Source organism: Phyllostomus discolor, chromosome 4 (genome assembly GCF_004126475.2).
Source record: "Phyllostomus discolor isolate MPI-MPIP mPhyDis1 chromosome 4, mPhyDis1.pri.v3, whole genome shotgun sequence".
NCBI lineage: Eukaryota > Metazoa > Chordata > Mammalia > Chiroptera > Phyllostomidae > Phyllostomus > Phyllostomus discolor.
Window position 1 is genome coordinate 40,126,854 of NC_040906.2, and position 144,179 is coordinate 40,271,032.

General features: G+C 34.7%; 1 protein-coding gene across 1 annotated transcript; it reads right to left on the minus strand.

The window, feature by feature from the left end:
- Nucleotides 1-28,899: 28,899 nt before the first annotated feature.
- On the minus strand, nt 28,900-99,512 carry FSIP2 (fibrous sheath interacting protein 2). The gene is given in 20 exon segments (XM_028510117.1): nt 28,900-29,036; nt 31,994-32,040; nt 35,709-35,809; nt 38,019-38,417; nt 41,596-42,200; nt 42,203-51,082; nt 52,928-61,509; nt 61,624-61,958; nt 64,153-64,189; nt 75,017-75,084; nt 75,623-75,729; nt 86,161-86,241; nt 88,702-88,822; nt 91,354-91,464; nt 91,973-92,114; nt 93,219-93,358; nt 94,641-94,730; nt 95,423-95,584; nt 98,987-99,112; nt 99,414-99,512. Coding segments are annotated over 20 exon segments (20,370 nt in total).
- Between the last annotated feature and the right edge of the window lie 44,667 nt (nt 99,513-144,179).

The following is a 144,179-nucleotide window of genomic DNA, read 5'->3' on the forward strand; positions in this document are numbered from 1 at the left end:
AATCCAAGTGTGATGTGAAGGGGAAAGTGATTGCTTCTCTGTGGTGAATTATCTCCACAAAGCTGCTAAGGCAATCTATTGATTGCTGTGCTGCTGTCAGATAACAATAAAGCCACACAGATGCTTCAATCTGAGCAATATAAACTCTCTATCTTTGCTATATAGTCTCTGCATTTTGAGACAGAAGTTCGAACCTGATGTTTTAAATGTCAGGCAGCAAACAGCTGTCCATAAAATCTGATAAGTGCCTCCACTGACTCTTAGTTTGGCTATTATTTCAGCATTATGTTTTATTTTCTTTGTAAAAAAGAAGCATTTAATACTTTTCTGAAAAGCTCATTTTTTTTTAGTGCAAACAAAATTGTATTGTTATGAAGCCCACATTTTGTCATTCCAATTTCTTTTCTCTCTACCAAGTTTGAAATAAGTTTTCCCCCCTCTTCATTCTTAAACTAATATAGCAATATGTTTCTCTTATGTAGAAACAATGTTTCTTATTTTGAAGTGGGAAAATATTAAATATTTGCTTTCTATTTTCCTATTCATGACAGGGAATATGAGTGACTTTGTCTGTTATAGAAATTTTATGAATTAAAACTTGTAGAACATTTTTCTTTGACTCATTTTACTAGAGTAAAATTTCTTTTATTTTTCATAGCTTATTTACTACATAATCCAGAAATGTGACCCCATATGCCAAGGGTCTGAGATTTAGATTCATGTGCCTGAGATTAATATAAAGGTCAACATATTTTATTCCTGTTCTGAACTAGGGACTAATAATTGAAGCTAATAAAACACATGATATTTAAAAATATATAAACTAGTAGGTTAACTTAATTTATAATAAGAAATTAAATGAAAATTAGATTAACATGGGGTGGATCTGGTCAATAAGTGTTCCTTATTAAAAACTAGATATCTAGCCCTGGCTGGCATAGCTCAGTGGATTGAGCATGGGCTGCAAACCAAAGTGTTGCAGGTTTGATTCCCAGTCAGGGTACATGCCTGGGTTGCAGGCCATGACCCCCAGCAACCGCACATTGATGTTTCTCTCTCTCTCCTCTCTCTCTCTCTCTCTCCCTTCCCTCTCTAAAAAATAAATAAATCTTAAAAAAACCCCTAGATATCTATAACATAACCCTCTTACTATCTTAGGTTTTCAAATTTCCCGATAATTTCTGATTTTGTTTTTTCTAAAATAAAATCCTAAATATAAAATAATATAAAAATTTAAGGTTATGTTTTGCACCAGAAACAATCTCTGAGATGTCCCAGAGAGGCCCTGAAAAAAATCACACAGATTTGTTCTTACATTTTACAAAAAGATAGGTGTTAGAAGTAATTAAATTTATTTGCCATGCTACTATTGATGAGATGCATGAAGAGTGGCAAGTCAGAAGAGACAGTATCATTTGTCTAGGTTAAATTTGCATGAGTAAAACATTATTAATATAAATATTTTAGAAATTATATGTTATATGGGAAGTTCCTAAGGGTTTTTTCATGCCTAGCTATTAATGATACATTTCTATTTATCTGACTCCTGGTGGCTATATTGACTTACTTATATCAGGCATGAACAACTTAATATCACCAGCCATATTTTCAGTTATTTTTTAAATGTTAATTTGACTGCTACTTCTTAAATTTGAATTTTGCATCTTCTAGACTAGTGGTTTATGTTTGGGGATTCATGTCACTTACTTATTTACTTTATTAATATACATATGTTTATACCTTCCATCAAACTTAATCTTGTTAACTGATGTTCTTTATGTACTCTTAATATATTCTAACTATATGCTTTGTATAATCATAGTATTTCAGAGGGGACCCCCAAATTGTGTACTTATTCTTATATGTTTAAACTTCAGTCACTTTAAAAGTACTCTCCATTTGATGCAATCCACTGTTCAAAACAGATTTTGAACTCATCAGTTTTGATGACTTTTAGTGCTTCTGCCCTTTTTTGTTTTACTTCTTCCATGTTGGCAAAATGTTTCCTATTGAGGACCTTTCTTCATCTGGTGGGGTAGAGAAGAGTTGCTGAGAGTGAGATCGGGTGAAGAGGGAAGGTGGAGCACAGGTCAAAAACTGCTGACCACTGAGCTTGCTGTGGACATGTGCAACAACTGTAGTTAATGATGGGGAGGAATACCAGGAGAGTGATGTCCTGAAGGAAAGAATGTGCAAGGAGGAGGAGTGATAAGCTATATCAAACTCTGCTGATATATCAGGGAAAGGAAATTGACCCTTGGACTTTCTATATGGAGATAGTAGTTTATGTTAATGTATTTGACACCTAGAGCAAATCATTTCTTAAGACATTCTTCCTCTATACAATGATTTTTTTCAATTATAACCATGAAAAATCCTCAAATAATAACAATAACCTGAAAAGAAATACAGGCAGTGAAATATATATATATATATAATTTTCATATATATATATATATATATACACACATATATATATATATGAAATCATACCAGTGATTTTTACATGAGAAACACATTTGTAAAACAAGAGGAGCCTGGGAAAATTAAGGATGTGCAATCGTCCCTCAGCACCCATGTGGGGATTGGTCCAAGGATCCCCATGGATACCCAAATCCTTGAATGTTCAAGTTCCTTATATACAATGGCATAGTATTTGCATATAACCTACACACATCCTCTGGTATATTTTAAACTATCTCTATAATAGTTATAATATATAATACAATGTAAATGCTGTGTAAATAGTTGTTACACTGTATTGTTTAGGGAATAATGACATGAAAGAAGTCTGTACAGTTTCAGTACAGATGCATTTGTTGTTGGCCTAAGTACATCAGCAAACAGGTAACATTTTTTTCCCCCAAGTATTTTCAATCCATGGTTGGTTGAATCCACAGATATAGAGGGACAATTGTTTAATAACCTCAGCTCAGGGCACAAGGGGAGTGTTTGAACTTATATAGGACCTAAAACAGAACCATAGAAACATGAGGAAAGGCAGAGTATACAGAAACAGATTCAAGCAGGTTAGGAGGCATGATAGTGGGAGTTCTGTTTGTTTTAATCTGTTCAGTAGGAAACAAGGTTATTGAGAGTAAGAAAGAGATATTAGAGGTTAAAAGATAGAACAAAACACAGGAATGAGTTGAAGATAGTTGGAGAGTGAGTGACAGAGGGAAATGTAAATAAATTATGAAGGAGCACTTTTAAAAAAATATTTTATTTATTTACATTTAGAGAAAGGGGAAGGGAGGGAGAAAGAAAGGGAGATAAACATCAACATGTGGTTGCCTGTCGAGCGCCCTGCACCGAGGACCTGGCCAGCAACTCAAGCATGTTCTCTGACTGGGAACTGACCACTGACCCTTTGGTTCACAGACTGTCACTCAATCCACTGAGGTACACCCGCCATGGCTGGAGAAGCACTTTCTTGAAGTTAATGTGACTGCTCAGTATCTATGTGTGTGTCCATGTACATATATGTTTGTGGTGATATATTGGATGCCTACTGAGGCATACAACAGAAAAATATTTGAGTGGTCATCTGCTGTCTACTTGGAGTCTGTAAGAACTTGAAAGCAGGAACAATATGTTATTCATACTACATACTTTACCTCTGCACTGAAGGAACTAATAATATTTTTCTGCAAGACATATACACATCAATTATACTTAAACAAACCTTAAGTATCAAAACATAAAAAAATACAAAAAAACCCATATAACACTACATAAAGAAGTACATTGTCAGTATTTTCCGGTGTACAGAAGAAAAATTATTGGAGCAAACATAGATGACTAAATTTAAATAGTCAAGAAAGGTATCAAGGTCCAAGTGGGGTCTGCTCTGGGACATGCATGATGTGTAGACTTGCAATAATTAGAATCTCCAGAGGAGAATATGTGATGTACACTTGAAAAAAAAAGGTGCTAGAGTAGTACCTAACACACAGTAGGTGCTCAACGATTTCAGTAAATTACAAGTGAGTTACATGATAGTAAGTAGACTTTTTATCTTTAAATGTAAATTTTCTGTAAGATGTTAATAGAAACTGTAGATAAAAACTATGTGGGCAAGATTATAAAAGACATTAAGTAAGATAATGAATGTAAACATTTTTCCTACGGACAATGGAGAATTTATGACTCTTCACAGAAATTATTTGAGGGTGCCTTTGGAAGAATGAGCAAGTAGCATGATGCTGAGATAATCCAAAGGAGAGAAGCTGGTGGTAGGAAGTATAATAAGAAGTTGTTACAATACTCCACAAATGAGTACGTGTTAATTTTGTCTTAAGAGAAAGGACAAGAAATGGATATTTTTGGATATTTATTGAATATTCACATTATGTGATACATTATGTTGTATGTTTTATAAAAATTATGGTCACTTAATACAGTACTTGTCAGCTTACATTTGAATATAACTGAACAGATGCAGCAATGTTACCCAGTGAGAGAGTCATGCCATCTTTAGATTATATCCAGATAAGCCAAAATGAATATTTAAATCACCTAATTTGTCTGAATATAGAAATTATAAACTTAATTCTAATGTATTAATTATTTACCATTATATTCTTATAACTGGACATGTGAAAAGAGTGAACATCTTTGCCGGGTTAAAAGGGATTACAAAATATTTAATTGAATCTAAGCCTTGCAGTTAATAATGTTGTGGGTAACTTGAGATGCAGTGGTTAATGTGATTTAATTTGTTAACATTAATGTCCTAATTAATGAGAAAAGAAAAGCCTTTTATAATGTGCTAAGTTAATTTTCTCCGGTATGGTCCATGTGGTATATAGCTTATGTGAAAATATTTATAATACAACCATGGCGGGAGGGAGAGCCTATAAAATTTTAACAACAATTATTAAACAACACTGGTTTGTTGACCAAAAAGCTATTGTAAGCATTTATAAATTTTTCTATTTAGGTTATTTTAAAGTTAAGTGGAAATTAATAAATACTTAGAAGCACTTTGCAAACTTATTAGTATGTTTGGTAATATTGAATAAAAATTCATACAAATTATTGAATGTATCTTTATACTGAATTCTCTGGGAAAAAAGAAAAGATTTTTTTTTAAAGATTTATTTATTTATTTTTAGAGATGGAAGGGAGGGAGAAAGAGAGAGAGAGAGAAACAGGAATATACGGTTGCTGGGGGCCGTGGCCTGCAACCCTGGCATGTGTCCTGGCTGGGAATCGAACCTGCGACACAGCCCGCGCTCAATCCACTGAGCTACACCAGCCAGGGCCAAGAAAAGATTTTTGTAGCAAATTGTGCTTTAAAACATGAAGTGAGCAAAAATGACCAGTCATTTGAGTTGTAATAAAAATCTATCAAATTTTACTTTGAATCATAATTATTAATATACATATTATATTATTAATGCACGTGTCAACTTCTTGAAAAGGGTTTTTTTAATTTTATTTAATTTTTGTGGCCTCAATAAAGATAGTAATCTTTATATTTTTAATTTATTAATTACTTAATAATTTTAATGCTTTTATATTGGAAGTTGTTTAGATCAAAGTTATAGCAGCTAAATAAATGTGTATTTATCATTATGTTTTAAAGTAAAATTTATCAAAGATTTACCTTATAGTCTGTGTCTTTTAGGCCCTGTATAAGAAACTCTTCCCATTTCATAAAATTGCTTTAGCTTTACCTTCTTAGGCATTATGATTTTGCTTGTCATATCTGGGTATGTAATCCACTGGGGCTTATTTTCATATAGGATGTGGGTTAGTGATAATAAAATCTTATTTTTTTCATACAGTGAATCAAAGATCCCAAATTATTGAACATTATATTATTTTCACATTTGTTTGTGATGGTGATACCTCTGTATAAACTGTACTGATTTCTGGATGTTTTGTTTTGGTTTATTTGTCTGTATCAGTTCCTTATTGTTTAATTGCAGTGGTTTCAGATAGCTTAATATCTGTTTGGAGGCATTTTTCTTGGTTTTTCATTGTATGAGCTCTCTTTAATTGTTTGCTATAGGCATTTATTTTTCCATGTAAGTATTAAGAACCCTTTATATAATACCATATTTGGTTTGTATCTATTTAAATTTATATTTAAATTATTTTGGAGAGAATGGCATCTTTACAGTATTGATATTTTTCATCATATGGTATATGTCTGCATTTATGTAGGGATTCTTTTATGTTCTTTAATGGAGGTTTAAAATTATACATAAAGTTCTTTTATAATTTTGTTAGGTCAATTTATTTATTTATTTATTTATTCATGCTATTCTGTTAAAATTGGTTGTTTTTTTATAATGGAAAACTATCAATTTATAAGTTCTTTGATCAAAAATCTTCCCTCTATTAATAAACTATAGTGGTTTGTTTCTATTTGTATCATAATCTTTAAACTTTAAATTTAAAATTTGAGGTCTTTACCCATATATAGCTTTAAATCATGTATTTTCATAAATGCCACTGCAGTCTCCTCACTCCTATTGATCCATGTCACCCATGAAGTTTCTTTACTAAAAACTTCAATACTGAGACTGTTGTTCATTTCTCTTAGAAAAATGTGGCATTCTCTTTCAGGGGAGAAATTTTGTTAGAGTGAGAAATGAAGATTCTGTAAGGTGGCAAACATTACCATGTCTTATCAGAAGAAAAGACATACACTACATAGTATAGCAAAAACAAAAAAAAATCAGAGAAATTTCCTCTTCCCAGCCACACCCTAGTGGAGTACGCAGCATACCTCCCTTTAGGAAATCACTTTCTTGTAGCATCCTCATGGTGAGATATTCCAAAAATCTAGACTTCCAGGTTGTAGGGGAACAATGAGGATAATCAGGCCAGTTACTGGCTTCTCTTTCTTTCTTTGTGTTTGTCAAAGAATTAGGCATGTAACTTAAACAGCGCTAATGAGACACTCTTTAATATTGATTTTAACAAACATCAAGAGAGAAAAGTCCCTTCAAAATCTGCCACACTATGAGGGGTGACAAAGGGTCTCTGGTAGTCATCTATTGGAATGGTGGAAGGCTATCTGGAGAGATTACAAAAGGCTGTGCTGTAAAACTAGGCCAAGTCAACAGGAAAAGAGAAGCTTGAATTCAGTTTCTATCATCAAGTTCTCAAGTTAGATACTATATTTTCTTTTATTAGAACTAATTTGTGTTTTTTAAATATCATTTGCAGTCAAAATCTTCCCAGTGCTTAATCTGATACTTGGAAGTAAGGTGTCATCTGACAGGCTCTAAGGTATGAATTTTTTGATGCAATTAGATGGATGTGACTATTTCTCCACTAACGTGGGTAATTGACAGTCTTTATTTACTAGCAAAGCAGCTGGTTAAATGAGCTCTGAAGTATCTCACCCTGGCCCTGTTTCCACTGAGAGACCTGAAAAGGGCATTGAGGGGTCTCCAGGAAACTGGAAGAGGTCACTATTTCCAGATAGGTTATTTGTTACTCAATTTGTCTGGTTGATCACTATGAGACTGGCAATTGGCTAATCATCTTTCATAGATAGTATGTTTAGACTGACCTATATATCTGAAACTCTGACCACTTCTTACTACATCCACTGCTACGAACCTCTACCACTACCATTTCTCAGTTAGATCACTGTAACAGATTCCTAACTGGATGTTCATTGCATTTCTGATGTCCATTCTCTACTCAAAAACCAGAAGGAGGCTTTAAAATGATTATCTTAAGTCATATCATTTACTGTTTAAAACTTTTCAATGGCTCTCCATTTCACTAAAAGCAAAAGCCAAAGTTCTCATAATGGTTTGCACAATCCTCCAATGTATCTAATTCTTTGTAAAGTATGTCTCTACCTCTTTCAACATAAGACCATGAGAAGGAGCCAACAATTCTACAGTCTGATATTTTTCTATTTAGTTCTCTAAACATCCAAAACCTGTAGGCATATGACATATACTCTTCTCCAGCATACACACACATGGATATACACACAGAAAATCGAAGTAGTATAAAGCTCCTACTCTCCTTTGAGCAGAGAAACCAAAGGAAAGAGGTAACATTTCCTGGGTCTAGTGGAGGGCACTTCCTGCATCTGTGCTCAGACCTCCTCCGGGGCGCTGTGGTCTGATGAATTCAGAGTACAGAGGAGAGGTGGATGCAGCTTGGTGCTCCTGCAACTCTAATTCCTGAGTGCTTGTTTCTGGGCTGTTATTCATAATCCAGAGGGTGTCAAAAATTGCTGGGTTCTGAATTTACCTGTCCTAAGTAGCATGAGATCAACAAGGCCAGGGAGCTGGAAGCTCTTCTCCTAACTTCCATCCTTTTAATCTTTCACCACTGACTACCGCTAGGACAGGCTGACATTCAGTGGGTAAAGGAGTTGGCTAAATGGAGTTTACAGATTTCCAAAGCCAGCATCACTGAGAGAAATTTATAGGGGTAGGTTAGCAAGAGCTAGCTCCCTGACAGAATGTTGTAATGCTTTCAGGTTGGTAAAGACCTTACCACATATGAATTCTGTGAGTTCTTAAAAATGTCATACATATTTATTTCAGGTTGATATTAGAGCTTTGATTCACTTAGGTACTGGTATAACAAAGTTGTCACAGCTCAGGTTCCTAATCGCGTGCTGAGAAAGGATTGGGCTGTCAGTCACAGAGGAAGAAGGTTTGAAGAGAGCAGTTCTCAAACATCAAAATCACCCAGAAATTGCTGCTACCCAACTCCCAGAATATCTGGTTCAGTTGTTTTAAGATTGTTCTGAGACTTTGCATTTTTAAAACGATACCAGTTACTGCTACTGCTGGGTATGAGCTTTGAGTAGAATACTCAAACCATACCGGAAGCTCAAGAAAAACCTTGGTCAACCCAGCACACAACTCTCAGGAGAGTTTTTCCCATCAGTTGATAGCCTGTTGGACCCAAGGTATCAGACCCTTGTCCCCTCATTTCTCTCAGTCACAGGGTACAGGACAGGGCATGAAGTTAGGGAAGGCCAGCTCTATCTCTGAGTAGAGCTTAGCCTCTGAAGAATTTGGAAGCTTTCTTCTCATCTTCTTTTCCACTGATAGGCAGTAAGCTTTCCTGATGGCAGATCTGGTGGTACATCACATCTAACAAAAAGGTGTAGTTAGTTTCTTCTCTATAGACTACTGTAAGTCTTTAAAAATAGAACTGCTTTTTCATCTAGCAATTCCACTGCTAGGATTATACCCTCCAAATCCTGAAACACCAATTCAAAAGAATCTGTGCACCCCAATGTTCATAACAGCACAATTTACAATATGCAAGTGCTGGAAGCAACCTAAGTGTCTATCAGTAAATGAGTGGATCCAAAAACAGTGTTACACTTACGTGATGGAATACTACACAGCAGAAAGAAAGAAGGAGTTCCTACCCTTTGCAACAGCATGGATGGAACTGGAGAGCATTATGTTAAATGAAATAAGCCAGGTGGTGAAAGACAAATCCCATATGATCTTACCAGTAAGTGTTCCATAATCAACAAAACAAACAAGCGAGCAAAATATAACCAGAGATGGAAATAAAGAACAAACTGACAGTGATCAGAGGGGAAGGCAGAGGGGGATATTGGGGCAGAGAAGAGGCAGGGTCATCAAGGGACATGTACAAAGGACTCATGGACAAAGACAACTGGTTGGGGGAGGATTGAATGTGGGAGGTGGGGGTGGGTAGGGTGAGGGACAGTAATGGGGGGAAATGGGGACAAGTGTAACTGAACAACAATAAAAAATAAAAACAGAAAATGTTTTGTAGAGAAATTGGAAACTTCACACATTTTTGGTGAGAATGTAAAATGATGTCAGCAGCTTTTGAAACCAGTTCAGCAGTTCCTATCAACTTACCATATGACCTATCAATTCAATAATCTGATATATATATATGTATATATATGTGTGTGTGTGTGTGTGTGTGCATATATATATACATGCTCTAACCCCATAATGATTATTAACTTGAAAATACTATCTTCATTTTTTAAATTTAGCAGGTCAAAAATAACATGTACTCCTATGTTTACTCTTTTGTTTCTAAGGCAAAACAAATTATAAAATGTTCTTTGTAAAGCCAAGCCCTCAAAAGAATGGAGTTCTTCTTATCATTAGACTGAGAATAAATGTGTCAATACAGGCAAAAAAATTCAAATAAATTAGTATAGTATCTAATATTTAAATAAAATGCTAAATACAGAACTATAGTTCCCTATGCAACCATGAAACACAGTGAAAAGAAAAATATGTTTATAAAATGAATGTGAAAGCTTTGTGTCCTCATATTGTTCTGAAACAATTATGCAATAAATCTATAAAGCAAAACTATTTTGCAAAAAATAATATAGGATGCAATTAGGGGTGTTAGAGCTCTTCTGAAAGACATAAATGTAAAGTCTAGGTATAGTGGGTCAAATTTACGATTTAATTACACAAAATGTTCACTTTCTTTGGTACAAACATAAAACTATGTTCAAGCCATGGTTGGTCTAATTATGAATTCATACTAAATCCAAAAATAAACTCGTTGATGAATTATAAATTTTAACATTAATAAAGTATATTTAAATACACTGTATCTTCAGATAAATCTAAAGATATTTTAAACCATTAAAACTTTATTTTTATATATATCCAGAACCACAAAAATATTTTTTTATCCAGAAGGTAACTAGCAGGAGGTTTTATTATGAGAAATGAATTGAATGTGTACCACATAAAATTATTCCTTCTATTTTAAAATATAATTTTAACAGAATAAGTTAGATTCTTGTGTGCTTCAGTTTGCAAATCCCACTGTTGCTGTGTATACTGTTGGGAACTGCCCTTCCTAGTTTCAGGAGCTGTAACCTCCCCATGGCTAAGGCTGAGTGAGCAGCCTTGAGACCATAAGCCACTAAGGAGACAAAGCTTATCTCCCTGGCAGGGGTACCACCTCTGCTCCTTTTACTTCACCTTGCCTGGCCCTCAATGCTTGATTGGTTAGCCAATGATGGGTAAGATTCCTCAAGGGAGGGGCAACCTAAGACAGGCACAACCATGGGGGCCCCAAGGAAGGACTTGGGGGGCTATAGAAAAGGGAGTGATGGGCCCTCGCCCCTTGACTTTGACATAGCCTGAGTCCTCATTCTGTCTGAGATAAGTTTCCTAATCTCTTGGCTGCCTTGCTTCCCCTGCCTGACTTAAGCCTGAAACAATGCTGAAGGTGGGTGCCACCCTGTGCTGGAAAAGGCAGGTTCCCTAGGGTGATCAGGTCTAAGAAAGAATGCATAAAATCCTATGAAACATACTTTGCTAATACCCTCAATTTAAATAATAAAGGTCCAAGCAGGAAGTGAGTTTGTTTCCCAAAGTTTTTTGGCCCTTTAACTATCTGACCCTGACTCAGAATAAGCCCTCGGAATTCTTTGAATGTTATCTATTTGATCATTTCTGCCTGACAATCATTGATGGGCTTTATTCCTGTGCAAAGTGAACTCAATAGAAGCTTGTCAAGGCAAGCGTCAGGGCACTCTTCTCCTAAGAGAGTGGCTGAGGCACTCCAAGGCTTGCTCTCCCCTTGAGAGAGAAGCTGCTCTGTCCCTTTTCCTCCACAGGACTCGGTAGTCTGTGTGAATTTGTCTTATATCTCATCCACAATGCTGCAGATCCCCGGAGCCAGGATCTACATCAGTGTACACCTCATGTCTATTTCATAATGGCCACCTGGTTGAGTCCAGCCCCATGATTATAGTAAGTTTGTACAAAAGTTGCAGTGAAGGTTCTAATGGCTAGATTAAAAGACGAAAAGCCTAAAATAATCATAAAAATGACTGAAGAGGTGTCAACATCTAATAAGAAACATACTATACAAAAATGTTCCATTCATCATGGTAGTCACTTGAAAGACTAAAAGAGACTCCTTAAATATCTGGAGCTGAACATCACCCAAGAAATAATGTATTTTAAACAAAACAGAACAGATATGATATACAGTTGAGAATCTCTCAAGAATTAATATGAATATTTTATATTGTAGCACTAAATGTAGCAATTCAATTGTATTTTGATAATATCTATTATATCACATAGATATTTATAACATCAGAATATATTAATATGGCAAGATTATTTGGATTGATATTATTCCAACATTTATGAATGTATTCCAGTTACATGTATATGTGTATATGTAAGTGTGAGTTAAATGTGCATTTTTATGTATGGGTCTTTACAGGCAGGTTTTAATGGTTCCAGTGTGAGGTAAGAGTGAGTGGGTGGGAGAATGAGATAATGTGGGCAGTGTCTATGAATGGGTTAGTGTTTAAGCAGTTGATATATTTCTTTTGATGTTCCTTATGCCTATAATTATGCATATGTGTATGCATGCAAGTTTTTATATGTGTGATTTTTATCAAAAGCTATATAACATTAATATTTGTTTAAAATCTATTTAACAGATGTGACAAGTGACAAGTGACAAGTTTTATAATCATTGTGCTTGTTTGTAGTTTTGTTAGAAACACTTCAGGTGATTTTTTGAAAATTTAGACTGTTCTGTGAATGTAAATGTTTTTCAAACATTAGGAAGGTGGCTACATTTGCAAGCAGCTAAGACTAAATTTTTAGATGTAGTTGGAATTGTCTTAGAAACAGATGAAATCAAGTTTGTAAACATTGCTAGATGTTTAGGGAAATTTCTCATCAAAATGAATATTAATTGAAACCACAATGAAATATCACCTCATACCTGTCAAAATGGCTATCCTCAATAAATCAACAAATAACAAGTTAGTGAGGATGTGGAGAAAAGGGAACCCTAGAGCACTGTTGGTGGGAATGCAGACTAGTGCAGCCACTGTGGAAAACAGTATGGAATATTATCAAAAATTAAAAATGAAATGCCCTTTTGATCCAGAGATTCTACTTCTCAAAATATATCCTAAGAATCCTGAAACATCAATAGAAAAAAATATATGCACCCCTATGTTCAAAGCAGCACTATGTACAATAGCCAAGATATGAAAATAACCTAAGTGCTCATCAGTAGATGAGTAAATAAAAAAATAGTGGTACATTTACTCAATTGAATACTAAGCAACAGTAAAAAAAAAAAAAAAAAAGAAAGAAAGAAACTCGTATCTTTTGCAATAAGGATGAACCTGGAGAATATTATGCTAGTGAAATAAGACAGACAATGAGGGACAAATACCACATAATCTCACTTATACGTGGAATCTAATGAACACAATAAGCTAATGAACAAAACAGAAACAGAAGCATAGATACATGAAACAGAAGGATAGCTGACAGAGATGGGGGATTGGATTAAAGATGGTGAAGGGATTAACCAAAGAACAGGTATACATAGCCTGGATGTGGACAATGATAAGGGGATTGACAAAGGGAGGGGTATGGGTGGGTGTAGGTAGAGGTAGGGAAAAGGAAAAAAACATGCAGGAACAACTGTGCAGCATAAACAAAAATGAAAAAAAGAATATCAATTGAACATAAAACATGATTCTACCTATATAAAGTATCTAAAATAGTCAAACTGATAGAAGCAGAGAGTAGAATGGTAGTTGACCATGGCTGGGAGTGGAGAAAGGGGGAGTTGTTCAGTGAAAACATTTCAGTTATGCTAAACGAATAAATTCTAGACATCTGCTATATAACATAGTGCCTGTGGTTAATACCGAGGTATAGTGCACTTCAAAGTTTGTTTAGGAAGTAGACCTCATATAAATGTTCTTATTAAAACAATAAAAAATGGAACACAACAGTGGAACTCAAGAAAACTTTGGAAGGTATTGGATATCTATTACCTCAATTGTGGTGATGATATCACAGGAGTTTGCCTATGTCCAAACTCATCAAATGGTATACATTAAGTAGTTTTTGTATATCAAGCATACCCTAATAAAGTTTGATTAAAAACAAATATCCCAAATAGAAGCATTTAAGGATAACCCACATTACTATATTTATAATGGAACATACCAGATTATAACAGCTTTTAGAAGTTTAAAGGCAAACATATTTTTAAATATGTAAACTGAATAAATTGAGCACTAAAGAAAACATAATCATAAAGGATCTTTATCAGACACAGAAGCCAGACCTTCCCCCATAACAAAATCTCAAATAATGAATATACAGAGGGCCCAAGAAAATCTTCAAACAACCACACACAGTTGTAGATGAAAGGTCATTTCTTCTCTATAAATAATTTCTTTTTTTACAGGCCCTCTGGAAACCCTTTCCTGGATTGAAGGTGAAGGAAAATCAACAGGAAAGCTAGATTTACTATAGAAAACAAATTACTTAAGAATCTTTCAGTGGAATATTCAGTATCTCTAGGTGAAAAGTGCTTAGTCTCTCAGGCTTCTCCAACTTAGACATCTAAAAATGATGAGAGGAGTTTGGGTGTGTGGCTTCTGGAATCTATTATTAAGGTGTGGGGCAGGGCATTCTGAATCCTCCAGTCATTCTTTGCCCAGATAGACTTTGCAGCCAGAGTCATCACTCAGCTCAAAATACTTCATAGTTTTCATTCCACCAATATGGCCTTGTTGTTCTTGGAACATATTAGGAATGCATTGAAATATACTTAACACTCCAAGTTCATTCTATCAAATACATTCTTCTACTTCTCCATGTGACTTTTCCTTTTCTTTTTCCAGGCCTCTGATGAAAGGTTACTTTGTCAGAGTTCATCCTGGAACTCTTTGTTCCAGTATTCTACATAGAATACTCCTTTGTATCATTACCCTCTAGCTATTACTTTGCCCTAATCTTCTTAATAGCACTTATATAGCCCCACAATGCAACTATAAACTAGGGACTGTGTCTATTTGGCTAATTTCTATATCCCCAGTGTTTAAAACAGTTACTGGAAAGTAATAGGTGCCCAAAACTTATTTTTTTCTTATAAATTTTATATTTGTTTCAGGTGTACAGTATAGTGGTTAGACAATTATATGATTTACCAGTGATTCCCTTGATAATTCTAGTATTCACTTGGAAACACACAGTTATTACAATTAACTATATTATATTAACTATATTCCCTAAGCTGAACTTTATGCCCTGTGACTATTTTGTAACTTTTCACTCTCTTCTCTTTTGCTACCCATCCTTCAACCCCTTTTCCATTTGGCAATTCTCAGTTTGTTCAGTGTATCTATGAGTCTTTTTCTGTTTTGTTTGTTTATTTAGTCTTTAGATTCCACATATGAGTGAAATCAGACATTTTTTTTCTGTCTGACTGACTTCATTTAACATAATACCCAATGTATCCATCTATGATGAAAAAATATATGCACCTTTATATTCATTGTAGTGTTTTTAAAAATAGCCAAGATATGCAGCAGCCCAAATGACCATCAATAGACTATTGGATAAAGAAGATGTGGTATATATATATGCAATGGAATATTAATCAGTTGTAAAGAAGGTTGAAATCTTACTATTTGTGACAACATCAATAATTATTTCTTATGTTAATAATATATTTATAGCTAACTTTGAAGAGATACTAACCTAGGTACTAAGTGTTATAGTAAGTAGTTTAAATATATATTACATAATCATAACAAGAATTCTTTATTATGGAGAAAAGTGACTAGTTTGTTAGTGGCAGAAATAGGAATGGACCTAAGGCAGTTTGATTTCAGAGAGTACAATATTAATCATCATATCAAATTACTAGGCTCTAAGACATGTATTTTAGTATTAAAAGTAAAACAATACTTTCTTTTCTTTGAGGTTTTGGTATTTTTCATTCTTTTAAATAAAGGAGCAAATGCCACAACATTTATTTTTATCCTAGCTGAGAGACAGCTCAAAGTTTAGTTTGTTTTCCAATCATTATTTTATGAATGCTTTAGAATATGTCTTCTCTAAAATGCTATTCCAAGTCGGTTTATTTTTTCGGAGAAAAAATGTGGTAAATTAAAAACATAACTTGCCTTTAGGATCTCGAATCTGCTGATCTTGTGTATGCCTTAACTGTGAGTTACATTGCATTCGTGCTCCTCCGGGGAATTCCAGGCTTTGATTTTTTTCTGCTCACTGCTTTATAGTACGATTACGTGTATTACACTTAATTTAATGCTTTGTGAACACTTTTCCTACTTTACAATGTAATTTTAATTCCAATTATACATAACATACTAGTGTTACTTTCAATTCCACATATAAACTCTAGTTTTCAGGAAACAATGCAAAAGACTATATACTACTTGGGCTGTATTTAGAAACTGACAGTATGATTTGGTCATAAAATTCTCTACTAATGTTTCACCACTTTTTTACTGAGAGACTGAATATAATAGCCAGACCATATACAAAGTCAAATTCCACCCCTCAGCCAGCAGCAAGCAAGTCCGGGGAAACTGAACCACAGCCTCACAGGACATTGGCCCCAAACTGTCAGGACTTGATCAATAACTGACAGTTTCATTTATTTTTGCTCCTGCTTTCAACTTAGGACCAACCAGAGAAGGCCAAATATACACTCATTACTGAAATATTGGGAAATGATAAAAAATGTGTATCCTAAAACTTAATTAGTATACCACAAAAGAGAGCTCATTAAATGATACCTAGCATAAACAGAAATCTGTTCCCATTTGAAAAGACAAATATATTAATTATTACCTGGTATAGCATAGTCCAAAAATTTAGGTCAGTCACTCTCCAACTGTGGTCTCAGTAATTTTTTAAATTCTTAGAAATTATTGAGAACCTTAATGTGTATAAGTTCTATCTACATTTATGATATTGGCTATTTAAATGGAGAATTTTTAGAATATGAATTTATCTAAATATCTACTATATGTAATATGCAACAAAACATAATAAAATATATATTTATATAATGTTTTATACATTTAATGAACTAACTATAAACATAATTTTATTATACAAAGAAAAACACAGCAAGAAAAGTGGCATTGTTATTTCATTTTGAAAATCTCTTCTGTGTTTGGTCTAACAGACAAGAGCTTATTCACTCTCTTATCATTCATTATGTGATCTGGAATACTCATAAAGGATGAAAAAGACAAACTTGTATTATTAAGAAAAATTTTGCAAACCAATGTCGTTCTCCTAAATTCAACTTAAAAATTTAAAAAAGCAAACATGAGAAAAGAAAAAGGAAAATAATTTTGACCTTACTAATCATTTCATGGGATACAGAAAATCAAGAAGCATCCTTTTCAAGTTACCTACCAGTTTACTATAATCATTTATTATACCTTTCGACAGCTATGGAAAAATTTCCCTCACTGAGGAGAATTTTGTCCTCAGTGTCAGGCCTTTGGGGATATAGAAATTCTGATCAGTATTGCCTGTTGAGCACTTAGCAGCTCAAGCAAATTGACAAGAATGTCAGTATACTCAGAATACAGAATTTCTCCACAAATTATATGCATAATAATTGGGTTTTTATGTACAGAAATGTATTTCTAGCTATAGTATAAAAAGATATAGGATGAAATATTGATGAGAACCTGCAAGTTCATCAGAAATTCCTTTGCAATCATCTCCTTTCTCCAGTAATTCTCTATTATAAGCTCTTTTCTTAGTTCTATCATTAATTTATTTCCCAAACTTGATATGTTACTATTATAATAGTGACTTTATTTTGATAGTTTCTGTGGACTTTATCATTTTCACAATTTAGCAAACATAAAGATTGCAAGAGCCTATTACTTAACCCTTCTGAAATTAGGGTCCTATCTCAAATGAGGCATTAATTCTTTCCATATCTTACATTGTTATTAAATATATTAATATATGCAAAAGTATGATGTGCATTATAAGGTGATATACAAATAAAAGCTATAAATATTTCAGTAAAAGTGAACACAGTATTCTTCCTTAGTCTGATACAAATTCAAGATGTATACCTGGATCCATGAATAGATGATGCCTAGATCATTAATATCACTGTGAGAATATGATTACTGGTTGAAAGTTCATACATAGCTTTTGGTTAGTCATGTGGCTTCTCCAGTTACCAATGTCCAAAACTCAGTTTAATCATAGCCATAGCCCCTTATAGATTAAATGGTTGCTAGAAAATACAATTAATTCTGAAGACGCTTTAAGAAATTTTAATTTTGTAATAGTTGTAACTTTTGATAGTTGATAAGTAGGGGAAGGGTGTGTGCTTGTGTATGTGTATGTAAAACAATGAATTACCTGACAAAATCATACTAGAACATGCTCTGTTTTCACAACCCCTATGTTATAGAAACCTAGTAATGGTTTCTAAAAACCTTCGGAAATGTGTATCATTTTTATTTTTTTGCATAAATCTTATGGATTTAGCACATTTCTTCCTATTTATCATTAAAGAACACTGTGGACTCTGCTTACAATGGAAAATGGATACTAATTGCTTTGCGGCAACATCAATGAACTGCATTCTATCACTCAGCTGATTGTAGTGACCAAGTGAGATGAGATAGTTTCTTGGTTGTGAATTCAAAAGCTCTTAAATCTTTTCCCCAGGAATGTCAGTAGGCCCTTGTCAGCATAATATGGCTGATATAGTGACAACCTGATTTCCCAGTAAGTGTTCACTTTAGCCATACCAGCTGCCAGGCTCTATCACTGGCTACAGCTTTGCTATGAAATAGAGATAGTCATTTTTGTAAAGGATTAAATTGCTTTATTTATTACTGATGTTGCTTGTCTCAGTTATTGAAACACTTTGTCGCAGCTGGAGAATGCAGCTGCTTTCTTTCCCCCTATATCACAATAAAAAAATGTAAAAGAAATACATTGGAGGGTAAAATAGTTTATTTACTGTTTAAAATAGGCTTTCAGCTACTTAGAAATATATAATTTTTGGAAATGAATATGTAATTTAAAACAGAACATATTGATGATGATCAATTATTCTAATTGTGCTATAGTATTATTTTGAAACTTTTGTTTCTTATTTGAGACAAATGAAATGCCCACGATTCAAACTTTAAAGAAAAGTGAAGCTATTGAAATTTGGAATCCTTTGTGTAATCATCAACAAAAGATAATCAGATGTAAAATTTTTTTATAGATATTTTTAATTCCATCAGAGCCTGGCACATTAGCAATGGGAAACTTGAAAACACAAAATGTAATTGTTCCTGAATAATATGGTGAACCCGTTTAGAACATCAAAAAATGGTTTATCCAAACCACACTTCTGAAGTTGATACAAAATGAAACTCATATACTCTTAGTTGTTTTCTGAAGTCAAGTATATTTAGACTTCAAATCCAGAGGGGGTTCAAGTGCACAACAGGGAATGTACATAAAACCCTCTCTTGATCGTGACTGCATTATAAAACTCTAGTGTACTTGTACTGGAAAAATCCATGAAATATTTTAACATATTAGCTGACCAGAACCTGGTAGAAAGTTTCCAATTATATAATAGAATGCTAATAATTTTTTAAAAAGCAGAATAAAAAAAAAATAACTTCCCTTACTATTCATGACAGAATAATGAACTGGATTAGCCCTCTCTCTTCATGCAAAAACAAAATCTAAAGGAAAATAAAAAATATATGAAATAATTGTTTTCAGACATTAGACTAGGTGCAGTAAAATCTGTAATACTTTAAGAAAAACAAACAAGGTGAGTCTTGCAAATTTCCCCCAAATTGTTACCTCGAAACACTTTTCTCACTGCAGGGCAAGAAGGGTTTCTGAGTGTAGAGTCAGGGTAGGTGAGATTTTCACCTTATCATGTTTTAACAGTCTAGAACATCTGTGTGCACAAGCCTCCATAGCGGAGTGAGTATTTCTGGCCTGCAAAGAAACATCACAGCCTTGTTTCAAATTGTGGGTTTGGGTATATTTGATCTGAATGAAAACTGGTCATGGATTATACATGTTCATTCATTAATTTTAGACAAAAATGACATAATGTAAATTCAACTAAAGCCTATCAACATGTTTCACAGCTGAGTAGTATTTAAAATAAATAATTGTAAATCGGCTTCAAACTGAGCAATCTGTGACCACAGATCCGTCTGCAAACTTTCCTAGATCCCAGTTTTCTCATCTGTAAAATAAAATTGCTAAACAAGATCAGTACTTGGTACTAACAGAAAGTAATAAGAAGATCTATTCAGCAGCATATACATATCTCAATCATTCTTCAAAACATTTCTATGAAGTTAAATTCTTAGTATCCCATTTTACAGTGAGAGTAGGTAAACTGTCCAAGGTAAAATAGCTAGTAGATGACAGAGAATGAATATGCAACCCAGTTGCCATTGTTTCTCAACTCTGTGTTATTATTCACAAGATTATAATGCTTAGATGGGAATTAACCAAAAGCCATGTGCTTGGGCATGCACTTCATCCTAGAAGGAAAACACAGTACTAGATGGTTAATGTAAAAAATGGAAAAGGAAGATTGATGTTATTGTACTAAATGTTTACAAAACCAATTCTAAAAACAGAAAGCTGCAGTCTGATCTCTTGGGCCAAGAAATTTTGGCAGTCTAATAAACTTTAGTTATGATAATGCTTCTTTGAACATTAAGAACAAGTTCTGGTTTTAGTGGAGTTGATTTAGGCAATTGGATTAATTTAAACTCATATTGAAATGAACCATGTTTTAATTTTCTATTTAGAAATTAGAAAAGTATCCTAATTTTATAATTCCATCCTAATGGTGTTAATCATTATACAAAGTACTTTTATATATTTGTTTTATCTAATTCTTATTATAATTTGTATAGTCTACTAAAAATATATAATTCTATAAATTCTGAGCAATAATATACCTGTAGAATCATTCCCACAATTAAGAATAAGACCACATCCAACATGACATAAAAGATCCTTATGTGCCTTTGTAGCCCATTCCTTCATGTGTCCCTGGCTACAGACAATCTGATTCACCCCTTATCGCTGTATAGGTTTCATTTCCTGAAATTTTGTATGAGTGGAATCATGTAAGATACACTTTTTTGTGACTATTTCATTTCACAGAGGAACATTATCTTTAGGTTCAGCCATGTATCAGCTGTCCCATGTGTCAGCAGCTCACTTTCTTTTTACTATAGCTGTGTACCATGTGTAGATATACTATCATTTTTAAATCTACTACCTGCTATGCATCTTATCAGGCACATATTGGCCAACCAAGAATTTTTTTGTAAAGTGTCTGTTAAAATATTTTGTCTCCTTTTAAAAGAATCTTTTTTTTTACACTAGATGGCAACCAATTTATCTGATATTTTCTTCCAGAAATGTTATAGTTTTAGCCTTTATATTCATATCTATGATACATCTAGAATAAATTTTTATTTATTATGAGATGTGAGAGTTAATGTTTATTTTATTTTATGTGGGTATGTATAGGGAATAAATTTAAGTGTAATTTTGTGAAACCAACTAATATACATATTTTTTTATTTTTAAAATTTTTTTAAAAAGAGTTTTTTTATTTAGTTTTAGAGAAAAGGGAAGAGAAGGAGAGAGAGGGAGAGAAACATCAATGTGTGGTTGCTTCTCATGTGCTCCCTGCTGGGGACCTGACCTGCAATCCAGGCATGTGCCCTGACTGAGAATCAAACTTTGACCCTTCGGTTCACAGGCCCATGCTCAATCTACTGAGCTACACCAGCCAGGGCCAATTCATATACACATTTTTTTCTACTGCCCCAACATATCAGTTGGCTGCATCCAGTGTGATGCTACCAGTAAATGGTTGTGGCAAATGTAGCTCCAAATCAAGTTCCCATCTTCTCATGTGCTTTTATCCCCTTTATCCCTGAATAAAAATACAGTGGGTAGTCTCCAAAGACAAAAAAAAATATTCTCCCAAAATTTATTTGGCTTTGTGTTTGAATTCCTTTTCTTTCATTTTTGTTCTGTGTGTTTATAAAACTATGTGGTTGGTGTTATAAGGTGGTTCTTTCTCACTCATGATTCTTTTCATCTCTAATTAAGTTAGCTAAAGGAGTTTCCCATTAAGCAAAATTACCATGCTATTTTAGAAATGGGAATTTCTAGTGGGCCATAATGTAAATTCATTTGTGAAAGACAAATATAATATGATCTCACCTATAAGTGGAACCTAATCAACAAAACAAACAAGCAAGCAAAATATAACCAGAGACATTGAAACAAAGAACAAACTGAGAGTAGCCAGAGGGGAGGGGGAAGAGGGATGATGGGGATAATAGGAGAAGGTCCATCAAAGAACATATATATAGGACACATGGACAAAGCTGAAGAGTGTAGGTTGAAGGTTTGGAAGGCAGGGATGGGTGGGGTGGGGGACATGTGGGGTGAAAATGAAGACATTTGTATCAGAACAATAATAAAAATAGATTATACAAAGAAATTATAACAGATCATATTCTCCAATCGCCTAATTCACATAATTCACATTGATTAATTCACATAATATTGAGAATATTCAATGAGAATGTTCCTTATATATATCACATTTGATTAGGATATTGTTACAGGGTTTTGAGAATGTGTTATCTTTACTTATTTACTAAAAATTCATTAGAAGGGGGATTTAAAACATGATCTTCATCCATGAAATGATTCAAATTGAGGATAGACATGTGCTTTTGTTTTTATGTAAAATTCTCATTTTTTGTAATTATTAATAATCTTACTTTCACTGAAATGTGATGAAAATTTAATTCATTTTGTGTAAACTAGCTAAATATATTGATTATTGTGTTATAACAATCATCAGAACAATGCACTTATTACCTAATTACCTAATATGCTTTATCAATAATTAAAAATGGGATTTCAGTTTATTCGAAACATAACGTAGAAACATGATGTTAAGTAATTCCCAAATGCATTTGCAATGTGATTATTTGAGGAAGCATATTTAGACTCCTCCATGGATATTTGTGACAGAATTAAAATTATTTTATTTTCTTTTAAATGTTTATTCTACTGAAAACAATGACTTGACAAAATCTGACTGTAAACCTGGAAATGGTAAAAGTATCTGATGATTTTTTCACATTGTATGATTATAAAATCTACCATATTGAGGGGTTATGCAACTGAGAAACTAAACACTTCTGTAGAAGCCAAAAAATTATAACAAAATTCATGTTTTATAACTTCTTTACCCATACTTTTGATGTAGCAAAAGAAAGGTGGCTTGTAAATATGCATTTCTATATAGTTCTCTTTTTAACATTGCTAAATTTACCACTATGTGAAGCATTCCAGTAGTTAAAAATGCTTGAAAATCCATTACACTGAAACATAAAAGAAGTGATTTTTAATGTTAAAAATTCACATTTTAACAAATAAGTAATATTTGAATTCTACAAAGTATTTAATTTTAGTTATTTTATCCTCAAGAACATTTTATTAAAAATAAAGAATGCTACTCAGTGCTAACACCACAGTTTCAATTTCCCATATCACCTTCTAGACTCTCCTTATATACATGCATATTTATAGATGTTTCTTTACATGTTTTTGAACCTGGCTTCCAGATTCTTTTCCAGAATGCTGATATAGCAGAGTTCTTTGTTGGTATTTCCATAAGTTGTACAGCTATCTTTCTTATTACAAAATATTTTTATATTTCAATTTTCTACAAATTGATTTATATAGTTCCTACAGAACAGAAAGTTCAGTAGTTTAAAAACGATGTGATTTGGTACATGCACATGTTTCATCTATCTTCCACACTCTGCTTACATTAGTATAGTGGCTGGACATTTATGTAATTTAGGCAGTTATTCACCCAATAGTTCCAGCAACTACTTGACACCATACATAGTTATTACAATATTATCGACTATATTCTCTAAGCTGTACTTTACCCTGTAACTATTTTGTAACTCCCAATTTGTACTTCTTAACCTCTTCACCTTTTCTTTTCTATTTTTTAAATTTAATTGTTGTTCCAGTACAGTTTTCTGTCTTTCTTTACCTTTTTCATGCAGCAAACCAATCCCTTTCCCACAGAGTGACCAGCAGTTTGTTTTCTGTATCTCTCAGTTTTTTCCTGTTTCATTTGTTCATTTATTTTGCTTTGTAGATTTTACATGTAAGTGAATCATATGGTATTTGTCTTTACCTATATGACTTACTTCACTTAGTATAATACCCTTTTTGCCCAGTCATGTTGTGGAAAATAAGATTTTTTTACGGCTGAGTAATATTCCATTGTATACAAGTTCTGGCACATATGATGCCCCTTTTTATTACAAAATCTTTATTACAAAATCATAAGCATGCAATTCTGTAGCATAAAAATATCATATTCAAGAATACCGTATGATATTTTAGGTGAAATGTCCAAATTAAAACTATAAATTATTATACACATATTATTACCCTACCAACCACACTTAAGCAGGTGTTACTTCTGCTAGACCCTGTATATTTTCCACATCCATTTGTCTTTTGAATGGAGTATTCAATCTACTTACATTTAAATTAATTTTTGATAGGAATGTAGTTATTGCCATTTTATTTTTTCTGATTGTTTTTGAAGTTTTCTGCTCCTCTCTTATTCTCTTGCTCTCTTGTGTGTTGTTGACTATCTAGAGTGTTGTGTTTGGATTCCTTTCTCTTTATTTTCATATATCTCTTATAGATTTCTGGTTTGTGGTTAACATGTGCTTCCTATATTCTAAGCTATGTTTATAACAGTCTATTTTAAGTTGATGGTCGCTTAAGTTCAAACACATTCTATATCATTATCATTTTTACTAACCACCTCATTTATTTTTGTTACTTTACTTTTGTTTGCTTGTGTGTATCCTTTAATTTACTGATGCAATTACACATGTTCTTCTTACTTTGCGCCTTTTAACCTTTATAGTACCTTTATTGTTGGTTGACCCATTGCTTTTACTACGTGCTTGCCTTTGTCAGTAAAAATGTTTTTCTTTGGGACATTTTCTTATTGTTACTTTTAAATGATTTCCTCCTTTTTAAAGAAGTCCTTTTAACATTTTTTTGTACACTGCTTTGGTGGTGATAAATTGTTTTAGCTTTTTCTCATCTGGGAAGCTCTTTATATTTCTTTCAATTCTAAATGAGAACCTTCCTGGCTAGAGTAATCTTGGTTGTAGTCCTTACTTTTCATCACTTTGAGTATTTCTTGCCAATCCATTTTGGCCTGCAAAGTTTCTGTTGAGAAATCATGTGACAGTCTTATGAGAGCTCCTTTGTGGATAACTAACTGCTTTTCTCTTGCTGCTTTTAAAATTCTCTCTTTGTCTTTAAATTTGTCATTTTAATGATTTAATGATGTACTTTGGTGCGGGCCTCTTTGGGTCCATGCTGTTTGTGACTTTTTGTGCTTCCTGGAGTTATGTGTCTATTTCTTTTGGCAGGTTTGGGAGGTTTTCAGTCATTATTTCTTCAACTAGGTTTTCAATCCTTTGTTCTTTCTCTTCTCTTTCTGGTGTTGTTATGCTTGATGTTTCCCCAGACATTGCTTAAATTCTCATTTTCTTGAATTCTTTTTTTATTTTTTGCATTTCTGTTTGGGTATTTTCTGCTGTCTTGTCTTTTAAATCAGGGATTCAATCCTTTGCTTCCTGTAATCTTCTGTGGATTCCTTCTAATGGTTTGTCCTTTGTTATAATATTCTTCATTTCTGTCTGGTTCTTTTTGTTTTTTTTTTTTTGGCTGATTTTTTAATTGAATTTGTTGGGGTAACATTGGCTTATGAAACTATATATGTTTCAGGTGTACAATTCTTTTTTTTTTTTTTAATTTTATTTATTTTATTTTTAGGGAGGGAGATAGAGAGAGAGAGAGAGAAACATCAATGTGCGGTTGCTGGGGGTTATGGCCTGCAACCCAGGAATGTACCCTGGCTGGGAATCGAACCTAGGTGTACAATTCTATAATACATCATCTCTACATTGTATTTGTGTGTCCTTTTTAAATTTGTTTTCTATCTCCTCTTTTTGTTTCCTATTTTATTGTTAAGTTCTCACTGAGATCCTTTATTCCTCCCCTAAGTTCATTAAGCAACCTTATAAACATTGTTTTGAACTCTATATTTTGTTTATTGTTTGCCTCCATTTTGATTAGTGATTTTTCTGGTGTTTTGTCCTGTTCTTTCATTTGGGACATCTTTCTTTATCTCCCTGCTTTGTTTTTTATTTATTAGGTAGATCTTCTATGCCTCTCAGTTGTAGCTGAGTGGACTTATGTAGTAGGTTTCCTATGGGCCCCAGTGGCACAGTCTCCATGTTCATCTTAGCTGTGTGCTACCAGGTGCATCCCTTGTGTGGGTTGTGTGTACTCTCTCTCCTATTGTAGTTGAGCCTTGATTGCTGTTGGCATGTCAGAGTGTGGGACTGACCCTCAGGCTAACTGACTGTGAGGACCAACCATGAAGACAGAGGATGAACTATTGTGTGGGTGCTGACCTACTGTGGAGGCTGACCCTACTGAGTGGCATTCACTTTATCAAGGCTCTGGTGCCTGCCAAATTTACCATTAGGGTGGTGCTCTGGTGTGATCTGAGGCAGGCCACCAGGTGTGTTGGTTCTGGGACTTCTTGGGAGGGGCTCTGGTGTAGGCCAACAGTTGCTTGTATCTTTCCTGGGGTCCCCTGCTAGGAGCTACACAGTGATCTGCATGTGGTAGCTGCTTGTGCTGGACTTGGAGGTGACTGGAAATGATTATACTGCGACCTGAGTCTAGCTGCCACACTTAGCAAGAGTTACAGGGCACGATGAAGCCAGCTGCTGCTTGTATGGAGTTTGTGACCTTTGAGAGATTTAGGAAAGTCTGCAGCATGGACTCAGGATGGTTGTGTTGATTAGCCTCTGAAAGATCTTAGGCTGGCATATGGATTGGGTGTGGTAGGGCACCACAGAATCATTGGGAAGGTGAGAGTGAGAATGATGTTGAAATTTGTTGCTCACCTGTGCCTGCTGTGTGGAGGAGGGATCATCAGAGAAACAATGCTGCCTGCTGAGACTTTAGTCCCAGAGAGAGCTGCCCCATGAGCCCTTGTCCTGTGAAGCCAGACAATTCATTTTTCCCCATACTTTCCTGGCATGTTCATAGTGTTTTTTAATTTGATGTCCATTTTCTGGAGCTTAGGACAAGTGTTTGTGAGTGAGTTTGTACTTGAACCTTTCAAGAGGATGTCTGAGTCTCTAGTGGCCCTCCATCACACTAAAGGCAATTCCCACTGATTTTACAGCCAGATATTGTGGGGACTGTTGTTCTCAGTACTGGTACTCAAGACTAGGGAGCCCAGTCTGGGGCTGGAACCCTTTGTTCCTCAGGGGACACATCTGCAGCCAAGATATCCCTTCTGATCCTTAACTGCAACACGTGTGTATGGGACCAATCCATTTTGCATCTCCACCCCTTCTACAAGTCTTGATGTGGCTTCTTAAAGAAGAAACATTAGTTACTAACTATATCCTTAGTTAGAGGAGTTCCGTTCAGCTAGTCTTCAGGTAGTTCTCAGGGTGATTGTTCTATAATTTAGTTGTAATTTGGATGTTTTCCCGAGAGGAGGCAAGCACAATGTTTACCTATTCCCTTTTGACAAAAGTCCTCTTGAAAATAGCTTTAAACTGGACTGGCAGTCTTTTCTCATCAACTGTCATTTTTGAAAAGGTCTCTGTATATAGGTTACATGATTTTCTATGATCTTTGAGATTAAATAATTTATGAGATTATTATGAATTGACTAAATTCCTAATTGAATAACTTCATTATCACTGGAATGTAAAAATTCTACTTTTTACATTCACATCTTTTTCTCTGGAGCTCCCAATCATGCCCTCACTGACTAATTTTATTAAAGGAAATCCAATTTTGTAAAACAAAATTTTCTGTGATGTTCTGCTTTTAGCATAGGCTATTGCCAAGAAAATTTTAGATTAAAATGAAGATAACCCACTTCTTAAAATTCATGAGTCAACATTAGGGCTGATAGTGATGATGATTGACATTCTTTCCTGTTTGGGCCACCTTTTTGGATTTTTTAAAATAAGATCCTTATATTCCATGGGCAAATATGCAGAAATTTGATTCATAGCACAAAGTATCAAGCTAACTAATTTAGAAAAATTTCTTTTACCACTGTTCTATCCACTTGTTAAATTTTCTTCTTTACTTTTTGTTATTTTTTATCAATAGATACTTGACATCTATTTTCATGTTAAAATACTTACATAAAAGTTTTGATAAATTCACTGACCAATGATTTATTTATAGGTGTTATTTTATCTACAAAGGTGTTATGTTTTTACTGACCAATGATTTATTTATAGATGCTATTTTATTTACAAAGTTATTATATCTGAAAATAGTTTTTTGTTTGTTTTTCTTTTTTAGTTGTGGGGATCATTTTATGCATATCTAGTATTTTATACATAGTAATTATTTACTTCTATATGGTGCTTTATCCATACTTGGATCTTTTTGCTTGGGAGGTTTATCATAAAATGATGAAATTTTATCTTCAGGTGGGAAAAACTGGTTTCTTCTATCTGGTAAAAGTACTTTTATTTGAATATCCAAATACACACAGTGAACAGTAGCTGTGTCATAGAACCCATCTTGAGTTTCGTCTCAATATGCTAACTATTTTCTTAAAAATACCTCTAAAAATTTAACATAAAAAAATTCAAGTTCATTTTTTTGGAGGTAACTGAGGACTGACTGATATAATAGGTACATTTTTCATCTCTTTATCCTCATGGCACACAGGTAATGCTAACACTCAATATCTTCTCAAACCAAAATGCATATTAAAAACATTTACCAAATCCTTCTCTTACAAAGCCCTCTATTTTACTTTTCTTTGTCCTTAAGTTTTTGCTCAATATGATATAAATCATCTACAGGACACTAAGTTATGCTTTAAAAATCATTTTATTTTTCTAATGGAAATAAGCATTGTATATCAAGTACAAAAGCTTTAGTATTTGTCCTGGTGAGGTTGTGATGAAGATTTGGAAATACCAGTGTTAGTTCGAGAAAACACCTTTGACAGAGCTGAAGATACCTTTGACAGCACTTTAGATCTTTGTTTGGACATATTGGCCTTGGGAGTTCCTGTGGATAAAGCAAATAAGTAATATGCATATTTATTAGGTATTTTAATATTATAATCATACTATAGCATTGATTTTGTAGAATTTAGGAATTGACACAAAAAATACTTCATAGGTTTAAAATCATTTGCAAAGATTATTTTCCTGTGTAGGAAACAGGAAGAATGGTATCTCCATATATCCAAAGATATTGAATATTGATGAGGTCGAACAACTTGCCTAAGATTATTCAAGTGGAAAGTGGCCAAGGTCAGGGGATAGGGTCCAGCCTTCTCATTCTCATTGCATCATTATATCTATTGCACTCTGAGGCTTTAGTCAGATATGCAAAAATTGCTTTTCATTCCCTAGCAGGAAACTCCCTGAAGAAGCCTGATGAACTAAACTCATATGGAGAACTTGCTTTCAATTCTATACAAGACAGGGGTCTATTTCAGAGTGGTCAAGTGAAAGCAGAAGTGTATGTGTTAAGATACCTCAAATAGTATAACTGAGAATAGAAAGAGTAAAGATATCTAAAGCACTGTTTCTCATTGTGTGTATAATAGAGTGATCTGTGAAAATTTAAAAATAATATGAATCCTTGGATCACAAATCACCAATTGAAAAGAAACCCCTGAGAGTGGTGCAGATATTGATATTTAAAAGTAAATGCACACATAACTCTAATGTATGAGAATTAGAGTTGACAATCCCTAATCCAAAAGCAGGGAACAGATGCTACCATGTGTCTCAGATGAATAAATACACTTAAGTTCTCTGAGAATCCCTATCTTTCCATTTGATTCCAGCATATTTGCCATTACTTGGAAATTTTTGTAATCACAGCTTTAAAATTTTTGCCTGAAAATTTAAAAATGTTGGCTACATTGGAGATTGACATCTTTTGTCTATCTTAAAAGTTGTAGATATTGTCTTAGTTGTTTGAAGAGTTGCAGAAAAGTTCTTGATAGCTGAGGATTTCATTCAGATTTAAATTATTTCAGATTTCATTTTATTTTTTTATATAAAACTAAGAATGTATATTTTCAATCCTGATCTCTCCATTGAACTCCAGATTCAAGTCTGGAGTTCAAGTATCCTATTGCTTGTAAGACTGGCGCCTCGACTTGAATGTCTAAGTACCTCAGTCTTGTCAGAACTGAACAGAAGTTTTGTGTACCTACCCTTAGTTACTTCCATAGTCTCTCCTACTGTACTAAATGCCTCCTCCTACTAAATGCCTGTTTTAAGCTCTTGAAAATACATTTGTGGTCTTCATGGAGTTTACCCTCTATAAGGAGGTAGCAACAAAGTTGACAGCTAGATAATAACAAATGCCAGAGAGAAAAACAAGCAATGAAGTGGAGTAGGTAGTGCCATGCTGGGAATGAGGTTACAATTTCACAAAGTTTAGTCAAAGAAGACCTCACCAAGAAGGTGACATTTGAATAAAATTCTGAAGGTGAGGACTGAACAATGCAGATACAGGAGGAAGAGTACTGCACAAGGATCAGCAAAAACACCAATGCCACTGATACCTGGGTGTTTAAGGAGGAGCAAAGCAGAAAGCGAGGCTGGAGCAGAGTGAGTCAGAGAGAGGAGCAAAACAGGTGGTTAGAGAGGTGATAGAGGATTGGAGGGTAATGTTCAGATGATGTAGGGTTTTTCAAGTCCTTGCAGTTTCTTTGGTTTTTATCCCAGATAAGCTGGTAAGTACTTATTATCTGAACTTATTATCTTATTTTCTTGTTTATGTTCTTAACCTTTGATACCCTGCCCCAAGTCACAATGTAAATTCTATGAGAGCAAGGAATTTGTCAGGTTTGTTCATACATGGGATGTAACACAGAGGAGATGCTCAATAACTTTTGAATGAATGAATAAATAAATGATTGAATTAGACAGCTGCAATACTGGTAAAGAATAAAAAATGATGATTGCAACATAGTAGGAAAAAACAAAACAAACTGAATGTATGGGTCTGGACTGGACTCTGTCTCTGACTCAAAGCAACCTTGGACAAGTCCTTTCCTCACCCCGAACTTGAGTTTCCTCATGCAAACAATTGAGGACATTGTATTAAGTAGTTTCTCTCTGACTTTAACAGCCTATGATTCCATAACACAGGTGTGATTATCAGTGTTTATTGTGATACCTTCTGGTTATGGTGTATTCATAGAATTCTGGCATACTTATTAGTGTTGTACTATGACCCATCTTAGTGACAATGATTTACACTTTGACCTTCTGTGAGAGAACATATTTCTTGAGTGGGTTGCATGTTTGAAAGAGCTAGGGTAAACCTGTGGTTTGAGTTGCAAGGCCACTTAACAGTTAACACAGCACTTGCTCTCTCATGCATGTCATCATTGTTAGAACCACATTGATCCTCTGAGGATTCAATAAATAAAAAACCAAAAAGTCCTCACAAGTTTTCTAAGTGGGTGTTAAGAGACTTTTTTTAAAAAGTGAGGTTCATACTAGCCAGATTGTAATGTCATCATACAAATTTAGCTCTGAAAGCCCCCCTTCACCCCTTTTTTAGGTACATTTTAGTTGGGCACAAAGGTAGAGGCCACAAAGGTAGAAGCACAAAGGCAGAATAACCTTTCAAAAAATTGTTAAATCCTAGTGTCATGCATTCTACCTCAGATAGAAACTATGGCATGATAGACCTTATTTTGTGTATATTTCTCACAGGAGCATGATAAATGTAAATTCATAATATCATACTGTATTCTTCATCAAAATCATTAATAAAATCTTAATAGCAAATCAGACAAAGTAAACTACTTGGCTTATTCAAACATCTGAGTGATGTAGGACTAGATAATATTTCTAAAAGTAGTTAAAACTCACAGGAAATAATAACAGCACAGTATAAACTTTAGATTTGATGACTAAAAAAGTATCAAAACAGTAAACAAAGTCCTCTTTTGAATACCTTCTAATTTAAGTTAAAAAAATAAATCTGACCTTCTGATATATTATCATGTGTATCTGGAATACAATCTTCAGTCTCACTAAAACAAAAGAAAAAGAACATTTCATTTTTCTGTGCATTTAGTAAATAAAAGAATTACCAGTTAAACAAAAGAACAATCTGTCAGTCAATCTTCATATAGAAATAAACTTGGAATACTGTATTGCTGAATTTCCAAATTAATAAATATAATATCTAAATTGACTTTTTTCTACTTTAAGAATTTTGGTTAAATATATACAGCATAAAATTTAACATTGCCACACTATCTTAAGTGTACAATTCTGTGTTTGAGTACGCTCACATTGTTGTGCAACTATCACCATCATCCATCTCCAGAATGTTTCATTTTCCCAAACCAATACTCTGTGCCCATTTGTTCCTGACACCCCAGATTCCCCACTCTCCACCCCCCAAAACCACCATTCTGCTTTCCAGTTTGACTTCTGTAAATATCTCATGTGAGTGGAATTGTAATATTTGTCCTTTTGTGACTGATTTATTTCACTTAGTATGTCATTTTCAACATTCATACACGCTGAAGCATGTCTCAGAATTTCCCTCATTGTTTAAGGCTGAACAATATACTATTGAATGTATATAACACATTTTATTTACCATTCATCCATCATGTTGTGGCTTCCATGATTTGTATTATGAGTAATGTTGCTCAAACAGATACCTGTTTGAGTCTCTGTTCTCAATTCCTTTTGGTGTATCCCCAGAAGTGAAATTGCTGGATCATATGGTAACTATACATTTTATTTTTTATTTTTTGAGAAACTGTCATACTGTTTTCCACAGTGACTATATCATTTTAAATTCCCAACCATAATGTATGAAGGTTTAAATTTCTTCTCATTCTTGATGACACATTATTTTCTGATTTTTAAAAGAACTATTTTAATCAATGTGAACAGCATCTCATTACAGTTTTGATTTGCATCTCCCTAATGATTAGTGATGGTGAGCATCTTTTCATGTGCTTATTTACCATTTGTATATTTTCTCTGGAAAAATAGTGATTCATGTCCTTTGTCCAATTTTAATTATGTTATTTTTGTTGTTGATGGTGGTCATGAGTAATAGGAGTACTTTATATATTCTAGATATATCAGGTATATGAATTGCAAATATTTTCTCATATTCTATGGGTTGAATTTTCACTCTATCCTTTGAAGCACAAAATATTTTAATTTTGGTAAAGTCCAATTTATTTAATATTTTTGTTCCTTGTACTTTTAGTGTTTTATCTATAAAATTATCACCAATTCCAATTGTGTATGGTTATATAGTTTCCCTAACAACATTTGTTAAAAAGACTTTATTTCCCCCACTGAATGGTCTTGCCATGCTTAGAAAAAAATCACTTGACCACATATGAACTATTTGTTTTGGGACTCTATTGTATTCCACTAAATAGAAACCTAGTTGTAGGTTTCCTACATATGGCTTTTACTATTTTGAGATAATTTCTTATTATTCCTAATGTGTTCAGTGTTATTATCTTGAATAGTTGTTAAATTTTGTCATATGGTTTCTATGCACTGATTTAGATGAGAATGTGTGTGTTTCCTTTACCCTGTTAATGCTTGTATTACATTGATTGAATTTTATATGTCGAACCTCCATTGTATTCTTGGGATAAAGCACACTTCACCATGGTATATAATCTATTTAATGTGCTGTTGAATTTTGTTTGCTAGAATTTTTTCAAAAGGCATTTGCATCATTATTCATCAGAGATTTCTTTTTGTAGTTTTCTTTTCTTATGGTGTCTTTGTTTAACTTTAGTATCAGTAAAGCTGGCCTCGTGTTTTGAAAATATTCCCTTCTCTCCAATATTTTGGAAGATTTTTGAGAGGGTTGGTGTTAATTTTCCTTAAATGTTTTCTAGAATTTATCAGTGAAAGTATCTGGTTCTGAGCTTTCCTTTGTTAGTAGGTTTGCAATTACTGGCTTATTCTCCTTACTAGGTCTAGGTCTGTCCAGATTTTCTGTTTCTTGATGATTCAGTCTTGTTGGGTTTTGCATTTCTAGGAATTTATCTGTTTCCTTTAGGTTATCCAATTGTTGTCATATAATTGTTCATAGTACTTTCTTGTAATCCTTTCTATTTATATACACTGAGTTGTAATGGCCCTTCTTTCATTTATGATTTTAGGTATTCAAGTAGTCTCTCTCTTTTTTTTAGACAGTCTAGAAAAAGGGCCAATTTTGTTGATCTTTTTAAAGAACCAACTCTTGACTTCACTTATTTTTCTGTGTTGCTTTTCTAGTCTTTATTTTGTTTATTTGTGCTGTAATTTTTATTACTTCCTTCTGCTAGTTTTTGAGTTTAGTTTTTCTTTTTCTAGTTGTTTAAGGTGTAAATTAGGTTATTGTTATGATTTTTTAATGAGGAAATTACTGCTGTAAATTGCACTTGCACTCCTTTCACTGCATCTCATACATTTTAGTACCATATTGTTTTAACTTCATTTGTCTTGAATATTTTCTACTCTCCGTGTGATTTCTTCTTTGACCCACTGGTTGTTTAAGAATATGTCATTTAATTTCCAAGTCTTTGTAAATTTTCCAGTTTTCCTTTGCTATTGAATTCTAACTTTATTCTACTGTAATTAGAAAAGAGTTTGTGTGATTTCTAGGCATATATTCTTCTCAGGCTCCTATGAAGTTGTTTTATCAGTCTGTAGTTTATTTTTTGTTTCTCAGAGCAAACAAGGGCCTTCAGTTTTCTACTCTTCTATTTTGCTCTAAATTGACTTTCATTTGGTATTTTCTGTGCCCTTGTCTTCATCATTGATATAAATAGTAGGGAGATGCTTGCATTACTAATCATGTATGTTTAAATAACCATTTTTGCAGGAATAAAAGGCAATAATGGTCCAGGAATAAATGTCCCCAAATAGTGTTAGTTTCAGAGTCAAGAAGAAGCAATTCCTTTATGCTATGTGGAAAAAGAAATGTAATCAAGTATATTTTTCTCCTTATATCCACTGTTTATCTACAATAGAGAATGTTACCTCTTCCAGCTTATGCATAGTTTTATAAACTTAAGAACAACTTTAGATAAGTTTTAACTGTTCTAGATATAGTTATTAATTAGATGTTAGGTCTACAGTGTATTTTGCTCTCTGTTCTCCAAAAATGCTATGCTGTCTGGACTCTGCTCCTATAGTCATCCTAACTTGGATTGTCTTCTCCTCACACAAATGTTCTCAAACCTTATGTTCCCACATCAAACTCCATTGCTTTCTAGAATTTATTTCGGTATGCTCTAAATTTCATGGATCTGTCTCTCCTTTGAATTCTTCTTACAAGCGGTTGCAGGACTGGAACACTTAGTTACTAAAGAGATTTGAGCAGGAAGCCTTTGGGCAGGTGGTAAAAATATGATTGTGACCCAATACTTATCTTTCAGATACAAACAAACAAACAAACAAACAAAACTGCACTAGCAATTTCTTGATCCAAGACACTGCTGGACTAGACAGAATGTATAGGTTGGGAGAAAAAAAAGCGGGGATCAAATAGAAAGGCAAGGCCTTATGAAGTATCTACAATATGGGAGGGAAGAATAAGGGATGAGGGGGAGTCTAGGACGAAATACTTGCTCGATTACTATTTTACCAGGGAAACCATTCTTCCTATAGGCATTGCTTTCATCTCAGATTTCTATTTTTGTAATGCTTTAATTTCATGTACCTGGCAGATGAAATCAGATCTTCTTGGTTGTATGAAGATGAACTCATAATTCTGTGTATGAGGTAATATGTCGGTTCACTAGTATTAATTTTTTCTTTTTCCTGAAAAAGTGAGAGCCAGGTATTACTGAACTCTAATCTACAATATGACAAAAGATTTTAGAGATTATTTAAAAGATAGATGAACCCTATAATTATAATTAAAATACTTATTTCTAGTATAATTCTTTGGAATTGGCTCAGTGAAGATGACCTATTATTATAATATTGGAATTTGAATAGATTTTAAAGACAAACCTAACACAATGTTGAAGAATACAGTTTACCATTTCTTCACTTTACTAACATTGTAATAATATCTTACTGAGTTCAAAAACAAAAAGAACAGATATAACTCTGGTCAGTTCAGAAGATTGTCAGGTCACTGGTAATCATCATAACCAGTGCTCTGATCTGTTTGTTGGGAAATCATGTGTAATTTCATGGCCATATTTTTTTATGAGAATGTCTTTATTTTGATGTTTGTTAGAATTTAAAAAATGGCTAATCTTAATGGGACTATTACTCATACAATCTATTTTAACTTTTGCTAATGTTACTCTAAAACATTTTTAAAAACATTATATAAGTTTTAGAAATATATTATAATTCAACATTTGCATACACTAAAAAGTGACCACCCCCATAAGTCTAGTTACTATTTATTAGCATACAATTGACCCCCTTCCACCCTGTCACCAGTCAGTCTACTCCCTTACCTTCTTCCAGTCCCCACTGATCTGTTCTCTGAATCTATGAGGGTTTTTTTATGTTTTGTTCGTTTGTTTTTTTAAAAAAAGATTTTCACATACGCGTGAAACATGTGGTAGTTGTCTTTCTCTTTCTGATTTATTTCATTTAACATTACACCTTTAAGGTCTGTCCATTTTGCCAAAATGCCAAGATTTCATTATTTTTTATGGCTTACTAGTATTCCATTATATGTGTAACCTCAACTGCTTTATCTACTCATCTATTGGTGGACACTTAGGTAGCATTCTAGTTTTATACCATTGTGGTCAGAAGAGAGACTTGATAATTTCAGTCTTCTTGAATTTACCGAGGCTTGTTTTGCAGCCTAACATGTGATCTATCCTTGAAAATGTTTTAAATCCTTTTGAGAAGATGTGTATTTTGCTGCTTTTGGATTGAATGGTCTGCATGTGTGAATCTACAGGGTGGGGCCAAAATAGGTTTATAGTTGTGACTACATGAAATAGAGTTTATCCTTACATCTTTATTTATTAATTATTTATTATTTTCATATGAACTGTAAGAATACTTTGGATCCATCCTGTATATATTCACCTGGTCAAATGTGTTATTCAAAGCTGATATTCCCTTACTGATTTTCTGTCTCAATAATCTATCCATTCGTGTGAGTGGTGTGTTAAAGTCCCTTATTATTTTACTGTTGTCAATTTCTCTCTTTAGGTCCATTAATATTTTAGTACTCTTATGTTGAGTCCATATATGTTTATAAATGCTATAGTCTCTTGAGTGGTTGCCCCTTTTAACATTATGTAATGCTGTTGTCTTTCATTGCAGTCTTCGTTTCAGTGTCTGCTTTGTCTGATATGATTATAGATATAGAGCTTTTGTTTTCATTTGCATATAATATTTTTCTATCTTTTTACATTCAGTCTGTGTGTGTCCTTACTGCTGTTAGTGAATCCATTTAAAGCAACATATGAGTCTTGTTTTTTTTATCCAATCAACCACTATTTTTTGATTAGTAGATTTAGTCCATTTACATTTAAAGTAGTTATTGATAAGTATGTATTTATAGCCATTTACTCATTTTCTAGTGCTTTTATAGTTACTCTATTTCTTTCTTCTTTTTCTCTCTCTTTCCTTGTGGTTTGATGGTTTTGTTTACTGTGATGTTTTGAATCCTCTCTTATTTTCTTTTGTGTTTACTCTGTTTTTTTTTTTTTTTTGTGGTTACAGTGAGGTTTACATATAACATCATAAATATATAGCAGTCTAGGTTAAGCTGTTATCAACTTAAATTTAAACACATTCCAAAGCTTTATATTTTTACTCCTCCCTTTTATTATTTGATGACACATTTTACTACTTTCCCTCAACAGAATTTTATTGTTTAATCTATTATTTCTCTTAGTCTATAAATATTACCAGGCTAAGGAAAACACTGGAATCATTTTAGTATTTTTTCTGCCTAATTAAAGTATATTTTTGGACAGAATTTCTGAAGATCTCCATTCTTTCCATTTATATCCAGTCACTGATAGTCATGTTTCTCACTCACCTTCTGCTGTGGCTTTTTCTCCATAGAAGATTCTGTTACAGCCATGGTTGTTGAGCAGGTGGGCATATCAAGCTCAGCAACAGATCTTTTAACTTCTTTCTCTTTATGTTCTTTTAGATGATCTGAGCTTCCTTCAGTGCTTACAGTATTTGTTTTTGTGGTTTCTTTCACTTGATTTTCAAAGTGTTCTCCTGAGAATTTTTCTTTAATAACCTCTTTTAAAACAACTTCATATTCATCAGATGATAGTTCCTCTTTCAGGCTATTTTCTGAATCATCTTCGATATCATGAGCTACTAATCGAATGAGAAGATCTTTTTTGTTCTGAACATCTTTTAAAAGCTCCACCCTGGTGATATCTGGCTTCCTTATATTCGGAAATGAATTTCTGCAAACAATCTGAAATAGAAATTACAATGACAAATCCCTCAATCAGTTTTCTCATGATTCTATTGTGATAAAGCTATGTTAATATGATTTCTATTTTCAACTAGGTAATATTATGTTCACATGCCACTCACTTATACTTAACAATGTTTTAAGAAGATACAAATGAAAAGTATAAGAAAAATTATAAAAATATTTTATCATTTCTTTTACACTCAGAGATCATATTAATCCACTATAATTTATTTCAAAGTACAGAAGGTCTAACACAGTTCTTTTTTTCTTAAACTTTATATATTTTGTTCCATCATAATTTACATTTTGTACATTTACTTTTAAAGTTTTGTGACAGTAGACATGGTAATATATTTTTCTAAAAATCTAGATAAGAAACCATAGAGAAATCTAATTTTTAAAAAATAAAAATCTAGTTATCTAATCTTGATTTTTGAAATACAAAAAACCAAAATTGTGAGGTTTTTTATTTCTTCATCCATCTCCTTCTACTTCTGATCCTTTGGATATAATCTCACCTCCCTAATCAAATCTCACTTTCCATTTTCAATGACTAAGTTCGAAGACAACTATAATTCAAGAATAGAATTTCTCCACTCTTGTAGCTTTTGATGATGCCACAAAACCTCCAAACTGACTTAAGTTAATAACCATAGACCTCAACATGTCTTTGTAACATGGTAAACCAGCTTTCAGAAAATGGTGCCCTAAAAGAATATATTATGCTGAAACAAATTATAGAAACTTCCTCCTTAAAAAAATTAAAACAATCAAGTTTGATTTTCTGTGTTAGTAGAGGGAACCAGTGGTTTAGAAAAGTCTAAAATCATTCTATATGGCTTTGAATTCATTATTATATATGTTCCTTTAACTTTTAATTAACCATTGTTTAAATAGTTCATTTTTGTTGTAATTTTCCATTACCATTCTTCCCCAAATACCTCTTCCATACCCATAATGCATATGCCTTATGCACTAGAAATTTATGGTACCTCAAAAAAGATAATAAAGCTTTGAGGAGAAGCCAACATGTGTCTGGGTTCTCTGATATAATTTACTGCTTTTTTGTCTCTTGTCTTCCTCTATGCTGGAGAGATAGATAGTGTTGGCAGCACACTGATACAAATCACATATTTTAACAGAGTGTGCTACAAGGGGTGGCCCCCCAAAAAAACCAGAATTGATTTATTAAAAAATTGCATATTATTCTTGTATGTTTAAACTTCAGGTCACCTTCAAATACTCTCCATTTGATGCAGTACATCTATTGTGACATTTTTTTCCACTGCTCAAAACATTTTTTGAACTCTTTGATTTTGTTGCCTTTCAGTGTTTTTGCTGTTTTTGTTTCATCTCTTCTACACTGGCAAAATGTTTCCCTTTGAAGACTTTTTTCATCCAAGGAAAATTAAGAAAAAAATGTTGCTCAGGGCAAGATCAGGTGAATAGGGAGGGTGGGGACACAGGAGTCATGCTGTTTTGGTCAAAAAACTACCCAGTACTCCACGCAGTGTGAGTAGGTGCACAGTAAATCACCCCTCATAAAATTGACAAACATGTTGAAAGAGTCTTCAAAAAAATTCACTGAAGCCAAATGCAGCCTCTGACAATAGCAAGTGGTAGACTGATACAGATGGGTTCCTAGAGCACTTGCCTAACAGGGAAACCTGTACTATAAGAGGCCCACCCTCCAGAAGATAATTCCATTTGGGAGGGGTCTCCCTTATATCTCTGCTTTTTTTTTTTTTTTTTAGTTTTAGGATGACTTTTCTTTCCCTTAAGAGGACAGGGTAACTATTTGATTAAAATATTTCCTTCCTGCTTTCTGGGGTCTATGAATGAATGAATGAATGAATGAAAAAGAGCTGGTAAATAAGTGTAAAATTTGTGACAGAAAATTTGTGACAGATTTAGAGTAGCCATTCTACAGACTGTTCATACAAATTTTACTCCTAAGAGATTATTTATATATAAATGAAGACTACCAAGTGATACGCTAATACAATGATGAGAACTCGTATGGAATAGCAAATTTTTGAGCTGACAAGGACTGTTATCCAGTCCAAAAAGTTTAGGACAAAAAAGATGAAATTACTGTCTCAGTGTCTGGCTTTGAAAACATAAGGCACTTGTTAACATACTTGTATTTACCAACCCCGAGACTTAGTTCAGTAGGCTGCAGGGCAGTGCTAGAGAAAATTCACTTCAAGTTTATGCTCCAGGTAGAATGATTCTATAATTTTATTCTAGTTTTCCAGGCCACAGATTATAAACATAAACACACTTAGAACTCATATGAATAAACTCCTTTAGTACAAAGGGCTTTGATAAAACCTAAAAGGCATAGTGGATCAGTGTAATTCCATTATCCAGATAATCCCTTTGTCCTCGGTGATACCGTTTCCTTGTAACAAGGACATAATTTTAGCATTTTAAAGTCCTGAATGGTTTAATATATTTGGGGCTTAGGAAGAGTTAGGTCTATGGTAACAGGAAATGGGTTCATAAAAATGTCAGTGCTGGGCTACTGGATCCAGAAGAAGGATAAAAGAGGAAAAAACTGGGTACTTTGTTGGAGTATAGAAGAAATTGAAAAAGGCTGATATAATTAAAGTGAAATAACAAGAAATGAGTATAATTTAAGAGTTTGTAATCTAATGTTCATTGATAAATGTTGTTAAAAGTAAAAAGAGTACTACTACTGTAGAACCTTAAGTTTGGTAAGTTAAAATTATTACATATAGTTTTTAAAACTTCAGGTATTCTAATATTCTAACTGACCCTTCTGAACACCTTTAGATATCCAAAACAAGAACTATAGGAACTATATGAGACTGGTTTTTTGTGACTCTTCAAATGAAGATTATAATCAGTCAGCTTGATTTTATTATTAAGGGTATGTCCATGTATTCTTATTCTATAACTTTTTAAAAAGCTAGTTTAAACCGATTGTCTTAGGAACACTAGCTTGAGAACTTTAAAGCGAGCCATGGGTGTGTCAAGTTCAATAAGTCATGTGACTATATGGATGAACCAGTACAACCAATCCTCCCTCCAATCGGGCTGGGCAATAACAAAAAAAATTTCAGTCCAAAATACTTATTTGAGGAAGGGAATCACATAACTACCGTGCCTCACTCTTCACCTGTTTTTCTATGGTTGCTTTAGCACTCACCTCTAAGGGTTTCATATTCAGTCGTCCTGTGTTATTCAATGAGGGACGCCTTTCTTTCTTTATCTTTCTCATATTATATGTGTCTGATGAAGAGTAATTTCTCCCATCTATCGATGCTCTTCTCACTTCTGCTATGCTATGTCCAGTGTTTTCTAAACACTCCATCTGAAGTTTCTCAAGAGGTTGAGTTTTTATAGAAATTACTGCTAAGTGGTCTGCAATAATGCCTGGATCTATTTTGAGTGGTTTATTCCCAATATGTGGAACTATTTTAACTGGCATTTCCTCTCCAGTTGAACTTCGATTTAACTCTTCTCTCTCTTTGTCAGGAATCACTTTAAAGGCATGGTCTTCTGCCTTTTCAACAATTTTATTAATATCTAGATCGCTAAAGAGATCAACATTTGAATTCTTTGAGTCATCTGTATGTACTGGAAGGTTTGAAACTTCACTAATGATTAAACTGGCCACTTTTTTAGGGAAGACTCTGTTTTTGTTTTTTATATCATAGTAAAGGTCTTTATGGCTTCCAGATTGAAGCAGCACATTACTATAAACAGAGTCAATAACCTTAGAAATAATTTCTACACTTTCTGTATTAAAAACTGTTCTTCAGAATCAGCAGCAACAAGACTAATATTACTTTTGGAAATTTCAGCTGTCACTGATTTTGTCAGTTGAGATGCAATTTTATTTAACTCAGGCTTTGATAAGTCTTTTGCATCTTTGCTTGAGGCACTTGGCAACCTTATTATTTTTGCCAAGAATAAGGCCAATGCTTCCTCCAAAAATGCAGCATCTAACGTAGAACATTTTCCAGATGAAGACTTTTCCTGGGACTTCAATTCATCAACAATTTTGACCACTTTTTCCATAATTTTGACAGCTTCCAGAACCAATTCTGAACTTGGTACTTCTTCTTTTACTTGAGATTGAAATTCAGAATTGGAAATTTCCTTCACCACTAAAAATCCTATTATATCAGGGAGGACATTGCTCTTTCCCATTAAATCTTTGAATATAGAAGTATGTGAGCCATAGTGGTTTAAAACACTGGTATACACAGAATTAACTACTCTTTCAATAGTTGCATTGTCAGCTAAAGTAACAGTAGGCAATTCCTTGGCTGGTGGTACAAGTTTAATCTTACTTTTTGAGATAGATTCTTGTATTGAATTTAATACTTTTGAGACTATGTTTTGCATTTCAGTTGCTAGAGATTTGTTTCTTTCTTTATCCACTTTTGGAAACATGTAAAAAAGCTTTGATAAAAATTTTACAGCAATTTCTTCTATTATGTCATAAGGCAGTATATGAGCATGTGATGGCTGAGGCTGGGGAGCATCAGTAGTTTGCATAACATCTTTAAGAATATTTTCAACAATACTGTCAACTTCTGCACACTGATATGGAGTTAGCTCTCCGGAAAAATAGTTCTGCAACTGATTACCAGCCACCTCTCTTAGAACTAAATCAACTATGGCTTCTGAAAGGATTCTGCATCCACTCCCTACACAATTTTGTATAATCTCTTGTGATCCAAACTGTGCCAAGAGATTATTATAAATAGAATGAACCACTAATTGAATAATTTCATCATCATTAGGATGTAATGATTCCACATACTGAATAACCATATCTTCATCTTTGGAGATCTCTGTTGTGACTGTACTTAATAACTTCATTTGAAGGAAATCGAGTTCAGTGAGCCAGTTGCCCTCAGATGTATCCGCTTTGGTTTTGGATACTATGCAGAAAATTTTAGATAAAAGAGCAGAAATCAGATTCTCTAAAAATTCATGAGTCAGCATGATGCCGTATGGTAATGATGTTTGACATTCTTTACTGGCTGTTTGAGCCACCTTTCGGACCTTCTTGACAACATCCTTAGAGTCCAGAGGCAAACATGCTGAAGCTGGAACCTCATCACAAAACATCAAATTAAGTCGATGTTCAAAAATTTCATTTATCACTGCCCTAGTTAGTCTTCTCGCTAAGTTTTCCCCATTACTCTTTATATTCTTACAAATGGAGTCTTGAGATCTATATTCCTTCAAAATATTGCACACAGAGGAGTGAACAACTTTGTTAACCAATGTTTTATCTATTGCTAGTGTTCTATCTAAGAAAGATATGTTATTTTTAGTCGCTTTATGCATGTGTGGCATTTTATCCATAGTTTTTTTCTTAATGTTAGATGCTGCTTCATCTGTAGTTGATTCTTTATGCTTGTGAGAAACTTTAGGAACTGATGATACTTTAGCTACAGGTGGAAAACACTGATTTTCCTCATTTGGCCTAAATACCTTAATTTGAGCCTCTGAAAACTCATTTAACAGTGAATCGATAAGCTTCATAGCTGTCTCATAGAGTTCAGCTTGATTTTGGTCATCACACACATTTTGACCCTGATCACGTGTTTGCGTTTCTGGTGAGGTCGAAAAAATCAATTTGTTAACCATTTCGGTGATAACATCTTCTAAAAAATTAGCAGGAAAAATTCCAGGTTTATCTCCTGCTGGGTCTTGAGGACTGTCTGATTTAGTAGATTCCTTTTTGATCACCTTAACTTCCACTCTGTCTTTTTCTCTCTGTTTTTTCTCTCTTTCATGCTCTCTTTCTTTCTCTTTTTCTTTTTCATTCTCTTTGGCAGGGAGATTTTCATTAATTGAGGGGGATAAATCCTTTATTGAAGCATACTGTATAAAATCCTTGCTTATCTCTTGAATTACAGAAAATGTCTCACTTGAGGGACTTTGAAGATTTGAATAACCCACTGATTCTTGAGAACAACTGTCCTTAGAAAGTGATTCTAAGATATTATCATAAATATTTTCAGTGATATTTTGGACACATTCATAAGCTGAGCACTCTCTCTCGTTTATATCTATCAGAAGTGAATTGTCTGTTCTCTCCTCAATGTTTGGCTCTCGGGTTACTGTTTTCCTAGTTGTTTCTGTTGTCCCTGCATTTCTCGCTTTGGGTGTCAAAAATAACTGGAAGGACTTCTCTTCTTTTTGAAATAACTTTTCTTTTGTTTTACCAATTTTCTTTTCATTGTTTTTTTCAATATCTGGTCTAAGTATTTCTTCCTTACATGCCATATCATCAGAGGCTCCTAGAATTTTTGTGGGTATCTCATTACCTTGCTTCTCTTTGTCTTTTGAAGCTAATTTATGTTTCTTTTCAGTTTCATCATCTTTAAGTGTTACCCCAAAATCTGGCTTCTGAGTATCTTCACTTTTCACACTAGTATTTGGAGATGTAGCTTTTGTTACAGTCCCAGTACATTTTTTAATTGAAGTTGCCATTGTACTGTTGTTCTCTTCCTTTTCATTTGTCACACCTGCAGCTGACCTTGCACACAGGTTAACAATGTTCTCTTTCACAGTTCTAGTTATAGAAGTAACTTTTGGATCTTGAATGTCGCCTTTTTTAATAGATGTCTCCTGAGTTTGGAAACTTTTCTTTATACTCATTACACTTCTATGTATTCCCAAAATGTCTAACAAGTTTTTCTGGTCTGAGGTTGGAGAAGTGTGCTTGTATGGTTGCTCTGAAAAAGTGAGTGAGTTTCCTTTTACACATCTATTCTGTGTGGGGCTTTTCTGTGATAGGTGTTGAACCCTTTGCATGATGTTCTCTGGATTTAGAAATGAAAAGAAGGTGGATGACCAGTCTCCTGAAAAAAGTGGTTGAATCTTGAAAGCAGAGATTGCCTTTTGGGCTAAATTAACAATCATTTCTAATCCACTGTTACTTTTATCATCCTTCTGAATTTCATTAGACTCACACTTTCCTATGAATTGATCATACACAAAATTGGATATTTTATCAACTGTCTCTTTATCAATTGGTGGGAAAGCAAACATTTCTTCAGCATTTGGTAGAACTTTAATGTCATTTTTCCTAAATTCTCCTATCAGAGAGTTTGCAAATTTTATAGCCAAGCCCACAATGTCTGTCTCTGGCATTTCTTTTTTCTCAAAATCTTCAGTAATACTTGGAAGAGAAAGAAATTTGCCAACAAGGTCAACAATTAAATCTTCCAAAAACGTGGCTGAATACAGAGAAGTCTGTGCCTTTCCTTCACCAGGTTTGGTGAGTACAGAGACATGGTCATCATCACTGCGAGAGGATTCTTCACTGAGTAAAAATGGTTGCAGGTGATGATCCATGATTTCCTTCATGATGAAACCAGCTATTTTACTGAGGAATGAGCCTCCTTTTTTGTCTGTATCTTTTCGCACTTCAGCTTGAAATTCGGATTTTTTCAAGATATTATTACATATAGAGTCAACCAAATTCTCAATCGCTTCTAACTGTACACTTTCTGCATTGTCTTCTGCTGTGGCAACACGGATTTCATGTTCAGAAATTTCTTGGATAATTTCATCAGTCAATTTTGAAGCTGCACCCTCAAACTCATAATCTGGTGAAACAGCTTCCTCTTTTAGTTCACTTTCAGTGTCAGCTGAAGGGGAGAAATGCCCTAGAAGCTTGTGTATTATATCTTGTAAAAGAGAGCGAGGCAGCATAGTAACACATGATGGGAAGGTGTAACTATCCTTCAAGATGACATTTAGCACTTTTCTGATGATATTATCAGCTTTAGGGGAAGTATAGGAAGTAGATACTAATTCTCCTGAAACTAATGATTGTACCTGATATTCATAAATTTCTTCTAGCAGCAAATGATATATTTTCCTTCCAAAACAAATAGTGTCACTTTGTATAATGCTGTATACTTGAATCAGAGATTTATATTCATCTAATATTTTTTCATAAATTTGGTTGACTGTTTTTTGAACCATTTCTTTATATCTCTCTGAAAAACATATATCATTATCAAGATAATCTGCAAGTAAAATCTCTGATGTGGTGAACTCCAGAACAATTGATTTTACTAATGTTGTAACAATGCCAGTAGTTTTGAATTTTACTGTATCTGGGTTTTCAGCAACCAAGAAATTATGTGAGAATGCATAAAGGAGTTTGCATAAAAGTTCAGAAATTACTTCCTCCAAAAAGACAGCAGAGTTCACTATGAAAGACAACTCTCTTTGTTTAGAATTGATCATTTTTTGTTTATCACTTTGATCAAATGCAGCTGAAATGAAAGTTTTATCTCCAGATGAAAATGACTCAAGATGATGGTTAAATATTTCTTTTATTATAAAACTTGCTATTTTTGAAACAGGTATATTACTTATATCTTTTTTATCTTTTGTAAGAGACTGGTAGACATTTGAATATGAAAGATCAGCATGGATGGAATCAACCATGGATTGAATATCTTTCTCTGAAATCATACTTTGTTTTTCATTGCCGTGTTTGACAATACATATTGCATGTTTTGAAATTATTGATATAATTTCATGTATCAGTTTTATAACTGTATCACTTAAGTCTGATTGGGAAGTATCTGTGCATTCTGCACTGGAGGCCAATGGACTCACTTGAGATATAAGTTGAGTAACAATTTTTTCCAAATGAGTATGTGATAACTGAGTCATATATATTGTTGATGCCTGTCTTCGGAATCTTGATTTAGTAATGTCACGTTGAACTCTGTTTATCAAAACATTAACATTTAGTTTGGAGAGTGACTGAAAAGGAAGCTTTCCTATAATATTTGGATGAATTTGGAAATCAGAAATTTCAGCCAGAATGATGTTAGTTATCCTCACAGCCAATGTCTTTGCATCATTTAGAAAATCATTATTGGGCATTATTTTCATGTCATATTCTTGCAAAACTTTGCTGAATACCACATCAATAATATTTTTGACTACATCTCTCTCCACTGGAGGCAAACACAATTGTTCCTCTGCATTCTCTATAACGCTAATTTGGGCTTTTGAGAATTCCTCTGCTATCAAATGTATGAGCTTTTCAGCTTTATCAAAAAGTTCATTTTCTGAATCTCTTACTGATTTTGTTTGTACAATGCCTAACACCCTGTGGAATATTTTGTACAAAACTCCAGAGACCACATCTTCCAAAAAAGTTGAAGAATAAACACTAGCATAAAACCACTGCCTTGTCTCATTGTCAAGATATTTGTATGATGAGGAAGGCAATGACCTTCTATCTAGAAATGGCTGGAGATGGTGTTGGCAAATATACTTAATGATAAAACCTGCTATTCTATCAACGAGAGCATCGTCACTCCCTGAGATATTTTGCTCAACTGATTCTTGAGAGTCAGAGTTTTGTGAAATATTTTTGAATACTGAGTCAACAAGATGGTGAACATCATCTTCTGAATAAACAAACTTGGTTTCTTCTTCATCTTTTGAGAAGTGAATTTCATGTTGAGAAATTTTCATCCTAATATCATTGATTATATTTGAAGCAATTTCATTGAAATTCACTTTTGATCTATCTTTTGGAGATTCTGTGTTCAGGACAATGTTAGGTGCAGAAGGAAAGATTCTAGATAATAATACTCTGATCATGTCTTCTAAAAATTTGTAAGGCAGCAAAGTGTTATATGGAGATAAACTCTGACTTGGCTTGGTAGACTTATTGATATTACTAATAATATCCTGAACGATATTCTCAGCTGTGGAAATAGAACGGGAAGATGATGTCAAATCCCCAGAAAACAGTGGATGAAGAAGGCAATCTGAAATAGCTGCTACAATTAAATTGGTAATATTTTCCACAAAAATTTCACTTTCTTTAGACTCTTCGTCAAACTCTGGGTCTAGCCCATGCTGTTTTAAAACATTTCTATAAACTGAGGTGACAAGTTCATCCACAATGTCTGTATCTACAGAAGGGTAAGACTGCTCTTCACCATCACATAGAACAGGAGTTTTAGTTTTGTCAAGATGGCTGTTTACTGAGTTCACTATTTTCTGTGCAATGTTTTCCAGCTCAATTTCAGTGTTATCCTTCGGACTGAAAATCTTTGATAAAAGTTTGGTAACAATTTCCCTGATGAATATGTCAGGGTAAATACCTATGGGTGATGGCGTCTTGGGTTCATGTGACTCTATGACTTCACTGAGGACCTGTTTAACCATGTTTGATATTGCATCCAATGGAGTATTTGGGCGAGGCAAACTTTCTTCACACAAAAATGGTTGAAGATGATTTTCAATAACCTCTTGGATAATAAAACTAGCTATTCGGTCAACCATAGTTGGGCTTCGGCTGACTATACTTTTCTGTATTGAAAAAAGAGAGTCAGACATTTGCATGATATTACTGTAAACAGAATCCACCATGTTCTCGAGGTTTTTTCCTGTACATAGATGTTGATTATTGTATATAGTGAACCAAATTTGATGTTTTGAAATGGCTGATATAACCTTATTTACTATACAGTTAGACAATTCATTAAAGTCTGAAGTTGTGAAATATCTTTTCCCCAAAGAGGCAGCCTTCCTGGATGGAGCAGTGAGTTGAGATAGAAGTCTTCTGATGACATCTTCTAAAAATGAGTGGGACAACCTTGTGCTATAGCATGTTGAACTGGATTTTGAAGTAAATTCTCTCAGGTTATTTTGTAGTTTCTGCAGTATTATTTCAGCCTTGAGAGGGTAATATGAATTAGGTGTGAGCTTTCCCATGATGCAAGGTGGGAGTTGGTAGTCCAAACTTTCTAATAATACACACTTAGTTATTTGTTCTGCTATTGAGGTATTGTCATGTGCCAGATTACCACCACAGGTTACCTTCGATTTATATTTTTGTAAAACATCATCATAAACTGAGTCAACAATGCTGCTAACAGTTTCTTTATGGACTGGTGGAAAACATAGCCTTTCTTCTGCATTCCGTAAAACAGTGACATGTGCATTATTAAACTCATTCACTACATTGTTGACAAATAATGTATTCATCTCATTAAGCCAGGCTTCAGTAATGTTTTCATTTTTGCCCCACAATGAAGTAGAGAGATTAAAAAACAGTTCTGAAATTATTTCCTCTAAAAATGTGGCTGAATAAACTCCTGTATTTATATCTCCCAGATTTAGCTTATTGTGGATGGCTATTGTATCCATATCCTTTGTTCCCTGTCTCTTAAGAGGTGACACAGAAAAAGAATTTACTGAACACTTATTGCCAAATGGTGCTTGTATTATGGGGCTAACCGTACTGGTATTATTCGGGGATCCTGTCAAAGCATTACCATCATAATTCATAAATCCTAAAGAACCTGTACCTTGTCCTAATTCTGCTAATTCTGGCATTTTTGCTTTTATAAAACTAGACTGTATTTCTCTTGTTCTATATTTTAAATGCTTGTTTGCAGCAGGTGGACTCTGGGGGAGTTGCATACTGTGACATAGTTTGTCCATCAATGATTTAACCAAACTGTGGGAAATGATTGTGAGAATAGAGTCTGATGACAATAAATCTTGATCCATTTTTGCCAGATGTTCCAAAAGGTCTGACTTGTAATCTCCTTGAAAATGTTCATAGTCCATTGCTTGCTTACAATAATCAAATTTTTCATCTTCTACACTTTGAAATGTTTTTAAAAGTTGACATTCTTCTGCTGGTATTTCATCAGTAAGAGAGCCATTATCAAGAAAGACAGAGCTTGTGCATTTTTCCAAAAGTGTTCTAATAAGTTTCTGACACACGACATTGAGAAGAAAAACTGAATTGGGAGTGAGCCCTAAGTTATTTCCAAGTATGCTATTACTTTGCTGATCGTTCAAGGATGAGAAAAATGTTCTTGGTTTTTTATCAGAATCCACAGTGTCATCTGGGTGTTCATCTGGAGAAAATAAATCTAAAACAATATTGAAGACTTTATTGACTACTTCTTTGGATTCACGAGTTTCTAGGTTGTTAACTAGCCTGCCTAACTTATGTGCAAGGTAATTTAATTTATTTTTTTGAATGAGATAATCATTTTGCTGAGTAGATGATTCCCAATCTGTGCAACCCATCTGTGTTTTCATGGTATTTGTTTTGTTGCAAATTGGCACACTATTGCTTCTGAGCATGGAAAATGATTTATTTCTTCTATTGCTTTCAAAGTGATGAGTTATTCCTATTTTTTTTGACAGTACATGAATCACTCCTATTAAGAGATCCTGAAAGAGATTATCAAAGTCAGCAGCAACTATTCCTGGGCAATAAATGTACTTTGTTTTTAAAGAACACATTTGCTGTTCAATGTTAGCCTCTATAATGTTACTATTAAAAAGAGTTTTAGTAATCATTTCAGAAATGCTTAAAGCAAGTTCTCCAATAGATATTGACCTGCTTTCAAACACTTGAGAATAAATTAAAATAACCTTGTTAAACCCTACATTTTGGCTTTCCCATGCTCTCTCATTTTCCCTACCATCTTTGGTGCTATCAGAAATGCTTAAAATTAAATGGCAAATGACAGACTCAGTGAGGTGTTCACAAAATTGATAAAGTGAAGAATCACTGTATATGGTTCTTAGAGGCTGTTTTGATTCATATTCTTTCCTTGATAGTGTAGAAACAATAGACATCTTCTCACTGGACACTTAAAAGAAGAAAACACAATTATTAGCATGTAGTAAGATAAATATGGAAAATTCAATATAGCAATAATTGTTTACATATAAATCTCACCTTTGGAACAGCTCACTAAAGAAAAAGAAAAATCTAGTCAAGAAAAATTATATTTTCTTCTAATAGTTATTTCCCATCTTGTGGAATCTTAATTTTAGCCAGAAAGTTGATAAAAAAGAACCCTAGGGAATTGAAGTTTCTCAGTCAAATGCTGATATCCTCCTTGCTTAAATGGTTATGGACCCTAAGAAGTTGGAAACTCTGGGGTAGAAATCTGATTTTCAATTTGAGTTTTATACCTAGCATATCTGCAGTGATCTCAGAGACCTCATGTAATTATATAAGAAATATTTTTAGTGAAAACGTTTAATGTTATTCTATATATTACTTTTAGGAAACTAAGGAGGTGTGTTGCAATAATGACTTGGCTGAAATAAAAGTGTGCTAGCTCCAGAAATGTAAGGGATGGATGACTGTGTCAGTAGTACTTTAACCTCTAGATTGCAGTTTTTTTACAAAAATGGAAGGCCAAGCCAGGCAGACTCAGGACTCCCTTCTTTCTTCCATTCCACAGAGTATTTACTGCAAATCATGTACCTGGTTGGGATGGCCAACTTTTTTGAATTTTGGTAAGAGCAGCTCTTCTTTCTCAAAACTTCCTCAGAACTTAATAATCTGTTGTACCCCTGCATGTGGAGTCAGGTATGTCTTTGTGGAGATGGGAGGCTTTTAGCTGAGCTTTGACTGCTTGACAAGATTTGCCCACACTGACTTGAAGGGAATGAGGAACGAAATGTTCCACATGAAGGAGGAACCTGAGTGAAACCATTTGAAGGCCCAGGACATGTCTGAGAATAGAGGATTATTTGCCAGAAGAACCAAATGTCAATGGATGGAATCATGAATTTCCTTTTGTTAGTTTTGTTTTTGTTTTTGAAGTTCAATTAGCTATGTGAGGAGAAAATCTGTTTTTGAGCTTGTAGCTGGAGTCACACAACTGTCCATCTTCAAAAAAATGCCAGTTTTAAGAATGAAAAATGACCTTTTCCTGTAAGTGTCGGGACTGGTATTATATGCTCTTATTTGAATGTTGGGCAAGTGATTTATCTGGACGGGTAATGTAGCAACTCATCACTGGTAAATGGAATTATTGCTCCAGTTAAGGGCTATTCTAGTATTATTAGATTCAATTTTATGAAATTGCCAATAATCAACAGGTTTGGACATACGAAAATGGCTCTTACATGTGGTTCAACCTAACATACACAGACAAGCATCCTTAGAAAAGGAGTGAAAATATCTTTGTAAAAAAATATCTTTGTATGTTTAGAGTACCACACCTAAAAGAAATTTAAGAATACTGTAATGTAAACAAGATCTTTAATACCGCTGTTCTTATAACTGTGAATAATGGCAAAGGCTTCAACTGTACACCTTGAGAAGATGAATCAGTAACCCACAATCAACTCGCTGTGGCTTTGGTATAAAGAAGCCATACATAAGAACTCATAAAGAAGCCATGCATAAGAACTCAAAACTTTAAAAAGTTCTTGGAACTCATACCTTATGCTTAACACTGCTTTAATATAGTCCCGTTATAGTCCCATTTTATCTCATATGCAATGAACTCTTTCAGGTCGAAATCATACGTTAAACTTTTTTTTAAAGTATCCTGATGTATTAAGGAGTATTAAATACCTCAGCTCCTAGGCTGTTTTCAGAAAAACAGTAAATGTGGCTTTTTAGAGAGGAGATCTTTAAATGTATCCATTTTTCTAAATTATGCTAATTTTAAAGTAAGTTATCTCTTGCTTACCTCTAGTTTTGAAACTCTGGAAATAGGTGACCACAGATGTGGTTACATGTCTTGCTACCAAATTAATTTCATTTGGACCCAGTTCATGATCAGCAAAAGCAATGATGTTGAATTCCTTCAGGGTCTTTATCTTTGGGTGCTTAATATGTTCCCATTTTTGCAGTAAAGAAAAATCTCCCCTGCTCGCTTCAGAATTTTTGTTTTGTCCTTCAGGTATACAGCTGATCCTTTTATCCCACATCCCTAGCAAACTTTTCTTCTCATTCTTTTGTCCTCCAGGGTTTTGCTTTGATATGAAAAATGGTTTCATTGTTTCCATGCTTTCATTACTGGGTGGCTGACTTGGAAAACCATAGCTCGATAGCACAGTATTGACAATATTTTCTGCAGCTAAGCATATTTTGAGCGGTGAAACAGCTGTCTGAGTCTGGGTTGGTTCAACAATTGGTTTTTGGGCTTCATAATGAAACACTTTTGGATTTCCACCTTTTCCCATTTCTATGAATGACATGCCTTGCTTTAGTGATTCTTCTGTGGATTCATTCACTTTCTTAAACAGTTTTTGTAAGACACTGCCTTCGGGAAGGGAGCTATTTCCTTTTGTGGGTTGATAAAATGGCCATTCCCTTGCACCGTAGTTTTGTACTTTGTTTCTAAAGCATGTTGCTGTATTTTCTGAATCGGGCCTTTCCATTGGCTCTGAGCTTTTAATTGGGTCTTCTGCAGAGCCTCTGACATACAAAGATAAATTTGATGATGCCTTATAGTTTTGTTTCATATCTTCCTCAGAATGAAGCACCAAACCAGGCACACTGATTTGTGGAGGATTATTCACAAAACTAACTTGCTTTAACTTTGACATGGGAGTTTTCATATTAGTTGCTAATTCAACCTGATTAACAATGTAGGTATTTTCCACTCTTGGGCGCAAACCTTCCATTGGAAGATTTTTGATTAGAGACTCATTGAAATAAGTACACTGGTCTATCAGTGTGCCAATGATCTCACTTGCTACAATGTTCTCATTCAATATGCTAATTGATGATGGTTCTGTTTGAGTTACTTCTTTGTCTAGCTCATTCTTAATTATATCAAGCATGTCACTGATGATATTAACAGCATATGTGAGCAATTCTGAATGGAATGAATGAACACGTAGAAGAGTATTCTGTACATTCTCCTTGGAAATAACAGTATTTGACTTAGATTCATCAGAAAACTTTTTCAGTGGTTGTAATTTTGGCAACACCTTTTTGGTTAATTGTTTCTGTTGGACGGGAAAAAGGTTTTCTATAGGCATTTTCACTATTTCAGAAAACTCATATTTAGAGATATGTTTAAACTGCAAGTCTACAAATGACTCTAACATGTTTAAAACCCTTTCTACAATTTCTTGGACAACTTGCTTGCTGGAACCCAAAGAAGTTTGGTCTTTTGCATTCATGTTGTAGATGGGTGCGCTACAGAGGCTGCCCTTGGTAGGAAAACCACGCTTTCTACTTGCTACAGTTTCTTTACTCTCTCGGCTGGGCATCCGGGACAAAAAGCACAGCTGTAATTTTTCAAATAGCATTTCAACAATTTCCCGTCCAAACATATTAATTTGTGCTTTGGTGTCCTCAGCTCTGGTAGAAGTTCTTTTAAAACAGTTATGGAACTTACTTTCACAATCCTTAAGATGTGGCAAATTTAAAAGTGAGAGAGAAGATTCTAGTTCTTTTGCTTTTCTTGAAATTACAGTCAAAACATTTTCAGCTATCATCAATAAGTTACATTTTTCACTTTCTATGTCATTTGATTCTGCTTGCCACTTGTCAAACATCTTTTTAAATATACCATCTTTAGGAAAAATCTGTTCTAGCTGTGAAGAAACATTTTCCAAGTAGAAACATGCTTGTGTTTTGGCACGAGACCCTGCACCTGCATTCTCCTGTGAGTGTCTGAGGTCATCCAGATGTGAGAGTTTGATTGGATGAGCCAAACTCTGGTTATTTGTAGCATATAATTCTTGTAAAACTGTTTTAACTATTTCATTTGCTGCCATAATTTCATCAAATGGTAGAGCTTTCACATTTACCATGGCTCTAGTGTGCCTCACCTTTTCCAATTCTTTCACAGTTGTTTCCAGGATATTACTAATTATATGCTTGGCATATGTTTTGAGTTCTGAAGTAGGCAGTTTCATTTCTAGTAAGCTTTTGACATCCCCTGCTGTTAGGCTATGTGACTTCCTGATGGCAGTCTTGGGCTGGCTGTCTTTCGGAGTTTTCTCTCCAGGTCCTAACTTGATCTTGCTTTTGGCCTTAACACTGCTAGTTCCTAGGGGTGGTTTTGTTCTAAATTTAGGTAAAGGGGTAACTTTTGATTTTGCTTTCAAATTTGTCTTAAACCCTGGCTGAAGGCTGCCCTTAGGCCCCACTTTAAAACTATGTAGACTTGGAGGTTGCAACTCATCCAAACCACCTTCAGGATATGAAGCATCTTGTAGATGAAATGAAGCAAAATTAGTAATCTTATTGATAACCATTTGGACCAAATCTTTCCCCACTTGCAATGGTGAATATTGCAGAAAACTGTTTTCTAATAGAGAGACATTTTCATTGCCTGTATAAGGATAAACCTGCTGTGTCACGTATCTAGTGGAATCACTCCCTTTTCCTGCTTGTTCAGTTTCTGTGGCACATAACGGTTTCTTGGGTAAAGTATCATTGTTGTCAGATGCTTCTTCTTTTTTACTACTTTCATATAGAGATGATACAACTACAGAGTACATTTCTCCTAAAACAATTTCTATTATGTCATTGGCTACACTATTAATATGTGGTTGAGAAAAGTTTTTTTGTGTTATGACTGATGTTCTAATTTTAGAATTAGATGCCAAGGGGGTCTCATTAAAAGGAGGCAAATGGCCTTTGATTTCCAGTATTCGTTGGTACACTTTATTTAAAACTTCTTTCACTGCACTGAGCAAGGCAGTTTTCTCCTTTTGTTTTGATTCTTCATTTCTCATAAATATTTCTTCCAAAACAATTCTCTGGCTCTCCTTTTCCATTGTCATTTGGTTTTGTTCTAATGGATACCGAGAAAACAGGGATAATTTGGTGTTTTCTTCCTGCTCTCTTTGTTCCAACAATATTTCATTTGGTAAAGTTAATTGTGAAAATAAATTGTCTTTTGAGTAAAAACCAATTTTCCTTGCAGATCTCTTATCATTTAAAATCTTTAAGATACTGTTGACAATGTCACTCACAATGATGTTTTCTTGGAATGAAGTATCATTTGGATGTGGGTATGCCTTCTGGATTTCCAGGTCTAAGTCATTTTTAATAAGCTTCAAAACAACGCTGGCAATAGTGTCAGCATATTCCTTAAGACTAGCTTGTGAGAGAGGAATTGTGGCCCCGAGTTTTGCTCTGTAACTGGCAAGAGTGGAATCTGGGAGCTCTTGGCTGAGGATAGTTTCAGTGGGTATTTTCAGGACATTCATGTTTGATTCAATTTGACTTGATTCATAAAAAATGCTGTCATCTCGTTTATAATTTTCCAGTTCCCGGCTAACAAGTGACTTTTCTTTAGGCTGGAAAGCAAGAGTTATTAATGAATCTATTCTTTTTGTGGCAAAAGATTCTAACTGCTTAAAAATAGTTTTAGTAATGAAGTTAGCATTCTCCTCACATGGGTCAGGAGCAGATTTCTTGCTGTCTTCCTTCTGTACTACAGTTATCTGACTATCCACAGTGTAAACTGATTTCAGATTTCTTGAAGATGAAAAGCGCTCTGTTTTTCTTTCACTTTTTGACCCCATAAGAGGACATGGTTGACATTCTGCTTGTGGAAACACATTACGAAAGGTAAGGGGCAATCTTGCAGAAGCAGGATCTTCTGCTTTTATGCCAAGCATGGCAGCAGAACTGAGATTATGAAGAACAATATCCACAACATCACTGGATATCAAAATGACATCTGATTTAGGAACTGAAAGTTTTGGAATAATCTTCTTTACCCCCTCCAAGTACATTTCAGAATTTGCTTCAGAGTGTTTACCAGTTATGCTGCATTTCAGAGTGGGCAAAGCAAATGAGAGATTATTTTGATACAGTGTTTTTTCATAAATATCACATAAGATACATTCGATGGTATCTTGTATTTGAAACTGAAGTACATTTCGATATTCAGTCTTATTAAACATCTTTTCAAAGATACCTTCTTGCTGATCTGAATTAAGCTCTTTGTCAGAATTGTTTTTGCCACAATTACTTTTAGATGATACAATATCTAGCACCGTATTGACAATTTGACTCGCAATACCTTCAGGAACCATAATGTTGTGAGTTAAGAAGGGACTTTCCTTTTCTCTGTCTAACTCATGTTTGATTCCTTGTAAAATTTTTCTGGCCACTTCTGTTGCATGTGTATTTAATTTATTTAAAGAGAGTTGGCATGAACTGGTCTTTTCTGACATAATATGATCCACTGTGCAGCAAGAAAACTGGTAATCAGAGTATGAATCTTTGGCTGATAATACTTGGCTCAATGTCCTGTTCTCCTGCTGAATAGGTAAAGCCAATGGAACTGTGTAGTTGATCTGGGGACAAAAGAGAGATTTTACTTTGGAAGTAGCAAAAGTTTCTAGGTTTGTTAATATTGCCCGAAAAATATCTTCAGCTACATTTACTGTAACCTGTTTGTCGGCATTGATACTGGACTGAACAGCACATGGACTCTTGTTCAGCACAGTGATAGAGGATTTTTGTCCATAGGTGTGTTCATGAAAAGAAACATTTGCTGAAAAGGTGATGGTTTTATACTTATTTTCACTTGCATTTCTCTGTGTCATGGCAACTGAATAAAGTTTATGAAACACAGTTCTAACAATATCATCTACTACTATGATTACATCTGCTTCAGACACTAAAGGATCCATCATTTTATCTGTAAATGGAACAGATGCTTGAGCAATTGGCTCATCAACATTGTGAGGGACACCACTTAAATGGGAGTGGGAGAGAGAAAGCACATTTAATTGACTGGCCAAAACACCTTGAAAAATTTCATTCAAAATATTTCTAATAATGGGAATGAGTGGAGATTTCTGTGGTTCTTTCAGCTTCACTTCAATTTTGTTTAAGGATCTTTCTAGAATCCATTGTTTAAAAGAATCTGATTTAGTTTCTTCTCTTAGTGATGTTCTCTCTCCAGGGAATTCTTTCTCTGTCTGTGCAGTGTCTTCTAGAAATGAATCTGATTCAGCTCCTCCTGGAAGAAAGTTTCCATAAGTTGGTTTGTATCTAAATTTTTCTATGTCTTTCTCTTCAGGTTCAGTTTCATTTAACACATCTGAGGATACTGCATCTAAAATTAAGTTGACTATGTTCTTGAGAACTTGTTTCTCAGGTGGTGAGGTTTTTACACTTGTCCTCAAATCTAATGAATTTATATTTAATTCTGTTTGAATAGCTTTCAAAATAGTACTTGATATCTTCTTTGCATGCATGTATAATGTAGACTGCAACAGCTCTTTATGTGTGTCTGTGATAACACTGGGACTTTCACATTTTAAGTCTATCTTAGTGCTTTTTTTATTTTCAGTGCTAGTAGAATCCAGAGTTTCTAAATTTCCATTGGCAAATCCTTGCAGTTTAGCAAAAACGGTATTAAGAATGTCGGAAGCCATAGCTTTCAGTTCATTTAGCTGTGTTTCTTTTGTGCTTCCTGTTTTGGAAGACGCAGCAGTAGTAATTTTTGCCTGTTTTTTAGTCTTCTTTTTATTACTCTCCTGAACCATCCTGGAAACTATGCTGGCGATTATGTCAGTGCATTTGGTTATTTCCTCAATAATTGAATCAAATGACAGGCTATCAATATCAAGAGACTCTGTGACAACTTTAATTCCAGAACTTGCAAAATTAGTATCCATGTCGACACTGCATAATTTTGCAAGGATATAGTCCAAAATTGTTTTGGAAATGAGCTGAATACTAGACTGTAGTTTAGTAGCTATTTGCTGACCCATTGTCTCTCCGTGCTGGCCATCAGGATGTGCTCCTATGAGCTTACACAACATTTCATATAGTGCTTCCCCAATACTATCTAACACTTGCAATCTAACACTTGCATTCTCTTTGGGATCTTTTCCACTAAAGTCACTATGGAGAGCACATGGAGTAGCTAAATATTGGTGAAAAGATTTTTTATCGTGCCTACTAGGCAAAGTGTTTTGATTTTCAACCTTGTCAGGTCCATATGAAGTTGAAGGGCTTGACTTATCTGAAGGGAGTGAAGTGCCACTTTGATTTGAATGTTCACTTGATGATAACATTTCACAAATACAAGTTAATAATGGAGATGCCATAATGTCATCACTGAAACTTGAGACAAGGGATTCTAAGTTATCAGCGTCAGCACAAAATTCTTTACTCGTAAGGGATTTGGTGTGGTCTGCATCCCGAAGATTCAGGTTTTTCTTATTGAGGTCCAATTCATTCTGGATAGCATGCAAAACAATGTTTACTACCTTTGTTGTGTAAGTACTAAGTTGAGAGTGTAGTGAAGATTGCTCTGCAAGTGAAGGTTTGAAGCCCATTTGCAATTTTGGATAAACGAGTGACTTCAACTTTTTAAATACTGCATTAATGATGTTATCAGTAGTGTCTTCTATAGGTTTAAGTTCATTTTCTTCAGACTTTAACAAGGAAGGTTTTGCAGGATCTAAGTTGAGTGAAGATAAAAATTTCATTTTATTTTCACTGTCAAACCATATTTTTAATGTATTTTTACTTAATGCTTCTTTCATCATACTGGGAGTATCAGAACTATTGGGAGAAGTTTGATGAACCGATGCTGAAATGGAACTTTTGGCACTATTAGGGATGCAGCTTGATGCCTTGTGAAGTATATTTAACACAGCATCTGTTATTTCTTGAGCTGCTTTATTAATTTCTGACACAGAGAACATCTGGTCTGTCCATTCTTGAAGTGACAGTCCTTGAGGTTTTTCTGAAACAAAAACTGAAGCTTCTTTGCCAGTTTTAATGTCTAAGTGACCAGGAGGGACAGAAGATAAATCCTTGACCATTTCTGCTAAAATACTTTTGAGTACGTTTTGTGAAGCCTTTTGTATTTGATCCTTTTGATTTTGGCTAAAAATTAAAATGTCTTCATTCAAACAGGGTCTTTCCTCTATAATTTCTTTATTGTTAAAACATGGTAACTCAGTCTTTAATCCCCCTTCACAAAATGCAACTTTGCTTTTTAGAGAAGCAGGCTTTGTGGGTGTTTTTCTTTTTCTTTTGTGTTCAAAACAGGTGTTTCCTTTTGTAAACCAATATTCAGAATTCTGTTCTTGTGACACTGCTTCTTCATCTTTAATAGATGAATCAAGCACATTTTTCACAATTTTGTCTATTTCTTCACTGTCATCTTCAGAATAAAGAACCATGCCAGGAACATTAATAGGTGGAAATTGTTTTCTAGACCTAGGGTCATTAGATAACCTAGTGCCAGTTAGTCTGTATTTTTCTTCAGTGTCAGAAAGACTTCTCAGTCTAGAGCGTCTACTTTTTTGAACATCTGCATTTACTGGCTTCTGATGTAGCTGAGTGAAAATATCATCGAGTAGCTGGAGGAATACTACTGTTTCTTCAGATGCAACAAGTCTCTCATTTTTAAGTTCAGTTTGTACATATCCCAGTATAGTGCTGATTGCTTCTTCTATATAGCCAACCAAAGAGGACTGGGAAATAATATTTGATATTAAATTTTGTATTTCTTCTTTAACAATTAAATTAGCTGCAGCAGGTTCAGGACTACATTTATTTTTGTCAGTTTTTTTAAGGGCCATATATGTTGGGTCTATCATATGCTGCTGATAGAAAAGTTTTGTTGCATCTTTGAGATGAGGAAGGTCATCTTGCTTACAAGTTGCAAGAGTCATCAGCTTTTCTAGAATGGCATGCACCATATCCTCTGCAATATCACACATGGGTTCTGTAGTATAAGGCAGTGATGCTTTTAAAGGTGTTCCACTTGATGGAGTGAGATATTCTTCACTGGGTGTTAAGCTTGGATTTATGTCGGGTGACAACTCTTCTTGTGTAAACATCTCAACACATTTTTTCTCAACTGCAACCTGTAGCTTTTCAAGCATATTGTCCACGATCTCTGAAGCTACTGAGCTGATATCAACGTTGGACATCAAGTCTCTTTTTTCAGGCTCACTTTGATCAACAAAAACTTCAGCAGTAACAGAAGAAATAGAGGGAATGGCCTGGGTTAGATCAGACATTATTTCTTGAAAGATGCTTTCTAAAATCAATTCAGTTTCCCCCTTTAAGTGACACTTAAAGTTAACAAAAATCTTCTTTAGATTCTTTAGTTCAGCTTTTGCTTTTTGATCAGCTAAGCGTGGACTCTCTAAGCCATCTGTTTCAGTGGTAGCATCCTTAGATTTGCTTGTGCCTTTTCCAAATGATGCTAAAAGGTAACTATCGGATTTACAACTTCTGAGTTTAGGGCGTGCATATATCTTGCTGGTATTATGACATTTGAGTTCAGAAGTTATAGATTGTCTTTTCATGTGATATGTTTTTCCAAGGACTGTTCTTTCCACATGGGCAGAAGGTGATCCTGTTGTGTGATATGTTTTTTCAACAACTGTTCTTTCTATGTGGGCAGAAGGTGGTCCTGCCATGTGATATGTTTTTTCAACAACTGTTTTCTCCACATGGGCAGAAGGTGGTTTTAAATGTGTAGGTGGTTGCCTTACTGAGATGTCAACTGCAAAGGTACGGGGCTCTTCCTGAAATGTTTTAGTTGTTGTAGATGTATAGCTTCCATATGTAAACTCTTCACTACATGTGCTACAGAAACTTGAACTATCTGAAGAAAGGACAGACTCTTCAGATACTGAGTATGTATTATATTGCAGCCTTTCTTCATACTTTGTGATGGCTGGGTATAATATACTGGTCACTGTAGCCACAACCCAGGTCATTATGTTCTGAATTGTACTATTCAGTTCTGCAGAAGTCACCTGGAAAGGAGGCAAGCGAGAATGAAAACAAAATCATGCAAGAACTTACTCTTCTGGGATAGAGGGTAACATATTTTTTTATATCCAGCAATGTTTAACTGGATACCATCATGGTGATAAAATGAATGTGTGTAGAATCTATTTAGAATTTCAGATTAATTTCAAATTTGTTTATTCTGTATACCATTGAATATTTTCACATACATTCCCATTTGATTCACATTCCCTCAGAACTTTTTACCCCCAACATGTATTGTTGGGATATATGACTTTTTGATTAAAAAAAATATCACCAAATTGTCATCTAGAATCATAACAGGAAAGTTATGGTAGCAAGAAGAAACATTATATCTATGACCCACAAAATTTCTAAAAATACAGCAGATTATTTCTAACAAAGTTTTTCTCAAAACAGATGTAGTAAAAGCGTGTGGGTGCCTTTAGAAGCATCTGTGTAGTTCCCCATTTCCTGATGCAGGGATGTGCCTATGATCTGTATATATGGAGATGACTACAGGCAATTGTTAAGAATGATTTAATAGGAAACAAAAGATTAACATCTTGTGGAGATTGAATGCTTTTGTATCCATCAAAAGAATATCAGTACAGCTATCTTGGCTAGGAAGGCCCAGGAAAGGTGATGCGATGAAGGAATCACTGGTTTAGATAGAAAATAAAGGCCGATCTAGAACTGGATCTTTGAGACAGGAGGGCTGAACAGGGGTAGGGAAGTGGAAAGTTTCTCATTCTGAGCCAAAAATAAAACACAGGGACCATCTTTGGATGACCATTTCTTTAGATGTCAATGGTATTGTCACAAATAAAACTGGACCAAGAGTAGAAACCAAATGCATCTATACAATTCTATATCCCTCTACTTACTGAAAATCTACTTCGAGCTTGCAAAAATCCTATTGCCTGTAATAATCTAGTGGACTGTTTTTAAATTGTTACTACTTTTAAGACATGAAGGCTGTAAACAGTGATTGGCAGGAAAGTGTGCCAGGCTAGTATGTAGGCAGTAAGGTAAACAATAGTTCACGTCCCCAGTACTGCCTTAAGTTAGCATGGGGTTATTTATGTAGCATCCAAAGAAACATTATCACCCATGTAGCATACTCTCTCCTGATGCATTTGTGAGTGTTGGGGGTACTCCAGGGAAAGCCATTTCTACCTGCTCTGATTACCGAATCTCCTAATGATATTTTTTCACTTACTGTACAATTGTACAACATATTTTGGGTGATAGCATATGTTGTATAATACTTGTCTCACATAGTCACATCCTAAAACAAATACATTAATAAGAAAAAATAAATTTTAAAAGAGAAAGTAATTGCTCTAATTTACTACCACACATATAAACTAAGACATCCAATATGTATTATTTGTCTTATAATCAGAGGTAATAAACAATCGACCTACTGTGTTTTTCTTAGGTTAAGTGAGAGGGAACGTTTCCAACCTTGCTATATAAAAAAGATATTCCTAAAGTTTTCTATATAGTGAAATATGATAAATAGAATCTAGTTTTAAATTGTATTCCATCATAATAGTACACTGAGAAATATGCCCTTGAATCAAAGCTTTCGTATTTAGTGTGCATTCCATGAATTGAGAAGGTGCCCATGTGAAAAAGTACATAAGAATATGTGCTGTTTTCTCACCCTTTTCTCTTTTCTGGATGGTCTGACCAGATTCAGACTTGTGACTTAAAAATATATCCTCCCTATCTGTCTGTTCCAAGTCTCAGTTCATAGGTGACTAGGAACCTTTTTATGTGAACCTCTTTGGTGACCAGCTCCCTTCCTATGACAATGGCTGACAGACCCAGGCATCCAGCTCACCAGCCATATCTGCAAAACCACACCATTCAATATCTTCTCATGACAGAATGGTTTTGTGGGATCTGAGGCTGTTCTTACAATAACTGGGCCCATTAATGCCCCTTGCCCCTTCTGTTCCCATGAGACCCCTTCTTGCAAGGCCAACATTATCTCTTGATAAGAACTTTGCACTACTATGAAATCTAATAATTAACCAAAAGTAAAAATTAAAAGGGGGGAAAGGGCAAAGAGAGAGAGACTAATAGCAATAGATGATAACTCATTATTTGATTCACATTTTTTTCTATTGTGACACATTAGAAAGTATCATCAGTAGCTGTTTTATCAATGGGTTTTGTGATACATACTTTGTTTTGCAAGCAATTTTGTAGGAGGTTCTGTTGTCTGTAAAAAAAAAGGTGATCAGTTATTACTTAGGGTCAAAAATTTATGAAACTTGGTCAAAAATTTCTAATCACTGAATCAGTTTCTTCTCTTTATATCTGAGAGTCTTTCTACAGAAACTCAAAAGGAAACATAAACTTTTTGTTCAGTCCCCTCAGATCCACTCATTTCTCCTCATTCTTCAATATTGAACCACACACTTTATTACCCAGAGAAGTAATAACATATATATACCACATAAATATACATCTATCTGAAAAGTCTACTTCAGAACAACCTTATTTATAGCTGCTTTATGGGTCTCTGAGGAAGGACATAGAATTGGAGGGAGAAGGTGGGCAAGTCCTTTCTGTCTTCTAAAAGACATGAGGTGGCAAAGCATCTGCCCAGAGTTTTCTGATAATCCTTTTCTGCCTCAGATTCCACGGCCCCATCCACATTCTCATCAAATAGTAGGAAGGGAATATGTGGATGATTATTCAATAACTGTGGTTAAAACCACAGGTTTCTAGCCATTTTCAATACCAACTGATATGCAGCCCCTTTCCATGTGTAACAATTCTACCACATATTCTAATTAGAATTATCACCACCCACTGGTATCAAAGAGAGTTTTCTGAATTATAACAAACAAAAGAACAGCTCAAGAAATAAAATAATAGAACAAGAAAACAAATAGTTAATAAGGTTTAAGACTAGTAGTTCTGCTTTACTTTTACATATTTCAGATATATAATATTATTTTCATATATTTCAACACTGGCCCTTTGCTTATCCTCTTCCTACTTTCGTAACAGAAAATGGACACTCCTTTCCCATTTTTCCTAGGCCTGTATTTTACATTACAAAATTTGGTTTTCCCAAAGCCTATAATTCAATTATGAGAAACAGTATGGATGAGAATTCTATCCTAAATTGTGGCAGAAAAACCACCTCACTGGTTTCATCTCAGGAATCAGGACACTCAGACTAGCGTCTTTATGCCATATGGAACGTGGGGCATGAGAGCTGACGTCAGGGACATAGCCATTATCTTTTGGCCTCTATCATTTTTTCAGAATCTGGTTTCTTAGGTTAACCTAAGCATAGTTTTCTTCTTTTAGATGTTCCACAACCTGACTCTCCCTTATTTATTTTTCTGTTCTTTTCACATTATACTGTTGGCACCAAAGGGAACTCAAGGAGTCCAATATATTGACTGATACTTGTGCTCAACAAACTTTCTGCCTCAGAGGCATGCATATAGATCTAAACAAAGAGCAGAGACCTAGGAACAAAATTAACCAAATAGCTGAGAAAACTTCAGTGAAGACCACTAAAAAACAAATGTAATAACCAGATAAAAATGAAGAGTAAAGAGCTCTGAAAATTTATTTCTCCATAAAACTATTGGGTTAACTGGAAAAAAATTTTGTATCCTCACTGAAACACATGCTAATTGATTTTAGAGAGAAGGGAAAGGAAGAAGAAAGAGAGGGAGAGAAAGATTGATGTAAAACAGAAATATCAATTGGAAGCCTCTTGTAGGTGCCCTGAAAGGGTCCAAACCCACAATGCAGGCATGTCTTGGCTGGGAATTGAATCCATGACTTTTTGGTTCACAGGACGTTGCCCTAATGAAATGAGCCATAATGGCTGGAGTTGAAAATTTTTTCATAATTTCATGTTGAATGTTTTCATAGTTTTCATAAATCTGAAAATTACTTAATGGTATTCAGAAATCCAGAATTTTTTTTAAGAAAAATGGCTCATCTTGGTAAGAATAGTGACGTTTGTGGTGTTTTAACTTGTCCTCCTTCAGACCCCTTTCTACAACTCCATAGTGTCTTTGAAAAATACTGCCTCACCACCACAGAGACATATTTGTTCACTGTTCTATCTGCCTAACATCTAGCATTATATTTTGAACATAGTAGGGCCTCATTAAATGTTTTATAAATAAATTCCCATTTAAAGTGTTTTAGATTTGGGCCTATTCTCTTATAAAAAAGGAAATCTTTGTGCAGGTCACTAAAAGAACTTTAGAAGTGGTTCCTAAATATTTTGCCTTCAATTTTTCTTATATATTGCTGCCAGAGTTATCCATCATGTATGCTAATTTAACCATGACATTCCCTCTCAAAACCATGTCAATAAATGACAATTTATTAATGTCATCCAATAAATAAACTACAAATTTCTGACCTTAGTTGTCAGGGCAGCAGATTTATTGCTTTCTTTACTCTGTCACTCCTTATATCTTCCTTCAATAATATGAACTTATTATCTAAGTGCAATGCTTAATTTTTGCAACTCTGGTTATCCCACTGTTCATTATTTGCTTTGCCTTCATAATCTGGGTTCTAAATTTCCATGTATATTTTATAAAGCTTTTTGAATATATGTTACCACTAGAAAAATTGGAACTAAGCAATAGAGAAGAGGGAGGTGATGGTAGAACAAGAGTGATGATTCCATAGTACAGTCAGGAAATCTAAAGTTACATCAACTTTAGAAGACTGTGGCATGTGTAAGAGGGACAGAGCAAGACTGTGGCATGTGTAAGAGGGACAGAGCAAGACTAGTAAGCATTAGTAGCTGTTGTTTTGTTTGTACTCTGACCTGATGTAGGTTGGGTGAGTGCAGCTGAAAGTATTTTATTCCTGTCAATTTGGCAGGGAGTGATGAAGAAGCTCCAGGTCATGCATAGATTTGTTCATTTTAGCTGACCTAAAATTTTAATAAAAGAGTTTGCAAAGTATTTTCTATGAAATATTCAAGTAACTCTGTGGTTCTATAATCTTGGGTGGGGGAAAATAAAGAGACAGGGATTAAAACATTATTATAAGCCTCTTCTAATTTTTTAAAATAAAAAGGCGCATATATTTTCACTAAATAAAATTTTTTCAGTAAATAAAGAATGGTTATTTGTACATATGCTCATCATTATTTCACCTTGTTCTATTTCTTTAACCTGGGCTAGTCGCTTTTCTTCCTTCTGTATCTGTTACAGTGCTGTGGGCCCCATGAACCCTCAGTAGGTCAATCAAACTGACTTTCACCAGTCCTAAAGTGAAGATCTTTCCTTCAAGGAATTTTGGTCTAAATAAGTCACTTTTTACCACCCTATACCACTTAATTTTATCCAACCATTTTTGTAGAAATTTGGGATTTGTAAAGTGTGTATCCTGGACCTTATGTGGCATGTAGATTTTTTTGAAAGGTGATAGTATTGGGTCTGAAATAAAGTCTCCCTCATTTAAAGTTGAGAAAACCATATAAAAACACCAACAGAACAGGTGATCATCAAGTTTGAAGAATAAATGTCCCTTAGATTCCTAGAACTTCTTTCTCAAAGATTTGTAATTTCTATCATTAGAGATTATTATATTGGATTATACAGCAAATATAATAAATTTAAAAAGGAATAAATGTTTAAGTCATTAATACTTATAGTAACATCACTTACTGTCCTTAGGAAGCCAATAATCTGTAAAAGCTTGAGGAATGGTATACATTTGAAAGAGAAGAAAGGTGAAAGGCCAAGTCCAAATCCTAAAAAGCCACCTGAAGAGGAGAGTCATGGTAGGGCATACTTGAAAGTGGCACAAAGGCCCTGAGTATAGGCAGGTGCAGAACCACAACGTGGGTAAGAAAATAGAGAAGGAAGAACATGCACTTTGTCTATTTTATAATTTCAGCTCAGTGCTAAGAGTTATTAAAAGATAGAATTATCACAAAATCCAAGTAGAACTATGAGGAAGATCCCAAATATTTCACTGTTGAAATCATGTAATTATTAAAATATTAATTTATAATTACACATTAATTTCCTTATATACTTACGTATTTGATGAAATATGAGAAGGGAGAACACCCTGGGCTACAGTAGAAGCCTGAGGTCCTATTTATCAGAAGAAGAAGATTGTAGTTAATTTGTGTCCTTCCCCAGAATAAACTTATAAAACTTATAAAATTGTAATTATACCTCTTATAAAATTGTAATTATATCCTCTAGTAAGTACTCATTCTCTGTTGTCACCACCTTGTTTAAAAGTCTGTAGAAGCTCTCTAGCATGACACCCACCATTTTTAGCAAGGCACAAAATACACCCCATACTCTGGTGTTCTTACCTACCTGTCCAGTGTCTTCTCTGACTAGTCTTTCAGATGTATTCTATAGTGCAAATACACAGAATAACTTATAATTTCCTAAATATGCCATGTTTTCCATGCCTTCGGACTCTTGTTTTTGCTGTTTTCTTTGTCTAGAACACTTTATGCCTTCTTTTAACTTCTCGATTTTTTAGGTCCTCTAGAAAGCCTTCCACAAAACTTGCCTAAGTAAACATCTTTCTCTTTTTTTCCTTAAGCATCCTGGATATTTCTATTATAACACACATAATGCTATACTGTAATTAACTGTTTACTCTTCTGTCTTCCTGGCTATGACATAAATCTGCCATTATGTCTTTAGAGCTTAACACATGTTAAGTATCTAATAATGTTTATTTGTTGAATACCTAATTTAATTAGTATGTTTCCTCAACACTTATTCATTGATTTCTCTGTCACTGCTCTCTTCCCACTCAAATATTTTCTAATTTGCTTGGTATGTAGTCTAGCAAGATTCCATTATTATAGTGCAGTAAATACTCTGGATGAAGATGACGTAAGAAGTCCCTGTGCAGGACATCTCTACAGGCATGCTGGATTGCTGTATTTCGAATATGCAGATACTTAAATAAATAGAAGTTTTAGACAAACAGATTGTCTTATTTACAGAAAGTAGTAGTAATAATTACAGCCAGTTCAAAGTCAAGTTTAAGTGACAACACTTCCAATAATGAGTGACTAACAGGTACCCATAATTTGTATAGAAAGTCTTACTTAAATCCTGTGGTCTTTTAGAGTTGGTTGGTATAAATTTGTTTTTGTGTATGTTCAGTTTTGGAGAAGAAGCAACTGGAGTAAGGATACATACACCCAAGGAGTTAAATATGAAGGCAATAGTATTTTAAAAAGAAAATAATAAAGCAAAACACTCCTCTCAGTTTTTAGTAATATGTCAGAGTAAATATTATAAAATAATTTATGCCTACAACTCTATATGAAACATTACAACCATCCTCTTAAGAACAGATAAGCTTTCAAGGAGGTAAGAGAAATCCTTGAGAGTAAAAATTGGGGGAAACACAGATCTGGAGTAGTTAGCAAGTATTGAAGCTGATGCCTGTCTTATAGACATTGGCCACATCTGCAAGCTTAACAGTTTTCAGAAGGTATAAGCCATCAGGGGACATCTTGTTTAAACCAGATGGGTAATTAAAACTAAGAATCCCCCAACAGGCACATAAGAAGATGTGCAATGTCACTGATCATCAGAGAGAGGCAAATCAAAGCCTCACACCTGTTAGAATGGCCATTATCAAAAAAGCCATAGTAAATGTGGGCAAAAATATGGAGAAAAGAACACCCTTGTGAACTGTTGGTGGGGATGGGAATTGGTGCAGCCACTGTGGAAAACAGTAGGGAGGTTCCCCCCAAAATTAAAGAGAGAGCTGTCATATGACCTCTCAACTCCACCTGCAGGTATATCAAAAGACGTGAAATCACTATCTTGAAGAGATATGTGTACTCCCATGTTCACAGCAGCAGCATTCATGATAATCAAGATATGGAAACAATCTAAGTATCTGTTGGTGTATAAATGCATAAAAATGTGATATATATGTGTGTGTACACACACACACACACACACACACACACAAACACACACACAGTGATGTTATTTGGCCTTAAAAAGGAGGAAAGCTAATATTTGTGACAACATGGAGAACCTGTAGGATATTATGCTAACTAAAATAAACCAAAGACACATATTTTTATATAGAATCTAATTTTTTTTACAAAAGAGTTGTACTCTTAGACACAGAGAGTAGAATGGTGGTTGCCAGGGCTGGGGCATGCAAGAAATAAGGAAAGGCTGGTAAAGGGCCAGCCTTTAGTTGTAAGATGAGTAAAGTCTGAGGATCTTATGTATCACATAATGTCTGTAGTTGATAATGTGATATTGAATAATTGGAATTTTCTAATAAACTAGAGCTTAAATTTTCTCCCAAAAATTTTCTAAATAAAAAAGATTATTTTATGAACATTAGCTAGGAAAAGATTTCTTTCACAGGGGAGAGAAATAACTAATCAAAAATAAAATACAATTTGAATAATAACCCATTCTTCAAAATCCATAATAAAGAAAAAGAAAGAATATAGTGTGAGAATATAAAGCATCACTATACTCAACAAAGGGCTCATCGTCTGGAATGCAGCAAAACCTGCTTACAAATCAGCAAGCAGCAGGGGCACAACATGATAGAAAACTCGGTAAGAGATTGAAATAAAACCTTCAAAAACAGGATCTCCAAGTGGCCAATAAAGATATGAAACTTCATTACTAATAAGAGAAATGTTAATTCAAACCTCAATGAGATATCAACCCACCAGAATGGCTAAAATTAAATAATAAAGTATCAAGAGTTGAGGATATCAAATCACAAGAACTCTCCTGTGATTTTTGAAGGGGTGTAAGCTCTTCAGAAAATTCTTGAGCATCATCTACCACAATTGAACATGCACATATATACAGAATGGCCCAGTGGTTTTATTCTTAGATATGTATCCAATAGGTTTCTCTTACTCTCTGTCACACACACACAAACAATGAATTCCTTTTATCCGCTCATATCTGGAAAAATCCAAGTAGTTGCGAACAGTAGAACAAATTGTGTAGTTCATAAACTATACAACAATGAAAATAAATCACAAACTCCACACAAAGAAAGTGATGATTCTCAGAAACATACTGAGAGAAACAACCAGAAACATTATATATATATATAATATGTGTGTGTGTGTGTGTGTGTGTATATATATATATATCTTGATTCCATTTATATAAATTTCAAAAGCAGGCAATACTAATATTGTGGTAGAAATCAAGAGAATGGTTATTAGAGAAGGAGGCAGGATGTTTTGATTTGAGAAGGAAAAACATGGGGCTTTGGCAGTGCAGATTATTTTATATTTAATGTTCATACCTGAGGTTACATAGATTTGTGTGCTTTTAGATTATTTAATGAACACAAAAATTTGTAATTCCCAAAAGGTTTTAATTCTAACAAAAACAGTAAAATATTAGTATAAGAACTATACTCACTCATAAAGTGATATACTATGAATGATTTTATGCTGATACATTTGAAAACTTAGGTAAAATAATTCATTCCTAGAAAATGATAACTTACTAAGAGTAGCAACTAAATCATCATATATTTAATTTTCTAAAATTGTAATTAAAAACTGCCTAAAATAGAAAACTCCTAGCCCAGATAGCTTCACCAGTAAATTCTACAAAATATTTAAGAAAAAAATAATCCAATATTCTCTTTAGCTCTTCCAGTAGAAAATAAAGGATTAATACTTATGAGGATAGCACAACTTTTATGTGGAAAAAAAACATTATGAGAAATGGAAATTATAGAACACTCACTACCATGACTGCAGAAACAAAAATGTAAAACAAAACATTGGCATATTGAATCCACATACATAGAAAAAGAATAGTACATGTGACCAAATGACTATTATTTAACATAATAATTTTAAGAATCAACATAAGCAATAGGATAAAGGAGATTTAATTTAAAACATTAAAATTTTACTATGACAAACACAATTTATTTCTGAATGGGGAAGATAGTATGTCTCAATTATGTCTATTCTTTTTATAAAAAATTTTATTCATTGATTTTAGAGAGAGAAGGGAGACAGAAACATTGATTTGTTGTTTTACCCACCCATGAACTCATTGGTTGATTCTTGTAAGTGCCTAGACCAAGGATAAAACCTGTAATCTTGCATATATCAGGGTGTCACTCCAACCAACTGAGCTACCTGTCTAGGGCCTCGATTATGTTTATTCTATAAAAGCTTCCCTGACTACCCATAGGTGGACCAAGGCACTGCCTCCTCTCTACTTGCTCTGATTTGTATACACCTATTCCCTTTATTGTATAGATCCTATTGGGTTGTGGTTATTGGCATGCCTATCTCCTCACTTCACCTTAACAGCCTTGGATAAGAACATGGGTTTTCTTCCTTCAATATTCAGCATCATACCCAGCATGAATGAAGGGCTCAATGGAGACACTGATTTAAAAGATCACATAATTTACCTAGTAGCTGTTGTTGATGTTTACCTGATTCACAGAAGATGCTTGCTTTTTTGTTTTGCTTCTTATTCCAATCACAATTCAAGTCCTTCTGTATAAACCAAACAAAAGCAACAAACATCCTCAAATGATTTTTTCCAGGATTTGAACATCAACACACACACATATTTAAATACACAAATTTAAGATTTTGAGAATCTCCCCTAAATGTCAATTTTTAAGAAGTACACATATTTTTGCTGCTTATAATAAATCTATAACTTACGGAATTTAAAATGCCATGGTTACATCATAGGTGGTCTGCAAGACTACTCACACATTTGGTGATTTGTTAAGACACATGGGGCTCAGAGTATATTTGTGTTTATATCTAAGATTTATTACAAAATAAAGGATACACTATAAGATCAGGGAAAAACGCCCTGGCTGGCATAGCTCAGTGGATTGAGCTCAGGCTACGAACCAAAGTGTCGAAGGTTCAATTCCCAGTCAGGGTACATGCCTGGGTTGCAGGCCATGACCCCCAGCAACCGATGTTTCTCTCTCTCTATCTCCCTCCCTTCTCTCTCTAAAAATAAATAAATAAAATCTTTAAAAAAAAAGATCAGGGGAAAATAAGGAGGCTGAGTCTGGAAAAAATCCATGCATTATCTTCCTTATGCTCTTTCCCTCTTGTGGGAGGACATACTTGATCATGTTCCTTTCTCCAGCAATAAAAAAATGCAGAAATATGTAGTTTTCATGCCCAGGAAAATACAGTAAAACCTCAGCACTCAAGGTTTTTACTGAAGGCTGGTCATGATGACACCCCTGCCTTAGTGCGTGCCAAAATTCCAGCCTCCCAAGTGGCAATCAGATGTTCAGCAAAAATTACTTTCTTTGCAGGGTCTAGGTACAGTGTCTCACCTACTCAGTTTGGAAAAGTTCTATATCAGGGAATATTAGAAAAGCCAAATTTCCGAACCCTAGCCAAAGGCAAACCTTGCAAGAAGGCCTTTTTAAAAACAGAGGTCTCAAGCCTGCTATGTCAACTCTTTTCTGCACAACAGTGTTTACTGGTATTCGAAAATTAACGATTTCTGGAGTGTGTTGATTAGTAAGGAAGTCAATCAACTCAATGGTACAAAAGAATAGGTTTGTTTTTTTGAACGAAGATAACAATATAAAAAAGTTTAAAGGAGCTGGAAGACAGAACAAGTTCTCTGAATGTGTAGGGATGTAGCTCTGTAGACTTCTCCAAGAATTCAATCTGCTCAGGGAGGTAAATCCAGAGCAACAGATTTTTCTTTTTACCAATTCTGAAGGATGAACAGAGTCTACAAGAAGTAAATTTTCTAACAGTGGTAGCCTGGATACAACATGCTGGAAACAGGATGAATAATTACATCAATAAAATGTAATTTCTCATAAATTAGATATTTGTAAACATTTTGATACTCATTTGAGATTATATGAATGGCAAATTTAGTAACACTCTTATTACCCAAAAAGGTCAATTATAATATCTAGACACTGTTTTTGAAGGAGTTGTTTTGTTTGTTTTTAGTAAAAAGACATAGTCTTAGAAATTTGTTGGACAATATGAGAGCTTTGTCAGAGCTGTTAAGAAATATTTTTATGACTCTTAACATACGTAAAGTAGATATTGACATAGAACATTGAGCTTTAAAATGTTATTTATAATAAAACTCCCCTACAGAGAAGCATACCATAATGTACATGAAAATAAACATACTACATTGTAAAAGTGATGCATAATGTAGTCTGCCATATAGGAGGCCTGTCCAGAAAGTATCCATCCATACATTATGGAACATGGAGACATTTATTGAAGAAGATACAGGATACAAGAAACATTGTATATAGGACAATGATACCTTGGTTCCTTTTAAAGTAGACATATTGGGACCTCACACAGTTCTCCCAGTCGCCATCAGCTGCCCCATTATATTTTCCTGAATTTCACTGATGGTCTGAAATCTCTTCCTTTTCAAAGGTGATTTTAGTTTTGGGAAAAGTCTAAAGATTCAGGGCACAAAATCTGTGCTGTAAGGGGGCACTAAGTTGCCTGGGTGATTTGATATTTTGCCAAAAATCTCTGCATGAGACATGATGCATGGGCAGGCACACTGTTGTGGTAAAGCTGACAATCCCCAGTTAGTTGCCCATAGCTGTGGCCTTCTGAATCATCCAAATAGTGTCTCCAGAGGGATGTTCAAACTTAACACAAAATCTGATGCAGATTCATTGTTCTAGTTGCTCAGTCATTTTGAATGTTATAGCCACACAGTACACATGTTCACTCAATAACATCTACCACTCCCACTGACTAGTACAATGAAGTATCATTGTTCATGCATGTGGATTCCAGCACATTCTCCTTGGCTGCCAGGTTATATCGATGTTGTGAAAACTGTTCATATTACATTAACAATGTCTGGACTTTTTTCTGACAGAATCCATATTATGCACTAGAGCAGTGGTCCCCAACTTTTTTGGCACCAGGGGACCAGTTTTGTGGAAGACAATTTTTCTACGGAGAGGGGAAGGGTGGAGACAGGAAGTGGAGCTCAGGCAGTAAGACAAGTGAAGCTTTGCTCACTTGCCCAGCTCTCACCTTCTGCTGTGTGGCCCAGTTCCAAACACACCATGGACATTAGTCCATGGCCCAGGGGCTGGGGACTCCTGCATCAGAGAACACAGAAAATGATATCATTTTCCGAATTCATTTGAAAAAATTTAACCAATTTTCAGTTTATTGGAGTCTCTTTAAAACCATGTTCCCTCTTCAGCACATTTTAACCGGTGAACACTGTGCTACTAATGGAATGGAAGATGCAATTTTAACACCTATAACACCAAGCTATATCCTGGCCCTTTGCTGGTAACTTTCCAACAGCAGGTAACTTATCACTGGTCAAAAGGGAATGGGGAGGCACAGTATGGGTGTCTCTAAACAACCTATCAGTACTAGGCAAAACCAATTAAAGAAACCCACTTTTATACTTCCTTTTAATGTCACAGGTACAACTATGGAATACTACATTGTACCCTAGGAAGACTATCCTAGGGCTATTAAAATGTAATTATGGGGTATTAGTTTCAGGTTTGGGTTTTTTTCTGTATGGTCACTTTATGAATGATTTTTTTTATATCAATGATGATATTAAGATGGTACCAGATTAATTCTGTTTGCATTTGGGGCAAAAGAAATACTACATACCTCAACTTTTTGAGGAGCCAAATAAGACTGTGAAGATCTGGGAAAATTTCTTGTGGGTGAAGTTTGACCTGAAATAACTGAATCTTGAGGTGAAATGTACAGAGGTCCTAGAAAAAGATGAGATACTTTTAAATATGAGAAGGTAATATTGCTGTAACAAAGGTGAATATTAACAGAATTGATCAATCATTCTTCCTGCTGAGCCACCACAATCACTGGATTACCACAATGAGGGATTTATTTGAGTTCAGGAAGTATCTAAAAGGATAACATGAGTTTTTTTGATGTTCATGGCCTACAAAATACCAGTGGTTCACTATCAGTTCCAAGGAGAAGACTCAGATTCTTAAGCCCTCATCCTAACTTACTGAATTTTAAGACCAGCTTAATCCGTATAAATAACCAAAGGCTTTGGCCAGAAATAACTGCATTTCATTCAGCCTGCAATGGAAAACCACTAACTATTTAAATAACCAAGCTGTTTTTTAGGAAGAATGCTTTCACAGCAAACATATGGTGAATTTAAAAAAAGGAGGAAGAGATTGGAGGAAGGGTACCAAAACATTAAAGGATGGAGAAAACACGGCAGAGGTGCAGGAATGTGAAAGGGGAGAGGGCGAGGTAAATTAAGAAGGTAGATTCTACAGAAAGCGGCAACTTTGGGATGCAAAGTACAAGAAAGAGGAAGAGTCAAAGATAACTCAGGTTTTGTTCCTGGGTGAAAACAGAAGGATCGAGAAGATGATGAATTTAATTTTGTATTGAATTTGAAGTGGCTATTGGCCACTGGATGGAGATGTCTGATATTTTCTGACATGCATAGGAAGGAGTTTTTTAGTGATGCCCAGAAATATACAAGGCACATTAAAAACGTAGTCAATGTACATCCTACTCAGGGGGTTGTGGGAAATAGAATGTATTGTCTGTGGGGAATTGATGGCACTGGTCCCCATGTGGATCTTCCAGATTTTTGTACTGTAAGTTACTGGCTCATTATGTGTCAGTAACTTCCCCTACCTATCATTATAAATAGCCACAGCAGGGACCCTAACTTTCATATCTTGCAAATTTCAAAACCCATACTCATCAAATAATCACTCAAATATTTTGGCTAGTTATAACATCTATAATCATAAACAATCTTATACATGTTTTATTTTCTAGGACAAGTATAGTTTATGAAATCTAGTAAAATAAATAGATTGAAAACTATGATGAAACTATAATATATCCTTAACAAATAACAAAAAAATTATATTTTTCATTTTCTTACCTCTATCATTACAAATACTTGGTTTTTTATTTATGAATCCATCTTTCTATATGGTACAACATTAAAGAAAAAAATATTCATTAGTAATTATACTTCTGAAAGAGATTTGCCTTCTGTCAACCAGATACAGAATTCCCTTGACCTCCATCCCTTAATTATGTCATGAAAATTGTCTCAGGGACACTACATCTTAAGAACCTTCTAGAATATATTTCCCAGGGATCTCAAATTTAACTATTTTGAAATTAAGTTCAGTATGTAGCAATGTCCAAAAGTGTTCCTCTTCCAATATTCAGTATTTTGTTTAAATCATGGAGTGCATTCAATGATTGATTCTTAAGCTATACAGTAGTTCAGTTTGTTTCAAGGCAAGAAAATCCAACCTAATCTAATGCTTAATGAACACATTGCTTAGAATCAAAATATAACTTATCACTCCAGAATCTCATTTTAGTGTAAAAAGCATTTTACAGTGTCTCTCTGGCCCACTTGACAATGAGTCCTCAAGTGATTGTCTTATTTATCTTTGTATCCTGTGTGACCCAATTTTGTCATTTCCCTTCCCTCTGGCTTAGTTCAGGGCTTGGCCAATAGGAGGTATTCAATAAATATTACCTAGTATTATCATTATTATTGCTAAGTATTTGTTTGGATTAGTTTCTGGTAAATCACATAATGAGTGGAACATAAAGTTAACTCAACACTTTCAGAAATCATGTCTCATGAATAGACCTTAATATTCCTAACCAATCAGTACCATGCTTACAGGGAAAGAGGTAGTTCATGGAAGTGAAAGTTTACTAGATAAGTTAATAATCACCATATAAAAGTTTGACACATAATTTTATACCTTTTGCTCAGTATCATTATCTTGTATATTTGACTGACAAACAACTGGAGTTGTTGGTTTTTTCAAAACATTCTTTGAAATATTTTGTGATTGTTGAGTAACATTTGTTCTGGGTTCTAAAAGTGAATGAAACAAAGACACACTAGTTTTTTTAAAACAACTTATTGAAGTATGATTGAAATGCAATAAACTGTGTTTATTTAAATTGAATGGTTTTTTAAAAAATATTGTTGTTTTTATCACATTTAAATGTATACAACTGTGAAATCATCACTGTAATCAAAATAACATATGCGATACCCTCAAAAGTTTCCTCATCCACTTGTATAACCCTCCCATCCCTTGACAGCACTGCCCTGTATCACATGAAATTATTTTGAATTTTCTAGAATTTTATATGGATGAAATCAGACAGTATTGTACTCTTTTTGTTTTTTTTCCTGGTGTTTTTCACTCAACATAATGTCACATGTGTTATTAATTTGTTTTTTTTTTTCTGAGATGTTCAGTGTATGAATACATCACAATTTTTTATATACTCCCTGTTGTTTGGTTTATTTACAATTTTGGCCTTTTGCAAATAAAACTATGTCTTTCATGAACAAGTCTCTGTGTAGACATTTTCTTTTCATTTCTGTTGGGTAGATACCTAATAGTAGAATGATTGGGTCATATGGTAGATATGTGTTTAACTGAAAAAAATGACACACTTTTTTCCAAAGTGGGTTTACCATTTTACATAGCATTCACCAGTGCATCAGCATTTTAATTCTTTCATATCTTGTCAATACTTAGTAAGCATAAGAAAGAAATTGATAAAGATCAAAATGAAAATCAAACAAATAAAAAAGCAAGAGAAAAAAACAAAACTAACAGCTGACTCTGAAAAGGTCATAAAGGGATAGCCAGATTGGTCAGAAAAAAAATTCACAAACTTCTAGCAATAAGAAAATTGGAGATTGTAGCACAATAGAGTTTAAAGAAAATACTAAATGTAACAGTAAAGGAAAACTATGAAAAAATAGGACAATACATTTTTTCTATCTATCTATTTATTTATTTATTTAATTTATTGTATTGCTATTCAAGTACAGTTGTTTGCATTTTCCCTCTACCACTCCCTAACACCCTTCAATAATTTTAAAAATTTATATGCAAGGAACAAACACCTAGAACAAAATAAACTACAAAATTTCATTCATGAATAGATAATATAAAGAATCTCATATATATTAAAGAAATTAAATATGTTGTTAAAAACATTTCCACAAAGAAAACTCCAGGCTCAAATGACTTCACTTCTGAATTACACTGAATATCTAAGAAGAAATTACACTAATTCTACACAAATTCATCTGAAAAGTGAAAGAGCAGTGAATGCCTATCCCGAATTGTATTTTGGAACCAGGACCACTGTGATAGCAAAATCATTACAAGATATTACAGGAAAAGAAAACCTCAGTCAATGTTCCCAGTGAGCAAAAAACAACAACAACAACAACAAACAAACAAACAAACAAAAAAACAAAAAACCCAAAAAACTCCTGAAATAACATATAATAAAGATAATGCATAGTAAATAAGTGAAGTTTATCCTAAGGACACAAGGTTGGTTTAACATTCAAAAATAGGTCAAAGTAATTCTGCACATTAAGTGAAAAGAAGAGAAAATTTAGATATTGTGTCAAAGATGCATAAATATGTTAAAGTTCAACACTCGTTCATGACAAAACATTTTAGTGAACTAGAAATATGAGGTCATGCCCTTTCTCTGAAAAGATATCTTTAAGAGACTAGAAGTAATATTCTAATTTATATCTATCTCTTCCTTTAAGTTTAGAACAAGATTAGGATATACATAATCGCCATTTTTTAACACCATCTTGGAGGTCCTAGCTAGGAAGGGAAAGAAATGAAACATGATTCCAAATAAAATTCCAGCAGACTATGTTGTAGATATTGAAAAACTTGTTTTAAAATTTTCATGGAAACGCAAAGGCCCAAGCAAAGTAAGTTAATCATGAGCAATAACAAGGGTTGGAGAACTCAAACTGCCAAAGACAAGATTTATTATAAACCTACAGTAATTAAGAGTATAATGAATTCACATTCAGACAGATCAATAAAAGAGAAGAGAATGTTCATAAATAGGTCCATCTATACATGGTCACGTTATCTTTTCAAAGACACCAATAACAATCATGCCAAAGCAATTGAACGTGTACAAGATACACTTGATAATCCTGTCTTCCCAGAGAGAAAAGGAGCTACTTCAAATCTCTAAGCTTATGTTGTAGATGATTCAAAGAGTAGTAGTGAGGGGGCTCCCACTGGCCAGAGCTGGCCAGTCACAATATCAGCATCAGTGAACACAGTAACAACGATGTGCTGAAGCACATTCAATTTATTTAAATTCATGAATTCAGACTGACACACACACACAAATAATGGCTCAGTGTTGGAGGATGCTACCAAACCACTTTTTATATTATAAACTGATAAATGATGATAAAATACTAAGCATCGGTCTGCTTTTCCTAAGTATCTTATGCCACACTGTAACCAAACAGTAGCTGAAGTTTCTTTTTATAGAAATATCTCAGCCTACCTACAAAGAAGGAATGATAGAATTTAAAATATACCAATTTTGCAGCCCCTAATTAAATATTAGATCTAGGTTTTGAATATAAGTGGCTGCTAACATCACAGAGAGAAAGACAATGAGATATTATTTGCCTCCTGAGGGAAAGACACACCATCATCCATGAATCAGTTTTACTAAAAAATTGAACCTGAGAATATAATGATTTAGCCAATATTTTATAAGAACAGAAGAAATAACACACATAACTATACCATATAGATGCAATCAGTAAAGTCCAGTCTGTGAGGAAAACAACAGGACAAGCAATTCAGTTTATTCAACAAATACATTGTAGTTTGTGAAAAGAGGGAGGGAGAAAGGTTAGAGGGATACGCAGAACAAACTACTGCAATGCTTGCCAATGCAGATTCAAACTCACATCAAACAATTTTAATAAAATTCATGACATTAGAAAGTTAGTGGTTAAATATTTAATCACATTGGGGAATTATTAATTTGTGCAATGTGAAAATGGTACTGTGGCTATGTATTAAAACATAATCCTTATCTTTTAGATACATACTGACATATTGATGGATGAAATGCTATTCTGTGTGGGATGTGCTTTAAAACAATATGACAGCAGGAAGAGATTGAGTGTGTAGACAAGACACAATTTTCCATGAGTTATTGTGAAGTGAAGTGATAGGCATATAAGGGTTCTATTGGGGTTTTTAAATGTTTGAAATGCTTAATTAAAAAAGATAAAGAAAAGTTGTTGATAAAACTGTAAGAATATTTGCTATATAAATAAGAAAAAAGAGTATACCTTTGCCATATCAAAGAGAACTCATACAAATTAACCTCAAATAAAAAGTAACAAAATACACAAGCCATGAAGAAAAAAAAAGCAAAATTATATTACATTGAATTAAGAGCTTCTGTATAACAAAAAGACAAAAAGAATAGGAATAAACTATAATCTGGAATAATTTTCCCATTCCATATCCATGTATATGATAATGAGTGTTTAGTAGGACTAAAAAAATCTTTCAACTCTGTAAGAAAACCAGCCCAGTAGGCAAATGGACAAGATATTTGAAAAGATAATTTCCAAGAAGAGAAAGCATGACTCAGAAATCCTATACCTAGGTATATAAGCCCTAGAGAATCTCTTGTCCATGTGTACCAGGAGTTTTATGTGTACAAGAATGTTCAGCGCAAGATTGTTCAAATAACAGAAAATTCTATCAACAAAAAAAACTAGATGTAAAAATTGTGGTATATTCACATAATGGGATAAGATTAATAATGAAATGAAGTGTCAGGCAGCACATAGGTGCTACTTCTGTAACATAAAACTGAGCACAGAAAGCAAGTCACAACAGCATTATAAGTTACATTAAAAAATCTTAATAATGGTATCTACACATATGTCTATATGTAGTTTAAGGGCACACATTCAGGTAGTAAATATATTTAAAAATGATGGTTTTGATAATCACCAGATTTGGATAGTACCGTAGTTTGCATGTGTAATATGCACTTTTTTGCTCAGATTTTTGAGGGAATAATAAGGATGCATATTATGCATGGGTAGTACTAATTCCATATCTCATTGAAATAAAGAAAAAACTGACAGGAACCAGAGGAAGGGGAGGAGGGAGGTGAATAATGGGGGAAAGAAGGGGAAGGATCATCAAGGAACATGTATGAAGGACACACGGAGAAAGCCAAAGGGGAATAGGATAGAGAGTGGGAGGTGGTGGTGGGGAAATGGAGACAAATGTACTTGACCAACAGCAAAAAAAGGAAAAAAAGTATTTTTAATTCTTTTATTTATACTTATGCATGAAAGGTGTAATTCTAGAAAGCAATAACAATATCCATATGCAAAATAATACCCAGGAATACGACAGTTGGTTTTGTTTCTAAATAGAAATAAATAAATAATTGAATTAAAATATTAAAACAAGATATTTTTTCCTGAAAGTTTGGACCCAAAACATGGGTGCACATTGTACATGGCAAAATACGGAAGTTCTCTTTGTCAGAAAAAGGTCTGCTTAATGGAAATTTGTCAAAAGATAAAAACAATTTAAATAAACTGAGTGAAGGCTAAAGGGTGGGGGAAGGAACAAAAAAGTCCACACAAAGATATACCACAATCAAACTGCTGAAAACTACCCCCCACAAAAAAATCCTAAGAACCGTAGAAAAGTGTCACATTAATTATAGAGGATTAAAATATTCAACTACTATAATTATTTCATTAGAACCCTGGTGACCACAATGAAATGTAATAACATTTTTTATGATCTGGAAAAATAAAAAACAAAATACCTATAAACAAATAATTCTATATCAAGTAAAAACAGTTTCTTTCAGGAATGAAAGTAAAATAAAGACATTCTTAGATGAAGAAAAACTAAGATAATTCAGTGCCAGAAAATCTCTACTAAAAGAGATATTAAAGGAAGCTCTACAGACTGAGGAAAAAAGCAGATAGAAAGAAACCAGTGGGGAGGGGGAGAGGGATGATGGGGCAAAGAAGGGGAAGGGTTATCAAGGAACATGTACAGAGGATCCATGGACAAAGACAAGAGTGAGGGAAGGAATGAATGATGGAGATGGGGGTGGGTGGGGTGGGGAAAAGTAATGGGGGGAAAATGGGGACAGCTGTAATTGAACAATGATAAAAAAATAAAATAAAAAATAAAAAACCCTGAGATATCAGGAATTAAAGGGAAACCAAAATAAAACCTATTTAAATACTTAAAGTAGACTATGCTTCCCCTATTTAGTTATATAAAACCAAATGTATTACATCATTTAAATGGATATTTGGTATATGTAGATGTAATACATAAGAACTATAACAAAGGTGAGAAGGATAAAGAGACATATGTAGTGGCAAGTTTTCCACATTCCACTTAGAGAGATAAAATATTTATTCATAACTTCTTGTAAAAAGCTAAGCACCTTGTTATCTGGACCAATAACTAAAAATTCTGTATAAAATTATGCAGTAACAACAACAGCCATAGACAATTGGAAACCAAATTTTAAAAATGCCATGTACAATAGCATCAAAAATTGAAATACCTAAGTATAAATATAATACAACTTATACAAGATCTTCATGCTGAAATCTGTAAAGCATGTATTAAGGAAATCAAGGACAACCTAAACAAAAAGAGATACCATATTTATGGATTGGAAGACCCCATATAGTAAATATATTTTCTCCTCAAATTGACACATAGATTGATTTAATATACTTCATTCTAAAAAAATCCTAGCATAACTTTTGTAAACAAGACGATTATAAAATGTATGTGAAAAAAACAAATGGGTTAAAATAGCTATAAAATTCTTGAAAAAGAAAAAATACAAGTGAAATTATGCCTCATTTGAAGACAATAAAGAGCTACAACAGCTGAGACAGTACAGTATTGGTAGGGGGTTATCAGTGGAACTGAAAATGAAGAGGCACATCACACAGAGAAAATACAAATCACATATCTGAAAAAGGCTCATATTTAGAATACATAAATAACTCCCAAAACTCAACAGTAAGAAAACTACCTAAAAATGAGCAAAAAGTTTCCATAGATACTTTACCAAGCAGAATTTACAAAAAGCAAAAGGTATGTGAATAATCAGTATGATATGCATTGGAAATGCAAATGAAAACCACAATGAGACACCACTACATCTACTAGAATGGCTAAAATAAATGTTACTGATAATACCAATGGTAGCATGGATGCGTAGCAAATGGATCTCTCTTGTATTAGTGATGGGAATGCAAAATGTTACAGCACTCTAGAAAACTGGGGCAGTTATTTATAAACACTAACACACACTTACCATCTGACCCAGTACTTGTTCACACAAAATGCTGAATACAAATACTGCTAACCTTTCTATTAGGAATCACTAAAACCTGGAAACAACCCAAATGTTCTTTGGTGAATATATAAACAATCTCTGGTGCATACATATAATGGAATACCACTCAGCAATAAAAAGGAGTAAACTATTGACATATGCCATAGCTTGATTGAATTTCAAAGGCACTATGTTGAGTGTAAGAAGTCATTATCAAAAGGCCAAATGCCTTATGATCCCATTTATAAGACATTTCCCAAAGGGGGAAAATACTATGGTAATGTAGAACATACAGTGGTTGTTTGGGGTTATTCTGGGAGGGGGGAAGGTGTGACTGCAAAAGGAAATTTTTAGAATGTTGGAACTGTTCTCATGGGATTGTGGTAAAGGACACACAAATCCATACATATATTAAAATTCATGAAATTGTACCAAAAATTCTATTTTGTTTTAAGGTATTTAAAAGCAAAATACCTCAGGATATATCTTTGAGAATGAAAAAATGCAGAGACAAGATCTGAAGCAGAGACTACATAGAATCCAGAGCTCTTAACTCTGCTGGGAGAGTTGCCAGCCCCAAGGGTGTGAGAGCAGAGACACTGTATAGGGTCTGCAGTCATGGTTCAATGATAAAACTGAAACTGAGAAGGTTCGATATTGGTGAATGGAAAATACGGGTACTTCTAATAATACATAAGTTGTGATGTTACTTCCGTACATTTCTAAAATTCAAAAAATAGAATGATTCACATGCCATTCTTCTAAGAGTGGAGAGTAGGTAGTTAAATTCCTTTTCCTTCCTGATATGTATTAATATCATTTCAGAGTTCATCATTTAATGGAATATGTCTCCCAAGCACACTTAAATCTACAGGCCTGATCCCTGGACAGTTGTCACAGTTAGATAGGTAACCTGGTGAGTATGAAAATGATACTTTCCACCTAGCATTCTTTCCTTTAATGCCACTGGGATCTGTTGATATTAGTAAGACCAGTCCAGGCTGCATTAAACATTAGAGTTTTAGAAGATCATCCTATATGATATAACTGGTTTAGAGACCAATAATTTAGTTTTATTGTCTACATTTTAGTAGATGTGGAGCTGGTGTTGTCAGAATTGTGTGTATTGTACGAATGCTTCAATATATTGTACAAAAATCTGTGTAATTTAAAAATGGGATCCAAAAAGCTTAGAGACGAATTGGCTCAATGTCAGTGGTTCTCAGCATGAAATACAGCTTCAGCTAAGGCTACCCTGTCTCTTCTCAGGTCCCTGAACCTTAATTAGACTGACTAATCAAACCAGGCACTCGGAGGAGGAGGATTTTGGACTTTTCCCCCTTAGATATTAACTGATAAGAACAAAGAGATTTAACTTTTATACTTTCATTTTCCCTAGAAATTTAACAGTGGGAGGAGATTAATATTGTTTAATTTTGAAAAGTCTTATACTTTTGAGAGTGTAATATTTGGGGGATTTTCATGCTGTCATTTGGGTTCCAATGAGCTCTAACAGACAAGGTGAAGTAACACAGTATGAGATAAATAATTAAGAGATATTTTAATAGGGCCTGTGGTGGCTTTGCAGGTAATGCACTTCATTTATGATTCACTTCAGAGTTCTCTAAAATCATTTTGAGCATTATAAAAATTATTTTGCAAATTGTTAGTTTTCACGTACTGTTCATTTAATAGTAACAGGCCCTTCATTTAATTTTTCTAAAATGATAATGTAGTGTTAAGTTCAAAACACTAATTTAATAACTAGAAGTCAACTTCTGAAAGCAATATAGGTTGTATCATTGTTGGCAAGAATCACTCTAAAACAGTCATTTGAGGATTTCTCTGCATTTAAGCAAAAGAAGTCCTCAAAACACAGTCTTTTCCCAAGTTGCTATGTAGTATTTCTTATCACACAAGTCAATTATCATAAGCACCTTTGTTTGCTTTCTGGTCACCAGAAGGATAAATTGTCTTAATATCATCATGATTCTTCTTCTTCTTCTTCGGAAAATAAGCTTAAAGAAATGTAATAAAATATTTATGTTTAATAATAGTGATGACAGAATTACCCAAAATAGACTATCTCTTCATGCCCTAGAGTAACTCAGCCATATGCTAATCTATATGTGGGACTGTGGGGAGGTATTGTAGTAAATAGAGAGATGTGAAATACGAAGAAAGACATAACTCTTGAAATATTATCCATTCACGTTAAATGATATGCTTGGAGGGACAGATTTTTCTTCTGGTAGAGAGGAAAAGCTACACACAGCTCAACGGTAAAATGCAATTTCCTCTGTGTGGGGATGCATACCAACATAGTTACTGGCCAGAGACCCAGCAGCCCACAGTCACTATTGCAGTTGTTAGATGTACCTCATAGTCTGGCATAAACAACCACATACATATCCCTTTTACATGATAGAGGTGATTACAGTTCCTGCCCCTAACCATTTATGAGGGCAAAGGATCTTCACAGCATGTATGCTCAGTGGGTTTTTATTTGAGATGGAAAATGTGAGGGCCATCTGTCTTCCCACTGGAGCAGATCCACTTGACAAGCCCTTCCTATCCCGCTCTCTTTGTGTACCCCTGGAAGCTGCCTACTTTGCATAAGATGACAACATTACTGTAGAGGTATCACTTAATTTCATTTATGAAACAAGTATTCTTATCCTATTATCACCTGAGTAATACAAATTAAGTTTATATCTTATCTCTTCAAAAGAGGGGGTTTTGAGGTAACAAATATTTAAAATGTCTACTTGAAACTTTCTTCTTATTAAATGAAACAGTTAACAGTTGAAGAGTAAGGAATGCATATAGTTATTAAAGTGATTTCTCAAGCAATACATTGCTGTCATCATCTCAAAGAGCTGAATAGATTGAATTAACTCATTTGGCAAGCATATATTTAGTCTATGCAAACATACATACATGCATGTATGTGTACATACAGGACTAGGTACTCTGTCAAGTACAAAGATTATGATATCATGGTTGATTGAGACAGAAGTACATAATAAATATATTAAGAATGACACAAAGTACTATATATGGATTCAAAGGAGAGGGTTTTTCCCATTAAGGTTATTATGAAAGACTTTATGGAGTTTCATTTACAGTGGAGCTTAAAGAATTATAGGATTTGTATAGATGGTTGGTGAGCATGCCATTCCAGTCTGAGAAAATTGGAAAAGAGAGGCGCAGAAAATATGCAAGGTGATTTATGTTTTAGGAATGGTCAATAGTCTCATTTGACCAGACAGTTAAATAAACTGAGTGTTTACTATGGGCTAGAACTTTTAAATCCTTTATAGGAATTATTTAGGACTATTATCTTTGTTTTTAAATGATGGAATGCTGGCATATAGAGTTTAAGCTATTGTCCAACCCATTTACATGGTTAGAGAATGTTAAAGCAGGACTTGGACTTCAGCAGTTTGTCTCAAGAGTCTGTATATGCTTAGATCACAGTTGTTTCCTTCAAGGAGATATGTGAAACAAAGCAAAAACAAAGTTAGATTTCAGTTGGACTCGAGATGATGAGGAATGGCGGCCTAAGAAGTCTGAGTTTCATTTAAGAGGTGATAGGGATCTTTACGTTCTAGGACCAGGAGAAGAAACCATCAGAATAGATTTTTAAGTATAATTAGGTAGCAGTTTAAAAAGGATGGATTTCAAGTGGGTTAAATTAAGAGCCAGTGCAGACTATTAGTAATCTACAGGAGTGGCACAGGAGGCACTCACCTAAAAACAGGCTTAGTGGGACAGAGATGGGATTGGTGGGTGCTGTGATGACTACGGCATGGAAGATGGGCATGTTTCTCCTGATACTACGTAGTCACAAATAATTAAAATAAGTCTATATTTTTTCCATTCTGGCCATGAAATTTTAATTAATACCATTACCTAAATTCATTTTATAAATTCTCCTATACTTTTATCATGATACAAATAAAAGGAAGCTGGGACAGTTTGGGCATAACAAAGTCAATACTCCTCCTTTAAACTTTTTTCACTTTCTTCCTTTTGCCTTCCATTCTTCCTTGCTTCCCTTCTTTCTCTAACACCTCCCTTCCTTCTTCCTTTTGTTTTTCTCTGGTGTTGTCTATTATTCTTTCTGGCTGGCAACATAGCAGAAAACTATGTTGGTATATAATACTCATCTTACACACAGCCTTTTCAAGTTTTAGTAGCAAAGAATACATTATTTTAGGTATAGAGAAATTAGTTAGAACTACAGTATAGGTAAGCTTGTCCACTGAACCACTTGGTAAGGTTATTTTTGTTTGTTTTAATTTTTACACTTTTGTCTACTGTTCAACTTGAACTGCGATAGGGAAATGCCTAGCACTATTCCTGGTAAGTAGAGCAAGAATAAGTAAACAAAGTTTTACAAAATAATTTTTAGATAAGTATGTAGAAAAATACTTTCTACAGAGCCACGTCAGCTACAATGTTCTTACATTCACAATGTGTTTCATCCTGTCCTCTGTAGTCATATGTACTTTTTTCCATCTCGTCTCTTTTAAAGCCATTTTCTTGCATTCTTTGTATATGATAAGCCATTTTTTTCTCTAAAAGGGCTTGTTTCTAAAACATCACAGAAAATACATTGGTTAACATCAACTGGCTACTGAGAAATGCAAAACAAATATTTATAATATAATAGTTCATTGGAAATCAACAGTCATTCCTGTCTTGTGACTTGTAAGGTCACTCTGAGTACAAATATGAGAGAACACTAAGGGGCGAATTTCCATTTGTGGCCAAACATGGTGAATATACACATTTAACACAAAGATGCAGTTTACTTCACTGTATATATTCAGGGGAGTAGTCCAGTTTCTGATTTATTTATAGACAATATGATGTAACCCACTCCACTATTCTCTTGACCTTGTGTCTCTAAGTGCTTACTCTGACTAACATGTAGCTTATAGATAAACTACATGTTTGTGTAAGAATCCTCAGGACTACAAAAGATACTGGCTCAGACCTTCAGTCATTCCAGCTCTGGGGACTTGTTAACTTTCAACTGTGGATCCAGGGTGACATGAAGCCAGGATGACAAACCAGGATGATGCACACTGGACCATCACTTGCCTTATCAGAATGGACTGTGCTTGTCTGCTAATAGAGAACTTTTCGACCCTCTCTTTTGATCTCTGTCCTGCTTCCCCTCTTCGTCTTATAAAGATCTCTGCCAGCACTGGATTGTGGAGATGGACTTTGAGACAAAAGTCCCCCATCTTCCCAGAGAAATGAGCTTTGAAACAAGAGTGTCTCCTTTTCCAGAGAGCTGGCAATTGAATAAACTACTTGCCTTTACATCAGCACCTGTCTCTCAAATACTGGCTTTTGAAGCAGCAGGCAGTGGGACCTACATGCCTTTACAGTACTACTTATTTAAAGAATTACTAAAGATACAACAATCAGGACAGTAAGTCGGACAAATTAGAGTAAAATAAAAGAGTTCAAAAATAGACTGACACAACTTATTTTTGGCAAAGATGCAAATGCAAAAATAATTCAAAGACTTATGTAACTAATTTAAGCTCACTTGGAGTAAAGTATATGTACTGTCAAATCTGAAAGAAAAATGTATAAAAATCTTCTGAAACACACAAATGAATTAAAGCATCTTGTATTAAAACATGATTTTAAAAAGACAATTTAGAATACTCTATTGGAAATACCAATACTTCAAATAGCTTAGCCATTAACACAGCTTGAACAGTCTATGGTGTTACCAGGCCTGCCACCAGTGGTCATGTGTAACGGGTACTCCTAGTGCCAACATGTATGTACTGCATTAGTTTTCACTACAATTAGTGAGGGCCCTTTGAATAGGAATTAGTGTTAGGAAAAAAATTAAGGGAAAACCTGGAGCATTCTGTTGCTCTTTCAAAACAAAGATACTTTCAGAGAGGTCTGAAGGCAAAAAACAAACAAACAAACAAAGAAAAAAAAAACACCAACTTGGAGAGAAATCTCTCTCAAAAAAGTGGTGAAAATTTCAATATTAGAAAATAATGATTTGTCCTGGCTGGCGTCACTCAGTGGATTGAGTGCCAACCTGCGAACCAAAGAGTCACAGTTTCAATTCCCAGTCAGGGCACGTGCCTGGGTTGTGGGCCAGGTCCCTGGTAGGTGATGTGTGAGAGGCAACCACACATTGATGTTTCTCTCCCTCTCTTTCTCCCTCCTTTGTCTTCTCTACAAATAAATAAATAAAATCTTTTTAAAAAGCTCCTTGTTTTAAAAAAATAATAATAATTAAAATAAGTTGGAATAAACTGAACTTGCCATATGAGCAGTGAGTTCCTGAAATAGCAAAAGGTACATGTGACAAAAGTAAATTAAAAGATTATCATACCATACATATTTGAATTTCCAATATTAAAAAAGTTATAACATAGCAGTATATATAAATATAACCAAATTATATAAATCTTACAGTTATCTCTAGGTTTGTCAAAAATAAACTACCAAAGCAAGTTATTTAAATGATTTTTGATGGATATGTTGTCACTGATATTTAATTAAGTGAAAAAGCAATCTATAAAAAAGCCCATAAGGTATAACATGAATTTATTTATTTGTGTAGTATGCAAACATTTGTAGAAATACTATGCACGTGTGCATGTGTGTACATGTGTGTTCCAGTAAGTTCATGTGGTAGTGATGGGATTATAGACAATTTCTCTCTACAGATACATATTTAGACTCTAAATCATAAAATATTGTGTATCATTTAAAATTAAAAACACTAACTCTAAAAATTGGTGGATAAAAATTGAGAACTCTTTTTTCAAGCAATTCTGATTCTAAGAAAAAATTAATTATGTCATGTTTTTTTTATAGGAATTACAAGTACAGTTTGTGGTTTAAGATAAAGTCAAAGATAGTGATATCTAATAATAGGGCAGTTCTTTTCATATTATAGCCAGAACATAATATGGACCAAATATAGTAAAATTTTCATAACTTTCCATTTTGTATAGTACATATCATTTGGGGGATTTGATCCAGTGCCATCTTATATTTTGTACTTTCAAAAATCAAAACTAGCAAAAGCCTCTCCTCTAACAGCCCAAATTAAAGGTTAAAGTTAAAGCTACCTTCTTGTCACTCTCTTCTCTGCTTCTGCGCCGTTGTTCCTCTATCCTAGCTTCTCTTTTAACGTCTTCTCCAATCTTACTCAGAAGTAACATCTCCTTTGCCTTCCATTCCTAGAGAACACAATGTTACTATGCTTAGGGTTTAGAGTAAAGCTTTGTATTTTGTCCATCACCAATGAGCAAATTAGAACAAGTCACCACCCTGACAGAAATCAGGTCAAGTATAATGTCCATCATACATTGGCTTTCAAATAGGGTTTCCTTACTGCATTTCTATTAGGAATGCAGGCATGGTTACTGTTGGCATGGTTGTTTTTTATGAAAGCTAAATTTTAAAAAGTATACTCCTCACATCTGGGGCTATAGGGGAGTTAAATGGTGTCTAGCAACTTTCGCAATCATCTCTTTAAAAGCCAATATTGACTCACATATATAGTTTGTGGTGTCAGCCTCATTATTTTATGTGACAACTTGTGTATTATAGCTGTGAAGAAAGATTAATAAACATAAGTTATTTAGACCTTAAGTGACTTTAAGAAGTATGAGAGACAGCTAAAATTATTTACAAATAAAATAGTGTGCACCATTTTTCTCTTAAATTTTAAATGTACCTCCTCACCTCTTCAATTTTTCTGCGAAGATTAAGTTTTCTTCTTGTCTGTTCCCGCTGTCGTCTTTCTTCTCGGTCCATCTGGAGCAGGCGCTGCTCTTCTGCAGCGCGCTCACGTTGTTCTAGCTCCCGGCTTATCATATCCAAATACCTAAATGAAAGTGCAAATGCAAGTAAGGGGGAACTGGGGGTTTCCCCTATAGTGACATCAGCTGCTTTGGCTTGCCCAAACCACTTCCTTGCCAACTTTTTAGCTCTTGAACTATAGGAATTTTACAGTTTTCTATCACTTCTGTTCATGGACTTGTAAACTAGCTCTCACCATATTTTATTATACAGATCTCCCTACCATATAAGTATCTGTTCTTATGGCCAATACAATGCTAAAATATGGTATAGATGTATTAAAAAAGTGCACATTAATTATTCATAACTCATTGGGTTTATGGATGTGAGCTGGTGAAGAAGTTTTAAACAACTGAAAAATTGACTTCACATCTAGAAACAAAAAACATTTAAATTTCCTAAGAAAAAGGTGTATCCCGGGTACCCTGTGATTTACAAAGCCTTGAACAAATCTCCCATCTACAGTCTGGGTCTCTGGTACATCACTATGCATCATGCAACTACCACAAAATGAAATCATGGAATATAAAAGGCAGGTGTGAAACCCAATCCCTCACCTTAATGAAGGAGGAAAGAGGAAGAGGAAAAAGAACTACAGTATCCCTTTATCCCTTCACCTCCTAAGATATGAGCTTGACTACAGAACAGTAATAGCTGAATATGAGTAGGTGATATCTAAAAAGCTTATGCATTTTCTTTTAGGGACAATGTGTATTTATATTGGTATTAGAAACAGTTTTATCAAACTTCCATTTTTGACTTTTCACTATATTCCTCAAATTTAATGCTCTCACCTTTTAAAGATGAATCATAGAAGCTATTGTTAAAGGCTTGTGCTGAAAGATACTTTTCCTCCATTTCCAACTAGTAAGGATTTCATGTTACCTCAGGGACTCCCAAGAAACCCAGTCACCTCTCATGGAAATTTCTCTTCCTTCCCTTGCCATCAAAGCTCCCAATCTCTGTGCCCCTTGGTCTCCTTTTCTCTTCTACTGAGCTCAACAGTAGAACTAGACACTATATAGTGTCTACTTCTTAAAAAAATTCCTAACTCCAATTCTTTCTAGTATTTTTCCAACTTATTTGAGTCCACATGTATACATAAAATATACAATAACTTCAATCTTACCTGTGTCTTATTAATCGCTCCTGGTCCTTAAAAGATTGGGTGTCTTCTTGTAACAACCAGTTTTGGAACTGTGCAACATCAGAATGTGCAGGCATTTGACTGCTTTCTTGTAGTTTTTTAAGTTGTCTTGCAAGCATTTTCTATTAAAAAAAGTGTGTGTCATATATATACATATATCTCTGTGTGTGCATGTATATATAATATTTTTTTAATTTACCAGAAATAAAGCTGCCCTTTGCTATGTCTTTTTATAATTAGTGTTTAGTAAAATTCTTGTATATTCTAAACAGTTAATTCTGTTTAACTGCATTGAAATTTATTTTGAATCCATTATAGACATGGGTAACTGAAACAAAGTAAAGATTTCTCTCTCTGAAAATGAAAGATAAATATCTTATCATACATTTCCATTCATTCTGAAAAAATTAAATAAAAATATGAAAGAAGGACAAAAAACTCTAGACACAGAGAGGAAATAGGGAAAAATATAGAACACTTAAAGGGATAGGTAAACCATTCTCATTTCTATGCTTCTCTCTCAACCTAAGAACATAAATTTATAAAAGTACACATATACCTTTCTAATTTTTAAAAACTTTTATGTATTTACTTTTTGAGAAAGGGAAGGGAGGGAGGGAAGGAGAGAATCATCAATGTGAGAGAAAAACATTGATCAGTTGCCTCTCATATCCACACCCCCAACTGGGGGCCTGGCCCACAACCCAGGCATGTGCCCTGATTGGAAATTGAACCAGAAACCTTTCAGTTTGCAGGCTAGTGCTCAATCCACTGAGCCACACCAGCCAGGGTTTCTAGTTTTTATTCAACCCTCTTGACCATAAAACTGAATTCACTCATGGATGTGTGTGTGCATACACATATAATCACACTCATTAATTCTGAGTTAAAAATGGAAAGGAAATCACTGTTTATACTCACTCACTCTACACTTAATCATTCCTCTTTACCTTTATAATATTTTACTGGGTGACATGGCTGTGGGTACAAACATACAGTGTACATGTTCTTTGAGTCACTCATAGGATGTTATAACTATTTACACTGACCCTTTCCTGTTACTCAAGTTGTTTTGGGTTCCAGTTTAAAAATTCTGTGACCACAACAGACTCTTGCTATTGGCCCCAGCTCAGACAGAATGAATGCATTAGAGTCGCAATTTAGTTACTAAATTATGCTAACTGCTACTGGCATATTGATAGATGACCTAGCCCCTTTCCTTTGCTTGGCCTAATATAGCAACCTCAAATTAGTATCTATTCCTGTTCTTAATTTTCATTAGCAAAGAAATATTTAATTAGTTTGTCAAATTAAAGGTAAAAATATTATGAAAAAATACTTTTTTACAAACAAACTTTTCTTCCAAACCCTATGTTAAAAACCAAAGTTAAGTATTTAACTTACTTGTTCTCTTATATAGTTTCTTTCAAAGTCTATTTTTAAACTGGTAAGATATTGCCTGTATTTATTCAATTCCCTCAAGTTACATACAATCTAAAAAAAAAAAAGAAAGTATAAATACAAACATTTAAAAATCATAGCAATCACTTTAAAGAAAAATACAGTAATAATATATAATTTGATAACATTTTAGTAATAGATTTCTAACAATTTTGTAAGTAGTATCTCTTTATAATTGTTACACAACAGGAAATTCCATTCTAAATCTCATTACTTTATTAATATGATTTATAAATTCAGTACATACAATTGGAGTTATTAGATGAGATACCAACTAACAATAATATTCAACACAGATTAGACCATACAGCTTTCTTATGTTCAATGAGGATTTGCAGTGTTTTTATTTTGCTGTGTTTTTATTTTGTCTCAACTTTTTAAAAAATTCAATAGAATATAACCCTTGACAAGCATATAGTATCTTTGGCCACAGACAGAGAACTATGACACCAATGGGAAATTGTCTTTACCTCCTCAAATTATTTGGTAATCATCTTTTGATATTCTAAGTAACAAAGGTGGAAGAAGTAGTATCATTTAGAAACAACTCTTATCTGACTTCTCTTGACCTAAAATACTAAGTAATTTATAGAATTTCCCATTAAGTATTTCTCAGGGCCAAGTTAAAGGTGAAACCCCACAGCTACCCCTGTGAGGTATAGAAGCAAGCTTATATCAAGTCTTGAAAGTCTTCAGTAATTAAAAGGAAGTAATCTTCAACCCACTTTATTATTGCTGGTGATGTAGCCACCTTTCTTCAATCTCCTCAGGATATCTTTGCGTGTGTGGTATGCTCTTAAGTGTGGATCATGGAGACTTTTATATTGGTTTCCCAAAAGTCGACAATAAGGATCACTCAGGTTAAAATCGTAAGAAGGTCGAAAAAGCTGCAAACGTAGATTTAAAAATATAACAAATGTAAAATTAATGAATTTCACTTTTAAATATCAACCTATTAAAATACCTAGAATGTCCATTAAAAATAAAGCATGCAAGAAGAATTGGAAGTGGAGAAAACCAGCAACAGAGAGATTTGGATTAGTGAATGCCAATTGCTTATTCCTAATTTTCCTCCATTAACCTGAATTAATCTAAAAACCCATCCTCACTCAGTTTCTCCACTGATCTCTATCAGTCCCTGGCCCTAAGCCAGAGAAGGAAGGAAGTGAGGAAAATAAAATAAAATAAGATAAAATTTGTTTAAATGTATAAAGTTAATACTAAAGTCCTCCATTTTCCCTCCTCCCACTTCCAGGTCAAGGAACTGCTTTCCAAGGATATAGAAATAATATTAATTATGAATATTATACCTCAATATTCTGAAATTGAAGAAAAATGGAAAACCTTTTTTCAAGATTCATGGAAACAAATTTTTCAAAAATAGAAGAACTCAGAAGTTAATAATGATAGATTAAATCTTTTCTGTATCTTGGGATCTTATCTAATACAAGAAAACCAACAATCTTTGAATATTATAGTCAGGAAAAAATTCAAAATCTAAATTATAAAGTTCAATATATTGAAGAACCAGTTATAAAGGATATAGATAGAAATTGCAATTTTTCCATATCTGCAAAGACCAAATACAACCATGTGCAATAGCCATTAACAAAAGAAGGAAACTATCGGCTAATAGTCATGTTTCTATATCTGTTACTTTAGAGAAAACATCTTGGTTATTTAGGTTCACTTGTAAACTAAACATTACAAAAGTGGGTTTGTGTGTGTGTGTGTGTGTGTGTGTGTGTGTGGTGTGAGTGAGTTCTTAGTCCATTTTTCAATAGCAGGATGGTGTTAATGCATTAAGGGAGAACCTGTGAAAGAGGAAAAGGGGAGGATAGAAGTAAGAGTGGATATTGTCCTAATGTGTTTACATTATTTTTGTTTAAGTTTTTTATTTTGCCAAAAAACACAGAAGTTTTAGTCCAAAGTAATGTCAAAGCAGGAACTGGCTCAAGTGAAAGGCGACAGGAAGATGTGGGAGATGTGACAAACCCGGTTCACAGGCATCCAGTTCAAAGTGTAAGACCCCCCCAGTCCCGACTTGTCTGCAGGTACCACTTTGTGACCTCTCTGCTGTTCGGTCTGGCAGTAGCTAGGTTGAGTCAAATTCTGAGGAGCCTGGCTGGGTGGATCCTAAAAAGAAGCCCATTAAGGTAGGTGGGAGGATGCTTTATACATGGGCAAAGAGGCAGATCGATGAAACCTGACAGGACACTAGCTTTCCCTTTTCCATTCCTATTCCCATTTCCATTTCCAAGGGAACTCCTTGGAAAGTTTCTGTATTCTCGCTTAACACCAGGCTTTCATCCCTTCCAAGGAGTCTAAATCTTAAAGTATAATTCCTTAATACCAGTGCTTCCCTGAGACGGCAAAGAAAGGAATTCTACAGGGCAATGCCCTAAATTCAGTGAGACCAGATATGCAGCAACCAGTAAGGACTAGACTTTGTTTCTTTTAGACGCTGACATGAATCAAGGATTGGAGTGAGTGTTTCTTCTAGACATTGACATTTAGCTGTTGACTCCTTTAAGATATTGACTTTCAACTGTGATGAACTGTTTCTCAAGATCGAACCTGGGCTACTGACTTATGAACAAAGAACATTTTTAAACAAATCCATTCAGTGGAGCCAGAGTAACCCTTTTGTTGTCAATTAAAATAACTGCTTTGTTTCCATTTTTAAAAAAAACCTCTAAAAGTGTAAATATACAGCATTACTTCAGTGAGAACTTTTACTGAAAGAAAGGGAACACTCTCATAAACTCAGTCTTCAAGGAGATGGTATAGAGCCTAACTATAAGTAAATGAAGTCAATTTGAGGGAATGAAAGTAATAAAGAACAGAGGGAACATCTTTTCAAAAGGTAGCTGACAAGTGAATTAATATTCAACAGAGAAAATGGTAATACAGCAAACAATATATCTGAGGAAACAGAGGAAAGAAAGATACAGTTTTGCACACAGGTTTCAAAGGAGTGATACAGATTTCAAACATTCTTTAGGAAAGCTAGTTTATGTGGATTTGACTCAGTTAAATTGTATGAGGTAGACATGTTTTTAGTTAGCTTGCTCTATTCCAGAGGACCAGACTTGTTTTTAAAAATGAGTATTTTTTCCAGAAGCAGAACTTACTTTAAGAAACATGTTAATTAGGCAAGTATCAAATATCAAGGAGCCCTACTAATTTCTGACATCATAGAGGATAGAAGGGTAAGGGCATCACTTAGAACTCTTCCTTGTAGAACTTTTTGCAACATTAATCAAAAGAAACCATTCCAAAAGAATGTACTGACGCTCCTTCAGGGTTAGTTACTGAGTCAAGGGCTGGGAAGGTTGGAGGGTGGGAGTAGTGCTGAGGAATGAAAACATGAAAGGGTTTGAGGGATGCACATACTATAGCCCAGTATAATATAAGATATAAAATTATAATTATAGAATTGTCATGTTGAGTAAAATTACCCAAACTGGGGGCAATGTAAATTTTAAAGAAATATAAGCTTGGGGTCTATGGTGGTTCAGAAAGAATCTTGAAGCTGGCTGAAAATCATAGATTGCAGAGAGGAAAGGGGAGGTATGCCAGGTTCGGGGGCAAGGTGAGTCGAGGCACAGCAGCTCTAACATGGCATGTGAGAGAACATCTAGAAGAATCCAACTGGAGGAAGCGGAGGCTCTGGCTGGGGTTAAGACTGGATAGCAAGGTTGGGGCAAATCGTGGAGTCTCTTTAGGGAGGCAGAGTCTTCTTCCATTAAAATGAGGTTAGAGTCCCTAAACATGTCAACTCATTTCAGTTCCATTTTTCCTCACTTCTGTGTATGGAATAGAAATTCACTCAAAATAAAATCATTCAGAAGTTTCTGTAATGGACATTTTGGTCAAGTTATTATTGGTTAAAATCCTAACATAAATGTCAGGCAGCACAAATAATTTTCCACCTAGAAGTAAACCAAACATTTACCTCTAAGTAAATGAAATCTCACCAAATAGGTAAATTTTAAGTGTTATTATGAAAAAAAAAGTTAAAATGTTTCCATCAATTAAGAGAGAACTAAGAATCTAAACTTTCTAGCCCATGATTCTGTGCAAGTCGTACTAGATGAAGTTGCTTGGCATAAATCCTGAAGAATGCCTTGGTGTAGATGTGAGTTTGATTGTTCTTTGTTTTATTTTGTTTTGTTTTGCTCTGCCTGCTAATACACATTCCCTTAATGAATTTTGTATAATGTAGCGCCGGACTTGAACAGCACATAGAAATGGGCAAAGGTGACCAACGCTAAGCCAAAAATTACCTTTTCACTTAACTTCGTCGTATAGAATAAAGTATTGCTCCCTGGGATCATGGGCAGCTTGACCCCAAGAGGCAGATCCAGTAGTTCAGCCGCTCCGATCCCTGGAAAGTGGGTTTTGTGCACGCCCTGTCGGGTACAATCGGAGAGTTTTTTCTTTCCTTTTAGGTTTTATTTACTTAGTTTAGGATGATCTACAACTACTTTAACCAAGGGAACCAAAGAGCCATACATTCAGGGTTGAAGGGGCCCACCCTGGCCCACAGCCCGGAGACCTCAGGTCTGGTCACCAGCCAGTTGCGGCCACCACTACCCGCTGTGCTGCACGAGGGCGCCCTGAGAGCGACGGTTAGAAACCAAGGGAGCTCTGGTCTGGCTCCCCTTGCCCCATCCCACTGAAGCCAAGGACGCCAGGACTCTTGCCACTCACATCTCCGCACTGCTGGCTGTCGTCGGCCACGCTACTGGTGGCTGTCTTGGTGGCGGCAACACTGGCAGCCTTGGAGCAGGCGCTGAGGTACAGGTCCATGGTGGGCACAGACCCCTCTTCCTCCCTGGTCCGGCCCGGACAGGGAATGGCCAGTACCCCAGTGTCCCCGAGGCCCCGCCCCCGTGGCGTTCCAGGTTCGAACGCGGAGCCCCAAAGGGTGGAGCCTTCAGAAGGCTGGCCCCTCGCACTTGAGGTTTGAGAGCCTCAAGTTGGGTATACCAGTCCTAGGGCCCTGGCCTGAGAGACTCAGTCTAAATATCGTTTCTCTCTGAAATCAACAGTCAAACCAAAAATCTCAACATGTAAAGCTTATTTCTCCGGGCCTCCAAAGACCTACGGTTCCATAAATCAGTGAATTCATTCATTCATTCACTCATTCATTCACTCCAAGAGTGATTGCACCATCCATTCTAGGGCCAGAGGCCTTTCTACCTGTGCCCCTCCTAGGCACTATGACCACATCCTATCCCAGGCTCCCTTAACCTCTTCCCACTCCAGATCTTACATAACTTTCACTGGCTTCCTACAGGCTCCTCTCAGCCACCTCCTGTAGTCTTCCACTTTTCTTCTAGCTCTTTTCTCTCTTCCACTGCCTCCTGTCTGCCTACCTTGCTTTCTCCTGTATCCCTCTTTCTCCTCTCAGCCTTTAAACCAAAATGTATGAAGTACCTGGCTTCTTTGGGTCAGTCTTTGAGTTGGGCACTGGAGATTCAGTGGTGGGTAAAATATAATGCTTTCTTCAAGGAACTAAGTAGACTGTGAGCACATTGAAGGGAGAGACTGCACCTGATTTCAGGAATTTTCATTTAGCCCCTTAGTCTTTAACCCAGTTGTTCTCTGTTATTTCTGGGCCATTTAGTAATAATGCCTACCATTGGTGGAGAAGTTACTAACTCCAGACACTGTGCTAAATACCATATTTAATACCATATTATGCAGCCTTGTGCATAATAACATTTTTTAATTCAAAGATTAAAGAAGAATTAAAATTACTATTAGAGAGTGTCCCCAGAGGCAGTTTCTTAAGCCATAAATGCTCCTTTAGATATGCTCTATTTGTTTTGATACGACTCATACGCTTAGGGCTCCTGAATTTGAAATCTGACCTTGGGATGCAGTCCACTGCCAGCTCTCCACAGGGATGTGTCACGATCATCTCAACTTCAGTGTAGTCAAACCTCAACCCACCACAACACCCTCCACCACAACAGAACAAAACAAAGGCCCTATTTTTCCTGCATTTTCCCGGTGACATTACCAGTATCTTCCGAAGTCAGAAATTAAGAAATGCTCCTAAATACTTGCCCCTTATTTCCCACATTCATTTGATCTCTAAATTCTGATTTTATCACTGAAATTAATTGGTTCACTCATCTATTTTTATAGTACTCTCCCAGTTTTTTCTCTTTTCTCTTTTGGTCTGTGTGATTGCCATAGCCTTACAACAAACATCTCCCTACCACCATTTATTCCCAACAATCCTTCTTTTAAATTGATCTTTGATACCACTCCTCTACCCTGCATTAAACTAATTTTCTCCCAGAAAGACAACACACAGCATATAACAGGCTCTGGGGCTTGGTCCCTGTGCTAGTTTCTTACTGCCGCTGTAACAAATGACCACAATCTTAGTGGCTTAAAACAACACAAAAGTATTCTCTTACAATAATTGAGGTCAGTAGTCTGAAATGAATCTCATTGTGCTGAAATCAAGGTGTTGGCAAGGCTGCATTTTTCTGGAGTCTGTAGGGGACAATCTATGCCCTTGCTGTTTCTGGCTTCTCAAAGCTTCCTTTCCCCCCCAATTCAAACCCAGTGTGTAGCATCATCAGATCTCCCTCTGACTCAGACCTCTGTTTCCCTCTCCCATAATTAAAAATCTTTTGATTATTCTGGGCCCATCTAAATGACCCAGGGCAATTTCTTTATTTCAACGTCAGTTGATTAGCAACCTCAATTCCATCAGCAATCTTAATTCCCCATTGCTGTGAAACTTAATATTCACATATCTTGGAAATTAAGATGTAGATAACTTTGGGGGATATCCTATAACCTACCACTGCCCGTTTTCCCCCTCTCTGAGACACGATTTCCCTATACTACCTTTCAGAATTGAACCTGGAATGACACAGAAAGGTTTGCAGCAGTTCCTATACTGAGCCTGGTAATTCCAGTGTGTGTCTCTGCTGCGCTGTTTCATCTGCCTGGCAGCCCTTTGTATGTCAACGCTTGGCTAATTTCAATCAGCTCTTCAGACTTCTTAATTATTGTTTAGCAAGGCCTCCTGACAAAATTTCTTCCTCTGTTTCCCTCTATATAACATTGTTCACCAAAAGTATCAAAAGTATCCCTTTACATGTCAGACCCACTTTAAGAGATTGGGAACTCCTTGAGAGCAGGTATTGGCTTATTCAGCTTTAGCATTGTGCCTAGCAAGCAGTTAGTGAGCCCTAAGTATAGTTTTGTTCCCTTTAGCAGACCTGAATGACAATCTATTGCAGGCTTTTAATTTTAGATTACTCTGGTGATAATATGGAGAGCGTATTTGTAGAAGAGAAACTAGAAACCTGGTAGGCTTCATGAAATGTAGTTACATAGGCAAGAAACCAGCAAGTACTAAAATAATGAGTCAAAGGTGATTGGAATGAAGGGAAGAGAACGCATTTGGGGGACATTTGAGGCAACATTGGCATAATTTGAGGTTCTTCCTCATCTCACCTACTCACCACTGAGGTGCATAGAATGATTGCTGTTGTTAAATAGATAAGGGTAGATGTCAAACGTGGATTCTGGAAGGAACTGTTAAGCCAGAAAAGTAAAGGAATTCCCTAAATAAGTTTCAAATATGGGGATTCATTTAGTAAGAAGCAGTTTGGAAACTGAGAATAAAGCATCAGTAATCTATAGTTATGGGGAAAGAAGAATTTATTGCATCCTTGGAGTTATATGTAGCTTGGGGTCTTTTCAGAGACTGTATGTGTTAGCATTTACTTCATAACAAAGCATTCACAGAATTTGATGGCTTTAAACAGTGATTTATTATTTCTCACCGCTCTCTGTGTTGGCTGCATTTCTTTTGGCTTGGGCTGTCTCAACTAGAGCTGAATGATCCAGTGTGGCTTCACTCACATGTCCAGGACCTCAGATGGGATGGCTGGAACGGTTGGGATTGCTGGACCACTTTCTGTAGATGTTCCTTGCATCCTCCAGGTGGTGAGACCATGTTCTCTGCACAGAGTCTCAGGGGTCCCAGCAGCAAAAGAGGGTAAATATTAATGTGGTTTTGTGCTTTTCAAATCTTTGCTGGCATCACATTTTTTATCATCCTGTTGGCCAAAGCAAGTTACATAGCGAAATTCTGCGTCAGCATTGGAACCCTACGTGAGGGTTTGAACTACATGAAGGTTTGGAGGGAAGGGTTTGGGAGCAGGGGCCATTGCTACTAAAATCATTAGAGTTCATTCTCCGATCTCTATGATTCCTGTTCCTTCCATATTTAAATACTACCACTTCGTAGGCTACAAAAAGTTTCATTCAGTTGGTATCAGTTCAGTATCTTGTGGTCTACAATCATGTCTAGGGGAAGTTCCTTAGATACTGCCCTTGTTAATTCAGAGATCTATGTACTTAATTGTAGTGAAATAACAAATTTCCCCCAAACTTTAGCCTTAAAACAACAATAACATCAGCCCTTGTGGTTTCTGTTGTTCAAGAATTCAGAAGAGGCACAGAGGAATCAGCCGTTTAAAACTTCAGCTGGAAGAGCAAAGGCTTAAGGCTGGCTTCAGCTCTTTTAAAAGTTACTATGAAGCTGTGCCTTTGGGATGTTATTTTTGAGATCTGCCAAGAAGGACAAGAATAGTCCCGGATTAAATTTTCACTCAGTCCTGAGACAAGATGCTTCTGTGTACTACTGGTGGGAACAGGTACTACTATTTAAGCTCTGTTGTGACTTCCCAGCACTCGCTCAGATCCTTCTGGGCAGTTCTTTCCATGGCATCTGGTGGTTCCCTCACACGGGTGTGCTGGGCAGTAGGCATGGAATCTCAAAGGTGACCTTCCGCACATCTTGGGAGTTCTTGTTCTGAATATCTCTGGTCTCCCTAGATCTCTGTCTCACATACTCTAGCCATATAGTTCTTCCTGGGCTTGGGAGATGCTGCGGTCTGGAAACTCGCTCAGGTTGGTAAGCAGGGACAATACAATGCCTCAACTCTGTTGTTCATTGTCTCTCAGAGATCATTGTCCCATGTTGCCTAGCGCCCAGTGGCATGAAAGCTATCACTAAACAGTCAATGACAGTGTTGTTATTAGCATTACTTTGAGTGGTATTCATAGGGGCATGATTAATTTAAATTGTGGGCAGCCTGCCCCAGTTCAGTGTCTTCCTACTTAAAATCAGAGAGACATTGAGGGACTGGACTTTCTGATCATTATAGATTTATTTCTTTTCATTTCAGTTGTTGGAATTCATTGCCCTCACAATCCCAATCACCCTTATTAATGGGAGGATGTTGTATACATTTAGTGTGTTCAGGGGGGAAAACAGTTTGAAAAACAGTTGGGAAATATTATCTAGCAAAATGAGCATTTTGCTCTATTAATCAGGGAGCTGTGGCTTGCTTTTAAAATACCAGCCCTGACCAACAGCTTGATGGCAACCTAGCAAGAGACCTTGAGCCAGGTACATACGACTAAGCCATGTCCAGATCCCTGAGGTGCAGCAACTGTGAAATACTAAACCTTTGTTACTTTGGACTGTTAAATGTGGGGGCAATTTATTGTGTAGCAATAGGTAACTAATGTTCACTATGTACCAGTCATTGTGTTAGGTAGCTACCAGGGTGTATATCATTAAATCCTTTCATTAACATCATGAGACAGCTTTTACAATCTCCATTTTACAAACAGGAGATTTAGGCTTGGGGATATTAATTTGCCTGTCATTATAAAGCTTTAAAGTTGGATTAGTTTATTTTTAAAGATTTATTTATTTATATTTTTAGAAAGGGGAAGGGAGGGAGAAAGAGAAGAGACATCAATGTGTGGTTGCCTCTCATGTGGCTCCCACTGGGGATGTGGTCTGCAACCCAGGCATGTGCCCTGACTGGGAATCAAACCTGCGATGCTTTGGTTCGCAGCCCGCGCTCAATCCACTGAGCTACATCAGCCAGGGCTTAAAGTTGGATTAGTTTTAAGGGATTCTTAATTGGCAACCAGTTATCCTTTCTCCACATCATTTTTTAAGTAAAATTATTTTTACATCTTAAATCTTCTTTTTTCACTTTTATTGAGATATAATTGATATGCATCACTGTATAAGTTTAAGATGTACAGTATAATGATTTGACTTTCATATGCTCTAAAATAATTACTGCAGTGAGTTTAGTTAGCATCCATTATCTCCTACAGATACAATAAAAAGAGAAAGCAAAAAAAGAAAAAAATTCCTTGAGATGTGATGAGAACTGTTACAATTTACTATCAATCACTTTATGTATGCATATATATATACATAAAGTGATTGATATATATGATATGTACACATACATATGCTACAATGGTGACAACTATAGTCATCATGTTACACATTACATGCCTAGTAGTTTTTTATCTTGTAGCTGGTAGTTGGTACCTTCTGACCACATTCCTCCAATTTCTCCTCCCTTTTTGTCTTGAAAAACCATGTGCATATGTTTTCCTCATGTGGGACTACACTAGCATAAGATTAGGGAAAATAATAGAAAACTAGCAGTAAAACCACCACATGGATATAATTTCATTATCTATCCTGTGCATCATTATGATCTTGAGAGAGCCTGAAATAGGGGTCAGGGTCAGGACATGAAAGGATTGATGTACTGATTATTTTGCATGACTCTGCCTCAGGTGTTAAAGATACAATCTCTATATTACTTTTCATACTGCAATAACTCATTATGATCCCACTTATCTGTTTATCAAGATCTATTTTATTAGTTCATTTCATTAATTTTTTGTGCTTAATACAATAGAATATAAATTCACTATAATGCGAATTAAATATTAATTTTTCCCAGCCCTTAAGAGTTCACTACCTCGTTCCTCCCTCTAATGTAAATATATCTGATCAACACATGCATGGTAGCACATCTTTGTCATTCTGAAAGGAAAATGTTAAGTTGCAGGTCTTTAATACAGTTTCTCTCTTTACTGTGGGTTCTCCAGGAAAAGAAGAAGGCAAGTGACTCAGAGTAATCCCCTGGTGAACATCCTAATGATAATCTTCTGTAACGACAACAGCAACCACAAAAGACTTTTTTTCTATAGAATGATTTTAGCAGGACATGCCTAATTCTCCGTAATTGCTTATGGTAAGCAAACTGGAATATATGGATTTATGGATAATGACTGGTTAGTAGATGTTACATAATCTGTGTAAATCTCTCAATATAAAATATGAATGTCTCATAACTTAACAGGCTCCTTCTATGAAAGTGAGGTGAATGCATACCTCATAGAAACATCATGTACCAAGTTGGGCCAGAGTGACTCTGATGTGGCATGATGGGACCTGGGAAGCTGCACTGGAGGACCTGGCCTTCTCTTTCTGCCTCATGACTATGTTTCCTTGAAATTGTGAGTAAAATTTGACACTGAGTAAGAGCTGTGATTCCCATGAGCCTGAATTATCAATTTTCCTGTGTTGTCTTAAACTCCAAGATGTACTGATGTTTATGATAGTCTTCAAGTTTTATTCTTTTCTTTTCTTTTGTTTTTTAATTGTTGTTCAAGTACAGCTTTCTGCCTTTTACTCCCGTCCCAGACCACCTCCCCAACCCTCTCCACCTCCCTCCCATTTCCACTCCCCCTAGTTTTTGTCCATGTGCCCTTTATACTTGTTCTTGTAAACCCTTCCCCTTTTCCCCTGAAATTCCCTCCCCTCTCCCCTCTGGTCACTGTCAGCCTGTTCTTTACTTCAGTGTCTTTGGTTATATTTTGCTTGTTTGTTTGCTTTGTTGTTTAGGCTCCTGTTAAAGATGAGATCATATGGTATTTGTCTTTTACCACCTGGCTTATTTCACTTAGCATAATGCTTTCCAGTTTTGTTAACTGATTTAATCACTTTGTGTCCCTCAGAGGCACAGAAGACAGAATTTTATATTGGTAAAGTGCTGACATGTTTGGGTGAAAATTTAAACAATAAAAAGTAAAGTAGTTCACCTTCACATTCAGATACTAATACTTTTGCTAGGAAGCAAATAACAGTAGTCTGCGTATCTTTATGCGTGTGTGCAAACATTCCTTATGAAGTATTTAGTGTGGATTTTCACACATCGATTTTTCTTAAAGATCATTCCAATGGGCACAACAATTTAACTTAGTTTTTAACTACACATTATTGTATACAATGCTGTAATTATCATAATTTATTTAACTAGTCTTTTTATGAATTTTTAGATTTCTTTCTGTTGCAAATATCTATTAACATCCTTTTATATAGATTGCTGGATGAAGGGTGTGTTGCTTTCAAAGTGGTTACTCAAGTTTATCATTCCCCAAATGAAGATTTGATAAGGTGTGCACCTGCTGTGAATGTCTTTCTCTGTTATCCTGGGTACATATTGCTCACAGATTATTTCAAGTAATGACTAAACTAGTTTTATAATTTTTTTGTTTGTTTTAGAGATAGGAGCAATTCTTTTCCCTCTATTTTCACTCTCTGTATTTATCATTTTGTATTTATAAAACTTTGCTCTACTAATTTTAAGCAAAATCACTGGATAATTCTCCATTACTTTAAAAATTATATAACCTTAGTGGATGAGTAAGAGAAAAGTAGTGTTCAAGTTGCTCATTATAAAATAACCTACAAAGTATTATAATTTTTGTAACCTTTAAAAATCAAAGCAAATTTTTATAATCATAACAAACATATGCATATATTTAGCCTAAAATGTATCATGCATTAAAAATAACCTTGAATTTGTCAGCCTGAGTACACAAAAGAGTTAAGACAGTAGGCTGGAGACTGCTATAGTTCAGAAAAGCCTGCTTGCAAGGCTGTCCCTGGGCTGGCATCTGGGACCGTGGCAATGGAGCCATCCATACACTGAAACCACTGGCCCACACTACCTAGACTCTTTGTAAAGACCATGTGGTTCAGACTGAGTACATGCTTTCTCTTTGGGAGTTTGGAATATTTGTGTGTTGAACTGTGTCCACTTAAAATTCACATGTTGAAATCCTAACCCATAGTACCTCAGAATGTCACTATATTTAGAGAGAAGACCCCTAAGGAGGCCATTAAGTTAAAAGTAGGTCATTAGGATGGGCCCTAATCTAATAGGACTGGAATCCTTATAAGGAGCTTAGAACACAGACAGGCACAGAGGAAAGACTACATGAAGACATGGGGAGAAGACCATCCAGTCAAGCATAGAGGAGACCTTAGAGTAAAGTAACCCTGACAATACCTAGATCTCAGAATTCCAGCCTACAGAACTATGGAAGCATAAACTTCTGTTGTATAAACCACCCAGTCTGCAATATTTTGTTATGGCAGCCCTAGAAAACCCACTCTAACTGAACTAATGATCTGAGTATCTCATGGGTGCCTTATTAGAAACATTGCATACATTTTACTGCATTTTTTTCCTGCTGGGGAAAAGAGCATGCTTCATGTATTCTCATCTGGGCAGTAGAGAGCATTTAGCTGAAACCTCTCTTTGAATTTCTCCAGACTCCTTCTGAGTCTTTTTGCCTTGCAGACCCTACCATGTATCCTTTCACTGTAGTAAACCCGAGCGAGAAGTGAGCATAGCCACAGAGTCCGGGTGATCTTGGGGGTACCAAGAAGCCAAAACAATGTTCCAACGAATCAATCTTGCAAGCAGAGTAGAGTTTTACATTTTTTGGTGAACAATCACTCCTCTTCGTTGATGGAAATCTTGCATATCTGAATCATTTTCAGACTTACTTTTAACTAAAACCAAAGATGGGACTCTGCATATAGTTGTACTTGTCAATCTTGTGTTATTTGTCTCATTGCAATAAAATAGGCTCCTTAGGGAAGATTTTTGTCTGTCTTGTTCAATGTATTCTTCAATAACTAGAATGGCACCAGATAATAATTATTAAATAGAAAGGGCTCAATAGTAAGTGTTCAATAAATACTGCTTCTGTAAGAGGGAAGCACTTATTTTTTTTCTTGGTTACTGCTTAAATGAACACTGCCAGTGCTTCAGGGTATCTCCAGGTTTTTATTTGAAACATTTAACTCTGAGCAGTGATCTGTCTAATTGGCATTGTCTTCTTTTGTGTAGTATCTCATGTTTTGAACCCCTAAATTATTGTTTTCCTACACAATGTTAAGAACAGGATCTATGGAATATTAAAAAGTATGTTATGGCTTGTCATTCGTCTTTCATCCACTTATTTATTTAATGGACATGTACTTTGTTTACTTTGTTGTATACTTTCCTTGACTGTGACAGAATGCTTTAATTGTGACTGTTCAGCTTTCATACAGTGAATCTTGTAAAATCTATCAGTACCCACAGATTAAACTAAGCACAAGGTTTACTGATCTCCATAAAGATATGGTTATTTTGTTAAATGGAAGGTCAAAAATTGTAAGTTGTGAGGTTAACTCAGTGGATCAAGAACATCATTTTTAAAGACAAAGCAAAAAAGTGAAGAAAGAAAGTAGTGCCTATCCCATTTAACAAGAGTTTTACTTCATGCAAATTGGCTTTAATTATAGTTATATAATTTACATATTTAGCTCACATAAATATATAATATGTATAATGTGTGTATTATAACTTTAAGGAAGGAAAGTTTTAAAGTTATACAAGATAATGGATTATGAGGGTTTACATTATATATATATATATTTTTTAAAGATTTTATTTATTTTCAGAGAGAAGGGAAGAGGGAGAGAAACATCAATGTGAGAGAGAAATATCAATGTGTGGTTGCCTCTAGCACACCCCCAACCAGTGACCTGGCCAGCAGCCGAGGCACGTGCCCTGACTGGGGGTCAAACCAGTCGCCTTTCGGTTTGGTTCACAGGCCAGCGCTCAGTCCACTGAACCACAGCACCCAGGGCAAGGGTTCATATTTTAATGAAAGATTCTTAAAATTAAAGACCCTTCAAAATTTTAGTGGACATCCTTTCAAAGAATACATTTATTTTACAAACGAAGATATAAGGGATCAGTAAAATAAAATTATTTCCTGAAATTACAAATTAAATTAGTGGGAGGTTTAAGCTTGTAACTTAAGTTTTCTGTCAAATTATAGAGCTTTGGAGAATACAGTGCTTTATGTTTTCCAAGCACGAAGCTTTGGGGCTGCTATACTCACAACACTGAAGAAACACATGTGCTATAGTAAGTACAATCACCATGGATGTGGCTGTATTTTCCAATTTTGAAAGAATGAACAGTCATTTAAATGTTCATTAAACTTACCAATAAACATTAAATAAAGTATCTCTAATTGTGGTTATATAATTTTTTAAACTTTTTTACCCCTTCTAAAATTGAATTAAGTTAAATTATTTTTGTCAACATGGGATAATCGCCACCTTTTCACGTAGTTAGTATTATAACTATTCTAATGCAAGTGTTCAGAAAAAGTACCTATTAAAATATTACCATGTCCTTATCATCTCTGCCAGCTGGTCAATTATATTAACATTGCAGGGGATCACAAGGTTATTTCAAGAAATAGCTTATCAGTTATGGGCATTTTGTTTTGCTTTATGTTGGTTGGTTAATTTTTTCACCTAATCAGTGAGCAGTCTGAGAAAGGTTTTATCTTTAGTGTGGTTTCAAAAGTAATGAAGGTGGGAATAAAAAAAAGACCTTGGAAGATATTCTGCACACACACACAAATCTCAATTATTCTTTTCTGTATTGAAGGCTTTTCTGTCTGAATTCTACCTTATCTGACACCTAGAGCTCACTCCTGTTGTACTAGTATTTGCTTATGTTTGGCATACCATTGCCTGTCTCTTTATTTTAAATCCTTCTGAATCACCTAGTATGAGACATATTTCCTACATACAGAAAACAATTGAGTTTTGTTTAGTGGGACAATTTCAAATCTTCTTTTTCAAATGCAATAGATTAACCTGTTTTGCTTATTAACATAAACAATATGTATATATTTGTCAGTATAATTAGTTTATGTTATTTTCCTATGATTTTTTAGGCAACTTCTCTTAACCTTCATAAGGTCTTCACTGTGTTATTAATATTCCTTCTAAATTTCTTTGATATGTTTACACAAAAATTAATAATAAAATTATTTTTCAAATATAGACTCATAGGAATGTACCCTTAATATTTTCATTCTGGCTCAGGGAGTATATATTGAAAAAGAAATAATCTTTCAAAATTGCACTTCAGTTGTAGTCAAATGACAAAAGCCATTAGAACCATTGCTTCTGGTGAGATCTTGAAAATACAAAAAAAGCCCTGGCTGGCGTAGCTCAGTGGACTGAGCACGGGCTGCGAACCAAAGTGTTGCAGGTTTGATTCCCAGTCAGGGTACATGCCTGAGTTGCAGGCCATGACCCCCAGTAACCTCACATTGATGTTTCTCTCTCTCTCTCTCTCTCTATCTCCCTCCCTTCCCTCTCTAAAAATAAATAAATAAAATCTTTAAAAAAAAACAAAAAAATAAAATGTTTTTTGAGAGAAAGAAGACAATTCAGAGAAAATTTGTCATTTGTCTATTAATATTTCATTTGTCCTTATTTACATACATAGGTGTTTCATTCAAATATAATCTTTAGTCTCTGATAGGTCTAAAATTGAAAATAATATTTAGACCTGTTGCCATTTGAAATTTATTATGCTCTGCCTTAGTAACCTCGGTGATTACTGAAATCATTATTTTTGTAGGTACTTAATTATGTAAAAACAATTGCTTTGAAAAAATCCTTACAATGGAAGATTTTACGGTGTTAGATAATAGCTTACCAAAATTATTTTCTCAAGCATTTTTTTTATTGTTTAAAAGTAGGGAGAAAAATACAATTGATTTGTCTAAATTAGCTTTTAGTGTTCAGCTGTTTGCATTATGTTTTATTAAATTATGCAATTAAAATAATTTTAAATATAATTCAATTTAACAGTTTACTTTTGTAATGAAATATGTTTGCTTTGCTACACAAGATACAGACTTGTAAATACATCTTTATATGATGATTATTGGTATTACAAAAGTAATAAAATTATTTTTATAATTTTCTTAAATTGGTAATGTTAAACAATATTTGAAGTGTGAAGGAAATGTGCTTTATGTATTTTATTCTGTTAAAACAAGTGAACTATTAACAATGTACTTTTGAATTAAACATTTAGAAGAAAATTAAATTGCTGGCAAAACTTTTTGTGTTATTCCAGAATAGCAATAGTAGGAGAAATTGAATTATTAAATAGTTTACATTATTTTAAAATTTTTAATTCTTTTTCCTTTTATTTCTCCCCTACTCTCACATATTCTCTTTTCTTAATTTTTCCTTTTATTGCTTTTTGTTGTTAAATATATAGACAGTAATTTATGGTTTGTAACTGCTTCCAAAAAGATACTTTAGTTCATTATAGACAAGAATACTTTTTCTTTGCTAATTGATATTTTTCTCACATTGAAAAATGCTAACTTTGCAAATTTTAATATTTAAATCTATTAAGCTTCATAAAATATATTTCAAAATCACAATTATTAAAAGTGTTACTATAATCTTTATAAAGTGCAAGAATTTAAAAAACTTTATTTTAGAAAATAATTCAAAATTTTTCACTATGTGGTACAGTTTGCAAAGGCTTTTAGAGTGATAAAAGAAGCAATTCCACCTTTAAAATTAAGAAGGTTATTCATTATTTATTGTATTTCTATTAATGAAGTCTAAAATTTGGCATATAAAATATAAAAAATATTTTTTCTCACCTAACATTCATGCATTGTGCTTATTATCAGAAATTAGATTTCTTTAAATTACTTTAGAGTATTTAAATACTTTGTCAAGTCCTGTGTTTAATAAAAAAGTCTGTGAGTGAGCCAATGTGGTTGGAAAACTTCCAAGATGAAAGTGGCATCTCAGTTGGTAAAACTCGACCAGTAAAATTTTAGAGGAGTGATGGGTTTAAAGAAAGGAATCAGAACTTACTCAAAAGCAGGAGGAACTAGGATGAACATCTGGAATTCCACAGCTGGATGATCAGTGAAACAATCACAACTTCAGTTTAAAACACTGGAGAGGGAAGAAAAACTGGTGTTTAAAGGGAATTCTGATGATAGGATATGTTTGGCCAAAAGGTAGGAACATGAAGAGGGAGCCAATAGAGAGTTTGACTGACTCAGTGAGACAGGGTGAACTTTCAAAGGCATCTGAAAAGGCAGTATGATTAAGATGCCATGACTAATCTCTGAAAGTAATGACTTTTGCTTCAGTTCTGCCTTCCATTTTTCCACACAGATTACTTCCTTTATTCTCTTCTTTTTATTATATTTATTGAGGTGACATTGGTTAATAAGATTCCATAGGCTTCAAGTGTACAGGTCTATAATATATGATCAGTAGATTGCATTGTGTCCCCCCACCCAAAGTCAAATCACCTTCCATCTCCATGTATTTGTCCTCTTCTACTTTTTTACTATCCTCACCCCTTTTCCTCTGGTAAGCACCACACTGTTGTCTGTGTCTGTGAGTTTCAGTTTTATATCCCACAAATTATTGTCACTGGCAAATTTTGACCAGGAGTCATATAGGAAAGAAGTTTGTAGTAATAGTAATTCTCCTTACCAAGATTTATGGTAGTTACAAGTACCCCCCAAAATAATCTAGAACAATGATAAGGTGTTCTTTATATTTAAAAAAAATAAGTACTTTATTTTTGTATTTTTTAAAGATTTTTATATATTTATTTTTAGAAACAGGGGAAGGAAAGGAGAAAGAGAGAGAGAGAAACATCAATGTGTGAGAGAAACAACGATCTGTTCTCGCTCATGCTGCAGCTGGGACGGGCTGCGACCCAGGCGTGAGCCCTGATCAGGAGCGGAACTGGTGGCCTTTTGCTTTGCAGGATGATGCTCATCCCAGTAAGGCACACCAGCTAGGGCTTATTTTCATATTTCAAGAGCAAATTATGTTCTATGTATTTATATTATAATAAAATGAAGTATAGTCAAATGATAAGTGACTGAAACTTTAACATGACACTATGTTTGTAATGCATTTCCAATTTTCCCATGGGATTTGTATCTTGGGTATCAAAAGTTAGTCCAAGTCACAGTCTTTCTTTGAGTATAAATATGCTGATGTTAAAATCATGAAAAATAAAATTTAAAAAATATTTTCTTTTTTAATTGTTGAGCATCACACACTGCCATCAATTTGTATTTCATATTTTTGATATTTGTTTTTATATGTATTATAATAGTTTCTTTAATTTCTACAGGCTTAATGCAGTCTTGCTGAGCCACAAATATACTTGAAGCTGATGAAACTGTACACGAATGTGGACTTGATTCCTTATCATTTAACTTTTTCTGTTGAAGCATACTCTACATCCAGTAGATACATACAAATGTTAAGTATATATCTTTATGAATTTTACAAAATGAATTCACTTGTGCAACTATCACCTAGGCCATGATCTAGAACATTATCAGCATACAAAAAGTCTATAAATGATGTTTCCATGGACAAACCCTAAGGATATTATGCTAAATGAAATAAGAGAAAGACAAGTACTGTTATGATATCACCTATATGTAAATTCTGATACAGATGAACTCATAAAAACAGAATAGATTGACAGTTGTTCAGGGACTGAGGGGTGTTGGGGGAGCCAGATGTTGGTCCAAGGGTACAAATTTTCAGTGACGAAATACATTCTGGGGGTTTAATGCACAGCATAGAGACTATAGTTAACAATACTGAATTATATGATGCTGAGGGTATTCATTAAATGTTCTCGCCACACATGAAACCTGTTAACTAAGTAAAATGATGAATGTGTTAACTGACCTTATTGTGGTAAATCATTTGTTTCCTATATATGCATCTCAAATCATCTCATTTTATGCCTTAAACTTACACAGTTATATCTCTTTATATAAATATAGCAAACCTAAGGAAAACTAATGAGTAAAGTCAATAATATTCTCTAGCTTCTTTTTTTTTGAAGATTTTATTTATTTATTTTTAGAGAGGGAAAGAGAGGAAGAAAGACATAAAGGGGGACATCAGTGTGTGGTTGCCTCTTGCGTGCCATCCCTAGGGACCTGGCCTGCAACCAAGGCATGTTCCCTGACTGGGAATTGAACCTGTGATCGTTTGGTTTGCAGGCCTGTGCTCAATCCACTGAACTACACCAGCCAGGGTCTGTAGCTTCTTTTATGGAAGTCTTGTACATCCTTTGTTAGAATTTTACATGTTGAAAGTTTTGGGATAGTAAACAGCAACTTAAAAATATATTTATATGTTGTGCAGAAAAGCATTAGTTAACTCAGCATCCCTGGGCTGCTCAAACCTTGCATATTCCCAAGAGAAAACTGTTTTCAATATTGTCCTATGGCTGACTTTTGGAAACTCAGCCCTTGGAGTGTTCTTGCCTGCCTCAGTCTTTGAGCCAAGCTGTACCAGTTTGTTGAGATAGTTTATGCTAACTGTGTGATTTATGGTGATTACCATCTTTTCCTCTGGCAATTTGGAGCTTGAATAGCTGAGGTCAATTACACAGGTGCCTTATGTCTACCTAACTGACCCTCAATAAAAGCCCTGGAAGTCTAAGCTCAGGTGATCTTCCTTGGTTAGCAACACTTTGTATATATTGTTACATACTGTTGCTGGATGACTTAATCATGTCTTTTGTGATTCCACTGGGAGAGGACCAAAGACATGGGACCTGACTTAGAGGAACTGATTTTCTGTATATCTCCATCCATTCTTTACCCTTTGCTGACTTTATCCTGTATTCTTTTACTGTAATAGGCCATAATAATGAGTATGAAAACTTTTGTGTGTTTTACTAGCAAATCATTTAGTCTGAGAATGGTCTTGGAGACCACCATCATAGCTGGCGATAGAAGTAGGATTTACTGGAATGATCCTGATTCACTGAAATATGTTGAAAATACTTTGCAGGGGTATATGAAGGATGAGCAAATGGAGGATGACAAACTTTCGGTGACTTGATGGCTGCCAAATTATATAACAAACAAATTTGTGAGAGGAATCTCAGCATTCTTGAATTAAAGAGTTCTGTGTTCACTCTTCTCTTTAGGTCAGAAATTGCAGTGGAACTTCTACAATCAAACTGTGATCCCTGACTGCAATGGGAATAATATGATTCTGAATGGCAGGATCCAAATAATGGCATGTAACTGCCAAACACTAATCTGGCATGATTACTGTGCTGAATAACGGATTCAAAGCAGTGATCGAAATAGCCTGACTCACAAATATCTATGACAATGGCTAGTTGATTACTTGTGATAGCCCTAGAAAAATTAGAGATGAGTAGTTTACTAAATTATTACTTAATCTGTGTAAGTAGAAGAGTTCTAGTTCTAGTTCTGGTTAATGTAAGTCTAACTTAAATCACCAAAACAGAGTCATGGTCCCTTCGTGAACACTGGCACATGAACAATTACACACCCTGACCCTCTGGAATGAAAGAAGGGCCCAGCCACACTGCCAAAAATATATACCATTAATTTTCTACCACTGTTTCATTGAAGAATCCTGTGCATAGTTCTCTGTGAAGGAGCAAAATTATGAAGATATTTGTGTTCCATGTGAATGTTCACCAAGGAATGACCTGTTCTGGGGATACCAGTTATCTTTTTTCCTCTAGTCATTCCTTTCTTTGCCCAATGGGCTAATGATATAAATGGCCAAGATGGCAGGGACAGATGTTTTGCATGGCCCTCAGTTTTATGGGCCTCCGCCTGGCAAGGCCAACATAGATATGGCCACTGCTCCATGCCCAGCCTGATTGAAGCAGACCTGAGGAAGGCTATGCAGTCGCATCCCTACTTCCAGTGTCCCCCAATTTATTAACTGTACTTTCGTTTAGAGAAGCAATGTGTCCATTTAAATATACTTACTTTCTCAGACTCTCCTGCAGCTAGTGTGGCCACGTAAAATTATAAGTAGGTTTAAAGTCAGTGCAGTGGGTTTCTGAAAAAGCTTTTTTACTTCACCCTGCCCTTTTCTTTTTCATTGGAATATAAATAGCAGACTAAAGGCTAACATAGCATTTTTGGACTGTGAGAAAAAGGCCGTAATGCCTCAAATACTGAAAGACAGAAGGGCACTTTTTATTTCTTTTTAGATGTTTTTGACACCTCAGTGAGCTTTAGACGGCCTATTTCAAACTTCTAATTGCATGAGAAAAATAAACTTCTATTTGCCGAAGCTTCTATGCACAGAACTTGCTTTATGTACCTAAATCCAATGTCTAAACTCAGTAGAAAGGGCGACCAAATATTCAGAAATAAACCCTCAACAAAGAAGAGGAATATAAGGCTGGATTCCAGAGACTCAGAAAAGCAGTGATAGGATTCTAAGGATCAACACAAAGACAAAAACAAAATCACCAGGTAGGCCTAAAGGTAAAGTAGTTTGGTAGTATCTCCGGAATAATTTTCACATTTACTTTTTTGCATCTAGAGAATTATGGTGTAAATACTTATTGCAGGGAAATGTAAAACTCAGGTTTTTAAAAAAATATCCGAGCATTGGTTGAACATAGTCAGGATTTAGGTGACCTATATATAGTCAGATAATTCAGTGTTAACATAAAGACTTAAGTCATTGAGAAGCAATTCCTTGTACAGCCAAAATCTCTAGAATCCTGAATTCTAGAGAAGTGGGATGGGGTGCAGATCTTAGATAATATAAATCAAAAATACTATAAACAGTTTTGGAAACTGAGGCAACTGTATAAATATCGGAATAAGTGACACTAAGGCTCAAGGAAGAAACTAGCTTGGGATGTCGCATATCAGGACTCACTATCCTGTTTTAATTTTCTATTTGCCCCATATATTATTAGTTTGCTTTTTCTTTTTTGAATGTTTTCAGTGTTCCACACTATCTCCTGTGTGGATCCCTATCTGCATCTCTTTGAGTTGTGTCACTGCTCTAGAGAGCACAGTCCACATGTGTCCTGTACCGTCTCCCTGGGGATGTGATGAAACCGCTTCACTCACCGCATGAATCTCAGGACAGTTTGCTTCCGTTTCTTTTTCTCTCTTTGCTATTGTTATGTTTTTCCTACATACATTATAAAACCCACAATGATTGTTAGCTTTAAGTGTCAGTTATTTGTTAATGAAATTATACACTGAAAAACATCTATCATATTTGTCTACAACACTTTGGTAATTCCTTTGAGTAGAAGATCCAAGTTTATCATTTTCTTTCTTACTGAATCACATACTTTAGTAGTTATAATAATTACTATCTGGTAGCCATAAACTCTTTCAACTTTTTTCAAATGAAAAATGATTTTCTTTTCTATTTTGATGAATTTTTCCCTCAATATCAAATTCTAGATTGAAAATTTAATTTTTAAAATTTCTTTATTTTTATACTATAAAGTGTCATTCCATTTTTGAATGACTTTCTTTACTCACAATAAGACTTTAAACCTTTTAATCCCTGTTATTCATATGATAGACTTCTTATATTGTTCCACATTTCACCAAATAACTGTTTTTTTTAACTTTTTTTTGTCTATGCTTCACTTTGCTATTTATTTCAGTCTACAGTGTTTGTTTGGACATGTCTCACCTGCTAAATCTACTGAACAATTGTTTCATATATTGCACTTCACATGTTTTTCAGCAGTACAGACATCATTTGGTTCTTTTCTCATATCTTTCATTTCTATTTTAATATTTTCCATGTTCATATTTCATTTAACTGCCTTCTATTGCCATTTTTTCTCATTTTAATACTGGTACTATGGATGATTTCTCTACTGTTTAGGATTCTAACTATGATGCTTCTTTGCATGTCTAATAATTTTTTCCAACACCGTGTTCAACAGCTTTGTTGAGATAATTTGTATAACACACGATTTGCATATTCAAAGCGAGCAGCTTGATGAACTATTGTGCACCCACAGACGCGCGCGGCCGCCAGCGCAGTCCGTTACGCGCTGTCTGACCACCTCGGGAAGAAGCCCAGACACTTTAGGTGGCACCCGCACGTCCTCCCACTCTCCGAGCCCAAGAACCATTAATCACCAATACTCTCACTGTTCTATAGATTTTTCTTTTTAGGATATTTGTGAATAGTATCATATTATTAGACCTTTCATTTTTTTGTTTATCAATTATTTTCTTTATATTAGATTAATCACATGTGAATGAATACTTAATGCATTGAGATTTTTTTGAGATTTATAAAAATAACTTCATTTTGTATAGTTTTATGCTTTTTTATTTTCCCTCTCAGTCTTTAATTTCTTTTCTTTTATTGTTGTTCAAGTACAGATGTTCGCATTTTTGCCCCACCACTCCCCCCACCACCCCAGCCATTCCCATCTCCCTCCTCTGATTCCACTCCCCCTTGGTTGTGTCCATGTGTTCTTTAGAGTTGTTCCTCAAAACTCTTCCCCCTTCTCCCCATTATCCCCTCCCACCTCCCCTCTGGTTACTGTCAGACCTTTTACTTTTCTCTTCCTTCCCTTAACCTAATATTTTCACAATTTGTCCACATGGTAACACATATTAGTACTTCACTCTTCTTTGTGGTTGTATAATATTCCTTTGTATCGATACATCTACTTTGTTTATCATTCATCTGTTAACGGGCATTTTAGTTGTTTCCATTTATTGTCTATCAAATACAATGCTGCTATGAACATTGATGTACATGCTATTGTGTGAAAATATGTTTTCTATTCTCTTTGGCATATGCTTAAGCATAGAATTGCTGGGTCATATGGTAGTTTTATGTTTACATTGTGAGAAATTGCCAAAATGTTTTCCACAGAGATTATACCATTTTATGTTTCCATGAGCACCATTATAATGGCTTCAAGTTCTCCATATCCTTCCAGTATTCTTGTGCCTATGTGTATGTGTTTATATGTTACCAGCTATCCTAGTGAGTGTGAATTGAGTATCCTATATATATCATCTATCCTCGTGAGTGTTAATTGTTGTTTCATTGTGCTTTTAAAGTGTCCCCAAGGACTAATGATGAGCATTTTTCATGTGCTTATTGACCTTTGGTTTATTTTTATGGGAGAAATGTCTGTTCAATGGTCTTGTCCATTTTTTAAATCAATAGATTTAGTTTTTTAGAGAAAATTTAGGTATGCAGAGCAGAAAAAATGGAGCAGAAAGTACAGAGAGTTCCCAGATACATTGTCACTTGCTCCATTGCCCATATTATTAGCATCTTGGGTCACTGTGGTACATTTGTTGAAATAGATGAGCCAAAATTGACACATTATTATAAACTAAAGTCTGTAATTCACATTAGAGCTCACTCTGTTACACTTTCTGTTGGTTTTGACAAATGTATAACAACATGTATCCATCATTACAATCTCAAATAGAATAGATTTAATGTCCCAAAAGTCCCTTGTGAACCACCTATTTCTCCCCTCTTCGATCCCCACCCAAAGCCCTGGAATCACTAATACTGTTTACTGAATCCATATTTTTTCTTTTTCCAAAATGTCATGGAGTTGGAAATGTAGCCTTTTGAGGATGGCTTGTTTCACTTAGAAAAATGTATGCTAGTGTCCTCTATGTCTTTTTATGGCTTGAGAGCTCATCTCTTTTCATGCTGAATATTTATTCCATTTTCTAATATACTGCAGTTTATCTATTCATTAACTAAAGTTCATGTTGATTACTTCCAAGTTTTAGAAATCATGAATAAAATTACTAGAATAATTTGTGTGCAGGTTTTTGTGAGAACATAAATTTTCAGTTCATTTGTGTAAATTTAATACCAAGCAACACAATTGTTGGATAATGTGCTTAAGAGTTCGTTTGGTTTTACATGAAATTGTCCAAGTGTCTTCCAAAGTGGCTGCACAATTTGCCTTTTCAACAGCAATGAATGAGAGTCCCTGTTGCTCCACATCCTTACCAAGATGTGATGTCATCAGTGTTTTGAATTTTAGCCATTTTAATATGTGTGGTGTATCTTATTGTTGTTTAATTTGCCATTCCCTAGTAATATATGTTGCTGAATATCTATTTATATGCTTTTTTGTGTGTGTGTGGGTTATATGCTTTTTTACCATCCATGTATCTTCTTCCATGAGGTCCAGATCATTTGTCTATTTTTCAAATGGGTTATTTGTTTTCTTATTGTTGAGGTGGGAGTTTTTTTAGCATATTTTGTATACTATTGAGTGGTTTGCGTACTTGGGATACCAGTCAATATCAGATATGTGTTTTGCAAATATTTTCTCCCAGTCTGTGGCTTGTCTTTTCGGTTCCTTAACTGTCTTTTGCAGTGGAGAAGTGTTTTCCCCTTGAAACATCGTGCTTAGTGTAGTACCTTAGAAGCTATCACCAAACCCAAAGTTAGGTAGATTTTCAGCTATGTCTGTGATACATTTTCAGTTAATTTTGTGCAAGTGGTAAGGTTTGTGTTTAGATGCTTTTTATTTTATTTTTTTTTACTTTCATTGCATATGGATGTATAGGGGTCCCAGCTTTATTTGTTGAAAAAGCTATCTTTTCTTAATTAAATTGCTTTTGTTTCTTTGTCAAAAGCAGTTGACACTTAGAATTCTCTTTCTTTGTAATTTCCTTCTCTACAGTACTCCATTCTGAGTAAATTTTTGTGGTCATCACTTAATGTTAATCTTCATGGGGGGGGAACTGATTCTTACATATTTTTTATTAATAAGCCAGGTTTTTAAATTATTTATTCCATTAGTTAAATTACTTAAAGGAAAGGGTATTGAAATTATAGGACTAAGATAGCACTTGAAAACTAAAATATGCTTTTTCCCCATGGATCCTAATATGATAAGAACATCTGTAAAATAGATTTTCAAGTTCAGTTTGTTAACATTATAAAATGGATAGTCTTGCTAGAATGTACAAATCCTTTTATAGTAAAATTGCAACAGCAATATTAATTTCCAGTGTTATAATTGCACAAGTTACAGGAAAAAATAATTGGAAATCACTACAGCTCATCACTAAATAAGAATGGGGCATATTAGGTCATATTTTGTTCCTGCAAATTTAACTAAGAGTTATATTTTTATGCTAACAGATCATAAAGAGTTATAAGTAATAATCTCTTAAAACTAAAGAGATATACAAAATTAATGCTTTTAACTTTCTTCCCACACCCAACTTTCAGCACTGCAGGTGGTTTAGCTCCTGGAATGTTCTTATGTATACATTGTGAGCAAGGTTGCTATGCATAATTCTCTAAAAAATATACCCTATTTTACTTTTTAAAATGTTTTATTTATTTTCAGAGAGAGTGAAAAGGAAGGAGAAAGAGAGGCAGCGAAACATGAATGCACAATAGATACATCAATTTGTTGTTTCTTTCATACCTCCAACTGGGGACCAGCCAGAAACACAGGCTTGTTCTCTGATTGGGAATCAAACCAGCAACCTTTCGGTTTGCAGGCCCGTGATCAGTCTACTGAGCCACACCAGCCAAGGCAATACATCCCGTTTTTCTTTGTGTCTGAATAATCCATGAATGTAATATCACCATGAAGCTGGCTCTGAAATATCATAGAATTTTAGTGACAGATTCCATTTATCATAGTACATTAAAAATAAATATTCACAAATGTTTAAAGAATGAAATAAATTCTCCTTTAGTATTTTATTTTTACTGTATCCTTTTCATCATCATTTATCCCTCTTATACCCTCTTCCACCTCCACCAACCCCCTGCACAGTCACTATGCTGTTGTCTGTGTCCTTTTTCTTTTTGGTCCATCCTGCTACTCACTCCCTCAAAAAATAGAATGAAATGAATTCTACTTGACGGTTTTGAAAATCTGTTTAGTAAAAGCATATATGAGCACATATACCATATATTAATGCTTGATTTTATCGCACAAAATACTTCAACTTTAATAAAATTAATTACTGACACACATGGACTCATAAAGACACAGGAATAAAAAGGACATAATAAAATCTATAAATATGAACATGATAAACCCACTTTATTGCTTAAGTCTTTATAGTGGTACATTCAGAAAAGTAGTTTTATTTATGACTACTATATTTTAATATGGGTTGAAAAAGTCAGAAAGAAAAAATGTCTATAGCTGCAGTGTGTGAAATTATTTAATAAGTAATAATATAAAAAACTTCTTGGGTGCCAGAAAACAAGAAAATGTGGTGGTATTATCTCGAACAAAAGTGATGTAAAAGAAAAAACATGCATGGATTCAAATGATACAGATGCCTCATTGATTGATAAATTAAATGCCGAGAATTAAAAACATGAAAGAATCAAAATAATTTCCATATTTCTGTCTGCCACAGCTAATTAGTAGGTGGAATTACAAAAGATAGCAAAGAAAAAGAGCACTTTTGATAAGGTAGCTAGGTGTTAGGAGTAGACAAGGGGAGGGAGAATAAAAAGTATATGAATTATGATGCATTTTGGCAACATTTCAAGAGTAAATGAAGATTTAAATGTGATCTATTTAATCTCTGTAAGTGGCAAAAAAGAAGCTATTGTTTTCATACCAGGAATGAATAATGTAAACTACTTTACTGTTATTCATTGGCACTAAACTTTCCAGTGTCCATCATCACACTCTAGGCATCAGTTGGAGAGTATTTGTGGAATGGGTCAATAGATTTTTGTTTCATTTATGATATTGTTGATGATCTGAATTTAGATTCAAGTAATATTAGTATATTATTAAATATTAGATTGGACCTTTTAATAGAAAAAATCCTTTTTTATAAAAGGATTTTATTTACTTATTTTTAGAGAGAGAAAGAGGGAGAGAGAAAGAGAGAGAGAGAAACATCAATGTGTGGTTGCCCCTCATGCGCACCCCCACCAGAGACCTCGCCAGCAACCTAGGCACGTGCCCTGACTGGGAATTGAATCAGTGACCCTTTGGTTCGCAGGCCGGTGCACAACCCATTAAACCACATCAGCCAGGGCTAGAAAAATTTTCTTCATAAATTTAGTTAAATTTAAAAGAAATCTGCATTTTTAAAAAATAGAAACATGTAAAGACACAAAAACAAAGGAACCTAAAAACAAAAAAAATGAAATATCAGAAGTGAGTCTGAATATGGCACTTGTTATCTATCTATCTATCTATCTATTATCTATCTATCTGTCATCTATCTATCTATCTATATCTGTCAGAAAATGTCCAGCCACTCTTAAATAATGAGCATGGTTTGCATGACATTGATGTAACCTGGGAGCCAAGGAGAGTGGACTGGAATGCACATGCATGAACAATGGCAACTTCACTATACTAGTCAGTAGAGGCAGTAGAGGTGGTTGAGTGAGCATGTGTACTGTGTGACTGTCTTATTCAAAATGACTGAGTGAGTACAGCAACTAGTCTGCATCAAATTTTGCATTAAGCTTGAACATTCCTCTTTGGAAACTATATGGATGATTCAGAAGGCTGCAGCTATGGCAACTGGTGACTGGCAACTTCATTACAACACCACACTTGCTCATGCATCACATCTCATGCAGAGCTTTTTTGTGAAACATCAAATCACTCAAGAGACTTAGGCCCCCTACAGCCCAGATTTGGTGCCCTATGAATTCTAGCTTTCCCCAAAACTAAAATCACCTTTGAAAGGAAAGAGGTTTCAGACTGTTGATCAGATTCAGGAAAATACAATGGAGCAGCTGATGGCAATTGGGAGAACTATGTCAGGTTCCAAGGTGTCTACTTTGAAGGGGACTGAGTTGTCATTGATCCATGTACAATGTTTCTCATATCTTATATCTTTGTTAATAAATTTTGTTATTTTTCATATTATATGCCTGGACACCATCTAAACAGACCTCTCATAACTACAGGTTTTCTATTTGGGGACAGAGCAGCAGTGAGGGTGGGGAGAGGGAAACTAGGATTCTTAAACAGGTTTTAAATGAATAATTATATGCAGGGGCAGGAAACATGTGGGAAGCCTCTGTATCTTCCCTTCAATTTTGCTGTGAATATTAAACTGTTCTAAAATACAGTTTTAATAACAATACTAATTATAACATGCAATTTTAATGTGTCATACATAACCAAATTAAACTAAATATTTACTTTTTAAAAAAGACTTTTCAAAGGGAAAAATTAGAAAGATATCATGATAAACAAAGAAAAGTCATGGTATAAATATGTTAAATGATATATCCTTTATATTTACATAGAATCCAAAATTCCTGAATCAGAATATAAGACAAAAATCCAGTATGGTCAATATAGTGACTCTTCCTTTGGATTTATTTAATCTGTTTTGGTAAAAGCTGGAAATAACAAGATCAAACAAATCGGTAAGATGGTAATACCCACGCCAGGTCTCAGGTGAAATCAGGGAATGGGCACCAAAATTTCCTATCTCTGAAGTTTTTCTCAGGAAGCAATGCCAAGATAGAGAGTGTAAACATAAATATTTTTTAGTATTCAGTTTATTTACATTAATTATAATCCATGCCAGTTGGAAGAACTGTAGAGTTGTGATGTCCCATAAATGCTGTAATTACATTCTCATTACTATATAATGCACTTAAAACCCCATGTCACACCATCTTGGTCCTATCCTTTATTATTACATAATATCCTTTAGAACTTTAATCTCATCCCTTCTGCAAGTGGAACTAGAGAAATCATATATTGATGCCTATAATTATTATTTTTGCACATTATGTTTTTCATTATCATATAGAAAGAAAAAATGATAACACCTTGAAATAATTAAGATTAATAAGAAACTATTGTGCATTATTAGAGGACAAAATTTTCCTAATAAAATCTTCAAAGACAGAAACTAAAGAAAAAGAAAGACAGATTTATTTGGATTTTAAAAATACATGATCAAAACTTTAAATATATAAAAGTAAAAAGCAAATATAACATCTAATTTAAGATGGCAGAGCACATTATTTACCCTTTCTCCTTCATACAATTTAATTGAAGAGTCGAGATATATGTATAATAGTAGTGATATAAGCTATGGATGTATATTCATATTAAAATATGAAGTAGTGGTACCAGCAGAAGAGGAAACTGACAAATTTCTGAGGAGAAAGTGCAGATAACTTATTGACAGAAAGAGAATGCAATAGAGACTCTGAATACAGTTATGGGCTATTGGAAAAGCCAGGTGATGTGTTAAAGGACTGGTTTTGAAAATGTATACTTTCTGTCTACAAGGAGCGACTAGTATAGTAACTGCCCCTAGGTAAGTCCAAGAAGTACTTTCAAAATAACCATTCCACAGAGGGGAACTAGTGTGAGAATTAGCAGACAGAGGTTAAGACAATGTTCAATTACCAAATTAGCAAAAGAAAAAAATAAAGGAATTCAGTGCCACTCAGTTTTGAAACAAATATTAAATATGTCAGCACAAGAGCATCATCCTCATTATTACAGTGAGTTGGAGGGTCTTAGGCATCTCCCTAATAATATACCTTAAATGGGAGGCTGACTCTACTTAAAGCCTATCCATTTTTTTTTTCAGAATTTAGCTTTACTCCTTGCACAATGCAAAAATAACTAAGTTGTTTGCAACTTTCCAAGAATAAAATGACAATACTAATACTAATCAACATAGTCTGTCATATATAAATACAAAATACTAATTGAGAATTAACAGGATTTGGAGAAAGCCAGCAGCAGAAAGAGGAAAAAATTCAGGATATAAAAACTGAAACACAGATAGCATAAAGGTAATATAAAAAGTGGAAAAGGCTTTTAAAAATGTCATTACTGTTCCTTAAGGGATTAAGGGGATAGCATACACATTCTTTTTTAAGGAACTAAAAAAAATAAAATTCACAACAACAAAAGGGTTAAGTAATAGGGATATTATCACAGGAAAAAAAATAAACATTTTAAAACTACTATCACAATATGTTTAATAAAATGGGAAATTTAACAAAAGAGGGACATGTTCACTTTATATACTACCAGAACATCGGGTGATAATTTGAATTTATTGAGAAAATAATCAAGGAGCACGCTGACCAGCAACATAAAGTGGGAGACATCGGTGCTGGAGAAGCATGTTATGGCGGTGGGAGAAGGGCCACGTGCTTCGGTGAGAATTGAGTTAGACTGGGAATGATGAGGTTTGGGTTATAATTTCAGTCCTGCTTAGAATTGTGCTGTGGCGTGGCAAACCATTTTTCCTCACAGGTGACAGTTTCTCCCCTCTATACATTCAGTTTTCATCCTGTTTGAGTTTCTGTGTTATTACCATACAATTCACAGCAATACTGGTTTCACTTTTCTGTAGTGTATTTAAATACACAAACTTTGCTTATATAGCTATCTAAGAGAGTAAGTTTTAATTTTTGCCTTCTGTGAATATTTTAGGTCTTTTAAATACTCTTTTGGTTTTATTTTTTCCACCTCTGCGTATTTTTCCAGAGTAGCTTCTGCAGTTTACGTGTTTGTATTTCACAGTTCTTTCTGGCTACTGAATCGTATTCACCTTCGTGCAACAGCAGGGCTTGTGCAACTGCAGCTCTCACAGGGCTGGCGGGCTGAGAAGAATGGAAGAAGTGCCTGATTGCAGTGTTGGCACACTCAGACAAGCAAGCTTCTTGTGTTCTTTTGTTTGCTTAACAAATCACATAGGACAAATTAAACAGCAGGCCAAACGTGCCGCAGCATCGCCCCCTGGAGCGCACTCCCCATCTCCACGTGTAGGCGCATGCCCCACTGTGGCTCTTCGCAGTTTGTCTAATGACTTACCGTTTTACTTATCCTGTGTGCCAGATGTACTCTAAGTGTTATGACCAAAATTCAAATTCCCTTCAGAAGAGAAACTCACGTACTCCAAAGTAAGCCAACTTTCAATAGTTTCCCTCTGATTGCGAGGGAAGATAAAAGTGACTTTTGAACCCCAAATCTTGATTTCAACCAGTCATCACTATCTCATGTTGGGAGGTAAATTCCACAAGGCACGGAGAGTGCCTGTGTTGTTCAGTTACTGATGTGCAGGAGGCATTTAATAAGTACTTATGATAAGTTAACAAGCCATCAAAATATCTCAGATTCAGAATCCACATAATTATTTTGAATTGATTCATTATTTAAGTAAATGATAATCAAAACTCCTTCCTAGATAGTAATGTCTTTGGCACATTAATTAGTCCCTAGAAGAGAAAGAACTCACAAAGGCAATTAAAGCATTTTCAAATTGTCTATAGAAAGAACATATAAATTTCCTTAATTATGAAGTCTATTTTATTTCAAAACTGAATTTTGAGAAACTACCATGATTTAAAAAATGATACTGACTTATCTTCCTGTGCCATTGAAATATAATTACAAGCGTTAAATAAAATAGTCTTATTGGGGCAATTTCTTTATTAGGCATTTGCATGAAATAAATTGTTTTTCTGTTTCTGTTTAGAAGTTGACACTATATATGATCTTATTTCACATTAAAAATAACAGAGTTGGCAGGGAATCAAATGGAGTAAACTCTTCCTTAAAGCCAATTTGAGCTAACCTATCTGGAGTAAAATACTTTTATTCTATTGTGCCATATCCCCAAGACAGTGCTGCATAAACTCTAGTGTGCCTGTGAATTAGCTAGGAAACTTGCTATATGTAGATTCCCATAGACTCAGGTCAGTCTATCATCCCATCAGAATGAATTGACTGTATCTCTCCATGAATGTTTTCTACCCTTTGCCAACAGAAACGCATTCTCAAGCATAAAAGCTCACTCAACTTTCCTTTTGTGTAGAGGAAAATTATTCTAAAACAATGGCTTTAAAATGTATTTTGAAGTCTGAGGTGGCAATTTCAATTTCTGTTTCATGGAACCAAAAGGGAAACCACAGAACTGTGAAGAACCCACACATTCCTACACTCTCCAAGATCCTAGAGCATCATCTTCCATGTATTTTCCTGAGCTTTTTCTTTTTTTTTCTCCTACTTGGTTAATTTTCTTTATTTTTATCTTGGAGATATGTTGAATATTTTATACTTTAAGCCTATCTTTTGCTTTTAGGCAAATTGTGATTTATATTAAATTTATGTAACAATTTATATAACATGTTTGTTTTCTTCAATAATAATAATAATTATTATTTTGAAGAACTAAGTAGTTATGCTAAAATTTTTTCTCTTGTCTTGATATCACCTCTCAATTTAGTAAATCTGGACTAGGTACCAGTATATTTCATTTCATTTTATTCTTTCATTTATACCAAAAATACTGATTGTATTTTTATTTTTTAAATGTTTTATTATTTATGCTATTAGTTGTCCCCAATTTTTCTTCCTTTGCCCCCATCTCCCCAGCCTGCCCTCCACACACTGCCATAGTCAGTTCCTACACCACTGCCCATGTCCATGGGTCATTCATATATATTCTTTGACTAATCCCTTCACCTTCTTTCAATCAGTCCCCACTTCCCCCCACCCCTGTTACAACTGCCAGTCTGTTCCATGATTCTACATCTCTGGTTCTATTCTGCTCATTAGTTTATTTTGTTCATTAGATTCCTCTTATAAGTGAGGTAATACAGTATTTGTCTTTCACTGACTGGTAAGTACTATACAACTCACATTACCTTCTTCCTAAGATTTCATCTGCACAGTTTTCACTATGGTAGTTCATACCTAAATTCATTATAGAGCTGCACAGTTTTAACTATGGTAGTTCATACCTAAATTCATTATAGAGCTGATCACAAAGGAGTATATAATGTATCCTTGTGCTTCTCCATCTGTGCTTTCCAACTTGTGTCCATTATACCATGTATCTATTCTCAGTTCAAACCATCTGTATGTGGTCATATATTTTATTTTCACTTTTTTCCCTTTATATGTTTTTCTTTTTTAAAAGTATATTTTACTATGTTGTTACAGTTGTCCTAATTTTCCCCTCTCTGTCCCCCTCTGCACACTATTCCCCTTCCCTCTAGCAATCCTCCCCTTTATTCACATCCATGGGTCGTGCACACAAGTTCTTTGGTTTCTCCATTTCCTATACTCCTCTTAACACATCCTTGTCTATTTTGTACCTGCAAATTGTGCTTCTTATTTCCTGAAACTTTAACCAATTCTTCCTCTTCCTCCTCCCAGTGGATAACCTTCCACATGATCTCCACACCTATCATTCTGTTCCTTATTCTAGGTGCTTGCTTCGTTTGTTGTTGTTGTTGTTGTTGTTGTTGTTAGATTAGGCTGTTGATAGTTGTGGATTTGTTGCCTTTTTAATGTTTATAGTTTTGATCTTCTTCTTTTTCTGAAATAAGCACCTTTAATATTTCCTGTAATAACATCTCAGTGATTATAAACTCCTTTAGCTTTACTTTGTCTGGAGGATACTTTATCTGCCCTTCCATTCTAAATGATAGCTTTGCTGGATAGAGTAATCTAGGTTGTAGATCCTTGCTTTTCATCACTTTCAATAGTTCTTGCAAGTACCTTCTTGCCTGCAAAGTTTCTTTTGAAAAATAAGCTGAGAGTCTTGTGGGAACTCCGTTGCAGGTAACTCTCTTTTTCTCTCTTGTTGTTCTTAAGATTCTCTGTTTATCTTTAACCTTTGATGTGTGGGGTGTGGGCCTCTTTGGGTGTAACTTGATTAGGACTCTCTGTGCTTCCTAGACTTGATGCCAATTTCCTTCATCAAATAATTTCATTATTTTTCAAATAAGTTTTCAATGTCTTGCTCTTTCTTTTCTCCTCTGGCATCCCTATGATTCATATGTTAGCTCTTTTGGAGATGTCCCAGAGTCTTCTCATACTATTTTCATTTTTTAAAATTCTTGTTTCTTCTTTCTGTTCTGGTTAAATGTTTATTATTTCCTTATGCTCCAAATTGTTGATTTGAATCCCGGCTTCTTTCTCTTCACTGTTGGTTCCCTATAGATTTTTCTTTATTTCACTTAATGTAACCCTCATTTCTTCATTTATGCTGTTGCCATACCCAATGAATTCTTTGAGCATCCTGATCGTCAGTATTTTGAACCCTGCATCTGATAGGTTGGATATCTCTGTTTTATTTAGCTCTTTTGGTGGGTGTGGGGGGGGTGTTGTTCTGTTCTTTCATTTGGGCCATATTTGTTTGTCTTCTCAATTTGGCAGATTCCCTGAGTTTGTTTCTATGTATTAGGTAGAGCTGCTTTTACTCCCTATAAAAGGCACATGTAAATTGTGTGGGATGGACTTAGACAATCACCAGGGTGGGGCAACACCCTTTACCACTTTGTGGCTCTGTGAGGGAGGAGGGAATAGAAAGGGGACTGAGCTGCTGCCTGGCTTCTAGGGGTTTGCTTGGTGCTTACCCCATTTCAAGTCACTTCACCCACTCCTCTTACCTGACTTGTACCCTTCTATCTGTTGCCCTGGTGTCAAATCCCAGAGTGGGTGGGTTTGTATATGTTTTAGACCATGAGGGCCTTTTAAATTGAGTTTCCTGAAAATCTGACAGTTTTTTTCCAATGCACCAATTCCCACTGATTTTTTCAGCCAAAAGTTATGGGGATTTATTCTCTTGGTGCTGGAACTCTGGGCTCTGAAGTTTGACCTGGGGCTGGGATCGCTCACTCCCAAGGTGTTCCTCCCAATTTTTATCCACCACACATGAGTGTGAGACCACCTGTGCCTTTTCTGCCCTTGCCACTGCCTCTTCACACCACATTGTGTCTCTTTGCCTCTCTTCCCTGTCTCTGTGTCTCCACCCCTCCTGCCCAACTGGATTAATGTGGATTTTCTAAATCCTTGGTTAGTGGATCTCCATACAGTCTGATTCTCTGACAGTTTTAGGTGTTATTTGTTTTGAGATTTAGTTGTAATCCTTTTTGTGGTTATGTGAGGAGGTGAAATGTGTATAACCTATGCCTCCATTTTGACTAAGAAGTCTCTTTACGTATTTCTTATTAATAAACTATAGTTATACGTTTTGAAACTATTTCTCTGTTAAACACATATTATCTGTTTAAAATATAATGACTTCAAGAAAGACACATAATATCTAGAGTATTCAAATGACTTGAGAATCATCTCTGACTGTATTTTTCATCATTTTGTTTGTTGCATTTGCCAGATATAAATATAATTTAAAAAAAAGAAAAGAAAATCTCTGTGAAATTGTTGAATGATGGTGAGCTCTTGGAGCAAGAACAAGGGAACACACAGAAATATAGCCTAAGATTTAAGATATCTAAAATTATTTTACTGACAATAGATAGCAGCCAGTGCCATGATGAATGAAAGCAGTAAATTAGGGCTGTAAATTTAATATTGGCCTGACAAGTATGGTACAGAATATAAAAAAGAAGTCTTGAATGTCTAAATATAATACTTTTATTAATGCACAGTCTTATTCAACACTTGAAATTGCTTCTCACAAGATTATGACTTTACATGAACACAAACAAGAAAAATCAAGTTATAATTAAATCCATTTTTACAATCTATGTATTCTTAGAGTCAGGAAACATCCCCTTTATCTTTGTTTTCACTTTTATTTTTTATGCACTGGAACAGCAATTTTCACCCTGTGGCAGGCACACTGGTGTGCCACAAGACTTTTTAAAGCATGAAATACCTGACTATATAGTTACAGATACTGACCTCTTTTCCTGTAGATTGTCAATTAAAGGAAAATGACAACAGCAAGCACAACAATAGCTGTCCAGTGTGAATGAATCAAAATTATAGTTATTTTTTATCATATTGGAAAAGAATGTAGCATTATTTTGGTGTATACAGAATTTTAGTCATTATCTTAGTGTTCCATGAGGTGAAAAAGGTTAAAAATTGCTACACTAGATGCACAGATATGTTTGTACACATCCATCATTCTTAAAGCAATCCAATGTTTGTCTTGGCACACATCAGGTTTCTTTTCTTTTTAACTTAGGCTGAGTAGCTCTTCATAGGGTTTAGTATGGGATAATTTTTGAATTATACTTTTTCTCATACTGATTTTTCATAGTAATAGAATGTATATATGAATGTAAACTGGATATGAATACTATCATATTATGTATAATTTATTCCATATGAAAGAAATTCTTTTATTTGAAGCCTAATGATTAAGATAAAGGTCTAAATTATGCTGTAGTGTCTTTTGGTGTTGATCTCTTTTGCTTTTTACTTACATATTTTTTACTTTGTAAAAAGTGTCAAATAATTTATAATCCATAATTTTATACATGTATGTTCTCTTTATTTTCATTTTAAGATTACTGCAGTTTATCATTTGCCAATTCACAGTATGTAGTAAATGAGTATATTCTCAAATATATGTTAATTTTTCTAATTATTCCAGAAAGCTCATTAGATTTTCCTTAGAATAAATCAGCAATTATTACTTTTCTAATATCAGTGATCTTAGATAATTTTCAACATTTTTCTACAACATAAAATAATTTTTTCCTGTAGTTCCGCTGGTCTAAACTTTGCACTTGACAAGTAAAATGTATTAAAAATAAAAATAAATATGGAAAATTTACAGAATGAACATATATAGAGTTTTCATGCTTATACATAATTCCTTGCTAACCATCAACTTGGAATAATAGAAAAAGGTGACCCTGATTCTCTTGACATCATGATATTTTGGGACAGTTTAAAATTATTCTAAATGCATATTTTGTTGTTTGCATGCTTACCATCTAGTTCATGATGTGATTATATTTATAAAAATTTTCAATTCAAACTACAAAATTGTTTGCTTTTAACTTAGGAAAACTAGTTTGCATTTGTTCATTTTATTGAAGTATCAACCAAATAAAAGAATATGACAACAATATTATTTGACATAATTTCATATAGTACCAAAAACGACATAAGGAGAAGCACAAGGAATAACAAACAAGGTTTTTGTTTCTCAAAACTGGATCGTCATCATTCTCTAAACAGGCCATTTGTTTGCACAGCTGCAAATTACCCACGTTGTGTTAATTTAATATTGATTGAATAAATATATGTAAATGAACATAGAAAAAAGGATGCTTCTTTCTCAGGTATCACCGTGTATTGATTAGGAAAAATATAGTCTGTGGAATGATGCGGAGTGTGTTGGATTTCCAGAGGAACTGCTGTAGAATATAAAATGTTTATATTGAGTCCACACTGTATTTTTTTAGTATGCATACAAGTTTCTTTCAAAACCTTTTATATGTTTGTAAAATATTTGGTTAAATTAATAAAATTATCAGTTAGAATGCAAAAATTCAGAGATGAGAACAAATAATTGTAAAGCAGATAACTCTGTTTGGAAAAGATGCAAATACCAAGATTTATTTTTCCTGTTTCCTTTTTGTAATATATCTTATGAGTATATCTTATTAATGGTATAAATTCATATTGATAAAAGGAGTGATTACTTGGTATTAGATTAGATGCTATGAGATATAGCACATGGCTGTGAATTTGGCAATGCAGATTATGCTTTTAAAAATGAGTTAGATCCTTTGTAAGGAAGAGAAAAGTAGGTGTAAGAGCAATAGATTTTCCTATATATAAAAATGAGTATTTTGGCATATGAAAAGGCTAGGGTTACCTTTATTCTGAAAATAGCCAAAATTAAGAGCAAGAAAGTCAATCACTTCTAAAATTGCAATTATGAACATTAATATGATAAAAAGTTTTAGTAATCTAATAGACATTAAAATAGTATCATAAATATAACTTTTATTTCTGCCTTATATTTTATTTTTAAATTAAATTTATTGAGGTGACATTGGTTAATAAGATTATAAAGGTTTCACATGTACAGTTCTGTTAACATGATTTGTATACTGAATTGTGTACTCACCACCCTAAGTCAAATCATCTTTGGTCACTATATGTTTTATCCTTTTTACCCTTTACTAACCCCTACCTGCTTCCCTCATATAACCACCATACCATTGTCTGTGTTCATGAGTTTTTGTTTGCTTTTTTTTGTTTGTTCATTTGATATAAAATAGCAATACTTTTTCATGGACATCTGTTAAACCTGTAGTAATGCCATGAACTATAAGGTGTCTGAGTTATTACCCTACTTGTAAATTACCAATGTGACTTTCTGGATGCTGGACTGGAAGATATCTTGAGATTCCTTGGTCAGAGATGAAGGATTTATTACTCACAGCACAGAAGACAATATGAATTTCATGTTTGTATTTATTTACTTTGGCCCCCAGTATCTCAAGTAGATACTGAATACACAGTAAGTTTGCACTGTAACAGAGTAATTCTCTGAGCTTGAAACCCAAATTCATTATAAGATTCTGTAAACAAGCCTGCCCAAACTTTGACCTGTACAAGCAGACACATCTGTCCTTTATTCCAATGAGAGATGCAATCTCCATCTTCCAAGGTTGTTTGCTATACAAACATCCTTGAAAATGTGGTTTGAACAAACACCACCAGTGTCTCTGCTCATAAGACATGTAGAAATGCAAGAGACCCCTGGAGAAATGTCTCAACAATATTCAGTTCTCATTTCTGTATTATCTTGAACTTTGGTGAATCTTCCATGTGTGTGTCACTCTATCAGCCACTTTGATTAATCTGACTGACAAGAGCTGGGACCAAATCTATTCAATTTGTTTCATACAGCTTCATTTTTGAGAAATTCCACTCAGTCAACTGGGAGCTATCTAATCTACTTGTGAGTTTTTATCAGCACCCTCCAGGTGAAAGTTCAGAATACAGGTCAATTTATGGCTTGTTTCCACATAAGATGTACAATTCTGGGAGCACATATGTACTCATGGAAAGAAAGTTGTGTTTACTATTATTGCCCTCCCCCTACGAATGGGGTCTACATCAGGTCTACATCAAAGAAGAAGCACAATTGAAAAGCACCTCTAAGGTGGCCTTGAAGTTGGCTGGTAAATTTCAGGGTTCCCAGTTCAGGCTAAATAATTGACCTTAATCCTTGTTTTTGGTTTGCTGTTTGAAGACAGTTAAACTAGGATGTCACGTGTGTCTACTCTACCAGCTAGGAGGCCTCCTTCCCACACCTGTGGAATAGCTGAAAGTGAAGGGGTGGAGGACATCTGGAAGTGTTTTGCCCAACAGGCACAAGTTTGGGAGCTCAGCTTGGGAGGGCCCTAGCAGAGTATCGTCCTTCATGAGGAGATGTCAGGGGCAGCTCTAAAGTGCTTCTGTCTTCTACATTCCTCCCAGGGTCTAGGTGTCCCCTCCCCAGTATCTAGTGGTTTCTCTCCCTAAACACTCACAGATTCATGGTGCCCCATTGCAGTAACTATGACTTTACCTTTGGTCCATTTGTCCCCTATTGACACAAAGAACTTTTATTCAGAAGAATCAGGGACAGGAGGACAAGGGCATTTGCACAGAACTTAACCAAGTGTTCTGATATATGGAGATTTGTAAAATGATCCCTCACCTTTGGAATGCAGAATGTGGCAGCTATTCAAGTGAACAGTCTGACACCAAGCAGTCTGATTAATTATCCTGATACCCTGTTTCCTAGCAGTTGTCCTCGTAACTACATATTCTCTTTTGTCGCCACAAAACTTCTCACAAAGCTTAACAATAGGACATGCATTGCAATGTTTATTGCAGTGCTATCTATGGCACCAATGTGATGGAGACAATATTAGTGTCTGTTACTAGGTAAGAGGATAGGTAAGGTATGGAAACAATAGATTACATGAATGCAGAGGCACATGGATGAATATTTTTTTAAGTTTATATATAAAAAGATATGTATATATTATGTGTGTAGTTATACACAATCGTTATATATAGTTATATACATACTTATATATGTGTATAGTCATATCATATACATAGTGATACAACAGTACGTCACAGTGCTGTTTCCAGAAATCAAAATATACACACTCAAGATAGGGAAAATTGAAAACAGTATTAGGAGTATCTAACTCTACCCTGGATGCAAGATACAGTGGGGTGAAAGAGGTGAGTGTCAATTAACAATTAAATTGAAATTTAAAGGGACCACATGGGTTTTATCCACTCATTAATTCATTTTCCACCCCATTCTTAATAAAAATGGAAATATTATACATGGTTAAGATTTTAAATGCATTATAAAGACTTGGGGCAGTTTGATTGTTCTCCTGTGTTGTGAACCCTAAACAGATGTTCTAAGATTTTCAACCTAATCTATAAAGTATAAATTCTTTTATAATTGTGGACAATATAGGTAATACAAGTAATTACAATACAGTAATACAAGTAATTATATGTAATTACAAGTAGGTAATAAAGCAATACAAGTAATTATAAGGGCAATGAAAGGACAAATTTGTTTGGGATTATGGTTCATGTATACTTAAGGTATTCAAACGTCATTTTTAAACTTCCCCTACATGGTAAACAAAACAAATCTATTTCTTGAATTGCTTGAATTCAGCCCTTGGCAAAGTTTTGCAACTATTGACAACCAGACAATAAAAATACTTTATTGAAATGAATACTAGGTTGATCATTTGAGCCACCAAAGGAAATTGATGTGCTTAAAATAATCTCCAACAGTCACGAAAACAGACTTTAAACAGATTATCAAAAGAGGGGATGAAAGAATTTACCTGCACATTTTAAAAATTTCCATGCAGCCAAACATGCTAACCCTAAAGGGAAGCCTTGGTAATCAGAATCTGAAGTAGCCAAGAGTTAATTAAGGATTTTAATTTTGAATGAGGAAATTCTCCATTCAAATTAATCTCTGAAACTAAGTATGGGACTTTGGTTCCTGACAAGATGACACACTCATAGGAAAAGTTGTCCTCCTCTCAGGTAATCGACATTGGAGTTTCTGTCAAAGAAATGGTTATGCAGGGGCACACGGGAGATTCTAAAGCTATGTTCTAAGCTGGGTGTGAGACACACGGGAGTTTTACTGTTAATGTTATTGTCATGATATATATTGTATACACACATACACAATATATAATTAAACATAAATATGCCAATACATAAATTAAATATTTGATATTTAGGATAAAATTATAGATGTTTCAGAAAAAATGAAAAGTAAATAATATAGAAAATTTTGCAGAAATAATAAGCAAGAATTGCCAAGAATTACAGAAAGACCTAATCCTTTGGGTTGAAAATTATTGTTGCTGTCAAAAGTAATTAAGTTAAAAATTAGAAAATACCATGAAATTAAAAATATCAAAAAGAAGATATTCTAAAAATTTCTGAATAATAATGGAAGATGAATTGATATCAGACTGCTACACAAAACTTTGCATATTTGTTTTCTTTCCTGTATAACAAGTAACCACAAACTTCTGGTGTTGGTTTTCTAGCATTGCTGTAACAAAGCACTGCAAAACGAGTATCCTAAATCAACATAAATTTTCTGTCCCATGGTTCTGAAGGCTAGACATCTGAAATCAAGGTGTCCACAGGGCCGTTGTCTCTGAAACCCAGAGGGGAGAACCTTTCTTTGCTTCTTTCTAGCTCCTGGTGGTTTATGCTGCATTTCATGTTTACTTTGTTCTTCTGTTGGCAGTGCCTCAGATTTCTGCATAGAATGATTAGGAAGCTATTTTTTGTATTTTAAGTGAGATGTGAGGTGGCTGAGAAAAATTATTGTTGTATAGGTGAGAAGTGGTAGGATTCTGGATATATATTTGGTTAAAGTCAGTAGATTTCCTGATTAATCTGATATAAGGTGTAAGAGAGAAATAAAGGAGTTAAGGATGACATAAGGTTTCTGGTCAGAATTACAAAAAAAAAAAAGTGGAATTGCCATTAACTTTGATGGCAAATGTTAAACTTCGAAGAGATGTGTTTGGAAGTATTGTGTTTGATATGTCTAACCGACATCTAGCTGAGGATGCAGAGTATTTGGGTGGCAATAAGAAATCAGAATACTGGGGGGAAGGCAGAAAACTGTGCTCAAACAATTAAAATAAAAATAAATTAAAAAATCAGAATTTGTGTAAGGGGACTGGGATGAAGCATACAGATTGTATTTCAAACACGAGTCCAGATCCTTTCTGCAACAGCAATGTTACTAATCTGGTAGTTGGCAGCCCCCATTACAGTTCAGGAGCTTTGTAGTAGCTTTTCTATACCGTGGCCTCTGAGTTTTGTATATGCTTTTTATTTATGTGCTGCATAGGGCTGACGATGACATTAATATAGTCTTTCTCTAGAATTATTTCCGTTTCACCCCACTATTCAAACATTGCACTTGCTTACTCGTCTCCATTTTAGCACCTTGTTCAAAACTGTCCTCTCTGATTTTAAAACTCCCCTTTGCTAGTTCCTTCTGTTTCCTAAACCCATGTTTTCATTATTTTCCCATTTTTACATATAATTTATTAATTTTTAATAAAATCATGCCAGAGGAAGAACGCTAGATACACATGCCAGGTTCAGAACAAATGACAATGGCCCAGATGGACTACAGTTACAGAAACACTCCAGATGCATATCTGAATTTTATATCAGACCATAAATGCAAATAGATGAATAATGCCTTTTTGATTTTTAAAGAGAAAATCAGTCAATAAAAATGAATGAAAACACATTTTAGTTTTCTATCATTTTGAGTTATAAGAAAGAATGCAATAAAAATATTGCTTCTGTTCAATAATTTCCCTTAATCAAGTAATTTAAAAATGCATTTAAATATCAAATAATCTTTAGAAATTACAATAAAATATGTCTTATATAACTGCTCACACTTGGAAAAAATAAATCATGTCCAACTAAATCATGTTGTAGAGCTGCAAGATTCTACTAAGGAAGTGGGAATAGTTTAATAGACATTTAATATTACTAAAAGAAAAACATGGCATTGTATGTTATTTTGAAAGATTATGCTTGTTTTTCTATGCTTTGGGGGGAAGGAGAGATAGATATAAGATGAATACTAATAAAATGTGTTCTTGTTATAACTGTTTATTAGTGCATTCACTTTTCTTCAGTTTAATAAACTTTATACATGTATATATAGAATACACATATATTTATATATGGATAAGTGGAGAGATAGATATAGATATAAAGCCATCACCTAATACTTCTGATTCATGCCATTAACTTTTCTTCTTTCACATCAGTTTTTTAGACACTATTCTCATTGAGTGCACTATTCTTGAAACTTTGTAGAGTTTTGTAACTTTTCAACCAATAAAGAGAATGTAGCAAATAAAACATTATGTGATTTCCCAGGCTAGTTCATAAATAACAATACAATTTCTCTGGCATTCTTGTTTTTTTCCCTTCTGCTACCAAGTAAGCAGTCTAACTTTTCTGAGCCAGTCACGCTGTGAGAAAGTTCAATACAGCACAATGAAAACTATATAAAGAGAAAGAGAGATGCTTGGCTAGTCCCCAGCTGGTCCATCCCCCACTATCCGGGTTTTGGTCACCATCTGTCTGCAGTGACACGAGAGTACATGAGACACAATAGTCCAGTAAAACTTTTCCAAATTGTTCACCTAAAGAAACTGTAATCAATAATAAAATGATTGTTATTTTGAGATACTAGTTTCTGTATGTCTAGTTAGAAAGTAGTAGCTAACCAGAACAAACATCATGAAATCTCTTTCATCAAAGTCAGTGTAGCTATTGCTAATACTCTGTGTGCCTGTAGCAGAGCCTGACACTGAGTATTTGATACAGCACCATTTCTCAACTAGCTAGCCATTTTTGGCAGTTTAATTATGTTTGACCTCTTTCTACTCAGGAAGAAGCTATAATTTGTTCTTGCTGGAATCGACATCTACCTCAGACAGGGTTTTGTTCTTCCTGCCTGGAGTGCCTCTGCCAGCACCATGGCTTTAAGAATTACAGATGACATGATGAACCAGAATAATATCCTTCAATGAGATGTTTGATTTCATTGCAAAGATGGTGTGATAATGGGCACATAAAAGATCTGCTTTTGCTTGCATATTGGCATCACCCAGATGTAGCTCACTCAATAGAGTAACAGTAGGGCCTCTGCTAAACTGTCAATTCAGAATGATAGCCTGTGAGGTGATGTCTTCCAGAATTTGGTGTCTGTACTAAACCTACAATTGGTATGTATGGCACTATGCATCCTACAGTTAGCTTGCATAGGTTATATAATCAAAGAATAGAAATAGAATTGGACCTCTAACTATCACTTCTAATCACCAGTATGTGAAATTTATATTTGCTATCGATGCAGTTTTGTACTCTGCCGGATTAGAGCTCCTAGTTTCTAAAAGGAGCATGCTTCTGCTAAGGGTACCCTTAAAGACGTGCTTACTTCCTAATAGCATCAAATTCAGAACAGGCTTCCACTGCCTTAATCTCTCTTAAATCACCCAGCACAACAACAAGGCTATCTCAGCTCCACGCTTGGGTATTCCCTCTTCCCACATCAAGCTCATAAATCTAACTTTGTTTAATTTCATATATGTGCTTAATGATCTTCAGCTATGGAGATCATCAATATATTTAAGGCCTTCACTCAAAATAAGCTGGTGAAGAAGAGGGGGATGTTGTCTTGTTGGTCCTTTGGGATTCTTTGGATTGCACCATTTGGATTAATGTTTATTTTACTTGTAATAAAAGGCATATTCATATCTGAGAACTGCTTATATATGAAATCTGTGCTCTGTAATCAAACTGATATATATTACTAGTACTTTACCAAAAACTTTATTGTAGTGTAAGCCTTGACAGTTTTTTGTTTTGTTTTTGTTTTGTTTCGCTCTTTTGTTCTGGAATGAAAGTGCCTGAATTAAGCATTAATTTCCATGGCATCCACTTCAAAGAGGCAACCACTTGAGGAATAGCTATCTAGGATGAGCACACTGCCAGCTACAGGACTAGGTACATAATTAAGCTATACCTTGTCCCTGAAGCCCCCTCCCACTCTCCCACAGACTCATTTATATTAAAGATTTTGATTTCCATAACTGAACACTTGAACTGCTTGCTTTGTCTCTTTCTATGCCTTAAATTTCAACGTTTATGTTTTGATTTCATCAGTAAAGACTGACTCCAGGAAACCTGAGGCCCCTACTCTTGACCACAAAAAAGCAGAGCCCCAGACTCAGTCTCTTGTTCATGTGCTTCCCTCCCACCTCTTACCCCCACTTCTTGACCTCATGTGTGGTCCTTGGTGCACCTTGATTTTTGCAGGACCTAGGAGTTATAAACTTTTTTTCAACGTTCCTGATTTTTATTGTTAATGGGTATCTTGCAATGATAATAGGAACCAATGGGCTGGTCCAGCCACAACACTGGTTATTGATAAAATGAGACTATCTTACAAAACATGCATGGCCTAGAAAATGTTTGTAAGGCAAGCAGTTTTAATTAGAATTTGAAGAATAACTAACATATTATTTATAAATTGAAACATTATTGCACTTTAAACTTGTGAAAAGTTGGCATAAATGGAGCCATTTTAAAAAGGACCAAGAGCAGCCATCAGAGAGGAACTTCCATGCATGTCTTACTGCTTAAAAATCTGGAACATCTGAACTGTGCAAAATAAGCTTCGACCAGGACAAACTGTTGTTGATGTGAATTAGGCTCTTCCATGTGATCACAGGGAAAGCATTCCAGGGACCCAGGCACGGGAGATTTCACAGTGGCAAGATAGTTTATTTGTGTGGAAATAAAAGTTACCCCAGGGGTTTCCAATGTCTCATCTCACTATGTTCTACCATGAAGGACGTCCAACTGTGTACTCAGCAAGACCAAGACAAAAGCCAGTTTTAGAATTTCGGCTCCATATTGAACTGCAGTCCATTCCCACATCCGGTCAGCTTACTGTGTATTCCCAGCTGCAGTCTCAGATCCTCTGGAGCCCTCATGGCCTGCTGTGGGCCCTGGTAGCTTCTAGACCCACATCATTCCTGGGTGAGAGAGCACACGAATACATGGGTGAGTGTGTTACCAGGTGGGGAGAAAAGGGGTTTCTTTTTCCCCTGCGATATAACCAGAGGTTGGACTTGGAAAGAAACAAGTACCCTTTCAAAAGAACCAATCAACTTCCCAGGCTTCCATGGGATTCATATGGCTTACCTCCCAACCAATCCTTTTCTTCCCCAGGCTAGACTGACAGGCTTATTTGGTTAAGTACCTCCCCTTACACCATTTTGATTTTTATTGCACCTGTGCTTGCCTTCCCCTCCTCCCACCTAGCAATATGGTACCAGAGGAGGGAAGGGAGGAATGTTAAAATCCTCTCAGTGGAGCACAATCCCATGGTCCCCTGGAGTGTGAACTTGTAATTTCCTTGTTGAGCAAGCAGGTTTATGTTCATTTGATTAAGCTCAATATTTACCATATTTTGCCATGTATAATGTGCATCCAAGTTTTTAGCCCAAACTTTCAGGAAAAAATATTTTGTTTTAATTCTTTAATTCAATATTTTGTTTATTTATATTTAGATACTTATTTTTGTATTATAAAGGAATTTTAGCATTTACTTTTGAATGTATTATACTACAAGACATTTTACGTAACAAATAATTACGAAACACAAGAACAGATACAAGGTATAAGAAATTTTATGTGCCTGTAACAAATTTGCATATGGATATTGTTATTGCTTTCTAGAGTTACACTTTTAACACATAAACATAATAAAGATTAAAAACATGTATATAGATACGGAATTAGTATTATCCATGTGTAATGTGCATTCTTATTTTTCCCTAAAAAATTTGGGCAAAAAGTATCCATTATGTATGGCAAAATACGGTAGTTTCCTTTGCTATCTTTCCTTTATCAATATCTAGTTAAACACCAATAGTAACAAAACCAACATTGTCTTCCAAATAATTGTTTGTAAAGCTAACAAAAAAGCAGACACCCTAACCTCAAGAACATTCTTTAGAATGAATAACCAGCCAGATAGCTAGAGTAAGTTAACTTGCTAGCACCAATGGAAATTCCTTTTTTCTATTCATGTAATTATTTCCCTTCCTTTTTCTCATAAAATAGTATTAAAGGCAGGATTAAAATTTCAGGATTTTTTTTTTTGTTTATCTCAGATTTTCCACGATGGCTTAAAATACCTGGTAATATGCACTTTAAAGTGACTGAAGTACTTACAGCCCTGCTGAAAATTTAATTTTATACAAATGTATATATTATTTATTTGTTTATTTATTTAATTTTAGAGAGAGAAGAGAAGAGAGAGAAAGAGAGGGAGAGAAATATGAGCATCAGAGAGAAACATTGATTGGTTGCCTCTCATAGGTGCTACGACCAAGGATCGAACCTGCAACCCGGGCATGCGCCCTGACCAGGAATTGAACTGGTGATCTTTCGCTTTGTGGAATGACACCAAACGAATTGAGCCACAGGGGTCAGTCAGGGCCCTGCTGAGAATTTTAAATGGTTGGCTAGACTATTTCTGTAATTCCTCAAAATCTGTAATGTTACTATATTATTGTTGTTATTATTATTATTATTTATTATTATTATTATTATTATTTTTATTGTTATTCAAGTACAGTTGTCTCCATTTTTCCCCCACTATTCTCCCTTGACCCAGCCTCAATCTGACCCCCCTTTGGCTTTGTCCATGGGTCCTTTACACATCTTCCTTGAC